Source organism: Prionailurus viverrinus, chromosome A3 (genome assembly GCF_022837055.1).
Source record: "Prionailurus viverrinus isolate Anna chromosome A3, UM_Priviv_1.0, whole genome shotgun sequence".
NCBI lineage: Eukaryota > Metazoa > Chordata > Mammalia > Carnivora > Felidae > Prionailurus > Prionailurus viverrinus.
The window spans coordinates 92,803,349-92,947,527 of record NC_062563.1 but is presented as its reverse complement, the minus strand read 5'-3'; positions in this window follow the sequence as shown (position 1 = coordinate 92,947,527).

The following is a 144,179-nucleotide window of genomic DNA, read 5'->3' as shown; positions in this document are numbered from 1 at the left end:
TCTCCCCTTCACCAAGTGTTGAAGCCTAGTGATATCACTGATCCTTTTTCTTCTTCATGTCCCTTGACAAACACATCATCAATTTTTGTCAGTTTTTCTTTTTCAGTCTCCCACAAACATCCTTGCTCCCCACTCCCAGCTGCCAACATATTTCAAATTAAACTCTCATTTGTGACTAGCTAGACTATTGTAATATTGTCAATGACTTCCCGATCACCAGTCTCTTGCCTACTCTATCTGGCACGTTGAGACCTCAAGTACTGCTTTGATTGTGACCTTCCTCTGCTAAAAATCTTTCAGTGACTCTCAGATGACTGCCTGATCATTTCACATTTAAAATGAATAAAACTATGACCCTAGTTTAGGTTTAAATTTGTGCTTTATATCTCACTATTCCATAAACCTAGGCAAGCTGTTACATTCACTATCATTCATTATCCTCTGAAGGTATCATTATCCTTTGCTCTTGCCATACCTTCTAGACAGAATATTCTAACCATAACCTCTACCTATGAAAACCCTACTTATAAGACCCTTTCTGCAGGCAATCGTTTGATATTTCTCTAATAGCTTTTTTTGCACTCAGCACTTATCTTAACTGTTTTGTATTCTACTCAATTATATAAGTTGTTTTTTGTCACTCCGAGAACAGAATAATGTGTCAATTTTTGCCCTAATAGTATTTTTATAATCATTATGTAGTAGCCTTTTATATAAATGTACAAATGGCCATTGTGTATATGTACATATGTGTATGTATAGTATACATATATGCACACACGTCTCACTACACACACACATACACACACATTTCTCTCATCATTACTTGTACTTCCTTTGCAGACTTCTGGGCTTAAGGCAAAAATCCTGTAATGTTCATCTTGTTAGAATATGAGATCCCTCATTAACTCAGAGTATTAAATGAAACAGTTGAGTTAGTAACCAAATCGACAAAGAACCAGTTGAATATATGTACGATTAGGGACTTTATCATTTTGTTCTTAGATTAATTATATGGTTCATTATACTGGAATGTGTGCTTAATTTAAACTAGTTTTTCCCTTAGATTTTGGTTCTTGCCATCTGGTTTTTTATGCTTTCTCTTTAAAAATAAGAAGTGTATTTTACATGTCTGACTATAACAAAATAAGAATAATTATAATAACCAATGGAAATCAAGAATGAAGAACTTGGTTGGAAAAAAGAGAACAAATTTTTAACACAAATGACATACATGATGCACCAGCAGCTTCTCTGAGTAAGAATGAGCTGAAGGTATTTTTCAGCACCACTGTGTAAAGCTATCAGTTAACATTCTATTCAAAGTACTAAGGTCATCGTAAAAACAGATGAACCCTTTTTCTCTGTCATCTACTTACATCTATTTATTGTCATGAGAAGACAACTAATCCATGAGTAAGAGTTCAAGAAAATTAACAATCAAAGCACACATTTATAAATTAACTTTGTCACTTTAAGTGTCTCCCCAACACTCATTTCCTTATTTAAGTTGGTGATTTAAGTTAATTTGTTTAAATACCCCTCCTGTCCATCTTTCATTAAATTTACTAAGGAAATGGGTGAGAAGAATGTCTATAACAACACTGGAAACCAGGAAAAGCTGGCATCTCCAAGCTGAGGATTTTCTGTAAGAAACATAAGACAGACTGAGGACAATAAAGACCACAAAAGTAAAGAAACCAGAAGATTTTCTGGGAAATTAGTGAGCAGAATCCCCAGTAAGATATCCCTCAGGCTAACGGAAAAGGACAGAATATGAAAGCAGTGAGGTGGATGGGAATGAAAAAGACAGGGATCTCACTTATATACAGAACTTAGCACAATAAAAGCAACAAAAGATACTTCTCCTCCTTCCTGTGTGTGGCTGTTCTGGAATGTGGTTTGATACTAGCAGACACATCTCCTCCCAGATTGAATTCTACTTGACACGGTCTAAACTCAAAGAGCTTCCCTAATATGGGTGGAGTGTTCTCCAGGCTGACTGTCCTTTGTGCTCCAGGATGGGTGCCATGTTTCTTGAATCATATCTATCTTCTTGCTTACTCTTCTCCTTTGTTTCACTAAAGCACAGGCTTAAGAAACTTCCTACGAAGTATTTAGAAGGTATTTTGTCCTCTTCTTGCCTGCTTGAATATCTTTAAAATGGATTGGCCTAGTATGTAGAAATAACTTTTTTTTAATGTTTTATTTATTTTTTGAGGGGGGAGGGGCAGGGAAAGAGGGGGACAGAGGATCCAAAGCGGGCTCTGCGCTGATAGGCTGACAGCAGCAAGCCCGATGCAGGGCTCATACTCATGAAACATGAGATCGCCACCTGAGCCCAAGACGGATGCTCAACCACTCAACTGACTGAGCCACCCAGGTGCCCCAGAAATAACCTTCTCTTAAGATTTGAAGGTCAATTCCAATTTTTCTAGTGTACATTGTATTCTTGATAAGAAAACAATAATCCCTATCTGGTTCTAATCTCTTGTGGCAAACCGCTTTATTTTCCCCTCATTTTTTTCAAGATTATTTTCTCTTTTAGATTTATTTTTTTTTCTCTAATATTCACAGTGATGTGTCCAGCTGTTTGTCTTTTTCATTCATTAGTTTAAACACTCAGTGGCCTCTTTTGAATCTTAAAACTATGTCCTTCAACTCTACGAAATTTCTTGTATTTTAGCTTTTGTAATTTTCCTCTTCAGTGTTACCTCTATCCAATTCTTTCTGCAACTTATTAGTGTAAAGTTAGAGCTTGGGGATTGACTTCAAGTTTATTTCTTTTTCTCTCATATTTCCTGCCCCCCTTTTTTGCTGTATTGTATTAAAATTTTCCTTCAACTTTATCTTCTGAACAAAATATTGAATATTTATTTTACAATCATTTTAATTTCTAAGAGTTCTTCTTTGTTCTTATTGTTTAATAATTCAGTCACCAATTCTGATGTGTGTGGGGAGCATGGAGGGTTTCTCAGCACATTCAAGCAATTCTCTGACCTCAACTGGGTGTCCTACCATTCAACTCAATGCTGACACTAACTGGAAATGAAAGAGGACTTCAGCTGCCTCCATTTTGATCTCAGTCTGTACTTTCTAAACTGATTACGTTCTTCTTGTCAGCTTATCTAAACTCAGACAAAAGATCTCACAGGAAACCATCCTATGGTGGAACTACACCCTCAAGTGATAAGGATTGCCCTCGCACTAGCAAGACTCTGAGTGACTGACCCTGAGACAATGATCAACCTGACCTTTACTGCCCACCTGCATGCACCCATACACCTTTGTCCCACATTTTCCTTAGATAGACCTAGAAGTATTTTCAGCACTTTGGGGATAATCTTTGAGACATTAGTCGGCTGTCTTCCTGGTGTTGGCCTCACTGAAATAAATTCCTTTCCTGTTTCACCACCACTAGTCTCTCTGCCTTTGGATTTCTTCAGCAGCAAGTGACAAAAGCTGGTATGTTTGGGATTGATAGAATAGGCAGCTAGTTAGACATGAGCTGGAGCCAAAGGTGGTGATAAATATGTAACACATTAGAAGCTGAGGGCACAGTGTTTGACTTTGTGGCTCTCAACATTCTGGACTTAAGGCTTCCAGCACTCTGCTACTGACAAACGAAGAGCCATTGGAGCAGAAATGCACTCTACTCTTCAACCTCTGCCCCAGGATAATCTATAGCTTCATTACAATGTATTTACATTGGTTTTCCAAGAGGAAGGATGGTCCTGAGAGTTCCAACAGAAAACACTGTAGGGCCTAAAACCCTCTCCCAACCTTAGATGATTGGAAACAACCTCAGTAGGAGACCACATAGCTGTGACCCATAACCTATGCAAACATAAGAAGAAAAGACACCTCTAATCCTCATGCAGTTGCTACTTCTGGGTCTGCCCACTCTCCCTTGTTGAGAGTGTCCTTAATAAACTGCTTTGTGCTTGCTACTTTCTTTCTGGCTGTCTTTATTTGAGAATGGATCCTCACATAAATCTTTCATGGGGGACCCAAGAACAGAGAGCTCCATTCACATAATGCAGACTCTCTCACTGGTAACAGGACACCCAGACCCAAGGGCTCTTGCCCTCCTGCACCCTGGTTACATAAATAACATCAGATCCCACAGATCAGCTCAGTCCTACAAGACTCCCCTTCCCAACTTCAGATGCCAATTCAGTTGCCACTTGGGCTTCTGATCGACTGCCTATAGATCAGGGAGACATTTTAGTTACTAGATTACTGGTTTTCAATAAAATAATATAATTCAAGAAGAGCCAGATGGAAGAGAGGAATAGGGTAAGGCATATGGGAAGGGACACAGAGTCCTCTCTAGGCCTGCAACTCTTCTAGCATCTCCACATGTTCACCAACCCTGAACCTCTCCAAGTTCCATCTTTTTGGATTTTTATGTAGGCTTCATTACATAAAGATTGACCATCACTAATTAAACCAAGTCTTTAACCTCTCTCCTCCCCAGAGGTCAGGGTAGGATTGAAAGTTCCAACCTTCCAATTGCACAGTTGGTTTCACTGTCAACCATTCCCTCTCCTTAAATGCTTTCCAAAAGTCACTTTATTAACATAACAAAAGATACCTTTATCACTCTCATTACAGAAAATTCCAAGGGTTTTAGGACTTCTGTGCCAGAAGAGAAGAAGACCAAATATATATTTCTTATTGTGGATCACCATGTCACATTGTTCAACATTCTTTTGATCCCCTGAGAATATCAATTAAAGGGTATGAATGTTTACGTTAAAATTACTTTTCAATTTCCCGAATTTTGTTTCTGCTTCCTGTGATGTTTGTTTTTGTCTTATTTCATCTTATTTTTAGTTTGTGAGTTTTTTCAAATATCTCATGATTCTTGGAAATCAATTAACATTTACAATTTAGCAGCTTTTAAAAAATATTTGAAAAATTTTAATATATATACAAAGAGACTGATTTGTTGCAAGTAACTGGCCTACATACTTGCTGGGGCTGACTAGGCAAGTGCAAAATCTGTAGGAATGGCCATCAGAACTTCAGGAAGGACAGACTGGAAACTCTTGAGCAGGAGCTGAAACTATACTCCATAGGTAAAATTTCTTCTTCCTCAGAAACCTCACTTCTCCTCTTAAAACTAGCAGTCTGATTGCACAGACCCACCCAGATTATCAGGGATAATCTCCTTTCCTCCAAATCAATTGATTGTAGATGTTAACCACACCCATAAAATACCTTCATGGCAACACCAAGTTTAGTGGTTGATTGAATAAACTGGGGACTATAGCTTAGTCAAGTTGACACAAAAGACTAACTATCACAAGTGGTCAGATGGGATGCCCCACTTTTTTTGCTGCAAAAAACACAAATAGTATAACAGTGAAGCATATTTTGCATATTTTCCTTAAATATTTGAAAAATTCAACAGTGAAACCACCTAGGTCTGGAGTGTTATTTCTTGGAAAGGATTCAGCCTATATAAAAATCCAATTTGGGAAGATAGGTAGATACATAGATATGTGGGTACATGTAGAATTAGATTACATAGATAGATGTGGAAATATTTCTTCTTTATTTTTCCTTTATTTCTATGATAAGAACATGTTGCTCTTCTTTAAAAAAATCTATTTTAAATTGTAGTGAGATGAAGAAATCTAATTAAATTCAAGTGTTCATCTGGAACAGTAAAGGATTAAAAAGAAGAAAGTCAAAAAATTCAAAAAATAATGATAAAGATCTTTTAAAAATAAAGTTTATTTATTTATTCTGAGGGAGAGAGAGCAAGTGGGGTAGAGGCAGAGAAAGAGGGAGAGAGAAAGAATCCCAAGCAGGCTCCATGCTGTCAGCACAGAGCCCAGACGTGGGGATTGAACTCGACAACCGTGAGATCATGACCTGAGCTGAAATCAAGAGTCAGATGCTTAATGGACTTAGCCACCCAGGCGCCCTGAGAAAGACTTTTAAGAGCTATGTTACAATAATAATTGAAACAAGACATCGGTTCTATAGGAATCAATAGATCAATTAAATAAAAGGAATATAAGGAATACATATGGGAATGATAGAAAATTTAATGATTAGATGGCTTTTATAATAGTGGAAAAATTCTGCGTTGTTCAATTATAGATACTGGGACAAAAAAATTAGCTGGTGAACTAAACACATTACATAAAAAAGTTCTTAGGTAGATTAAATATTGAAATTAAAACATTAAGGACAGAATTGCCATTAGAAAATACAGATATGTGCTATGGATTGAATTGTATACCCCCCAAATCCATACGATGAACCCCTAAGCCCCAAAGTGACTGTGTTTGGAGATAGGGCCTTTAAGGAGGTAACTAAGATTGTAAGAGGACACACAGATGAGACTCCCATCCCATAGGACGGGTGTTCTTATAAAAAGAGAAAGACACATTAGATATTTTTCTCTTCATGAATGCACAGAGGAAAAGTCATGTGAAGGCACAGTGAGCATCAGTCTGTAAGCCTAGGATAGGAGCCTCTCCAGAAACTAACACTGCTGGCACCTTGATCTTAGGCTACCAGCTTCAAGAATTGTGAGAAGATAAGTGTCTGTTGTTTAAGCCATCTCATCTATGGTATTTTGTTATGGATGCCTGAACAGACTAATATAATACACAAAAGATGGATTCTCTAAATAGAAATTAAGTACACAGTTTAGGAAAGACTGATATATGTCTAGCAGCATGGATGAACCTCAAAAATGATCAAATAAATAAAAATCATAATAAAAAATAAATGCCATTAAAAATGTTAAAAATAAGGATAATAAATAGTGTTATCAAAGTGAGGGAAAATGAGCATCGTATATGTACATGCAAAAGAATAAACTAAGACAGTCATTTGAGAAGTCAGGTGGTGAACGTTTATCCAAATGATACTCTTTGAAGCAGTATTACACTCCTAGAAATTACTCTTTAAAACAAATGTTTTCTTTGTTGCTGTTTTGTTTTTTGTTGTTGTTGTTTTTTTTTTAGCAATTAACATTTTAATTGCAGAAATAAGCTAAAAGTGGTGGGGCTTTTGGTTGTTCTTTCAGTTTGTTTTCTTTTTACTAACAGAAACGGACAAACATGGATAAAAAAATGAGGTAGGTTATAGGCTAAAGAGGGGAATTATTGTTACAATTTTTTACCATATAGGGTAGGTATTGGAGCAGTCTAATGGCAGAGAAGAATTTATAAAACTGTTATCAGGTTTTAGTTGACCAAAAACGCATTTTCCCACTAATAATGTTTGAAGTAGATAGTGATAGGACTTTCACACATTTAAATATTAAATAAAACATAGTAGCTAAACTGTACCTTATATGTAAGGCCTACTAGACTCAACTGCTTTAGAAGATAGTATGAACACACACACACACACACACACATGCACGCACATGGTATCTAGACAGGTTTTTGCCTCAGGAAGGTGATTATGCAGGGCATTATGCAAAATTTCAGCTACATGCCATTCACTGGGGCATTGCTCATAATAGTAAAAATGTCTAAATAAGAGAAACTGGCTGAAGAAATTGTGATATGCCCCCAATGGAAAAATATTTAACTATTAAAATTATGCTGTAGGAAAGAAAAAGTTAATGAAATAACATAATATAAGCATTAAAAAACGTTGCTTATAACCATATGGATATTACCATCAAATTAGGAAAGATATAAACAAACATTTCTTTAACAAATATTTATTGAGCCCCTATTATGCCCAACAGTTTAAGGCACAAATACAGAGCTATCAAAAGAAAATTATTTCAATGACTGCAACAGAGGTTAAATAGAATTTAAATGTGCATTCAGCTGATGTCTATGGAGCTTCACCATGAGCACATGACTTCCAGATTAATACCAGGATGGTGTTTTTATGGGCTAGGGGAAGGTCAATTATTTGTCCTTGTGATTTTTGTTCAGGAAAGTATTTTTGTTGTAACCCAAATGTGCTCTGGTTCCTATTTTCATGCTCCTTGCTTGGGATCACCGATGTAATCCGATCAGTTAGGAAAGACAGAGAAGGGATAAGGAGTGGGAAAGGGGAATGGATCATAGATGAAGGAAAAGGGGTAAACTGAGGAACTTCCTTCATGTGGATTTTAGTCATTTCACAAAGCAGTAGACCAATGAAGGTAGCATGGGGATGGAAAGGAAGTGACAGTCAGTAAAACAAATATATAATATCAGGAGTTAAGTGCTGTGAAGAAAATTATAGCAGGTTAAGGAAGACAAGGAGTAGAAAAATCTGGTGAATATGTATTGTTGGGTAGGGCCAATGTGGAGAAGGTGATCAGAAAAGTCTCACTGACTAAGAGATATGAGGAAGGGATGGGGAGTGAGCGACTTGTGTATCTGGGGCAGAGTTCCAAAGTGCAGGGAATAGCAATGCAGAGTATTTTGCTTGGCCTATTCAGGACACAGCGAAAAGGCCACAGTAACTATAGTAACAAGACTGGAGAGAGAGAGGGAAAGACTAGATATGAGTTCAGAAGGATGGAGGGAGGGGGAAGGTAGATTAAATAAATTCTTTTACACTATTGTATGCATTCTTGTTTTTACTTCTGTAAGATGGCTATCTCATCAGATGGATATACTAATGGCCTAAATGGCAGTTATTATAAAAATTAGTTAAAAAAAAAAAACTATGCTTATTGCAAATGCAGAATGTGCTACCAAAAAAAGATGGCATTATAAAATCCAAAATAAAAGTGTGTAATTAGAAATTTTAAGCATTTTTTTGAGAATGGTGTAATGAATTTAGGTTAAAGAGATCCAGGCAAGAATAAAATAAAAATCATTTTGAGCAGTAAAAAACCAATGGCAATGCCATTCCACTTACATTTCTCAGGCAGCACATGATATTTTCCTATGATTTCTATAAGAAAGTGAAGAGATTAGTATTTTACTTCCTTAAATACATAATTCCATAATAATACATATTATGTAGCAGAAAAACAATGTAGGTTGCCTTTAAAATAGATAATTTTGTTAAAACATAGTTTTCCCTACCCAACTCCTACCCAAAAAATTCTCAGTAACTAGAATATTTTTAATATTAAAAAAATACAATGTAGTTTACTTTTTTTCTAGTTCCACATGTAAGAAGCTTGGAAGCCTCCACTCTGTCTGAACAACAAATAAGAAACTGAACAAATTGAAAAATCAACTCCTCTTCTAGGATCCATAAGAAAACAGATGACACAGGGCCAACTGTTGCCCCCAGGACAAGAGACAGACCACCAAGCGGGACAGGCTGGGGTGGCTCCCCAGAGCAGAGACTCACAAATGGAAACCTCCAAGAACCAGAGCCCAGGTAGGAAACCAGATCTATAACCAAAGAATTGCTAGAGGCTCAGTACAGACAACTCTGAGGGACCCAGTTATTGAGGGGTACTCCACAATATTATGAGATTGACCTCCAGAAACTTGACCAGGTTGCCATAAAAATAGAATGAGCAAAATCCTCTCCTGCTTCTGGCAGGGGAAGGGGGAAAGGAACCACTCTGAAATATGCCAGAGCTATTCTTCTCAAGGCCCATCCTCAAGGAAGAGTAGTTAGTTAATCAGAGCCTAAGCTATGATGGTATTATCGGAGTCTAAGTGACCTGGGAAAGAGAAATACACAACCCCAACCACCCCTAGCCATCTTGTCCCACCTAAGAGAAAAAAACAAAAACAAAAACAAAACAAAATCTGAGAACACTTGTGAAGTTTACAGTCCAGAAGCATAAACTTACCTAATCATAGGACTATAGAACACTTCCCCTCCTCCCACATCTCACCACAACATTACTAAAAGCCTATTTACAGCAGTTCTTTTTACCTGGTACATCATGTCTGGCTATCGAAGAAAAAAAATTACAAGGCATATCAGAAGGCAAAAATCACAATTTGAAGAGACAGAGCAAGCATCAGCACTAGACATGGCAGACGGGATGTTGTATTTATGTTGTATTTATCAAAAGGGAAATTTAAAACAACTATGATTAATATGCTAAGGGCTATCATGGGTAAAATAGGAAACAAGAACAGAAGGGCAATGCAAGCAGAGACAGAAATCCTAAGAAAGAACAAAAAGAAATGCTAGAGATCAAAAACACTGAAGCAGAAATGAAGAACACATTTGATGGGCCTATTAATAGACTAGACATAGTTGAGGAAAGAATCTCTGAGTTAGAGGATATATCAATAGAACTCCTGAGAACTGAAAAGCAAACAGAACAAAGACTAAAAAAAATAAATAAAACCAGAACAGAGTATCCAAGGACTGGGAGCAACCTCAATATGTATAACACACATGTAACAGGAATCTCAGGAGAGAAAGAGAAAGGAACAGAAGAAATATCTGAAATAATAATGACTGAGGATTTCTCCTAATTAATGTCAGACACAAACCACAGATCCCGGAAGCTCAGGGAATGCTGTTCCTGAGGACAGTATTCAGAAATAGGTTCAAAAAATCAATGGCAAAAGTAAAACCAATGAATCACTGAAGTGGTAATCAGTCAAAAATTTATTTTGCATACATCAAAATCACTTAAACTAGTTAAACAAGGTATGAGGCTGAGGGGTATGTTGTTATAAAGCAACTTATATAATGAGAAAGCAGCAGCAGCAGCAGCAGTAACTGTTTATTCTTCACAATGATTGGTCATGATATTAGATATGATATTAGAATTCTCTTAAATAGGGAATTGGTCACCACCTCACATTGGTAACCACCTCATATCAACCTTGGAAAATATTTCAAGTTCTGCTTAGAATTTCCAGAGGCATAAATGAGAAATGACCCAGGTCAAGTTAGCCTTGCAAAATAAGCTAAATAAAGTTTAGCTTCTATGACTAAACTGGTTTTATCTGCTCAGGGAATCTTCAAAACTAGTCTCCATTTGTTTTTTATTTTAACAATTCCCCCAGTCTGCTGACTGAGAGAATGACCAACCATTATGGCATGATTCTGTTACCACCCTTGACGTAGTCAAGGCTAAAGAATCACACATTTGCTGTTTTTCATTAGTTGAATCATCAGTCTGGAGAGCCATGTGGTCACCGTCTTCATCTTTTGTATGGTTATTGTTGATTTCACCCATTTGTCTGATCCTGATGGATATCATTTAGCATGTGACTGGGTGCCAACAGGCATTTAAAACCTTTGAGAATACACAAGGCACTAGAGATGTTAATATGATGACTATAAGGAGAACAGTAATAAAGGGTTAGAAAATTCCCTAGAGCAGAGATTCCCAGAGCCATGATTTAATCAGTTAAATAAATCATAGGGTTTCAATGGATTTTCTTAAGTTATTTACATAGGCACAACATAATGTATTAACAATCACATATCCTCATAAGTACTTAGGACAGAATGAATATGAGGATGTTTTATTTCAAAAGACAGTGTTAGAGGTGAGTTTTCATCTAAATTAGGTCTCTGTATGATGTGAACAATCTGGTAATTTAATGAGAGGCATTTCTATGTAAATAAAAGAAAAACAAAGGTTAATCATCTGAGCAAATTATAAATTCATTTCTGGGTTAAACTGATAAAATCTCTGGATGTCAGGTTTGAAGCATCTTCAGATGGAATAAGGTCAAGCAGTGGCAATCAAAGAGATTTTCCTTGTTTGCAGTGTGAATGTCTGTAGTGATCTTTCTGAGTGTCTGCAGGCAACAAGTACAAAGATGTCTTTGTTCACACATTAGCATCATGAGTATTTCACCAACATGGATGCAGAAACTCTCCACAAAATATTGGCACATTTAATCGAAAAAATTATAAAAAGAATTAAAGTAGGACTCATCCCTTGCATGCAAGATTGCTTCAAATTTCAAAACCAACTAAAAATATCCATCACATCACAAACTAAAAAAGAAAAGCCACAAGTTCATGTCAATAGATGCAGAAAAAGTATTTGACAAAATCTCACATCCATTCTTGATTAAAAAAAAAAAAAAAACCCTGAATAAACTAGCAATAGATGTGAACGTTCTCAACTTAATAGAGATTATCTACAACCTACAGCTAACATACTTACTGGTGAGAAACTCAAAACTTTCCCACTAAGATCATGTACAAGGCAAGGAAATCTTATCTCATCACTCCTTTCAACATCATACTGGAAATCCTTGCTAATTCAGTAAGGCAAGAAGAAGAAATAAAAAAATAAACAGATTGTGGGGTTCCTGGGTGGCTCAGTCAGTTAAGCTTACAACTTCAGCTCAGGTCATGATCTCACAGCTCATGGGTTCGAGCCCCATGTCGGGCTCTGTGCTGATAGCTCAGAGCCTGGAGCCTGCTTCGGATTCTATTTCTCCCTCTGTCTCTGCCCCTGCCCTGCTCACGTGGGCCCAAGTGCACTCCCTCACTCCCTCTCTCTCAAAAATAAATAAACATTAAAAAAAATTTTTTTAAGCTACTTGTGTCTTTGATCTCAAAAAGGAAGGGGATTTCCTTTTGAAAAATTTTCTTTTTCTTTGTTCTAAGAAAGTTGTTAAATATGCTTAAACCATGCCTTTAAAACTTGTCAGTCTCGGGGCACCTGGGTGGCTCAGTCGGTTGTGCCTCCGACTTGGCTCAGGTCTTGACCTCATGGTTTGTCAGTTTGAGCCCCACGTCAGGCTCTGTGATGACAGCTCAGAGCCTGGAGCCTGCTTTGGATTCTGTCTCCTTTTGTCTCTGCCCCTCCCCCACTTGTGCTCTGTCTCTCTCTGACTCTCAAAAATAAAACAAATGTAAAAAAAAATTTTTAAGGTAAAAAAAGTAAACACATTGGAAAAAAAACCAAAACTATCTCTGTTTGCAGATGAATTTTTTCTCTATGTAGAAAACCAAAAGGAGTGATAAAGAAAAAAAAAACAAAAACAGAACTAGAACTAATAAGCAATTATAGCAAGGTTGCAGGATGAAAACTAAATTTTAACAATCAATTGCTTCCTTATACACTAAAACTGAACAAGTGGAATTATAAATTTAAAAACACAATATAATTTACCACCAAAAAAAGGGAAATACTTAGGTCTAAATCTAACAAAATATATACAAGATCTATAGGAGGAAAACTATAAAAAATTACTGTAATGAATGAAATCAAAGAATAATTAGGGCGCCTGGGTGGCGCAGTCGGTTAAGCGTCCGACTTCAGCCAGGTCACGATCTCGCGGTCCGTGAGTTCGAGGCCCGCGTCAGGCTCTGGGCTGATGGCTCAGAGCCTGGAGCCTGTTTCCGATTCTGTGTCTCCCTCTCTCTCTGCCCCTCCCCCGTTCATGCTCTGTCTCTCTGTGTCCCCCCAAAAAATAAATAAACGTTGAAAAAAAAAATAAAAAAAAAAGAATAATTAAAGAAATGGAGAAATATTGCATGTTCATAGATAGGAAGACTCTATATTGACAAGATATCAGGTCTCCCAAATTTGATATATAGATTCAATGCAATTCCAAGCAAAATTCCAGCAAGTTATTTTGTGAATATTGAGAAACTGATTCTAAAGTTTATGTGGAGAGGCAAAAGACCCAGAATAGCCAAGACAATATTGAGGGAGAAGAACAAAGTTGAAAGATTGACACTATTTCAAGACTTACCATAAAGCTACAGAAATCAAGACAGTGAGGTATTGGTAAAATAATAGACAAATAGATCAATGAGCATTATAGAGAGCCCAGAAATAGACACCTGTAAATACAACCAACTAATCTTTGATAAAAGAACAAAGGCAATACAATGGAGCAAAGATAATCTTCAAGATAAGGTGCCAGAACAACTGGATATCTGCATGCAAAACAAAACAAAACAAAACAAAACAAAACAAAAACAAACAAAACAAAACCAAAAACCATGACTCTAAAGATGAACCTTACATCCTTCACAAAAATGAACTCAAAATGGATCATAGACATAAATGTAAAACACAAAACTATAAAACTTCTAGAAGATGACATAGGAGAAAACCCAAATGACTTTGGGTATATGATGCCTTTTTAGAAATATTACCAAAGACATGATGCATGAAAGTAATAATTGATAAGTTGGACTTCATTAAAATTAAAATTTTCTTCTCTGTGAAAGACAGTATCAGGAGAATTGGAAAACAAGCTACAGAAGGGGCCAAAATATTTACAAAAGACACCTCTGATAAAAGGACTGTTATCCAAAATACACAAAGAAATCTTAAAACTCAACAAGAACATAAACTCAATTAAAAAATGGGCCCAAAACATTAACAGATATGTCATCAAAGAAGGAATACAGATGGCAAATAAGCATATGAAAAGAAGTCCCACATCAGCTGCCATCAAGGAAATGTAAACTGAAACACCAGTAAGATATTATTGCACACCTAACAGAATCGTCAAAATCCAGAACACGGACAACACCAAATACAGGCAAGGATGTGGTCAATATCAACTCCCATTCACTAGGGGAAATGCAAAATAGTACACCCATTTGGAAGAGGGTTTGGCAATTTCTTATAAAACTAAACATGTTCTTACCCTACAATCTAGTAATTAAACTCTTTGGTATTTACCCAGAAGAGATGAAAACTTCTTTTCCCACAAAAACTTACATGTGGATGTTTACAGACGCTTTATTCATAATTACCCAAACTTGGAAGCAACTAAGATGTCTTTCAAATGTAGGTGAATGGATGAATAAACTGCGGTATGCTCAGACTGTGGAATATTATCCAATGTTAAAAAGAAATGAGCTACTAAGCCATAAGAAGACGTGGAGGAAGCTTAAATGTATATTACTAAGTGAAAGAAGCCAATCTGAAAAGCCTTCATACTGCTTATGATTCCAACTATATGACATTCTGGAATAGGCAAATTATGAACACAATAAAAAGATCAGTGGTTGCCAATGGTGGGTTGGGGGGAGGGAGATATGAATATGCAGAACACAGAGGTATGGTTTTGGGCAGTGAAAATACTCTGTATGGTATTATAAAGGTAGATATATAACATTATACATTTGTCCAAACCTATTATATGTACAATATCAAGAGTGAGTCCTTAGGTAAGCTATGGACTTTGGGTCAATTATGATGTGTTTATGTAGGTTCATTGTTGGTAAAAACATGTACCATTCTGGTGAGTGATATTGGTAACAAGGGAGGATATGCATGTGTGAGGGTAAGAGTATGTGAAAAATCTCTGTACCTTCCTCTCAATTTTTTTTTTCTCTTTTTTGGTGAACCTAAAACTTCTGTAAAAACATGAAGTCATTAAAAAATCATAGCATATTGCATAATGAGGATGCTTCTCTGAATACTTAAACTATATTACTTTGGATAAATGGAACATTTCAGAGAACAGAGGAATTTGATAAAAAGAGAATTAACTTTTGTAAGTCTAAACAAAAAATGTTTTTCTCCTTTAAATATTAATCCAAATTCTACTTTTTGCTCCATGTGAAGATTTAACTTTTTCTTTTTTTTCTTTTTTGGTTATTTTGTTTTCTGTGCCAAGGGAAGAAAACGAAGAGAAAAGAACTAATACAGAGCCTCTCTCTTCTGACTTCTCTACCTTTCTAGAACACAAAATTGTAAGTTAATTGGGAGGCAGAATTAATGAGAACAGAATAAATGTATTTCAAATAGTTCTCTCAGTGAAAATATCACCTTGAGCATAAGTGTTGTTTTCTATTGTCAAAAGCAATTATTGCAAGAGATAATAATCTTTTGAAACTATTTTTTTCATGCATACTTCTGCCTTTTTTTTTCTTATTCATGACCATTTTTAAATTTTACTTTTAAAACACCAGAATGAACTGTATTCAAGTGCTAATATAATTTTGTATAATATAGGTACATCAAGTTATGAAATTATACTACATGTCCCAAATTCACTCTGTTCATATGCTTTAGAAAAACCACTTTAAAGTGTTTTGTTGTTGTTGTTGTTTTGAGGCTTACTTTTACTTTTTTATAATATGTTTATTCCCATACAGCTTAGTTTTTTACAAATAAGTGATATCCATTGACACCATGTTATGCATGATGGGAAATCTATCATTTACACCAGCTCCTTTCCTTTTCATATATATATATATATATATATATACACACACACACACTCTGTATATATAATTGATTTTACGTATATGTAAATCTCTGTTTCTTGATCCAACAACTTTAGATACTATTGTATTTTCCACTATGTATGATGAAGAAAGGCAGTATTAGATTTCCCTCCATAACTTTTCCTGTTCTTTCTCACTCTTAAAATCTCTCTCAAATAGATTTGATTTTTTTCTTTTGCCAAGTTTATATTTGTGTGTGTGTGTGTGTGTGTGTGTTTATAACCATGATTTTTGTCTGCTCTTCTTGATTTTAAAATTGAAAACAACTAAGCTACCTTTTCAATCTTACGATAATGAAAATATTTTCACAAGACCAGGAAGTGTGAATGAATTCATAGATAAGATATTATCATCTTAAGTCACCAGCTTTCTGGAACTAAAAGGAGAACATTCCAAGCATCAAGACCAAATATAATCCTTTAAATGCTCAGAACTGGGGTGCCTGGGTGGCTCAATTGATTTAGCGTCTGACTTTGGCTCAGGTCATGATCTCATGGTTCACAATTTGAGCCCTGCATTGGGCTCTGTGATGACAGCTCAGAGCCTGGAGCCTGCTTCAGATTCTGTGTATCCCTCTCTCTCTGCCCCTCCCCAACTCATGCTCTATCTCTCTCTCAAAAATAAATAAACATTAAAAAAATATTTTAAATAAATAAATAAATTCTCAGAACCAAATCACATTTTCCTTGTCTCCTATTTAGACTGTGAGCTTTCTGTCATGTGTTTCTTCACCAAAAACATATACTTGAATACACTTGTCCTTTCTTATCTATAGGTTTTATTATGCTATTATTTGTTAAACAATTTATACATGGACATTTCTTCATAAGCCATCTACACAACTGTGATTTGGATTTCTTTCCTATAGATTTTTTGCTGTTTTTGTTCTTTTCCTTGTTCCCTGGATTAACCCTACTTGTTCTTGAATTTTCTGACCTCTTCCTTAGTGGATTCCTTTTTAGTTTGGTTTTGCTGTGAGCTAACAATTACATAGTTCCTTTTATTTTTGTTTTTCCAGTAAGAATAAAGGGAGATAACATTTCTGTTAATTCTGAGTGTCTGACAATGTGTTTATTTTGCTCTTGCAATTTGAGGCTCTTGCAATTTTAAGGCTTTCACCCTTTGACTTCTTTTTAATTTTTGTTGTTGGTGGTGTTGTTTATTCTTTTTTTTTTTTTTTTTGAGAGACAGAGAGAGAGAAACCTGAAGTAGATTTCTGAAGCAGGCTCCAGGATCTGAGCTGTCAGCATAGAGCCTGATGCCAGGGTCAAACCCATGAACTATGAGATTGTGACCTGAGCCAAAGTCAGACATTTAACCAACTGAGCCATCCAGATGCCCCTCGCCCCTTGACTTCTAATTCCTGTCCAATGTCATTCTGATCCTGTTTCTTTCTAGATAATTGGCTTTCTAACTTTGGAATATATATATTTCTTATTTTTATACTACATATTATCTTCTGAAAAATTTTCATGACATGTCTGGATATGTATATACAAATTCATCATTGTTGGCCCTCAGAGTCTTTTCTCAATTTCGGGAAATTTTATTTTCTCATTTCCTCAATTATTTTTCCCAGTTCACATAATCTTTTTCTAGAATTTATTTTGAAAAATGTTGATGTTATTTGGGTAATTCTCTCAACTTTTTTGTTTCTTTCTTAAAATGTTTTAAAAAATTCTTTCAATTGCAGTTAACATAAAATCTACCATTTTAACCATTTTTATGTGTACAGTTCTGTGGCATTAAGAACATTCACACTGTGCAGCCATCACCACCATCCACATCCAGAACTTCTTCATCTTCCCAAACTGAAACTCCACATCCATTAAATAATAACCCTCCATTGCCCACCTGCTGCCAGGCCCTGGCAACCACCATTCTAATTTCCATCTCCATGAATTTCACTATTCTAAGTATTAGTGAATTTGAATGTATCTAATAACATGGCCACAACATATTGAAACAATCCTCATTTTGCATGGCTTTCATATGCACAAATTTCAGTTACCATAGTTTAATTAAATAACACCATATTCCCAACATTGCAGTTCAAATTTCGGTTACCATGGCATATTAACTGTGAATAATTACATAAAGTACAAACTTTGCTTCTATAGCTCTTTAGTCCACAAATCACTACTTAAATAACAAATGCACATGATGATCAGTGACAAATCATATCACTTCTTGGAAAGTCTGTCTGCGATTGGTCATTGTGCATCTGTTTTTAAGTTTGTGTACAGAAAGCGAAGTGTGCAGTGTATTGCCTCCTTGTCCCCAAGTGATAAACCCAAGTGACATTTTACAAAAATACATAATTAAAGGAAGAAATTGACCCACAAGGAAAAGGAGAGCAAAGAAATATAAAGTAATAAAGACTGGAAGTGATATAAGAATGGAATGTAAACGGAGTTATAGAAAAAAATAGCTGACCATGGGAATGTTGACAGTGCTCTGTTTGATTGCAGATATTCTGCTAGAGGAACTAGGTGAATGCAAATTTATTGATATAAATGGGAAACATGGTCATGATGGAAAAGAATGAAAACATCCCAGAGGAAGTGACGTTGGCAACAAAAATTCCCATTAAGAGAACCCTCAAAAATATTTAGAGATATTGAAAGTGTAAAGGATAAAATGTTAGAAACTCATCTAAGCTTAGAAAGGAGTATGATAATTCACCAATACATAGATAAGATGTTTATTCTATATCACAAAACATACAGTGAAAAGAAGAAAAACAGTGTTCACATCTCAATGTACTCCTAAATCATTTTCTTACAAAGATATAAAACTTTAATTAATCAATCAATGTTTTTAATGTTTTAAATTAAACTGCACTACAGAGACATGAATGTTGCTTTTATGTCCATCCCCTTATACAGTTATAATTTACAATAAGAGTTTTAATTAATGTTTTGACTAAATTTTCTAAAAGTCATAGAACAATCATCATTTATGATTGATTATTAAAATCATTTTGTGTTACTCAGCTTTCATGAATGCTTTTGTGAACCTGCATTATCATACAAAGGGAGGGGTGCCACAAATACAAAATCAACATAATTAAAAGGGAAATCAGAAAAAAGTCACAATATCAGTGGGAGATTTTAGAATTTTACTCAGTAACAAGTAGAACAAGACAACAAAATTAGGAAATATATAGATTTGAACTACTTATAGATATTAACAAACTGAACCTCATTGATTGGCAGATGTCTATCTATCTATCTATCTATCTATCTATCTATCCATCCTCTTTCCAACCTGAAGAATAGCACTCTATTCAAGCACTCTATTCGAGTTTGCATAGAACATCTACCAAAAGTGACTAAATGATGGCCCATATAGCAATTCTCAATATATTTCAGATAATTTAAATGGTTTGGAGTATGATCTCTAGATAGAATCGAATTCAACTAGCAATGAATAAGAAAAAGATGAACAGGAAATCTTCAATTTTGGACACTTGAGCAATATACTTTTAGGGTTAAATCAGCAAACTGAGTATCCCAAGAAGAATTAGAAAAAACTTTGGACTCTTTATCAAGGGAAATCCTACATATTGAAATGAGTGACATGCAGCTAAAGTCACGCTCAGAAGAAAATGTAAATCCGTATAAAGATTTATTTCAAAAGCTACATTTCAATAGAAGGTAGACTGAAAAATAAGTGCCCATTTCAAAACTTTAGAAGAAGGTTATCAAATTAAATACAAACACAGCAGAAGAAAACAACTAATAAAAATCAGGGCAGAATTTCATGGAAATGAAAATGAATATACTGTGTATGAGAAGAAGTCAGCAAAGAAAAAATAGTAGTCCTTTAAAAACTCTAATGTAAAACTCATGTCAAGTGCAATCAAGAAAAAAAGAGAGAGAGGGGTGCCTGAGTGGCTCGGTTTGTTGAGCTACCAGCTCTTAATTTCAGCTCAGGTCATGATCTCACTGTTTGTGGGATCAAGCTCCATGTTGGGCTCTCCACTGGCAGTACAGAGCCTTCTCTCCTCTCTCTCTGCCTCTCCCCATGCTGGCACACACGCGTGTGCACACACACACACTCTCTCTCTCTTTCTCTCTCTTTCTTTCTTTGTCTCTCAAAATAAATAAATAAACATTTAAAAAAAAAGAGAGAGAAAGCACAAATAACCAATATCAGAAACAAATGGAGATATCACTATAGATTCTACAAATATTAAAAAATCAAACAAAATGATATTACAAATTAGGCCAGTAAATCTAAAATTTTACAGGGGCGCCTGGGTGGCGCAGTCGGTTAAGCGTCCGACTTCAGCCAGGTCACGATCTCGCAGTCCGTGAGTTCGAGCCCCGCGTCAGGCTCTGGGCTGATGGCTCAGAGCCTGGAGCCTGTTTCTGATTCTGTGTCTCCCTCTCTCTCTGCCCCTCCCCCGTTCATGCTCTGTCTCTCTCTGTCCCAAAAATAAATAAACGTTGAAAAAAAAAAAATTAAAATAAATAAAATAAAATAAAATAAAATTTTACATTAAACGGACACAACTTAATCAATTTTGATATAATCAATAAAACACTAAAAATCTGTATAAGACTATATCTGTGGGGAATAAGGTTAGGAATTCCCTGAGCCTGCACTGATGCCTTAACAGGGCATAAAGAATTAGAAAGTCATAGGATGCTCACACCCAAGTTGGGGTAAACAAGATAAGGTAAATAGATATAGGGAGGGTGGGGCAAAGGCCCCAATATAGACAATATAGAACAAAGGTATATGAGGTAAACAAGATTAGGTATTCAGTGCGGATACACCCCTCAATTTAGTACAATAGCAGAAAGCTGCTTTCACTGGAAAGAAGGAGCAAATTAGGTAAACAGGAAAATAGGGCTATAGACTGCTGAGGGAAGAGGTTGCCCAGAGTGGAGCTAATTAGCAAAAGAAAGGTGCCTTGTTGACCCTGAGGTAGCCTGCTCTGTCTTTCTTTTCCCCTAGGCCAGTTTAGGTAAACAGAGGTGGTGCCTCAGGTCTGCTGTAAACAACCTTCCACCAGGGGCCAGGATTTTTGTTTTGTATTAACCCAAACCCCTAACTCCGCATATTTTCAAAACCCCCTTTCCCTCACATCCATGAGTTAATGTTCACAGTTCCGTTGTCTCTTTGTGCACATCCATCACCATGTTTGTAATCCTTCTGATCCTAATAAAAACAGAGGAAGGAGCCTTAATCAGGGCTCTTGTCTTCTCCCAGACATTAGCCATCTCTCACATTTTAATCCTGCCTGCAGCTTTCTTGCTGGACAAGAAAGAACTCCAGACCCAGAGTCTAGGACATATATGCACTTTAAAAACTTCATCTATACTTAGAAATTTTCTCAAAAGGAAAATTCTAGGCTTATATGGCTTCACTGAATTTCACATCATGATAGATAAAATACTGGGTTGCCTGGGTGGGTCAGTTGGTTAAGCGATTGACTCTTGATTTCAGCTCAGGTCATGATTTCATGGTCCTGAGATCAAGCCCTGCTTTGAGCCCAAGGTTCCCATGTGGGCTCCATGCTGAGCATAGAGCCTGCTTAAGATACCTTCTCTCCCTCTCCTCCTGCCCCTCCCCCACTTGCATGCACGTGCGCACTCTTTCTTTTTAAAAAAAAAAAGGTATTATACGGGGGCCAGGGCCGGGGGGGGGGGGGGGTGCGCCTGGGTGGCTCAGTCGGTTGAGCCTCCAACTTCAGCATAGGTCATGATCTGGTTTGTAAGGGTTAAATAGTAGTGTAGGGCTAACCTGTAGCCTTGAGAAACAACAGCTTTGTTTTAACACTGTAGGTTAAGAGATAACAGCCTTGTCCTATCAATCAAAGGAACAAAAGTTCAAGGAAAATCAACTGGATTAGTGTTTGCTTGGACTGGGGCAAGGGCATGTCTGAACTGTTTCCACCCGCATCTGGGAACTATTTCCTTGTTCTGTTCCCAGGTGATGATAAGACGATGTGGTCAGCTATAAAAACTCTGTACCCTGGCTGTTCGAGGCCGCACTCTGGTCAAGAGTGTCGGTCCCAATCGGTCAGCCTTACCTCCCATTGCAATAAACTTTGTTGTGACTGTCACTGGTGCCTGTAGCATTCTGTTTCAGGAGTCATATGGATGCAACAGGTTTGTAAGTTCAAGCCCTGCCTCAGGATCTGTGCTGACAGCTCAGAGCCTGGAGCCTGCTTCAAATTCTGTCTCTCTCTCTCTGCCTCCCCTCACTCACACTGTCTCTCTCTCCTTCAAAAATAAATAAACATTAAAAAAAAAAAAAGATACAATACCAAATTAATTTCCACTCTGTCAGTGAACAAAAAAATAGTAAATATTTGCTAATTTCTTTTATGAATTCAATATAGTATTGATAATAAAACCTGACAGTTGTATAACAAAAAAGTAAAATTAAATACCAATTTATCTATTAACCATAGAAACAAAAACCCATTACAAGTCAAATCTAGTATATACAAAGAAATAGTTTGATTCCAAGACTAATTTAATATAGTATCAATCAACACACCTCATCACATTCACAGAATAAAGGAGAAAGATCAGTTACTTCAGAAAAATCATCTGATAAAAGTAAACATAAATGTAAAAAAAATTGACAGAAATAATTTACTCAGAATAAAATTTTAACAAACTGAAGATAGAAGAGAAGGTCTTTAAAAAGATGAAAACTATCTACAAATAAAACACAATATTAAATATTCATTAGGAAATGAGAAAAGAGACAATATGCTTGCTGTCACTACTTCTATTTAATATACTGGAAATTTTAATTTTATTAACGTTTACCATTTTATTGTAAAATGGATTTTTAATGCAAAAAGGTAAGAAAAGAAATTCATGGTATAAGGACTGAAAAAGAAATAATAAAAAAACATTATTTGCAGGTAATATAATCATGTAAAGATATAAAATAAAGAAAAATCTAGAAGAAAGTATTAGACAGTATTTTTAACAATATTACTATATTCAAGTAATTAGAATATAAAATTTAAAGCTTAATACAATTTTAAGTAGCGTCAAAGATTTAAAAAATCTTTTTTTTAATGTTTAAATGTTCAAATGTTTACATTCACTACGTGAAGAATTACAAAACATTATTGAGAGAAATTAAAGAACACATAAAGAAATGGAAGGATATAGTAATTTATGAACTGGACAATTTAATGTTATAAAAATGAAACATCTCCAAATTGATTTATACTTAATATAATATTAGCCACAATTCCAGCAAGATCTTGTTGTTGCTATTTGATTAATTTTTCTTCACCATTGTATAAAACAATAAACTAATATAATATTTAAATGCAAAATTTTAAGAATAGTCAGGAAATTTTGGAAGAAAAATTGGATGGAAGAAAATCTCTATAATATGTATAACCAAAAGTGGACTATTATCCAGAATACTAAAAACAAAAAGCTACAGGGGTTCCTGGGGGGCTCAGTTGGTTATGTGTCTGACTTCAGCCCAGGTCACAATCTCAAGGTTTGTGAGTTCAAACCCCGAGGCGGGCTTTGTGATGACAGCTCAGAGTCTGGAGCCTGTTTTAGATTCTGTGTCTCCATCTCTCTCTGTCCCTCCCCTGCTTTCATGCACGTGTGCACTCTCTCTTTTTTAAAAAAATATATAATACGGGGGGGGGGGGGGGCGCCTGGGTGGCTCAGTTGGTTGAGCCTCCGACTTCGGCTCAGGTCACGATCCGGTTTGTGAGTTCGAGCCCCACCTAGGGATCTGTGCTGACAGTTCAGCCTTAGAGCCTGCTTCAGATTCTGTGTGTGTGTGTGTGTGTGTGTGTGTGTGTGTGTCTGCCCCTCCCCCACTCACAGTCTGTGTCTCTCTCCTTCAAAAATAAACATTAAATTTTTTTTAATTAAAAGAAATAAAAAGCTACAACTTTATAGGACAATCCCATAGGAAGGTAAGCAAAATATTTGAACAGGAGTCCCACACAAGAATATATCCAAATGGACAAGAGTCAAATGAAAAGGTGCTCAATCTCTAGTCATCAAGAAAAAACAAATTAAAACCACGTTGAGATATTACTAAACACATCTCACAATGGCTAAAATGGAAAAGATTGACAATTTAACATTGACAAAGACCTGGATTTACCAGAGTCTCGAATCATCCTGGAGAGGTTAAATTGGTAAAACCATTTTAGAAAATAGTTTGGTAGTTTTTACTAAGTTGATGGCATTCAGTCATTATAACCCAGCAATCCTAGCAAAATGACCCAAAAGTATACACACATATAATATTATTAATAGTAGCTTTGTTTATAATAGCCAGTTGCTAAAAACAATTGAAATCTACTAGTGGAAATAATTGAAGTGCTCATCAACTGTAAGGTGCATAAATAAACTGCTATAGTATAAGAATTAGAACATTATATAGCAAGAAAAATGAATTAGCTATTACTATATTAAAAATAATGTAAAAAAAATTGTATGCTTTCCTTCAAGTTCAAAAACAGAGGGTGCATATAAGGGTGTGGGGTTAGTTACTGGAAGTTAGCATAAGGGATGTTGCTGGAATGTTGCAATTATTCTGTTTTTTACCTGCATCATGGTTATATGAATATATTTATTTTGCTGTAATTTTTTTGAGTTGTATACTTAAGATTAGTGCACTTTTTTATGTTTATGTTACATTCAGACTAGTATTGACTGGCAGGTTAAACCTACCTCTCCACATCTCCAGTCTACTAGAATGAAAACTCATGAGGAAATTTATAAAATTCATGAATATATTAAGAATAAGTTAAGCAAAATCTTAATATACATTAGAGTTAGGTGCATAGAATTGTAATACCTATTTTATAATATTCTGTTGTTATGCTATCTCTCCTATTATCACAACTTGTATTAACGCATATTAATTTTTCCTTTTTTTCTCTCATTTTGAGAGATTCTTATTAAGGAAGGAAGGTAAATATAAGTATTTACCTCCATTTAGGACACCAGTTACAACCACAATTCTCCTCTAACTCTGCATGTCATTTATATTGAGACTAAATCTGAATGACTTCCTATTACTTACTGAATGCGATCTTGCCATCTAAACTATATCTGTGTCTAATTTAACAACATTGCTTTTTTTTTTTCTTTAACTTTGAAAATTTGGTAAGCTCCCTCCTGTTCTGGACTTTCATGCTAGAACACGTGCTATTCTCTATCTGGAATGTTCCCCACTCCCTCTCTGCCCACCTGGGTACTTGTCAGCTTGCAGGTTTCAATGTACATTTAACTTTTCTGTAATAAGATCTCTTTGTGTCCACATATCCTTAGAGAAAAGTTTCATATTAACGTGCACTCTCTTAAGCACTCCTTAAACGAAGACTAAGTTCTATTAATGATTTCCACAAACACAGGGAAAAGCAAAATGCCATGCTTTTAGTAGATGCTCAAATATTTATTGAATAAATGAATGTTAAGGAAGGATACCAATTGAGATAGTATTTAGATTAAGTAATAAAAACCAATGAATTGTGACTTAAATAAGAGTTTACCATTGTCACATAAAAGAGTCTGGGGGTAAGCTGTACTGTCAGTGGCTCAGTGTCTCAGCAATGCTCTCAGGGGTTTAGGTTTTTACTCTCTTTCCTCTCTACCATCTTATGCCTTATGGATTTTATTCCGCATGTATGCCCCTTTATATGAGATTTCAATAGGATGATGTCTGGCTACCACAGACCCAGACATCATTCTATTTCCACACCTGGATGGAGGGTGTATATAACTAGGAAGAAAAAGATTTTCTAGAAACTCCTGGTAAATTTCATTGTCTAGAACTGTGTCATATTATGACCAGTGGCTACAAAAGAGGATGAGAAACTCAGTATATCACCGTTCATATTGTTTAGTGAGAGATGGACAAGGGATATAAGAACTGGCAATGACAACAAACCTTGTATTCTACCAAAGTCCAAACATAGATTTCCATATATCCACGTGGGCATATAGTAGAATTTTAAGTACTTGTTGGTGGACTGATGGATTTTCAGCTTGTATATGAATATATACTCAAAATAGCATCAAACCTGCTAAATTTCCCTAAAGACAAGATCATCACCGGACAATATTCCAATCTTTTTCATATTCAGTCATGAATATGTCTGAAATAATAAACCATGCAAAAAGGATAACAAGTTTCTCTGAAAATAAAATAAAGGACAAAAGAGTAAAAGCACAGTATAGCAAATACATTACATGAGTTCTGTCTGGCTTTCATCAAACTTGATAATTCCTTTTTGCTCTGGCACATGTATCATTCATTTTTCATTCTGCACAGACAAATTGAGCTATGGGACATTAGATAACAGCTATAATTTTAAATCATCTCACAGTTCACAACCTCAAGGGGTAATGTTATGACAGAATCAAATTAATCTAACTGATTTTTTTTTAAATAATAAAACAATTCACTCTTACCTTTGTCTATTGTCTTTGTCATATACCCTTTGATAGTGACAATATCCAGACACCAGAAATGTAGTCTTACATGGAGTTATGTCTATCATTGTGGAATTCAAGGTTAGACAAATCATTAAATAATTTGAGAAATTTCTGAATATTATGCCACAGGAATCCAATATGATTTCTTTTGACATTGGAAGACCTAATTCACTTAGAATCATTGTAACTAATGCATTAGTTTAATAATTCAAAATTACACTATTGAATGACTCACTAATTTTAGCCTTCTCATCATCACTTTTCCATAAAAATGGAGTATCAAAAAAATCAAGTTTTTGTATAGAATAAATTCACCACATAGATAGTTCTAGATTGCTAATGAGTAGTGACCTTGCCTACCTGAGCAGATATGACTATCTTTTCAACACACAAACAGTAAATCAAGGGAAAACAATGAAAATAGGTTTTTCAACTTTCCTCATTCTTTACGCAAGGCTTATTGAAGAAAAAATATATATAGGGTATACAGTCAATAAACAAAAAATCCATAATCCCACCAGTGGCAGGTAGGCAATCACAGATTGTGCTTTGTCATGAACATAATGCATTGAGTCCTTCCAAAGCCATTTTCTTGTTCTGGATCTCTAACTATGTGTGATTAGATATAATTATGGAGTAGTTGTGTTTCTGTCTTTCTCCATTTATGGTCACAGAAAAAAAGCTGTTGACGTTGCTGTTCTGTGAAATTGCTTATGATCAGCAGAAGGACACGGCAGCTTAGTGGTGAGTGCCAGGCCAGCTTCCACTGTCATGGGAGCCCCCATTGTGGAGGTTGTCTGCCTCACTCCTTCAATCTCCATATTTCAGCTATACTGAAATTCTTGCTGGTCTTTCTGGCATCAAGAGTTTATTTGATACCATCACCTCTGTCCTTGCTGCCATGCCCACTGTGGATACAGACCCTCAGACCTTCACATGATTGCTGTCTCCCTACTCAATCTCAAGCAAATACCACTTCTTCAGAGATACTTTCAATGACTACCTTAGCTAAAGCAGCCCCCTCCTTAACCATTTCTAACTCAATACCACAGCATATCTTCTCCATTACTCTTAATTCAGAATGTAGCCCTTTCCTTTTTTAAAATAAACATTGTGGGGTGCCTGGGTGGCTCAGTTATTTAAGCATCCAACTCTTCATTTTGGCTCAGATCATGATCTCATGGTTTGTGGGTTTGAGCCCCACATCGGGCTCATGCTGCCAGTGCAGAGCCTGCTTGGAATTCTCTATCTCTCCCTCTCTGTCTGCTCCACCTCCCGTAAGTACCCTTGAGCTCTCTCTCACTTTCTCTAAAAATAAATAAATAAATTAAAAAAAAAAAAAACAACATAGGGGAAGAACCAAGATGGCAAAACAGCATGGAAGTTTTCTGTGTGTCTCTCATCCATGAAATACAGCCAGACCAACAATCAACCAGCCTGCACACCTAGAAAACTGATCTGAGGATTAACACAATAATTTGCACATCCCGAACCACAGAATTCAGCAAGTACACAGTGCAGCGCAGAGAGGGGAACTGGAGGAGAGAGAAGCCGTGGAGGGCAGGGAGCTGCTTTGGTGGGGGGAGAGAGGATGGAGATGGGGCGTGTGCAGGGGGAGAATTTGGGAAAAGCACCCCCCAAAAGCAGCTGGAGAGAAAGTGGAAAAGTGGAAACAGCCACAGGGACTGAACTAAAGAGGGAGAAAGGAGAAAGGACAGGGTTTAAATTCCATTAAGACTATAAACAGAGGGAGCGCAGAGTCTGAAACTCCGCAGCTCAATACCTGGTGGTGCTCTGGTGGGAAAGGCGAGTCCCCAGGAGCAGAGTGGAGTCCAGAGTTCTTCAGGCTACACGGGGAGTCAGTTCTCCTGATGGAAGGACACCTGGTAGATGCTGTGTGTGCCCCCAAAGGCATGGCCCCAGTGGACCCGGAAGAACAACCACATTTGCTGGTGCTAGAATAAGGTTGTTAAGGGTGAAGCCTGGTGCCAGATGTGTGTTGTGATTTTCCATAGTCCCTGAAACGCTGCTGCTACACTATTTTGCAAACCTTTCCAGGGTGGGCTGGCACCTGGCTACAGTCTCTGGGCATCAGCAGCAGCACAGGTCCAGCAAACGTTCCTGGGTGTGGCCGGCACCCGGCCATTGCATGGTGAGACCCTCTGCAGAGGGGCAGAACGGGTCAAAGCCACAGTCCCTCAAAACTAAGGGGTCAGGAAAAACAGCTGCATCTGAAACAAAACTCAGGAGGGAGGTGTGCCTGGGGCTTGGTCACAGGCTGTGTAAAAGCTGGGAGTGGACAGAAGCTGAAGACAAAGGACAGGTGTGCAATTGCTGATGGGGGAGAGCAGAGTTCCGATACTAGAGACTGGGTAGGTGGGTGACGCCATTTTCACCGCTCCCGTGCATGCGCATAGGCACCTACAAGCTCCACAACAATCCACCCCTTCAGCTAAGCAGTGCCATATAGTGGAGAACAGAGCCGTTACACTAAGCCTTGCCCAACTGGGCCAACTTTGCTCTTCAAAAACAGAAGTTTCTCCGCCTGCTTAGTTTATGGACTATAAAATGCTTCATAGTTTGACTTCTAGGGGAAAACGAAGTAATTTCAGTAGTATTTCAGTCTGTTCACCAGGCCATCTATTCAATTTTCTTTCTTATCTTTTTTTCTTCTTTCTTTTTTCTCTTTTTCATTTCTTTTCTTTTTCTTGAATACAGAAAGAGAAAAATTCATTTTTATTTTCAATTCTTATTAAAAATACTTTAATTTTTTTCTACTATACTTTTTATGTTTGTGTAAATTTTCTCAAATTCTATTTTACTTCCCTCATTTCATTTTAGTCAACTTCAGTGTATTCATTTTTTCAAATTTCCAAACGATTTCCCTTGTTTTTTCTTTCCTTTTTTTCCCTATAATCTATCAAGCCCCTTTGAACACCCAGACCAAAACACACCTAGGATCTAGCATCATTTATTTGATTTTTTGTGTATACGTGTGAGTTTTTAATTTTTTAATTTTAATATTTTTGTAATTTTAATTTTTTTACCTCAATTCCTTCTCTCTCTTCAAAATGATGAAATGAAGGAATTCACCCCAAAAGAAAGAGCAGGAAGAAACAACAGCCAGGGACTTAACCAACACACATACTAGCAATGTCTGAACCAGAATTTAGAATCATGATAATAACAATACTAGCTGGAGTCAAAAATAGACTAGAATCCCTTTCTACAGAGATAAAAGAAGTAAAAGCTAGACAGGATGAAATAAAAAATGCTATAACTGAGCTGCAATCTCAAATGGAGGCCGCAGCGGCAAGGGTGGATGAGGCAGAACAAAGAATCAATGATACAGGACAAACGTATGAAGAATAATAAAGCATAAAAAAAAGAGGGAGATTAAGGCAAAAGAGCACGATTCAAGAATTAGAGAAATCAGTGACTCAATAAAAAGGCACAACATCAGAATCATAGGGGTCCCAGAAGAGAAAGAGAGAGAAATAGTGGTAGAAGGGTTATGTGAGCAAATCACAACAGAAAACTTTCCTAACCTGGAGAAAGACTCAGACATCAAAATTCAGGAAGCACAGAGGACTCCCATTAGAATCAACAAAAACCAACCATCAACAAGGCATATCATAGTCAAATTCACAACATACTCAGGCAAGGAGAGAATCATGGAAGCAGCAAGGGAAAAAAAGTCCTTAACTTACAAGGGAAGAAAGATCAGACTTGTAGCAGACCAATCCACAGAAACCTGGCAGGCCAGAAAGGAGTGGCAGGATATATTTGGTGTGCTGAATCAGAAAAATATGCAGCCAAGAATTCTTTATCCAGAAAGGCTGTCATTCAAAATAGAAGGAGAGAAAAAGAGTTACCCAGACAAACAAAAATTAAAGGAATTTGTGACAACTAAACCAGCCCTGAAAGAAATTTTAAGGGGGATTCTCTGAGGGGAGAAAAGATGAAAAAAAAAAAAAAAGAAGAAGACCAAAAGCAACAAAGACTAGAAAGGACCCGAGAACACCACCAGAAACTCCAAGTCTACAAGAAACATAATGACAATAAATCCATATCTTTCAGTACTCACTCTAAACGTCAATGGGCTCAATGCTCCAATCAAAAGACAGGGTAACAGAATGGATAAGAAAACAAGATCCAGCTATGTGCTGTTTACAAGAGACCCACTTGAGACCTAAAGACACCTTCAGATTGAAAATAAGGGGATGGAGAACCATAGATCATGCTAATGGTCACCAAAAGAAAGCCAGAGTAGCCATACTTATATCAGACAATCTAGACTTTAAAATAAAGACTGTATCAAGAGATGCAGAAGGGCATTATATCATAATCAAGGGTCTATCCACCAAGAAGACCTAACAATTGTAAACATTTATGCACCAAATGTCGAGGCAACCAAATATATAAATCAATTAATAACAAACATAAAGAAACTCATCAATAGTAATACCATAACAGTAGGAGACTTCAACACCCCACTCACAGCAATGGACAGATCATTGAAACAGAATATCAACAAGGAAACAATGGCTTTGAATAGACACACTGGAACAGATGGACATAACAGATGTATTCAGAACATTTCATCCTAAAGCAGTGGGATATACATTCTTCACCAGGGCATATGGAACATTCTCCTGAATAGACCACATACTAGGACACAAATCAGCCCTCAAAAAGTACAATAGGATTAGGATCATACTGTACATATTTCTACCACAACACTATGAAACTTGAAATCAACCACAAGAAAAAATTTAGAAAGGTAACAAATACTTGGAGACTAGAGAACATCCTACTAAAGAGAAAATCCTACTAAACAAGAAGTTAAAGAGGAAATTAAAAAGTTCACAGAAGCCAATGAAAATGATAACACCACAACCCAAAACCTCTGACACGCAGGAAAGGCAGTCATAACAGGAAAGTATATAGCAATCCAGGCCTTCCTAATGAAAGAAGAAAGATCTCAGATACACAACCTAACCTTATGCCTTAAAGAGCTGGAAAAAGAACAGCAAATAAAACCCAAAACCAGAAGAAGACAGGAAATAACAAAGATTAGAATAGAAATTAATGCTATTGAAACCAAAAAAAAAAAAAAAAAAAAAAACACCAGTAGAACATATCAATGAAACCAGAAGCTGGTTCTTTGAAAGAATTAACATAATTGATAAACCACTAGACAGTATCATCAAAAAGAAATAGGAAAGGACCCAAATAAATAAAATCAAGAATGAAAGAGGAGAGATCACAACCAACACAGCAAAAATAAAAACAATAATAAGAGAATATTATGAGCAATTATACGCCAATAAAATGGTCCATCTGGAAGAAATGGACAAATTCCTAGAAGAATACACACTACCAAAACTGAAACAGGAAGAAATAGAAAATTTGAACAGACCCATAACCAATAAAGAAATAGAATTAGCAATCAAAAATCTGCCAAAAAACAAGAGTCCAGGCCAGATGGCTTTCCAGGGGAATTTTACCAAACATTTAAGGAAGAGTTAACACCTATTCCCTTGAAGCTGTTCCAAAAAATAGAAATGGAAGGAAAACTTCCAAACTCTTTCTATGAAGCCAGCATTACCTTGATTCCAAAACCAGACACAGACCCCACTAAAAAGAACTATAGATCAATTTCCCTGATGAACATGGATGCAAAAATCCTCAACAAGATATTAACCAACTGTATCCAACAATACATTAAAAAATTATTCACCACAACCAAGCGGGATTTCTACCTGGGATGCAGGGCTGGTTCAATATCTGCAAAACAATTCGCATGATTCATCATATCAATAAAAGAAAGGACAAGAACCATATGATCCTCTCAATAGACGCAGAGAAGGCATTTGACAAAATACAGCATCCTTTCTTGATCAAAACCCACAATAAAATAGGGATAGAAGGATCATACCTCAAGATCACAAAAGCTATATATGAAAGATCCAAAACTAATATCATCCTCAATGGGGAAAAACTGAGAGCTTTCCCCCTAAGGTCAGGAATAAGACAGGGATGTCCACTCTCTCCACTGTTATTCAACATAGTACTGGAAGTCTTAGCCTCTGCCATCAGACAACACAAAGAAATAAAAGGCATCCAAATCGGCCAGGAGAAGGTCACATTTTCACTCTTTGCAGAGACATGATACTCTATATGGAAAACCCAAAAGATTCCACCAATAACTGCTAGAATTGATTCATGAATTCAGCAAAGTGGCAGGATATAAAATCAACACTCAGAAATCAGTTGCATTCCTATACACCAACAATGATGCACAGAAAGAGAAATCAAGGAATTGATCCCATTTACAATTGCACCAAACCCCATAAAATACCTAAGAATAGATCTAACCAAAGAGGTGAAAAATCTATACACTGAAGACTATAGAAAGCTCATGGAAGAAATTGAAGAAGACACAAAAAGATGGAAACAGATTCCATGCTCCTGGATGGGAAGAACAAATATTGTTATAACGTCGAACTACCCAAAGCAATCTACATAGTCAATGCAATACCTATCAAAATAACACCAGCATTCTTCACAAGGCTAGAACAAATAATCCTAAAATTTGTATGGAACCAGAAAAGACCCCAAATAGCCAAGGCAATCTTGAAAAAGAAACCAAAGAAGGAAGCATCACAATCCTGGACTAAAGGCATACTACAAAGCTGTAATTATCAAGACAGTATGGTAGACACTCATATCAATAGAACAGAATAGAGAACCCAGAAATGGACCCACAAAAGTATGGCCAACTAATCTTTGACAAAGCAGGAAAGAATATCCAAAGGAATAAAGACAGTCTCTTCAGCAAGTAGTGCTGGGAAAATGACAGCGGCATGCAAAAGAATGAACCTGAACCACTTTCTTACACCATACACAAAAATAAACTCAAAAGGGATGAAAGACCTGAATGTAAAACAGGAAGCCATCAAAATCCTCAAGGAGAAAGCAGGCAAAACCTCTTTGATCTTGGCCACAGCAACTTCTTACTCAACACGTCTCTGGAGGCAAGGGAAACAAAACCAAACATGAACTATTGGGACCTCATCAAAATAAAAACCTTCTGCACAGTGAAGGAAACAATCAGCAAAACTAAAAGGTAACTGACAGAATTGTCAGAGAAGGTATTTGCAAATGACAAATCAGATAAAGGGTTAGTATCCAAACGCTATAAAGAACTTATCAAACTCAACACCCAAAAAACAAATAATCCAGTGAAGAAATGGGCAAAAGACATGAATAGACACTTCTCCAAAGAAGACATCCAGATGGCCAACCAACACATGAAATACAAATCAAAACCACAATGAGATGCCACCTCAGACCTACAGAATGGCTAACATCAACAGCTCAGGCAACAACAGATATTGGCAAGGATGCGGAGAAAGAGGATCTCTTTTGCATGGCTGGTGGGAATGCAATCTGGTGCAGCCACTCTGGAAAATAGCTTGGAGGTTCCTCAAAAAACTAAAAATAGGGGGCGCCTGGGTGGCTCATTCAGTTAAGCGTCTGACTTTGCCTCAGGTCTTGATCTCACAGCTTGTGAGTTCGAGCCCCACATCAGGCTCTATGCTGACAGCTCAGAACCTGGAGCCTGCTTCGGATTCTGTGTCTCCCTTTCTCTCTCTGCCCCTCCCCTGCTCACACTCTGTCCCTCTTTCTCTCAAAAAATAAATAAACATTAAAAAAGTTTTAAATAAAAAACCTAAAAATAGAACTACCATAGGACTCAGCAACTGCACTACTAGGCATTTATCCAAGGGATACAGGTATGCTGTTCCAAGGGGCACATGCACCCCAATGTTTATAGCAGCACTATCAACAATAATCAAAGTACGGAAAGAGCCCAAATGTCCATCGATGGATGAATGGATAAAGAAGATGTGGGGTATACACACACACACACACACACACACACAGACACACACGCACGCACACACACACACACTGGAGTATTACTTGGCAGTCAAAAAGAATGAAATCTTGCCATTTGCAACTATGTGGGTGGAACTAGAGGGTATTATGCTAAGTGAAATTAGCCAGTCAGAGAAAGACAAACATTATATGACTTCGCTCATTTGAGGACTCACTCATATGAGACACAGAACAGATGAACATAAGGGAAGGGAAACAAAAATAATATAAAAACAGGGAGGAGAACTAAACAGAAGAGACTCTTAAATATGGAGAACAAACAGAGGGTTACTGGAGGGGTTGTGGGGGGGGGGATGGGATAAACGGGTAATGAGCATTAAGGAATCTACTCCTGAAATCACTGTTGCACTGTATGCTATATAATCACTATATGCTAACTAGTTTGGATGTAAATTTAAAAAATAAAATTAAAATTTAAAAAATAAAACATAAAACATAAAACAATAAGACAATAAAACAATAAAACAATAAATAAGTAAATAAATAAATAAAATTGTAGGGGTGTCTGGCTGGCTCAGTTAGTAGAGCATGTGACTCACCACCATTCAAGGTGGTGAGTTCTCAAGCCATGCTGGATATGGAGCCTACTTAAAATAAAAGTTTAAAAATTTTTAAATAAAATAAAAATTATACATATTTAAAGTATACAACATGACAATTTGATGCACATATACATAGTGAAATCATTACTACAGTCAAGCTAATTAGCATATCTATCTCTTCATGTATTTACCATTTTTGGTGTGTGTAGTAGAAGTACCTGAAATCTATTCTTTTAGAAAATTTTCAGTATTTAACACAATATTGTTAGTTATAGTCATCATACTATACATTAGGCCTCTAGACTTATTCATCCTATATAACTCCAACTCTATACCCTCTGGTCAACATCTCCCTATTTCCCACACATGATATTTCCCATAACTATTGATATATAATAGTTCACTATCATTATTTATAAATTATCTGTTAATGTAATAGATTTCACCTTTAATTCTTGAGTTATTTCAGACAGATTTGGCATGAATCACCAGAACCAGTCCCATCGAATCTCTTGCCTCTGACCAGGGTACTTGTCCAAGGTGAAACCAGAGAGAACACAATATTCTAACTAGGTTAAGCCTGGGCCATGTACCTTACAGTGTGTTCTCCCTCCCAGCTTAGGAGACAGTAAAGCTACAGAATTACATGAAGGAAGAATGGGGAAAAGATGGAGATAATTTAGGTAATCACAGATTTTGATTAGAAGTTGATGGGATCTGTTGCATAAAATAAAAAAATATTTTAAAATACCACCCAAACTAGATATAAATAATGTTTTTACATTATTGACAATAGGATAGACATAGTGCCATCACTATGGTTGGTTGGTTACTGGTTGCACAGATGCTTTTCTGCTTTCAGTGAGATTGAGTCTCTGAAAGTTCAAAAACTGCTTTTCCTTCTCTTTTGCAGCCTCTCACACTCTTTCTTATTAACATGCTGGTGTGGATCTTTTCACATCTGATGGGCATTTCCCATTTCTTCTTTTCCTTCATGCTTTGAAGTAGGCCCTGAATATCAATAAAATCATGCATTCCTAATTGTTCTCGTGGCACAAGTAACAAGTACCTCAACACTGTACAAATTATAAGGTCTAGATAAATGGGTATTTTTAGGTCAGGACAAAAGAATTCATGACAAAAAAAAAGAAAATAAAACCAAAAGTAAGGAAAGAAAGTTTCTAGTCAAACAGTTATCTTCTGCCAAACACTCATTTCCCCCCAAATTTGCTGATATTCATCAGATATTATCAAGTAGAAGAATCATTCTTTAAAAAAAAAAAAGTATTCTTTCTGAGGTTGTAGAGAAGAAGAGAAGCCAATCACTACCCACAATCCGCATCTTCACTAATATGTCTAAATATGGATAATGTGGATTTGAAGCACAAAGAGATATCTATATGCAGGTATGATTCCATCTACAAAGATGGTACAGCTTAATGGATAATGACCATGAGCCCATGCTCCGGAGCAAGATGTCAGTGTCTGAACCCAGGCTCCACCGTTCACAAACTCAATTCCCTGATTTGTAAAAGAGCAATGAAAATATTCATATTTAATGTTTCATTAAATATTTAGTCCAACCTTATAGGATTACAGTATGGTTTAAATGGATCTATCCATATAGAAACATTTTGAATATGTAGTTATTACATCTTAGACATATTATCACAAGTTGTGATATCCATCATTGTGACAGGATAATGTACAAAGTATTACATGTTTTCATATATTTAATTTTAAGATCTACCCCATTTAATGTTAGGGCTATGAATTTGACTTTACCTCATGGTGGACAATCACCATGCATATACATAGCTTTAAAGTTCCAAAATCTCAGGTGCAAATGCAAGACAGACTTTGTCTCTTTCTTGTAATTTAATCAAAATGTAGATAAATAGGCCATGTATAGTTTCCAATATAAACTAAAGCATAGTGTGTGAAGGGCAAGTCACTGTAGACATTAATGAAGATATCAGAAAGCGCAAACCCTATATCCTATTCCCACTTAAAAATTTGAGGAAGGAAGAAGCAGTGTAACTCAGGGGACCTTGGGAAATCCCACACCTATGACATGCATCTTAGAGTGTAGTTCTGGAAGCATCCAGCAAGGGACCTCACAGTCCAAGCATCACTGCATCAGGTATCTAGGCAAAGTGACCTGAGTGTATCCCATTTAGCCCAGAGTTCATGAAAGGGCATGCATTTTAAACAAATGAGAGAAAGGGATCAAGAGACCTTAGAAGTTTCAAGACTACAAAAAGAACACCAGACAAAAGAATGTAATGTGGAACTTGAGCTGGAAAAAGGATGAGAAGATGGTTACATCTTAATCAAGGTCATCACAGTGGGGAAAACTATGCCAGAATGAAAGCAATGAATCCTCTCAAGAAATGTGCAGAATGACCATATGTAAGGATGAAATAAGATGAGTCGCATTTCAACAAAAGGCAGATTAAGTAACCAACTATTAAGAAGAAAGACTTATTCATATAATTCCAGACAGGAAATAACTCATGTAACCTTCAGCTGGTGAAAGGATAAACAAATTGTAAGCTAGGTAAAAATACTTAGCCTAAAAAAGAATGAACTACTGATATACACAACACATTAATACATCTCTTTCAGGGCCAGAAAAGCCCTGGGGTCTTCAGATTTTACAACATAGAGACTTTGTCTCTTTGTTTCTCATAGAGACATTTTCCCTCAAAATGCAAACATTTACCTCCAGAGTTAGGTAAATCCCCCTGGTGCTCTCACTCTCTATATAATTAAAAATTAACTTCCTAAGACTTGCTTTTAGCCCAGAATCCAAGTTTTCAGCAAAATTTATACAGAAAGTCCCAATTCTGCATAAACACAAATATGTGTTTTTTTATACCACAAAACTACACACTATTATTTCTCATGGATCTAGGCACAAAAATTTCCAAGAAACTATTTGAAAATCAAATCTAGCAGTGCAGAAAAAGAATAATATACCATAACTAAGAGAATCTTATCTGAGTAATGCAAGGCTGGTTGAATATATGAAAATTAATCAATCCACTATATTGCCAGTTTAAAGAAAAACTACATCATCATATCCAGTGGTACAGAAAAAGAATTTGATGGTATTCAACATCATTCATGATTAAAACTCTGAGCAAATGGAATGGAAGGTAAATTTCTCAACCTGATAAAGAATATCTCTATTGAAATACTACTCAGTGATAAAAAGCTACTAATGCACACAACAACTTGAATCTCAGATGCATTGACCTAAGTATAAGATGGCAGTCCCAAAAAGTTACATACTGTATGATTCCTTTTATACTTCATTCTCAAAAATGCAAAATTATAATTTGAGAATGTATATCAGTGGTTAGAGACAGAGAAGGGTGTAAGTGTGGAGGGATACCTTGAAGGAGTTCTTCTGGGGTTATGTAACTATTCTGATTGTGGTGTTAGCTACACTAATATTTTTATATATTAAAAGCATAGAAACATACACTGAAAACAATAGTAAAAAAAAAGTTCACTTAAATTCCTCTTACTTTTTAAAAAAACAGTTCTCAAGGCATTATTGACTCACGCCTTTAATGTCAATGTTTTGTGACTTCCCACATATTTTCTGCCCCTTTAAAAATATTTTCAATTTGTCAGTCTATTAAAAACATTACTAAATAGTCACTGTGTGGCAAGCACTTTTCTAGATTCTTGATGGTATTTAAAAGAAACAAAAATTGGGGCGCCTGGGTGGCGCAGTTGGTTAAGCGTCCGACTTCAGCCAGGTCACGATCTCGCGGTCCGTGAGTTCGAGCCCCGCATCAGGCTCTAGGCTGATGGCTCGGAGCCTGGAGCCTGTTTCCGATTCTGTGTCTCCCTCTCTCTCTCTGCCCCTCCCTCGTTCATGCTCTGTCTCTCTCTGTCCCAAAAATGAATAAAAACGTTGAAAAAAAAATTAAAAAAAAATAAATAAAAGAAACAAAAATTATGGTCTCTGTGGGTGTTCCTTCCTCTTGCTACTTTGGAATATCATCTTTATTACTTTATCCTCTGACAATTCACAATGCTTAACTGGGTGTTGTTTTGTTTTAAGACGTTTACCCAGTTACTGACATACTGACAACATATGAATTTGTATATATCTTCCTTCCATGGACTCCATATTCCCATGGACTTTTGTGACCGTCTATGGTTTCATCCAATTAAACTCAATAGCTATTGGTAACCACTGTTTTCCAAGAGCTAACAGGGTTTAAAATGTTTCCACACAGTTGGGAAATAAACCTTTCTTTCCTGAAATGAGGAGTCACAACTATATAACAAAAGGTTGAGTTTTTATTATTATAAGTGTGAGTATTTATTATCCCTCTGTTGACACAGAGACATAAAGCTTAGAAGGTCACTGAGGAAGAAAATCTTTGTTTCTAAATTTCTGTGAGCTCTGCATCAGATAGAATCTCCTCCTTACATTTAAAACCATGTTAAAACCATAATTAACACTTCCTGACATAAGAAATTAATGTTAATATATTTAGGTGGATCAATAGTATTGTAATTTTTTTAAAAAATAAGGTTTACCTTTAAGATATACTGCTGAAATGTTTACTGATGAAATACAATGGTATTTAGCATTTGCTTCAAAATTATTTGTAAAGAGGAGGGATGTTGGTCAGGGTACAAATGAAATAAGAGTGAGTATAAGTTGACAATCCTTTATAGGAAATGAATAGAGAAGACTTAATTATATTTCTCCACTTTTATTATCAATAAACATGTTTTTAAACGAGAAAAAAGAAGAGTTAAAATTTTTCAACTGCAAGAAACTTTTCATGTGTTATCAGAGCTAGAGTCTGCTTATCATAAAAATACCCAATTTTAATGCAGTTTGACAAATATTCAATATGTGATTTTTGGCAGCCACCAAAGGGACACCGCAATGTGAGCAAGGACACACAAATAGCCTTGATCTCAGAATTGTGTTTAAACAGAGACAACAGCTTATGCATACAATGTTTGAAACAAGGCATGTGGTTATTGCCACCATTTTTAAATCAAGCCAGTAGTAAGGCCAGTCTACACTTAGGCCCTTCCAATACCCGGCCTGACCCAGAAAGAGAAGAGAGATGTCCTCACCCACACAGTGTCAAAGTGTCAGAGGGGTCTAGCCTGCTGGTGGAGATGGTTCTGTAGGCAGCCTGTCTCCAAGGAGTCTCTGGTCCCTCATAGTGTGGTTTAACCTCCACACAGAATATCCCCTCAGCATCCACAGAAGACAGGCACATGGCTATAAAGATTTCCAAAATATTTGGGCATAGAAGATACTTAATAGGATATAAACACAATAAGTTTTGAATAATAGGTGCTTCATTTGCATCCGAAATGTAAATAAAACTTATAGGTACTTGGACCCCTTTAGGTTAAGTATGGGACCTTCCCCTTTAAAGAATTTTGCAGTTTAACATTTGGCAAGTGACTTCTACAAGATGCATCTTGAACCTCTTCTTTTCAGCCTCAAGACACCCAATAGTACGTCCTTCAATATTCTTCCACTTAGCTGCAGCTCTCAGCATTAGTTAGTAAATGTTTTGCCTGGCATTTTAAGCACAAAGTAATTCATATTGAAGTAAATAAAACAAGTACAAAGCCACTTCTGTTGTTTTCATATTTAGCTTCGCGTTTCTAGCTGTTATTGTATCTGCAGAAGTTTTGTTGGCACGATTCCTTCTAAAATGGAAATTGGTGGCTTCCTAATTCATTCAACAAGTATTTATGGGGCAGCTCTTTTGTCAAGGTCTGTTTTATACCCCTGTATATAGAACGGAGGAGTTTCTTTGCTCATGAAGTTTATATCGGGAGAAACGGATTATATATAAATTAATAATTAAGATAATCGCAGACTTGCATAAATGTCTTGCAGGGGAAAAGCAGAAAAATATGATAGAGAAAAACTGTGTGTATGGCATGAGAGGTGCCAACCTTAACAAAGAAATGCCCTCTCCAAAAGATGATGTTTTTATTATTTTTTTTTTAATTTTTTTTTCAACGTTTATTTTATTTTTGGGACAGAGAGAGACAGAGCATGAATGGGGGAGGAGCAGAGAGAGAGAGGGAGACACAGAATCGGAAACAGGCTCCAGGCTCCGAGCCATCAGCCCAGAGCCTGACGCGGGGCTCGAACTCCTGGACCGCGAGATCGTGACCTGGCTGAAGTCGGACGCTTAACCGACTGCGCCACCCAGGTGCCCCAAAAGATGATGTTTTTAATTGAGACTTGAAGTGTGAGAAGAAGTCAGCCATGAGAAACATCAAAGGATGAGCGCACAGAGTAAACAGCATATCCCAAAGTCTTAAGACAATAAAGAACTTAGTTGTTCAAGAATCAGAAAGGAGGCCTATGTGGATGAAACAGACACAATAAACCAGATCATGTAAGCTTCTTAAGCTAGTGTAGAGAGCCTGGGTTTTACCTTTAGTGGAGTGAGAAGCTGTTGAAAAGTTTTACATAGGGTTATAAAATGATAAATAGTATTGTGTAAGAGCACTTAGCAATATTGTGTAAAGTGCATTACAGGGGTGTCATAGGGGAAGCATAGGTATGAAGCTATTGAATCCCTACAGGACAAATATAAGAGGGACTTACATTAGAGAATGTAGAGAACATGGACAGATTTCTCTATATTTTAGAGAAAGGGTTGCTGATTTATTGGATATGAACAACCAAGAACTGGGAGAAATAAAGATAACTTTTTGTTTTCTGCTTGTTGGATGGCAGTTGTTGTTACTGAAAGAATAAGAGCACCCCAAGGTTGGAGAAGTACCATGAAAGATTAGGACATCTATGGAAATTTGCAACTGGATATGTTTGTGAGACAGCTGTATACATGAATAATCTGTAGTGAGATGAATCCAAGTGTAATTATACAAAATAGTGAATCTTTAGCTTGTATATAATTTTAAAATTTTGTTTCTATCATTTTAAATCTTAGAAATGAGTAGAAGGAGTAGAGCAAGGAAGAAAAAATAATAATAGACAGAGAATTAGAACAGGGGGAATACTCAGGAGACTAAGAATGTGGCACCAGGGAGGTGGGAAGAAACCCAGAAAAGTGATGGGAAAATCAGAAGGAAATGTCAAATGTCACTTCACTTGTACTGGATCAATGATATCTCCACTTAGCCCCCTTTAATTCACAGTCTACACAGAATAAAATGAATTGTTCATCTTTATCACTCTTATGTTAATTCCAATCAGTGGATTTCTATTGGCCTAAAAATACATTTCCAGTCCTTGGGTTGCCTATTTAATATCATATTGGCAGGGTTCCCTTTCAAGTCTGAGCTAGCTTCACTGTCTTTCTTTGCACCAGATGATCTTATCCTCCATGGCTTTATCCTTATGTTTTTCCCTATACTTGAAATCCCACTCCTACAACTTTCTATATTTGATTATATTCCAATAATCTATCAATAAGTATTGGTTGACAAATTGGAGTGATTGACTTGAAAAAATATGGCTGTGCAATACATTTTTTTGAAAGAGTAAACATGTCCAGTGAGCTTGTATTTCATTGCCTTCTGCTTTTGCATCATTCTGAACCTGTTGGGATGGCACCAGCATTCCAGAGAGTTACTGAGGCTGGCAGTGCATACAGGTGAGCACCCAGACCTCAGTGTTCCTCTCCAATACACCAGTGCATCTCCGCTTAACTATCAATCGCATTTTCCCTCCTGTATGAGGTTAACCTTGGCTACTCTTATCAACACTGAATCCCACCTAGGTCCCTGCCTTTTGCCCCCTCATCATTACCATCACAAATAATATCAGTGTCACATCCAAATCGTCTCCCTACACACACTCTAAGATCATGACCTTCCACTTTTTCCAGACTGCATCCTGTGCCCTGTTTCCTTCTCTGTGATTTCTAAGGTCCCTTCCAGCTCTGACATTCTGTGTGTAATTAGAGCGCTGCACGTGATCCATCTATAAATACAGCAGGAGTTCAGAGGTTAGAGTAATTGAAGAAAGTTTCCTAGAGGAAATGTGGAGATTGAATAGGGTCTTGAGTAATGGGAAGAATTTAAACTGGCAAAAAAGATTGTCCCAGCCTGGAGAAACTGCATGACTCAAAGCAGGGAGGTGGGAAGAAAAGATGTGTGCAGAGTGACTGATGAGAGATAAACTTGACTGGTATAGTGTGTGCAGATCCTGGATTCTGAAAAATAAGCCTGAATCAAAAACAAATAATAATAAATAGGAAATAAACAAGCACCTGTGGGTGACTGAAATGAAATCTGAGTTTAGAAATGGCAACAATATTCTGCCCTAGCATTTTAAAAAGTGTTTGGAAGCCAAAGGAAAGTCTGAATTGAGAAATTTAAGATGAATTCATAACTCTACTATAAACTCACTTTCTGGTGGTGAAGAATCACTTTAGTGGGTTTCAATATATCTAACTATGCAGCCTGGATGAAATGATCTATATGAATTGTTTTTAGGGCCTGACCCATACCTCGAGAGAGAGGTCCTTAGCTGAGTAATGTTATGCCACCAAAAACAGAAAGGTGGCTTCATCGGTCAATCTTCTCTGTAGTTAGGTAAGAGCGTGGGAAACAAGAAGGCTTATATCACAGTTCAAATCTCTATCTAGACCAGTTAATAGGAAAGAAGGATCGACAAAGGAAGGAAAGGAGAATAAGAAGGAAGGACGGACTGAGAGAAGGAAAGAGGGAGGAAGGAAAAGGAAAGGACAGGAGAGGAAAGGAAAGGTCTTTTTCAGTCCTGCCCTAGCCTAAACCTTAGCCATTGATATCACAAAAATTAGACATTCTTCTCATTGCAAAACAAGTAAGAGTTACTGCTGACAGCAAAGGACAAATCCTTACTTTTCCACAACTTGAAATTTATGGCTAACTATAAAAAAATAAAATATTTTTTAATGTAGATACTATCTGCAGAAGGTTTAAGAATGCATATGCAGTCTTTAAGAGAAACTGAAGGGGCGCCTGGGTGGCGCAGTCGGTTAAGCGTCCGACTTCAGCCAGGTCACGATCTCGCGGTCCGGGAGTTCGAGCCCCGCGTCAGGCTCTGGGCTGATGGCTCAGAGCCTGGAGCCTGTTTCCGATTCTGTGTCTCCCTCTCTCTCTGCCCCTCCCCCGTTCATGCTCTGTCTCTCTCTGTCCCAAAAATAAATAAACGTTGAAAAAAAAAATTTTTAATAAAAAAAAAAAAAAAAAAAAAAAAGAGAAACTGAAAAAGGAAGGAAGTGACACCTAATGTGCACTCTATGCTTGGCACAGTTCCAGGTGCCTAATAAACATTATATCTTTAATCAATACAGCAAATATCAGGAATAATAATTTTTAATAATAATAATAATAATAATAATATTTTTCCCATGAAAAAGGAAATTGATATTCAAAGTTTAAATGATTTACAAATTTATCCAAACTTAAAAATGGCACAGCTGTGATATGAATTCAGTGAGTGCCATACTCCCTAGCTTTCATGACCACCATTCACACATGCACACTTTCCACCCCAACAGGTCAAATTCAAGTTTGGTCAGAAAGCCAGCTGCATCCAAATCACTGGGAAGACTTGTTAAAAACCAACATCTCAGCACCTACTGCAGACCACCATAACTGTAACATGTTCTCCAAGTGATTCTGGTATGCATCAAAAGTTTGAAGTAATGCAAAAATCAAACTACTTCCCATAAGTCACATGGTATAAGTGCGACATGAACTCTTTAAGTGAATTCTTGCAAATCACATCTTGGGTACATGAGTCTCTATTTTCATCAGAATCTAATATCTCAAAATTTAAACTGAAGCCATTGGCCACCATATTTGACTTTCCAAAGTGAGGCTTTCAAAGACAAGCCAGAACTGAACTGAGTTGAAAAACTGAAGAATGATCAGTGACTGCAGACAGAAATAAATCAAAGTTTCAAAGATGGAAATGTATTGAAGAATCTGAGAGATTATTAGAACTTGTATAAGTCAGAAACAGAAAAGGGGGTGACAGAAGATTAAGACTGGTGAAGACCGGTCAAGACTGGTCAAGATTAAGACTGATCTCAGGGACTCAAGACATGTACATATTTTAAAATCAAATTTATTGAGGTATAATTTGTATAAACATAAAATGAATCTATGTAAATGTAGGGTTTGATAACGTTTCCCCCCCCCCAAAATCAATATAACTTTCATTGCTTTAAATTATTTAAATTATCACAAATTAGTCTGAAAAATTATCTGGCACCTTGCTATCTCTGTAGCTGGACAACTTAGATCTTACTCATCAGCATGCTGAACTGTTGCTTTTTCAAAAACATAGATACCATCCCAAAATTTCCTGATATCCTTATTTTTAACTGTTGTACTTGCTGAATCAAAGTTGCTCAGTTTGATACAAGGTCAGTATCATGTCCTTCAAGAATTAACTCATGTTGGAGTGCCTGGGTGGCTCAGTCAGTTAAGCATCCAACTTCAGCTCAGGTCATGATCTTGCAGTTCGTGAGCTTGAGTCCCGCATCAGGCTCTGTGCTAACTACTCAGAGCCTGGAGCCTGCTTTGGATTCTGTGTCTCCCTCTCTCTCTGCCCCTCCCCTGCTCACACTCTGTCTCTCTCTCTCACTCTCTCTCTCTCTCTCTCTCTCTCTCTCAAAAATAAATAAATAAAGATTAAAAAATAATTAACTCATCTTTCTGGGCTTGAGATAATGAACAAGCAACACCTGACTTCATTCAAACCCTGCAGATATGTTTTTCACCCATGAAATTTTGGATTTCAACAAGAAAACCACTCTCTTGAACAACAATGTTGATGGTGAAGTGAGCATACACAGACCTCATCTTATACTGAAAACTCAGTATAACAACGTTGGTCATATTTTTGTTGTTGTTGTTTAATGTTTGTTTTTTTTGTTGTTGTTGTTGTTGTTGTTGTTTTGTTTTGTTTTGTTTTTTTGAGAAAGAAGAGAGAGACCAGGGAAGGGACAGAGACAGAGAGAGGGAGAGAGAGAATCCTGAGCAGGCTTGGTGCTGTCAGCACAGAGCTCAATGTGGGGCTCGATCCCACAAACTGTGAGATCATGACCTGAGCTGAAAACAACAGTCAGACGCTCAACTAACTGAGCCACCCGGGTGCCCCAATCACATTCTGTACATGACCACAGATAGTGTGAACAGTAGCCAGTTTTTTCAATCTTCCCACCGTTTGTTAATTCAAAGCCTCTTCTTTTTCTTTCCAAAGAGACTGAGTTCTACATTGATGTGATTGAAGTCCCTTTGCAGGGTTCCTCTGGGGAAGTTCATAATAACAGCACATCCCCTCAGTGATGTCGACACTTTCTGGAAAGTCGACAACCTGATTACTAAGAATGGTCTTCATTCTCGCAGTAGATGAAGCTAGGAAAGAGCTGATGAGTTTTGACAAATGCATATAATCATTTAATCCCAAACATAAACACGATATAGAATTCTTCCATCACCCTGCAAAATTCCCTTGTGCTCTTTTACAGGAAACTTTCTTCATCTTTAGTCCCAAGCAACCACCAATTGTCTTAATTGTTCTGCTTCTAAAACATCATATAAATAGAATCATACACTATGTGAAATTTTTTGGGTTCATTATATTGATTAGAACCAGTAGTCTGTTCCCTTTAATTGATGTGGTATTCCATTATATAGATATACCACAATGTATTCATCAGTTCAATTCTTGATGATTATCAAGATGGTAATCATCAAAACTGATGATGGTTTATTTCTAGTTCCTAGTTATTATGAATAAAGCATCTATGAACATTCCATTGAGTCTTTGTTTGAACATATATTTTCCTTTCTGTTGGATAAATTCATGGAATTGCTGCTACATAATAGATGTAGTGTAACTTTACTTAAAAAAAAAACTGTGAAACTGCTTTCCAGAATGGTTGGACAGTTTAACAATCCTACCGGCAATGAATGAAAAGTCTATTTGCTACACAACCTCACCAACAGTTGGCATTGTCAGTGTTTAATTACTTTAGAGAGCGTGTAGAGATATCTCAAAGTATTTTAGTTTACATTTCTTGGATGATCAATGATGTTGAGTATTTTTATGTGCTCAATGGTCATTTATATATCTTTTTTGAAGTGGCCATTCAAAATATTTTGCTGTTTTTAAAAATTCTATCTTTTGAGGTGCCTGGGTGGCTCAGTTTGTTGGGCATCTGACTGGCTCAGGTCACGATCTCACAGTTCATGAGTTCAAGCTCCACGTGGGACTCTGTGCTGACAGCTCAGAGCCTGGAGCCTGCTTCAGATTCTGTGTCTCCCTTTCTCTTTGCCCTTCCTCTGCTTGTGCTCTCTTTCAAAACTAAATATTAAAAATTATTTAAATTCTTTTAATTATTGAAATTTTTAAAAATTAAATCTATATATAATATCTTTGTCAAATAAGTGTGTTGCAAATATTTCTTACTAGTCTGTGGCTTATCATTTCATTTTCTTAATGGTATTTTTAAAAGAACTAAAGTTTAAATTGTGATAAATTACAATTTACTAATTTTTCATGGTTCATACTTTTCGCATATTACCTAAGAAATTTTTGCCTATGCTAAGTGGCAAAGATTTTCTATTAAGTTTTCTTCCAAAAGGTTTGTTTGTTTATTTATTATTTATTTTGGTTTTTATGTTTAGGTCTATGATTCATTTTAAGTTTTATGCATGGTATTAAGAGTTGAAGTTATTTTGTTCTATATTCATAGCCAAGTTTTCAACACCATATTTTGAAATTACTCACCAAGTTGTTTTTACATATATCTATGAACAAATTTATGTGTAGGATTAACTCGGGACATTTTTCTCTTCCATTGGTGTACATATCTACCCTTTGCTAAAATCACATTGCCTTGCTTAGCATAGATTTATAGTATACCTTTAAATCAGTTAATATTAAGTGTCTGATTTTGTTCTTCTTTCTCAAAACTGTTTTAGCTATTCTAAATTGTATCCATCCATAAAATGTTAGTAAGACCTTGGCAATTTAAATGGAAAATCTCCATGAGGATTATGATTGAGCTTGCATCATATATATAGATCAGTTTGGAAAGACATCTTAGCAATAACAAAAAAATAACACCTTAACAAGAGTCTTCCAATAAATAAATATCATATGTCTTTCCATTTATTTGTGTCTTCTTTAATTTAGCTCAGCAAACTTTTGTGATATTCAGTATAAATATATTATACATATTTAAAAGAATTATTCCTAAGTATTTCATATTTTAGATGTTATTACAATTGCATTGTTTCTTTAAGCTTTATTTCTAATTGCTTATTACTAGTATATAGAAATACAATGGATTTCTGTGTGTTGTACACATACTATATTCACTTAATTCTGATAATTTTTTGGACCCTTAGGATTTTCTACGTGGTCATAGAGTCTGCAAATATAGACAGTTTGTTCCTCTTTCTCCAATTTGTATGCCTTTTTGCCTTTGCTTTATCACCCTAGAGACTTCAGCACAATATTAATTCGAAGTGGTAAGAGTGAGTTTGCCACATTCTTGATCCTAAGTGTAAGCTTCCAGTATTTTAGGAAGTAAGAATCATGTTTGCTCTACATTTCATACAGATTCTCTTGACCAGGTTGATGCTATTCATATTATTCTGAGAGTATTTATCATGGATACTGAGTTTTGTCAAATCCTTTATCTGCATCTATGTTGATATCCATATGGTCTTCTTTTACTCCTTTTTTTTCCCTTGTCTTTGATTTTTAAAAGTTAAATTAGCTTCATATTCCTGGGACGAATGCCTCTTGTTCATGGTATATTATCCCTTTTATATATTATTAAATGTGCTACCAATTTGTTAAGGATTACTGTGTCTTTATTCATGAGGAGTATCAGTCTGATTTCTTTACTTACAAAGTATTTGTCAGGTTTTGTTATAAAATGAGTCGGAGAGTGCTTTCTATTTTATTTTTCATCTTATTTGCAAATGATTTGATTTACTATATACTTAAATATTTGAAAAAAAAATATTTGATTGTAGTTTTAATTTGCATTTCTATGACAACTAATAATATCTCTATGCTTTTGAGGTCCATTCAAGTCTTTTGGATTGTTTTCCATAATATGCTGATTTCTAGGAATTCTTTTTCTTAATGTTTGTTTATTTCTCAGAGACAAAGAGACAGACACAGACAGAGTTTGAGCTGGGGAAGGGCAGAGAGAGAAGACACAGAGTCTGTAGCAGGCTCCAGGCTCTGAGCTGTCAGCACAGAGCCTGTCTTGGAGCTGGAACTCAGGAACTGTGAGATCATGACCTGAGCGTAAGTCAGATGCTTAATAGACTGAGCCACCCAGGTGCCCCTAGGAATTCTTTATATGATCTGGATTTGAGTTCTTGGTCAAATAACTACTGAGAAGATTTTTTAAGTCTTGTGGCTTCCTGATTCATTTTTTGAAAAATAAAGCATTTTGGTGAAGTATAATTTATTAATTCCTTTCTTTCATGGTTATTTGAGAAATCTTTGCTTACTTACCCCTGAATGACAAACATGGTGTTCTATGTTTTCATCTAGAAGTTTTGTAACTCTGGCTTACATTTAAGTCTATTACCCATCTCAAATTAACTTTTGTGTCTGTGAGGAAAGAATTGAATTTTATTTTTTAATCTAGTATTTTTTGTGCAGTATTTAGTAAAAACATTTAATCTTCTCTCATTATATTAACTCCATGCCTTAGTTAAAAATCAGTGCCTATTTCTGCACTCTCTTTTCTTTGTCATTAAACCTTGTAATCTTTACTCAAACACCACATTGCTTTTATTTACTATAGCAAATTTTGAGGTCAGGTAGTATAAGTTCTCAAACTTTGTTCTTTCTCAAGATCTTTTTGATTATTCAAGATCTTTTAAATATCCAGTCTAAAATCAGCTCTCACTTACTGGAAAAAAAGAAAAACCACTGGGATTTTGGTTGGGATTGTGTTGAATCTATAGCTTACTTATATAAAGTAGTCTTTGGTTCCCTGAAATAAATTATATTATGTTTAAATTCCACTTCAAACTTTTTTTTCTAGCTAGTTTATAGAAAGACAGTACATTTTTGTATATTGATATTGAATCCTGTGAAACTATAATTTTCTTGTTAGTTCTTGTAATTATGTATAGGTTGTATAGAGTTTTCTACACAAATAATCATGGTGTCCACAAATATTAACAGTTTTACTTCATCCTTTATAATATTCCTGCCCTTTTTTACCTGTCTTATTGCAACAGCTAGGATAAATAGAACAATATTAAATAAGAGCAATGCAGTCCTTCTTGTGTTGTTCTTGATTTTAAGGGGAAAATATTCAATGTATTTCATTAATCATATTAGCTTTAGAGTTTTTGTAGAAATCCTTCGTAGAAAATGTTTCCTTCTATTTGTAGTTTTGAGAATTTTTACCATGGCTGTTGAATTCTTTTAAAGGCATTTTTCTGCACCTATTAAAATTATCATTTGGATTTTCTTTACTCATTAATGTGATGAAATACACTGTCAAGAGTTTTGAATGGTTAAATCAAACTTGCATTACTGGCATAAACCCTGCTTTGCCACAGTATATTATTTTTTTACACATCCTATTTTTAATACTTTCTATGTCTACATTTATAAGAGATACTTGTCTGCATTTTCCTTTTCTTATAAAGTCTTTGCTCAGTTTCAGTTTCAGAGTAAAAATAATCTCATAAAAATGAATAAGGAAGTCCTTCCTTATTCCTTCCTACTTTATTTTCTCAAATAATACATGGCGAATTGCCTTTGTTTGTTTATTTGATTGATTTTGTTTTGTTTTGTTTTTCCTTTGCCATTTGGTAGAATTCACCATTTAAGAAACCAGGGCCTGTAGTTTTCTTTGTGGAAAGATTTTTAACTGTGAATTAAGTTTTTAAACTAATAGAGGTCTACTAGGGTTCCTGGGTGACTCAGTTGGTTAAGCATCTGACTCTTCATTTCAGCTCAGGTCATGATCTCCTGGTTTGTGAGTTTGAGCCCTGACTTAGGTTCTGAACTAACAGTGCAGATCCTGCTTATAATTCCTTCTGTCCCTTCCCTGTGCTCTCTCTCTCTGTCTCTCTCTCTCAAAATAAATAAACTTAAAAAAATTGATAGAGGACTATTGATTTTTTCTATTTCTTCTAGAGTTATTTCTGATAATATATGTCCTTCAGGAAATCTATGCTGTAAATTTATTACCACAATATTTTTCATAATATTTCCTTATTATCTTTTAATATTTATAAACTCTTTTCAGATCCATTCTTAGATTGCTATTATCAGTAATTTGTAATTTTTCTTGATCAGTTAAGCCAGGGGTTTGTTGTCACTATTAAGTGATTTTTTGAAGAACCAGCTTTGGCTTTCATCACGCATCCTGACCCTCCCTCAATCTTTGTAGGCTGTGGCCTTGCAGCCAGTCAAGGACTGAAGTATTTCAGAGGAATTGTTCTTAGACCTGGCTTTATACCCCATGAATTTGGTGCAGGCCAGTGGAAAGACCTGAAAGGAAGGTGCAGACTTTTGTGGCTGGGGGAGGCTTGAATTCTAGATCATCACACAAATCAACAAGAAGCCATCTAAAGTATGTTAAAATCTGGTAGATATCTCTGTGCTTCCATATCTGGAGGTCTTTCTGCTTTCTGCTACTCTTCTAAGGATGACATAAGGTCATCATAGGTCTCTTTCCTTTATGAAATATTTATCGTTTTCTGCATTTTAGGTTTATTTGAATCCTCAGTTCTCTGATAGGTTTTTAAAAGTGTATATAGTATAAGTACATTTCTTTTGTTCCCTTTGTTACCAGAGGCTTTTGTTTGTTTGTGTTAATTTTTTTAATGTGTGTTTGTTTGTTTGTTTTGAAAGAGAGAGAGAGAGAGAGAGAGAGAGAGCGAGCTGGGGAAGGATAGAGAGGGAGGAGGAGAGAGAATCCCAAGCAGGCTTCACACTGTCAGTGCAGAGCTTGATGCAGGGCTCAGTCTCATGAAATGTGAGATCGTGACTTCAGCCAAGATCAAGAGCTGGATGCTTAACCGACTGAGCCACCCAGGTGCCCTTATTTTGTTTTTTAATAATGTCTATGTGATTGGGGTCAGAAAGAAGATCATTGGGAAACCATATACACAGATCATCTAGGAAACTTTCCCAAACTTCTCAGTTCTATGCCTATTGTTCAATAACAATCACCATTAGGAGAACTGTAACACAGTCTCTGCTTCCTTGTTGCCATTAGATTTATAATCCTTACAAATCTAATATTTATTTCACATTAAATGACACCTGAATTTAATGGGTTTTTTGATACAGGTGTAAGCCATTCCATACTTCGACCTAAAGAATTCCTCAAAATTTCTCTGTCTTATGTGGCTGGTTGTATCTAGCAATTTCCTAGATGATACAATTCATCCTGACTGTTACTGTTTGAGAGTATTTCTATAGTTTTGGTTTCATTGCAACATGTATTTCTACTAAGTTGTCATTCTTTTATTAATTTGTTAGGACATGATCTTCTTTACGCAGAAGAGTAAATATGCAATATATTTACATTTCCTATCTACACAGGAATTCTCTGAATTTGCTGCCTTTACTAAATTTACGTGCCTGAAATTGACTGTCTAAATAATTGAACAACAAATCTCTTCTTCTTGTTTCTTTATTACTTCATCTCAACATGCTATTGAGGTAAGACCTATTTAGTCAGTCCTGCCAAGTTTGATAAATGTGGACCCTAATGGGTGCTTTCTAAAATTGCTTCATTATTCTTTGCAAGTACAGGAAGAGAAAGATTTCTTCCTCATCTACCTCTTCACAAGTACTTGTAGTTCCAAATAAGAAACCCTGTAGCATATTCAGTTTTATTAATTACAAGATCTAGTAAAAACACATTGATTTTTAGGAGATCTCTGTGCAATACTCATAGATGTATTATGGCCTTTGTTTGCAATTATTCATAAACCAGTTACTATTCTACCATATTTGACCTGTTTCTAAATATTTTATAGTACCAGATTTACACTCTGCCTTCTCTTCTACTTCAATCCAACTTGATAGCCAATCCTTATTTTCTTTTTCATACAAAAGCTTCCAGTTACTTGAACTATCATTTCCCAATTCTACATTAAAAGTCTATTTTAGTCCACCAGATTATGTATTTCTAGGTCATATATTGATTATATTTTATGTTAATTTTTTTCATTTCAGACCTGTAAATGGTTTCTTTAATTTTACTTTCTTCTCTAGTCCTCAAGATTCACATTAAAAAAAAAAGAAAAACAAAATGAAGCCATATGTATGTCTACATAGATTTTATTTTTAAAGATATGACGATTCTATAAGAGGATTTTTGTGCTCTTCCCAAGTAGAAGCTATCCTTAAAGTCTTCAGGCTAAGTTTCTTATTCCTAAACAGGATTGTCTATTCTCATTGATGGATAGGGAAACATACTTGAATTGTTACTTCCCTATTACATTTCACTGAGGTGACACCGTAAAACCATTACTCAGAAATGGAAGATACATTTCATTCCTCAGGGCTGCTTTGTATGTGTTTTTTTCCTTTACCTTGTAAGAAATGGATTGCTTTAGGAAGAAGTGTCAGGATAGGCTCGGCCATGCTACAGTAACCAACAATCCACATTTCAATAGATTGACCAAGTAAAGTTTCACTTCATGTTCATGATATATATTCAACATAGATAATCAGAACAGCTTTATTTATTATTGCCACTCAGGGAATCAAACTGATGAATCCATCAATATTTTTGCTTCCATGATCTCTTAAGGCAGGGAGATGAGGACCTAGTGAATTATGTCTAACTCTTAAAGAACTATGTCTGGTTGCTGGTCACATTTCATTGGACAAATCAAGTCCTAAGCCCGTAAAAAACAAACAGAAAACTTTCAGAAGGAAAAGAAAAGTAGAACTCTGTTATATACCTAGAAGGAAAAGAACCAGAATACTTTTGAATGGTCCTATTGATTGCCACAAAGTAACAAAATTCATGGGGCATATAATAAAAGTTGCTTATTATATCTGAATCCTAGGCTCAGTTAATATCCTGATCTGGTAATAAAATGCAAAATCCTAATTCGACATTAGTAAATAAAGAAAGTATAAAATCACAAGTTTAAAGTTAACTACTATTTGAATTCTTCTTGGATAGTCATCTTTATCTCATTTATACTTATCCCTTATATATAAACACAGTTGTTACAGCACTGAAAAAACATCTATTATATGTCTTTGCATATTCTTTGCCTAAAATATTTTTTTTATCTCTTTAACCAAGTTGTAAATTCTTTGAGCCTATTTTTGCGTCTACAATTTTCATGAAAGCATACCATGGATAACTTTAGGGAAAGTAATGCACTTAATGAAATTTATTGTATTACTTTTCCTACTAATTCTACCCTCTGTTTACTTAATTTAGCCTTGTCTTCCTGGATACAAATTTTTTAACTTATATCATTGTCGATAACTTTATCAAAGGGGATGGATGGTCCCAATGGGAAAGAAGCTTGTTCTTCTAAGCAGGGTTTAAAAAGTATATCAAAGCTTAGTTAAAAACATTTAGGATAGTATATTCTCTCCAAAGAAACAGGTACAGTGATGAGCAAGATAGACACTCCAAGGGTTACTGGCAATAAGTGAATAATTTCACAGTCAGTGATCTAATTACTGCCAAAGATGAAATTAAGTCCAAGGCAAAAATTAATAAAGTCCATTTATTCATGAACTTGTGGAAGGTACTCCATCTGCTATCACTTTCATTTTAGCATGACTCAAAGGTGTGAGAAAGAGTAAAGCAAAAACAAAAACAAAAACAAAAAAACTGGCATTCTTAGACCGGCTCTGATTGGCAAATATTCTATTAAGGTAGGATTTTTAAAGTGGCAAACCTTTTTTATTTGTCTTCAGGCACATTTGGAGGTCCTTCCTTGGCTGTAGGGATCAATCAACAGTTTGAGATATTTCAAGAGAAGGATCATTCAATGTTAGGAGCAGAGGGTTTTCTGAAAGCAGTCACTTCCTGAAACAAGAAGGGTTAAATGGAGTTTTTTATCATCAGATTGTCATAATGGTCCTTATGAGGGAGAGTGGCTGCCATGACATGCTATTTCTCATTACCTTTCTAGTGAACACTATCACAAGCAAGTATATGGTACTCAGGAATCATCTAATAGGTTCTGTGTCCTAGGCCAGGGTCAACAAAGGAAAGTTTCCTTGGGTAAGTCAGATACCATATAAATTTGGGTCCATGTATGTCTTTTCATTTTGGCCTTGAATATATGAATTGTATAAAAGTTATTAGTATAGTTTTATTTACATTTATACTTTGGAAACATAAATATTTTTATGGAGAAAAGGCAAGTGAACGGGTTATCTTTTTCTAGACCTTATACCACAATTTTTCAACATCAGCACTATTTATACTTTGGACTGGATAGTTCTTTATTGTGAGGGGTTGTTTTGTAATTGTATGATGTTTAGTTGCATCATTTCCCTCTACCATCAGATACTCACCAGATACCCATAACCCCTATAGTCATAAAAATTTTTAAATGTCACCGGACATTGTCGAAATGTCCCAGGGTACAGGGGAGGCAAAATAATTTCCAGTTTAGAACTACTGACTTAGCTTCAGTTGACTATGGCTTGGCAATGAGCTTCATTACAAGAATTAGACCACTCAAAGCAACTGCATCTTTCAACCCTATCATGTAGAAGAGATACTGACCTCATTAGTTACTTTACTCAACTTAGTGAAATGTGTATTATTTTTCAATAAATATTGCTTTAAATTTTTTAAATGAATTCATTTAGGGAAGTTGATAGGGATTAATTCGACCCATCATCATTTTTCCTTATAAAAAAGGAGTTTTGATAAAAATTAATACTGTTAAGTAAAGAATTCTGTAACCTTCCCCTTTAAGACACATGATAGTACTGTACTTTCTGGTCCTCACTGTGTTTGTTCAGGGAAAAATGACTTGTCCTAGCTATAGAAAAGTGGGCAGAAGTGACATGTGCCAATTCTTTTTTGGAGCAGTGAAATGCCAGCCTGAGACCCATCTGAGCATTCTTTTCTTTGTATTGGGATTTAATAGTCACCTTAATAATTTTTATCATAAACATGCACAAGAGATATTCTAGATTAAAGGCAGATGATCTGTTTTAACTTAAAAAGCAAAAAATTAACTGGATTCTTACATCTCAGTTTTTACCCCTGGAGCAACACGATGACAGCAAGACCAAATGTACTATGCATACAAAGTCAGTATCTCAGATGAGAAACAGGAAAAAAAAAAAGATTTTCTTTGCTTAAATACAGGAGAAAGAGGTATCTATCTTACAAATAGAAGGGAAAACAAACCTTATTCTCTGAAGGTGGAATGAAATGGATCCTGGGTTCTCACTCTAACCTTTTAGAATGTGAATACAACTGTCCAAAGGCCAGATATGCCTCTCTGCCCACTCTCTCCATCCCTACCATATCTTTGGTTTCTATGATCTAGAAGGTATCTTCAAGGTCCTGAGTTTCATAAATCTCTCCAGTCACCTCCCTATCTATACAGTTGTGAATTAATTACCCAAGAGTTGCTTATAGCCCAGCATCCTAACCCACAGGAAAAAAAAAATGTTCAGAAAGCTCTAACTCTATAGAAACACAAAAGTTCTTAACCCTCCACAAGTTTTACTAATTTTTGTCTGGTTTTGGTATCAGGTAATGCTAACCTTATAAACTAAGTTGGGAAGTATTCCCTCCACTTCTGTTGACTAGAAGTGATATCAAGAATTGGTGTTATTACTTCTTGAAATGTTGGTAGAATTTTTGAGTGTAATCCTCTGGGCTTGGAGATGTCTTTTTTTGAAAAGTTTTAACTACTATTTAATATCTTTACATGTTTTAGGACTATTCAAAATATTTCCTTCATCTAGAGTGAGTTTTGTTTGTTTATGGTTTTTGAGGAATTGGACCATTTCAAATAAATTTTCAAATTTATGTGTGAAGAGATTTTGTTGTATATGCTTATTTTTTTAACATCCTCCAAGTCCCTAGTGTACATTCTATATATATGTATCTATCTATATAGAGTGATATATACATTCTATAGATAGAGATATATAGGTAGATAGATAGATAGATAGATAGATAGATAGATAGATAGATAGATAATATATAGATAGAGGAATATCACTCAGGCATAAAAAAGAACGAAGAAAACCCTGCTATTTGCTACAATATGGATAGGCTTTGAGATCATTATGTTATATGAAATAAGCTAGAGAGAGTACGAAAATACTCTTTGTTATTATTAATATATGATGATGTAAAATTTCCTTTAACACTGTTTCAGCTGCATCCCCCAAATTATGAAAGGTATGTTTTTATTCAATTCAAAAATTTTTCTAATTTCCCTTGAAACTATCTCCTTGACCTGTGTGTTTTGTGGAAATGTGTGATAGGAATTCCAAATGTTTGGAGAATGTGCTTTTCTCTCTCTTATTGATTCCGAGCTTAATTCCATTATGGTCAGGCATGATTTGAAATATTTTATTTTTATGTTTTTAATTTTTTTTAATTTTTTTAATTTTTTTTATATATGAAATTTATTGTCAAATTGGTTTCCATACAACACCCAGTGCTCATCCCAAAAGGTGCCCTCCTCAATGCCCATCACCCACCTTCTCCTCCCTCCCACCCCCCATCAACCCTCAGTTTGTTCTCAGTTTTTTTTTTTTAATTTTTTTTTCAATGTTTATTTATTTTTGGGACAGAGAGAGACAGAGCATGAACGGGGGAGGGGCAGAGAGAGAGAGAGACACAGATTCGGAAACAGGCTCCAGGCTCTGAGCCATCAGCCCAGAGCCTGACGCGGGGCTCGAACTCACGGACCGCGAGATTGTGACCTGGCTGAAGTCGGACGCTTAACCGACTGCGCCAGCCAGGCGCCCCTGTTCTCAGTTTTTAACAGTCTCTTATGCTTTGGCTGTCTCCCCTCTAACCTCTTTTTTTTTTTTTCCTTCCCCTCCCCCATGGGTTCCTGTTAAGTTCCTCAGGATCCACATAAGAGTGAAACCATATGGTATCTGTCTTTTTCTGTATGGCTTATTTCACTTAGCATCACACTCTCCAGTTCCATCCACGTTGCTACAAAAGGCCATATTTCATTTTTTCTCATTGCCACGTAGTACTCCATTGTGTATATAAACCACAATTTCTTTATCCATTCATCAGTTGATGGACATTTAGGCTCTTTCCATAATTTGGCTATTGTTGAGAGTGCTGCTATGAACATTGGGGTACAAGTGCCCCTATGCATCAGTACTCCTGTATCCCTTGGGTAAATTCCTAGCAGTGCTATTGCTGGGTCATAGGGTAGGTCTATTTTTAATTTTCTGAGGAACCTCCACACTGCTTTCCAGAGTGGCTGCACCAGTTTGCATTCCCACCAACAGTGCAAGAGGGTTCCCGTTTCTCCACATCCTCTCCAGCATCTAGAGTCTCCTGATTTGTTCATTTTGGCCACTCTGACTGGCGTGAGGTGATACCTGAGTGTGGTTTTGATTTGTATTTCCCTGATAAGGAGCGACGCTGAACATCTTTTCATGTGCCTGTTGGCCATCCGGATGTCTTCTTTAGAGAAGTGTCTATTCATGTTTTCTGCCCATTTCTTCACTGGGTTATTTGTTTTTCGGGTGTGGAGTTTGGTGAGCTCTTTATAGATTTTGGATACTAGCCCTTTGTCCGATATGTCATTTGCGAATATCTTTTCCCATTCCGTTGGTTGCCTTTTAGTTTTGTTGGTTGTTTCCTTTGCTGTGCAGAAGCTTTTTATCTTCATAAGGTCCCAGTAATTCACTTTTGCTTTTAATTCCCTTGCCTTTGGGGATGTGTCGAGTAAGAGATTGCTACGGCTGAGGTCAGAGAGGTCTTTTCCTGCTTTCTCCTCTAGGGTTTTGATGGTTTCCTGTCTCACATTCAGGTCCTTTATCCATTTTGAGTTTATTTTTGTGAATGGTGTGAGAAAGTGGTCTAGTTTTAACATTCTGCATGTTGCTGTCCAGTTCTCCCAGCACCATTTGTTAAAGAGACTGTCTTTTTTCCATTGGATGTTCTTTCCTGCTTTGTCAAAGATGAGTTGGCCATACATTTGTGGGTCTAGTTCTGGGGTTTCTATTCTATTCCATTGGTCTATGTGTCTGTTTTTGTGCCAATACCATGCTGTCTTGATGATGACAGCTTTGTAGTAGAGGCTAAAGTCTGGGATTGTGATGCCTCCTGCTTTGGTCTTCTTCTTCAAAATTCCTTTGGCTATTCGGGGCCTTTTGTGGTTCCATATGAATTTTAGGATTGCTTGTTCTAGTTTCAAGAATAATGCTGGTGCAATTTTGATTGGGATTGCATTGAATGTGTAGATAGCTTTGGGTAGTATTGACATTTTGACAATATTTATTCTTCCAATCCATGAGCAGGGAATGTCTTTCCATTTCTTTAAATCTTCTTCAATTACCTTCATAAGCTTTCTATAGTTTTCAGCATACAGATCCTTTACATCTTTGGTTAGATTTATTCCTAGGTATTTTATGCTTCTTGGTGCAATTGTGAATGGGATCAGTTTCTTTATTTGTCTTTCTGTTGCTTCATTGTTAGTGTATAAGAATGCAACTGATTTCTGTACATTGATTTTGTATCCTGCAACTTTGCTGAATTCATGTATCAGTTCTAGCAGACTTTTGGTGGAGTCTATCGGATTTTCCATGTATAATATCATGTCATCTGCAAAAAGCGAAAGCTTGACTTCATCTTTGCCAATTTGGATGCCTTTGATTTCCTTTTGTTGTCTGATTGCTGATGCTAGAACTTCCAGCACTATGTTAAACAGCAGCGGTGAGAGTGGGCATCCTTGTCGTGTTCCTGATCTCAGGGAAAAAGCTCTCAGTTTTTCCCCATTGAGGATGATGTTAGCTGTGGGCTTTCATAAATGGCTTTTATAATCTTTAAGTATGTTCCTTCTATCCCGACTTTCTCAAGGGTGTTTATTAAGAAAGGGTGCTGGATTTTGTCAAAGGCCTTTTCTGCATCAATTGACAGGATCATATGGTTCTCTTTTTTTTTGTTAATGTGATGTATCACGTTGATTGATTTGCGAATGTTGAACCAGCCCTGCATCCCAGGAATGAATCCCACTTGATCATGGTGAATAATTCTTTTTATATGCCGTTGAATTCGATTTGCTAGTATCTTATTGAGAATTTTTGCATCCATATTCATCAGGGATATTGGCCTGTAGTTCTCTTTTTTTACTGGGTCTCTGTCTGGTTTAGGAATCAAAGTAATACTGGCTTCATAGAATGAGTCTGGAAGTTTTCCTTCCCTTTCTATTTCTTGAGAAGGATATTTCTATTATCTATTCTATATCTATATCTATTCTCTATCTATAGATAGAGATATATCTATTCTCTAATATTCTTGAGAAATATTTCTATTTCTTCCCTTTCTATAGCTTGAGAAGGATAGGTATTATCTCTGCTTTAAACGTCTGGTAGAACTCCCCTGGGAAGCCATCTGGTCCTGGACTCTTATTCGTTGGGAGATTTTTGATAACCGATTCAATTTCTTCGCTGGTTATGGGTCTGTTCAAGCTTTCTATTTCCTCCTGATTGAGTTTTGGAAGAGTGTGGGTGTTCAGGAATTTGTCCATTTCTTCCAGGTTTTCCAGTTTGTTGGCATATAATTTTTCATAGTATTCCCTGATAATTGTTTGTATCTCTGAGGGATTGGTTGTAATAATTCCATTTTCATTCATGATTTTATCTATTTGGGTCATCTCCCTTTTCTTTTTGAGAAGCCTGGCTAGAGGTTTGTCAATTTTGTTTATTTTTTCAAAAAACCAACTCTTGGTTTCGTTGATCTGCTCTACAGTTTTTTTAGATTCTATATTGTTTATTTCTGCTCTGATCTTTATTATTTCTCTTCTTCTGCTGGGTTTAGGCTGTCTTTGCTGTTCTGCTTCTATTTCCTTTAGGTGTGCTGTTAGGTTTTGTATTTGGGATTTTTCTTGTTTCTTGAGATAGGCCTGGATTGCAATGTATTTTCCTCTCAGGACGGCCTTCGCTGCGTCCCAAAGCGTTTGGATTGTTGTATTTTCATTTTCGTTTGTTTCCATATATTTTTTAATTTCTTCTCTAATTACCTGGTTGACCCACTCATTCGTTAATAGGGTGTTCTTTAACCTCCATGCTTTTGGAGGTTTTCCAGACTTTTTCCTGTGGTTGATTTCAAGCTTCATAGCATTGTGGTCTGAAAGTATGCATGGTATAATTTCAATTCTGGTAAACTTATGAAGGGCTGTTTTGTGACCCAGTATATGATCTATCTTGGAGAATGTTCCATGTGCACTCAAGAAGAAAGTATATTCTGTTGCTTTGAGATGCAGAGTTCTAAATATATCTGTCAAGTCCATCTGATCCAATGTGTCATTCAGGGCCCTTGTTTCTTTATTGACCGTGTGTCTAGATGATCTATCCATTTCTGTAAGTGGGGTGTTAAAGTCCCCTGCAGTTACCACATTCTTCTCAATAAGGTTGCTTATGTTTATGAGTAATTGTTTTATATATTTGGGGGCTCCGGTATTCGGCGCATAGACATTTATAATTGTTAGCTCTTCCTGGTGGATAGACCATGTAACTATTATATAATGTCCTTCTTCATCTCTTGTGACAGCCTTTAATTTAAAGTCTAGTTTGTCTGATATAAGTATGGCTACTCCAGCTTTCTTTTGGCTTCCAGTAGCATGATAAATAGTTCTCCATCCCCTCACTCTCAATCTAAAGGTGTCCTCAGGTCTAAAATGAGTCTCTTGTAGACAGCAAATAGATGGGTCTTGTTTTTTTATCCATTCTGATACCCTATGTCTTTTGGTTGGCACATTTAATCCATTTACATTCAGTGTTATTATAGAAAGATACGGGTTTAGAGTCATTGTGATGTCTGTATGTTTTATGCTTGTAGTGATGTCTCTGGTACTTTGTCTCACAGGGTTCCCCTTAGGATCTCTTGTAGGGCTGGTTTAGTGGCGATAAATTCCTTCAGTTTTTGTTTGTTTGGGAAGACCTTTATCTCTCCTTCTATTCTAAATGACAGACTTGCTGGATAAAGGATTCTCGGCTGCATATTTTTTCTGTCTAGCACACTGAAAATCTCGTGCCAATTCTTTCTGGCCTGCCAAGTTTCAAAAGAGAGATCAGTCACGAGTCTTATAGGTCTCCCTTTATATGTGAGGGCACGTTTACCCCTTGCTGCTTTCAGAATTTTCTCTTTATCCTTGTATTTTGCCAGTTTCACTATGATATGTCGTGCAGAAGATCGATTCAAGTTACGTCTGAAGGGAGTTCTCTGTGCCTCTTGGATTTCAATGCCTTTTTCCTTCCCCAGTTCAGGGAAGTTCTCAGCTACGATTTCTTCAAGTACCCCTTCAGCACCTTTCCCTCTCTCTTCCTCCTCTGGGATACCAATTATGCGTATACTATTTCTTTTTAGTGTATCACTTAGTTCTCTAATTTTCCCCTCATACTCCTGGATTTTTTTATCTCTCTTTTCTCAGCTTCCTCTTTTTCCATAACTTATCTTCCAGTTCACCTATTCTCTCCTCTGCCTCTTCAATCCGAGCCGTGGTGGTTTCCATTTTTTTATGCATTTCGTTTAAAGCGTTTTTCAGCTCCTCGTGACTGTTCCTTAGTCCCTTGATCTCTGTAGCAAGAGATTCTCTGCTGTCCTGTATACTGTTTTCAAGCCCAGCGATTAATTTTATGACTATTATTCTAAATTCACTTTCTGTTATATTATTTAAATCCTTTTTGATCAGCTCATTAGCTGTTGTTATTTCCTGGAGATTCTTCTGAGGGGAATTCTTCCGCTTGGTCATTTTGGATAGTCCCTGGCATGGTGAGGACCTGCAGGGCACTTCTCCTGTGCTGTGGTGTATAACTGGAGTTGGTGGGCGGAGCCACAGTCCGACCTGATGTCTGCCCCCAGCCCACCGCTGGGGCCACAGTCAGACTGGTGTGTGCCTTCTCTTCCCCTCTCCTAGGGGCGGGATTCACTGTGGGGTGGCGTGGCCTGTCTGGGCTACTTGCACACTGCCAGGCTTGTGATGCTGGGGATCTGGCGTATTAGCTGGGGTGGGTAGGCAAGTTGCACAGGGGAAGGAGGGGCAGGGTTAGCTCGCTTCTCCTTAGGTGATCCACTTCAGGAGGGGCCCTGTGGCAGCGGGAGGGAGTCAGATCCGCTGCCGGAGGTTTGGCTCCGCCGAAGCGCAGAGTTGGGTGTTTGCGCGGAGCGAGCAAGTTCCCTGGCAGGAACCGGTTCCTTGGGGGGATTTTGGCTGGGGGATGGGCGGGGGAGATGGCGCTGGCGAGCGCCTTTGTTCCCCACCAAACTGAGCTCTGTTGTCAGGGGGCTCAGCAGCTCTCCCTCCCTTTGTCCTCCAGCCTTCCCGCTTTCCGAACAGAGCTGTTAACTTATGACCTCCCAGACGCTAAGTCGCGCTTGCTGTCGGAACACAGTCCGTCAGGCCCCTCCGCTTTTGCAAGCCAGACTCGGGGGCTCTGCTTGGCCGGCGAGCCGCCCCTCCGCCCCGGTTCCCTCCCGCCAGTCCGTGGAGCGCGCACCGCCTCGCCGCCCTTCCTACCCTCTTCCGTGGGCCTCTCGTCTGCGTTTGGCTCCGGCGACTCCGTTCTGCTAATCCTCTGGCGGTTTTCTGGGTTATTTAGGCAGGTGTAGGTGGAATCTAAGTGATCAGCAGGACGCGCGGTGAGCCCAGCGTCCTCCTACGCCGCCATCTTCCTCTTCCTCCTTAATTTTTTTTTTAAATTAAAGCATGAGTAGGAGAAAGGTAGAGAGGGAGAGAAAGGATCCCAAGCATGCTCTGCACTGTCAGCACTGAGCCAGACATGGGGCTCGAACTCATGAAACCGTGAGACCATGACCTGAGTCAAAACCAAGAGTTGGGCACTCAACCAACTGAGCCACCCAGGTGCCCCAATTTCAAATCTTTTAAATATGTTTGTAGTATTACCCAAAATATGGTCTTAGTGTTTGTTCCACTGCATACTTGAACAGAATATGCATTTTGCTGTTCTTGAATGGAGTACTCTATAAATGCCAATCAGACCTAGTTGGTTCATGTTGTATTTCAGTTGTAATATATTCTTCTTGATTTTATATCTGTCTATTACTGAAAGCAGAGTCTTGAATCTCCAATTGTAATTATGGATTTGTCTATTGATCGTTTAAATTCTGACAGTTTTTGCTTTATATATTTTGAAACTTTCATGTCAGGTACATACACTTTTAGGATTGCTATGTCTCCTTGGTGAATTTGCCCTTTCCTCATTATGCAACATCCCTCTTTATTTCTGGTAAATGTTTGTTCTCAAGTCAAATTTTGTTGATATGAATCTAAGCCTTCCAATTTTCTTTTGATATGTGTTTATTCAGTATGTCTTTTCCTATTCTTTTACTTTTAATCTAGTTATCATTATATTTGAAGTGAGCTTCGTTTCAGAAGTATATAGTTGATTCACAGCAGTTTAACCATTCTTAAAATCCCTGGGTTTTTGTTGGTGGTGTTTTTGTTTAATTGATGTAGCTTGACTTATATTACTTAACGTACTTGCAGTTAAGTTTCAGCTTCAGTTTGTTGTTTTAGTATATCTTTTCTATTTATTGACACGGTTTTTCATTTGTATCCCTTTCCTTTCCTGTCTTCTTTTAGATATTATAAACATTTTAAAAATTATTTTATCAGTTGTGTTATTGACTTCAACCCCTTTTATAGTATTTTGAGTGGTTTTCTTCAGCATTAAATCCACTCCTTGACTTTTAACAGTCTACTTATTTTACCACTTCAAGTATAATGTAGAAATCTTACCACAATATAAGTCCCTTTCCTTCTCTGCTTATGTTATTGTTTTAGGTATTATAGCCACATGCAGTGAAAATTCATCAGGTGATTTCAAAATTGTTTCAACTGCAAGAGATATTTAAAAAATTCAAAAATATATTAATAGTCTGTTTTATTTACATCAATATTTATATCTTTTCTTGCTCTTCGATCATCCTGATATCCCAAGTTTCTCTCTGGTATCATTTTCCTTGTGTCAAAAGAACTTTTTCATAGTGAAATTTCACAGCAGTTATGCTGACCCCATATACTCTAGTTTTGAGAGGTCTTTATATCATTTTTGTTGTTGAAGGATATTTTCACTGGGTGTAATTATTTTGGACTGATAGTAGTTTTCTTCCAGCACCTTACAAATATGGAGACTTCCTCGTGGACTCCATGAGAAATCTGTTGCCACCAAATCATTATTCCCCTATAGGTAATACATTATTTCTCTCGTTCTTTTTTTTTTTTTTTTTTTTTTTTTTTTTTTTAAGTAGGCTCCATGCCCAGCATACAGCTCAACACAGGGCTTGAACTCAAGCCCTGAGAGCAACACCTGAACTGAGATTGAGTAAATGATTAATGGACTGAGCCACCCAGGCTCCCCTCTCTTGCTGTCTTGTTTCTTTTAAGACAGTAGTTTGATTATCATGCAAATCAGTATGGATTTCTTTGTGTTTATTCTATTAGTGGTTCAATGAGAATACTCAACCTAAGAGTTTATGGATTTATCCCCATTTGGAAAGTTTTCTGCCATTATTTCTTCATTTTTCTCCCTCCAATTCACTCTTTTTCCTTTCCTTCTGGACCTCCAATGACACATACATTAGTTCTTTTGGTATGTTCCTATGGGTCCATGGGTTAATAGGGTTTTTTTTCTTCATTGTTCATATTAGATAATTTCTACTGATCCATCTTTAAGTTTATTAACTCTTCCCTATGTTGTCTCCATTATGCTATTAAGCTTATCCTAATACTGGGCTCATCCCATGAGTTGTTGTTGTTGTTTTTTTTAAATGAACACATGTCCAAGATTTTATTGAGGTCATTAATTACTGAGGGAACCAGTAAGATTTCAAGACCGATTCAAAGAGATTTGATGAGCTATGTATTTATTTGGAATTTACAAAGGGAACGTTTAGGATAAGATTTTTGGGTTAGATACAAACTAATTATTGTCCTCCAGGACAATGGCTTGTAAACTTTGAGGTTATCTTTTTCCTGCCAGGCAGATTTTTACTTTATTCATATCTACCAAACAAAAAGCCACAATTTAAATGTAACTTCAGAGTTCAGGCATTTTGAGGAACAAGCAATGCATTGAAGAAAGTTCATTCACCTAGACAATCCTTAAGAAGGCTTTTGCCCCTAAATAACATTGAAAAGACACGCTGCCCACATATTATTACCAGCATTATTTCCAGTTTTTTGAGAAGGTTTCTTAACAGTAGGAGAGAGGTAATGAGATTACTGGCTCGAGAAGAAACACTTTAGAACCATTGTATGGTTCTAAAGAAAGACCAGAGTCTACACAATTATAAACCTATGAAAGTATTGGTCCTGTCCAGGTATACTGAGCAACTACACTGAGGTGTCATCCACTTATCAGCTGTGGCCACAAGAGCCTTATGATTCCTGGAAGATGGATGCGACTCTTTACAAATATTGGAAAGCCCACAGCCTTCCACTAGACTTTGAGAACCCCAAGAAGGTTTACATTCCCATGTGCTTCTCTGGCTCTGCGCTCTTTATGCTGGATTAGTTCAATTTAAGAATCCTCTCATTTCCTTGCTATCATTGTCATTGATAGAAGATGTGTCTCTTTCCTTAACTTGCACAACCTCAAAATAAAATAAAACCCACTTACATAGGCATTTACAGGGACATCACTATAAGGTTTAGGAAGATGGCAAGATTTACATTTCAAGTGCAAACAGCTTAAATTTTAGCAATTCTTATTCCCCAAATGATGCCCCCTGGCTTCTGCTCTCTTCTCAGAGAGTTTCCCCTCTATTCTCCGTTCTCTCTGACCAAACAACCTGTTTAATTCTCACTTTTTTAAAAAATCATCACAGTTGCTAATTAACTCGGATGCTCAGTTTTAATGTCTCTTTAAGCAGTTTATTTAAAAATGATCTTAAGGGATGTTTGATTCCTCCTCAGAAAATTTCTGGTGCCAGCTGATAAATCACAATCTCCATCCATTTTTTTTTTAATAATAAAGCATTACATTTGCCCCTTCTGGAGAGCAGTAGTGGTTTACTTCATCCTCCTCTGGGGACGACAGCTCCACAAACTGGAAAGGAAGTTTGCAAGTTTGCCTCATTTTGAGTTATAGGTGCCTGCAAGCCACCTTGTTTCTACTGTTGTGTCACCATCATCCCTGCAAGTGGATTTGCCTGGGGGCTGGGATGAAAAAGAGGAGAAAAAGGAAAAAAAGAAAAAGAAAAAAGAAAATATGGGGATTTCTCCTACTGTCTCTGAATATTGGGAGACCCCTTGCCTGTTCCTCAAGTCAGAACCAGAGGTAAGGTCCTGGAGTGCTCTCAACAGCACACGCTTCCAGATTTGGGGACCTGCAAGTCTGGGCAAGTGAATACTAAAGTGGGGAACAACATAAAGCCACTTCTCTGTGCTACTTCAGATTCTGTTCTTCCCCAGTCTGCTTGCTACAAATTACTTCTGAGAGTCCTCAAATAGCTTCACCATGCATTCTGTTCAGGCTTATAGCTCTACCAATGGGAGAGACGGAAGAAATGCTCTATCTAACCCACAACTAGAACCCGTTTATTAAGTTTAAGTGCTTTTGACTAAGAACTGATTAGAGTGGCTCTACTCAAATGTTTACATCTTTTTCAAATGGTTATTTTTGTCAAAATAAATTTTAATAGAAAGATGACATAACCACTACTCTATCAGGTGTTTGACCGATTTAGTCATCACGATGGCTATATATGTCATATGCCATATCTACTGCTATTTATTTAACTATAAAAAGAAATATAAAACATACTGAATATATACTCTAAGTTACGTACTTTCTAAGCACTTTACATGTATTAGCCTTTAATCTAAAAACAAGCTTATGAATTAAATACTACCCTAAATTTATAGATATAGACCCTTAAGCATAGGAAAACTTGCTCTGAGTAACGCAGCTAAGAGGTAGTCAGATCCAAGATCCAAATATTGGCAGAAGTGTTCCACAGTCTTTGTTCTTAAACAATATACTAAGCTGTCTTTCCTAGATAAAATAATTAATATGTAGTGTGTGATGAGCTTAATTGTGTCTGTTTCAAATTTCATATGATGAAGTCCTAATCCCTAGTACCTCAGAATTTGACTGTATTTGAAGATAGCGTCTTTATAGAGGTGATTAAATCTCAGTTTTATTTATTTATTTATTTATTTATTTATTTGCTCAATAAATGTTTATTAAACAAGATAAAGAGGGCAACACTTGGGTATAATGGTACCTAAATGAACTTTTGCTTTGCTTCAAAGATACTTGTTTGAATGTCTCTTTGTTCCCTAGTCCTTCTGGAAAAAAAAAAAACTACAGCCTGCTGGGTCATTAAGAAAAGGTGCTGGTATGGCAGATAATTAGTACTCATATTGTCGTTTGTTCCAAGACCAAGGCAGATACAGGTAATCAACGACAGGCACTTTTTTGCACAACCTGGATGCTACCTCTTTATGTGGTAGCTATTATTAATGGATCACAGTTAACACTTGGGACAAAAACTATTTGTTCTTCTTATATATCTCATAGAGATTCCTTGTTTTTCTTTTTTTCTTTTTTTTTTTTATGAAATTTATTGACAAATTGGTTTCCATACAACACCCAGTGCTCATCCCAAAAGGTGCCCTCCTCAATACCCATCACCCACCCTCTCCTCCCTCCCACCCCCCATCAACCCTCAGTTTGTTCTCAGTTTTTAACAGCCTCTTATGCTTTGGCTCTCTCCCATTCTAACCTCTTTTTTTTTTTCTTTTTCCTCCCCCATGGGTTCCTGTTAAGTTTCTCATGATCCACATAAGAATGAAACCATATGGTATCTGTCTTTCTCTGTATGGCTTATTTCACTTAGCATCACACTCTCCAGTTCCATCCACGTTGCTACAAAAGGCCATATTTCATTTTTTCTCATTGCCACGTAATATTCCATTGTGTATATAAACCACAATTTCTTTATCCATTCATCAGTTGATGGACATTTAGGCTCTTTCCATAATTTGGCTATTGTTGAGAGTGCTGCTATGAACATTGGGGTACAAGTGCCCCTATGCATCAGTACTCCTGTATCCCTTGGATAAATTGCTAGCAGTGCTATTGCTGGGTCATAGGGTAGGTCTATTTTTAATTTTCTGAGGAACCTCCACACTGCTTTCCAGAGCGGCTGCACCAATTTGCATTCCCACCAACAGTGCAAGAGGGTTCCCGTTTCTCCACATCCTCTCCAGCATCTAGAGTCTCCTGATTTGTTCATTTTGGCCACTCTGACTGGCGTGAGGTGATACCTGAGTGTGGTTTTGATTTGTATTTCCCTGATAAGGAGCGACGCTGAACATCTTTTCATGTGCCTGTTGGCCATCCAGATATCTTCTTTAGAGAAGTGTCTATTCATGTTTTCTGCCCATTTCTTCACTGGGTTATTTGTTTTTCGGGTGTGGAGTTTGGTGAGCTCTTTATAGATTTTGGATACTAGCCCTTTGTCCGATATGTCATTTGCGAATATCTTTTCCCATTCCGTTGGTTGCCTTTTAGTTTTGTTAGTTGTTTCCTTTGCTATGCAGAAGCTTTTTATCTTCATAAGGTCCCAGTAATTCACTTTTGCTTTTAATTCCCTTGCCTTTGGGGATGTGTCGAGTAAGAGATTGCTACGGCTGAGGTCAGAGAGGTCTTTTTCTGCTTTCTCCTCTAAGGTTTTGATGGTTTCCTGTCTCACATTTAGGTCATTTATCCATTTTGAGTTTATTTTTGTGAATGGTGTGAGAAAGTGGTCTAGTTTCAACCTTCTGCATGTTGCTGTCCAGTTCTCCCAGCACCATTTTTTAAAGAGACTGTCTTTTTTCCATTGGATGTTCTTTCCTGCTTTGTCAAAGATGAGTTGGCCATACATTTGTGGGTCTAGTTCTGGGGTTTCTATTCTATTCCATTGGTCTATGTGTCTTTTTTGTGCCAATACCATGCTGTCTTGATGATGACAGCTTTGTAGTAGAGGCTAAAGTCTGGGATTGTGATGCCTCCTGCTTTGGTCTTCTTCAAAATTCCTTTGGCTATTCGGGGCCTTTTGTGGTTCCATATGAATTTTAGGATTGCTTGTAAATCTCAGTTTTAAAGTAAAAATGAGGCCATATGGCTGGGTCCGAATCCAGTATGACTAGTGTCCATATAAGAAGAAGAAATTTGGACATGGACATATATGGACAGAGGGAGACAGTGTGAAGACACAGGGAAAAGATGGCCATCTAAAAGCCAAAGAGAGAGCTGGAGCAGGATCTTCCCTCCTGGACTCTCAGAGAGAACTAACTGTAACAACACCTTGGTCTCAAACTTCTAGCCTCCAGAGCAACGAGAAAAATAAATTTCTGTGATTTATGCCTCCCAGTCTATACTGCTTTGGTACAGCAGCACTAGTAAACTAATATGGTAGGATAAACTTGATTCTCAAAATAACTAAGAAAATGATTCAAATATTAAAAACACTTAGGGGGGTGTATGGGTAGCTCAGTTAGTTAAGCGTTGGACTTTTGATTTTGGCTCAAGTCATGATCTCATGGATCATGAGTCTGAGCCCTGCATCAGGCTCTGTGCTGACAGCATGGAGCCTGCTTGAGGTTCTGTCTCTCCCTCTCTTTTCCCCTCCCTCACTCATGAACTCTCTTTCTCTCTCTCAAAATAAATAAACTTTTTAAAAAACATTTTAAAAAGTACTCAGTAAATATATGTTGATCTATTAAGATTTGAATCATTTAAATAAGTTGAGGTAGGTAAATAGTTAATTAGATTTTTACCTTAAAACAGATATTTGTCAGTGTAATTTTCATATCTCAGAGTAGGAGCTGGTTCTGTAGAGTCAGAGCCAGGCAACAGGAGAACATGGGAGTGGAGAGAATAGGCCCCCTCAGGATAGGCAATAGGGTACAGGCTAAAGAACGATAGGGACGGTAGACAAGATTCTTCACAAGGGGATGGGCCATGGGAGTGGGATAAGGCAATCATTTTTTCTTCTCTCTTTCTTCTTTTTCCTCTTAAACCTCATGTACTGAAAATCCAAGTGCATGTTACAATACACAGATTTTCTTTTTTGCACAGTTTAAATATACTGGCATTTCTTCAGCACTTTTTAAATAGTTTAAGATCTACTTCATTTGTCATTTAAAATTTAACTCTCTTCTATAAAACTAAATGCTTCTTCTAGTAACACTTTGGTGTGGTTGCTTACTCCTAAAAGATATGGTTAGGGGAAATGGGACATAAGATTGTGGGTGTTAGAATAAATCTCGGAACATGTGGGTTTGTTCCAGAGACTGACTAAGGCTCAAGGGGAATGTTGGCTACAAATTATGAAGATTAGATCTGGTTGCTTGCTCTAACATGATGGCCAGAAGCAAACCTCACCAACTCTATGCACTTTTTTCTTTTTTTCCTCCGTGAGAATTAACAATTATGCAGGGAGACAATAAAAAATAAAAGACAAGAGACCTCTGTAAACAATGGAAACTTGAGCACATTCACCCCCATCACTATTATAGATACAGACTAAGATCAAAAAAGACAGATAAGCAGAGAGAAAAAGCATAATAAACAGAAACAGGAAATGGTGCCATCAATGTGTACTAAATGTCAAAGAATTGTTATTGAATATGACATATATGAGGCCATATTAGAAGAGAAGCCAGATAATAAATCTCGAAATAGAGGAAATTTTGCTGTCCCGAGAGAAAGAAAAGAGTACTGTGATGTTGCAAGAAGTGATCTAGAAAGGAACCCAGAAAGATTCCAAAATCCAGAGGTCAAAGGGATGTAAGGAAGAAGGAGGATCATGAAAGAAATAAAGAGCATATAACATTGAAGGGTTTTGTTTTGTTTTGTTTTGTTTTGTTTTTGTTTTTGTCTGCCTCGGATCAAGTGAAAACTAAGCCAACGGCTCCAAACTGGCAATGGGCAGGTGAGGTCACAGCAATGGGATAGCAGGTGCACAGCAGTGCCTCTCCCTGATATAGCAGGGTTCTTCTCAGCTGTAGTGGACAGGGATACAAGCAAAAATGACATAGCTGTAGCTGATGCCAAGAGTTTGAAGCCCAGGCAAACAAATTGAGCGTGTGCATTGAGTAGAAGAATAACACGGAAGAGAGAAGAAAATGTGTCAAAAATGAATTCTTCTTACAGTAGGACTCAATACTTGGGCTTCCCTCCAACCCATCCCACTTGACTCCAAATACACTGACATATCAACATATTGGTGATGCAAAATTTTGTCTACAAATCCTTTCATTTAATAACAGAGAGGAAGATTCCAAGAGCATCTGGGAGGAAAAATGGTAGATAAATTAAAAATCATTTCACTCTATTTGGGAAGAACATGCCAGTCATGAAAAGGGTCTTTATTCAAGGAAAAGTTTTTAGAAAAAAAAAAGATCCCAATGAGTGGTCTGTTAATATATTTTACAATACACACACACACACACACACACACACACACACAAATCAGTCACATAGACGAAAAGCAAGGATATATTTAAATTTTTTTTAATGTTTATTCATTTTTTGAGAGAGAGAGAGAAACAGCGTGAGTGGAGGAAAGGAAGAGAGAGACACACACACACAGAATCTGAAGCAGGCTTCAGGCTCTGAGCTATCAGTACAGAGCCATATGTGGGGCTCGAACTCATGAACCACGAGATCATGACCTGGCCGAAGTCAGATACTTAACCTCCTGAGCCACCCAGGTGCCCCATGGATACATTTTTAAAACAAAAATACGGTTAAGGAAATAAAAATGAAGTTTATATACTATCTACTTTATAATCTTATTCAAATATATTGACTTTAAGAAAATTGGGGAAAAATAGGTGATAAGATTATAGAATATAATAGATAGGTGGTTACTATGTAAATCAGGGAAGGTAAAGAAACTTATAATTCAATAAAGTTTTAAAATATTACATTAGAGTCAGTAAAATTCCCTTCAAAAATTCGTGAAACTATGATCAGGACACAGTGAGCAGTGAACAAAGGTATAGAATATGAATAATTGATTTTGCTAATGAAATGTTCAGAACAGAAACAAATGGTTAAAAAAATCATGAAACGAATCATTGTGAGCTGAAGAATGACCTAACAATGATCAAGAGAATAATACAATCCAGAAAATAAAGGAAAAGGAAAACCATTTAACTTTATTTAGCAACTTTGATTAAAAAACAAAACAAAACAAACAAGATAGGGTGTGACGGCGATCTGGCTGGTCAGGCGGGGGTCCCCTTCCTCCCTCAAGACTCCATGTGCCTCCCTCCCGAAGGTGTGTGCATGCTCATTCAGAGAGGACGACCTTCCCTGGTAGAGGTGGACCATTTTTCCATCAAAGGTATATGAGTAGCCGTGCTCCCCTGCTAAAACTTCCAAAAGAGCTCTCAAGGTCAATGTGTAGGAGAACATAGGGTAATCGAACTGCCAAGACTCCAGACACATCCAAATGAGGCACTGCATGTGGCAGTCTGCCTTTCTTAAACGAAGAAAGGAAAAACAAATCAAAAGATAAAGAAATAATTCACTATAGAAATAAGAGTCTAGGGGCACCTGGGCGGCTCAGTCGGTGAAGCCTCTGACTTTTGATTTCTGTTTCCGTCATGATCTCCTGGTTCCTGAGTCTGAGCCCTGAGTCAGGCTCTTCAGCTGCCAGTGCAGAGCCTGCTTGGGATTCTTTCTCTCCTGTTTTCTCTGCCCACCACCCACCCCCCTGCTCCTACTCTCTCTCTTTCAAAATAAATAAATAAACTTTTAAAGTAAGTAAGAAGTTAAAATGAAAAGAAAGCAGAGTCTGAACTAATTAAATTGGCCTATCAATAAAAAGGTCAGTATTTTGTCTTCCAGGTGTCCTTAAATTGGCTGACCCATTAAACATAAAGGATACTGTCCTGAGGCAGAAACCTAATGTAGGTAACAAAACCTGGTATTGAAGGAGCCCTTAATTTTAGGGTGCTACAACAAACACAGAGAATAAAATAAACAAAAAGCCCCATTATGTCCCAGCAATTAATTTTTCTGAATTTCCTATCCCCATTAATTCATTTGTTTTTCACTGAGAATGTAACACTTACATGTATATAGGTAGCACTATAAGCAATGTAGCAGAGGCTGGAAAAGCATGCATACTAGGGAACAGCCGATGATAAGTAAATCAAAGAACATAAAGAACCACACCAGACCCCATCAATTAGAGAAGGAGCCTCTGGATTCAGCCCAAGTCCGAATTTGGCAGAAATATGATAGCAGCGGTACTAAACTTAGGACTGGCAGTATTCCACTTTCCTGGAGGAGGACCTTTGCCTGACATTTGCTCCTGCTCTTTAAACACCAAAGAGAAGTTTGACTACTAACCCAAGCAAAACTTTCTATTCCTGTTCTTTATGTGCCCCTGTAGTAATTTCTCACCCTTAGAATAAGGGAGGAAAAGAGAATTTCCCCTGAAAATAAAATGATGCCCTGGGTAATTTTTATATAGTACACACAGCTAGTAATTTTTAAGAATTTTGACCACTGGATGTATCTGCAACTGAGTCAGTTGAGTGGCAGCACCCTCAGAAGAAGAAATGCAGACACTTCCACTGCTGATGAACCCAGAGATGCCCAGGATCCTGGTGCATTATACCTTTGATTTCATGAACTCCTGCAATGACATTGCACAAATTCCCTCTTGTCTAAATCAGTCAGCACCAGTTTCTGTGGGTTCCTGAGAAACTAATTTTCAATACCTTGAATAAAAGATGTTGATATAGGGCACACTAGTATAGGTGATTCAGTTAGGTGCTAGCCAATAATGATATCTTCTCTGTTCACTGTTTCCTCTCTTCCACAAAGAGGGAAGCTTTGCAGAAACATGTAGGTGTTTAGAACCATTGGAAATACCTTCCTTAGATTTTTACGGTATGGATTAGCAATTCTCTGGAATTTCCTATGAATAGGTAGAATCTGCTCTTTCCAACTTTGATTTGCGCTTCAGCCTCTAGATTATTTTAAATTTGAACCCTGCACCCTGACTAAGGGGTGATGAGAAGTGGAAAATAGAACTGTTCAGGCTTATGAACAATGATAAAATAAGAAATCAATGAAGTCACAACTAAAATCTCTTAGCTCAAGATGAAGAAAACTCAAGGAATTTATGTGGCTCAGCTGAATAAACAGCTTTACTCAGTACAACTGTTGGGTTAATACTATAGAAATTAAATTCTCTGGGATTCTTATATGAACATTTTTGAGGAAAGATTTGGATTCTTAAAAATAAATAAAATCAAAATAAGAGAAGGGCCAGAAAATTTGAAGAATCATATCTTTCCAGTAGCAGCTTAAAAATATGGCCCTCAGGGCGCCTGGGTGGCTCAGTCTGTTGAGCATCCGACCTCGGCTCAGGTCATGATCTCACAGTCCGTGAGTTTGAGCTCCACGTTGGGCTCTGTGCTGAGAGCTCGGAGCCTGGAGCCTGCTTCAGATTCTGTGTCTCCCTCTCTCTGACCCTCCCCCATTCATGCTCTGTCTCAAAAATAAACATTAAAAAAATTTTTAAAAAATACGGCCCTCAAACTCCTTGACATTCCTACCATTGAGACATGGGGTCCATATCCTCTCCCACCAAATCTGGACTATGCTGGTCTCAAACCCTCAGCCTTAGGAAAGCTGCAGCTTCCACTTCCTCTCTCTTGAGATACTTGCTTTCAGAACTTGCTACTATGTCACAAGGAAGCCCAAACTAGAGAAAGTTGCAAGATCATATGGAACAGCCTCGTGTAGAAGTTCTGGTCCACAACTATCATCAACCTCTCAACAGGTGAGTGGAGATGCATCCTGATGATTTCAGCTTCCATATTTAAATCACATTCAGCCTTTGAAATCTGCCCTTCTGAGGCTTCAGAGCTCAGAGATTTGAGATATTCTGTCTTCAGCATGACTTTTTACAAATTTCTAACCCATAGAATCCGTATCATTAAGTGATTGTTTTACGCCACAATACCTTGTAGTGTTTCTTCATGTAGCAATATTAACTGAAACACACCTACAAAAATCTTTACGTGACATCTTCTTGCAATCTTATATTGAACTCTCTTGCCGCAATTGAATAGCAATCCATAAGAAAATGTATTTTTTTCTCATATGTTGTTCAACATCTACAGACAATTTGGAAGGTGTTGAAGAAGAAGAAAAAGTCTGAAATTTGTATCAGACAGAATATATTACAATAGACACAATAACCCACCTGAGATACTATATTCTGTGCTCAACAAACAGCTACAGTTCCATGCTAGACTGAGTTCCATGCTACTCATGGGTAAGGCTAACTGACCCTGAAAGGCCAAAAGTAAAGGAAGGAATTTAAAAACAGTAAGAGGCATAAATTTTATGAATTCTGTACTATAAATATGATATTTTGCCCATCTCATTCTTGTACACTATTAAACTCCAGTAGATCCCCCCCCCTTCTTAAGGCAATCTTTCAAAAGTGCTTTACCTTTCCTCATTTCTTCAACAGCAATGATGCATTTTCTGATTTGACCTGAAGGGAAGTCTGATGGGTCTAAGTTAATAAATCTTCTTATCATTAATTTAAGCAGGGAATGACTTTAATTGTGACTCTTGCTCCACATATGCCCTTTGGTACTTAGCATACAGTTATTGACTTAGCAAACACATTTTTCTTTTTTTCCAATACATAGAGACTACACAAAGCCAAGCTCTCTCACCTGCTGTGGGAACACTATGCCAATAAGGTTTTGCCACTTTATTACTGTCACAATCTAAGCTATAGAAAGGTTAATCTCTTGGAGTCTTCCAAGACATTAGACTAGTTTATTATGTTAATGATGAAATCCTAACAGAACTAAGTAAACATGAGTAGTAAATTCCCAACAGACTTTTCAAAAATTTATGGATAATAGTAGACAGGAGAAAAATCTCACAACAAATATAGGACACAGTAACCTCAGCGAAGTTCCTGGAGGTATATTGATCTGGGCTGGTCTGAGATATGCACTACAAAGGAAAGACACAGCCTATGTCTTCTTTGATGAAAAAGAACACTTAATATCTTTTGTGCTTAGTTGGATGATAACCATATCTGGATGCGTTTCTTCCACTTGTCAGATGAACAAAAATGTCTTATGATTTAATGGAGGTCATTCATCTATGGTAGACACCTTCTAGAATGGTTCCCAATGATCCCTGCCTCCTGGTTTTTTAAGTCCTTTTTAATCCCATCCCCTTGAGTCTGTACTGGATCTAGTGATGTGCTTCTAACAAATAGAATATTGCAAAATTGAAGGCATATCACTCCCATGATTAAGTTACAGGAAATGTTTCTGATTTTCTTCTTCCTCTCTCATCTTTTCACTTTCATAAAGCCAGATACACTGTTGCAAACTGCTGTTGGAAGAGATCCACGTGTCAAGGAACTAAAGAAGGCTTCTGGCCAACATCCAGAAAATAACTAATACCCATAGTCCAACAGCTTTCAATTAACTGACTCTTAGAAACAACTAGGGGGTGACCATGGAAGCAGATCCTCCCTCCATTCAAACCTTCAGATGAGACCATAACCCTGAACAACAGCTTGATTCAGTCTTACAAAAGGCATTGAACTAACAGACACAATTAAGCTGTTTCCAGGTTCCTGACCTACAGAAACTGTGAGATAAGTGGTAGTTGCTTTAATCCACTACATTTTCGGGTGATTTTTTTAAAATGTAGAAACAGTTAACTAATATTCCACCTAAGATAGGCTACTGATCTGGTTTTTCTGCCCCAAGTACTGTATTAGTAAGTTCATATTTGATATATCTGCAACAGACTAGAATACTACGTGGCACATGATCTGAACTTAGAGAAGGGTAGTAAAACTGAGAACGCTGAGGTCAGGAATTATTTAACAAGGACCTGTGTTTGCTTGTTTGTTTGTTTTTGTTTTGTTTGTTTTCCTTAGGAAAGAGCTCCTGGTCCTAAGGGAGCATGTGACCATTGGACTTAAGGGCAACACAGACCAGATGTTTTCTGAACCTTCTGACTAAGCACACTCAAAAGCACTCCATTCAGAAATAGCTCCAAAAAGAACATAAAGCCTCAAACAGTTACTCAAACACAACCCCAGTGCACCTCTTATTCATTATGACTTTATGGTATAATGACCAGTTGAAGAAGATGAAAAATTTGAGCCTGCTTTAGGGATGGCATCACACAGTATGGTAGCCCTAGCCATATGTGTTTTGCAGCAGTGTTAAGTCCCTTCTCAGGGGTTATCAAATGAGGGAGAAAAAAAAAACCCTTCCATTGGCAGATCTTCAAAAACTGCACCTTGTTTTTCACTTTGCCTGAGATGGCCTCAGGTCAAGATATATACTGATTCTTAGACAGTGACTGATAGTTCAGTCAAATATCTAATAAAGGACTTTGAATAGCAATATTAGAGGATTTTGTGAGATGGAGTTTTGGTGAAAGAGCATGTGTCTGAAGATCTAAGAATGGACTTATAGCAGTGCTACAAAATTATTGGCTTGCAATGATAAGACTTAAAAACAGAACCAAAGTTTTTCAGTGAAGATGTCTTGAAAGGTACTGAAAAGAGTTTTAAAATATTTGTATCTTTAGCCAAAAGACTACTATTGCAAAATAACCTCTCCAAATTCAGAAGGACAGAATGAGCCTCTGTGGATGTCCATAAGCCTTCTTTCCCAACCAGGCCAGTGTTGGTACATTAAGCCCAAGAAACAAAGTGGGTAAAGGAGGAGAGATGGGATCGATCTGTAGGTTTAACCATATGGAATTGCATCTCACCAGGCTTGGCTTGGCCATCCCTCTTGCTGAGACCAAGTCTGAATCCATCATATGACATCATGCATTAGGAGCCCAGGCAGCTCTCTGGTAGTAGGTTGATTACATGTGACCTTTTCTGTCATGAAAGGAGCAAAGATTTGTCCTCACCAAATAGACACCTAATCTAGATTTGAAGTTACTTTCCCTGCCGCTGTCAATATCATTCATCCATGAAATTACTCAATGCTTTATACTCTGCATCCAACCAAGAAACCAATTCAAAATAAAGGAAGTAAACAAGGGGCTGTTGCTTCTGAGATTCACTGGTCTTATTTTCTATCCATCAGCTGTAAGCAACTGGTACTCAAAATAATAGAAAAGCCTATTGGAAGCTGGGGGACAATACATTTGGATGATAGGGTGCTGTTTTTCTCATAGAGATAATCTACTTCTATACCCTAGAGATAAACCCAGTGTTATGAACAAAGGAGCAGTGGTAGAGGGAATCAAAGTATCTATCAGTATTATAGCTAATAGTCCACCTTGAAAATTTTAAATTCCTTGGGTTGTACCAGACTAAAGGTTTTATTATGCAAGAGAATTATGGTTTCTCTGAATTGGAGTAACTGAAAGTGTGACTTGGCTTTACGTAACTCCTTTTTTTATTATTATTTATTTACTTTGAGAGAAAGAGAAAGAGCACACAAATGGGAGAGGGACAGAGAGGGAAAGAGAGAGACAATCCCAAGCAGTCTCCACACTGTTCAGCACAAAGACCGACCTGAGGCTCAAACCCTTGAACTGTGAGATCATGACCTAAGCTGAAATCAAGAGCTGGATGCTTAACTGACTGAGCCACTCAGGCGCCCCTATGCAACTCCTAATGTAAATGGAGAAATAATGAAAAAGGAATATTTGTGGAGGTTACTGAATCTGACCACCCAGAGTAAATATGATGGGTATTGTACAATAATATCCAGAAGAAGAGTGGTTCCTATTGGCTGTCTCCTGTTCTACCATCTCAATAGTCAAGACTTCATATTCTTCATATTAAGGTCTTCCCTGGCTTCTCCATGCAAGTAAAGTTGCGACATGAATCCATGTGTAATATAGAAAGGGTAGTGGAGGTATTAAATCACATCCGTACCTCAGGTTGCAAATTCAAGGACACTGTAATTTCAGGATTGCCATAACAAAACAGATTACATATGTTAATATTCATGTTTCTTGTATTCCTCTATCATCTGTAGGGTATATTTATAAAAGGAAAATATTATTTTCTTCATAGATCCAGAAAACGTAAATTTGATCAAAACAGATAGAGGAAGAAAAAGCATTACTAAAATATTTTGGAGTCAGAAACTAGAGTACAAATTAGAATCTGTTCAGCTGCAAGTCACATAAAATGATTTGAAGTAAATCACATAATGGAAAGTTTGAAGTAGAGCAGGCTTTGCTTCATTTCCCTTGGGTCATCTTGCTTCTCTCACCTCTCTACATCAGCTTTCTACTCAGGTGGAAGCCAATGGCTTTCAGCACATTGAACCTCACATCTAGGCACTGGAACACTCAGAGTAAAAGATAAAATAACTTACTCACTGTATCTAAAGGCAGGATACTTTTCCAAGGAACCTCTGGGACTTGTCTTCTCACCACTCACTAGCCACAATTAAGACAGATCTAATCCTAATTCACCTCTGACAAAGAAGATGCTTTACACATAGGTCAGTAAAGCTGGGGGTATGGTCATCCTGGGAGCATATGTGTTTGTGTATGAAGAAAAATAAAATACATGAATTAAAACTGCAGCGGTGCTGAAAAGGATGAAAAGGAGACAGATCTGAAATAGTTTATCAGCAATGTAGACGACAACAGAGACTGCAGAATATCAAATGTGAATTCAGGAACTGGGAGTAAAAAATGGCTTGTCTCCAGTAGAAGGGATGTGAGTGCATGTATGGTTGTACATGATGATGGATCATACTAGAATTATATTAATTTAGGAATCTTTAAGTGTAGGGAAGAATAGTTTATTTAGGTTCTCACAGGGCTGGACCACAATCCTGTACCTTTGGTCATAGCTGACTCAATTAATGGTAGACTATTGGCCTACTGAGGCCATTTAGATTCTCATTCTCTAGAATTTGAAGTCTGAATGGAATAAACCAAAAACTGAAGATGCCTGAGGCTGTCATCCTATTTGCAGCGAGCTGGGGAAAAAATATCCATAAACTCCAGCTAGTGAGAATCTCAGAGCTGCTCTTATTCATGCGCCTCCCGTGGTTTGTTTGTGTATCTTTTGCAGCAATGTTGATCAACTCTAATATTCACCCAGTAAATCTTATTTTTTGCTGAAGTTTTGATTTCTGCTGTTGACAACATGATATAATGCTAACTAATACTAGTATGCTGTCAAATTAGAAATCACTGATATAGTTTAAACTTTTAAATGTCTTAATAAAGTAAGATAACTCTAGAATGTGTAAATTGGTTTAAACAAGGATGCTCAGCTTCTTGGAAATTAATGTGTAATTAGAATCCACATCCCCTGAACTCTGGCCAGTGAGTTTTTCAGAAATAGATATAAGAATGCTGAGAGCCTGGCAAAGCAGCTAGAATTCTAGTTTAGAACTTTTCTTTAGAAAGTTTCTACCAGTGTTTTGCAGACACCCTGGGAGATTGCTGACCCCACTGAAAGTGCTATGACCCACTTCTTGATATTTTCCGGGATTTAGTAACCTTTCCTTCTTCTACTAGATGCATTTTATTTTGAACCCTCCACCCTTCCAACACTGTAAGTTTTTCCCATTTTAACCTTAAGACATTTGAGGAATAAAAAGAGTTCCTGATCGTAAACCATGTGAGTGCCCCTCCTTTCTAGTACAGTCTTGTAATACTAAATAACAACAACTGTCTGTTTTCTCAGATAGAGTGATGAGGGGAGAAGTCTACAAGTGCCCTTAAAGGAGAGTATAATACAACAAAAAGGGCAAATGAAAAGCAAACCATGGGGATAAAAATTTTAAAAACTTGTTTGGTAAAATAATCAGACCAATACATCCTAAACTGTGGGTTCAGCCTGAATTTATCTGGGTTCTGACAACATGTTGACCTTCAATCAATTTGTTTTATTTCCTTGAAATAACATTCTCTGATCTTTGTCAGTTCTCATTCAATTCTATGCACCTTGGCCCTGAAGTATGTCAAACTTCTAGGAAATGTAGCAAGAATGTTTACGTCTATTATTTTTTCAAGATTGTGGAATCCAAAGAATAGTTGATGCTTTTAATCTATAAATCCTTCATTTTCAGACAAAATGAGCAAAGACCAACTCAATCTTTGAGGGAGCATTGACCCATTCTTAGATCCTTAAATTGTAGAAGCAAACAAGACAAACACTTGTCTGTCTTGTGTCCTTCAGGAAAGAATGAGTTGTGATTTCTGAGAAATAAACCAAAAAGATTTTGTAGAAAATAATGGCGTTTTATCAATGTGGTTGACTATAGACTGGAAGTGGGACTGAGCCTGGTCAGCAAAATAGAGCAATCTGTTTTCTGGCTGCTGGTCAGAGAGAATGGTCTAGACTTTGCACCTGTTAGTACTCTTAGTACAGCCTCTGGAGCAGATCATGTCTTCATGGGAATTTAAAGAGTTCGATTCAACAACTCTTACAACCCACAATAAAGGTAGTTTCTTAAATCACTCTGATTTGTACCACTGCTCAGGTAATTAGGATCATGTGTTCATTTAATCAAGCCCTGTTTTAAATTCCAGTTCCAGTGACAAAGTTCTTGTCCTGTTTTCTCTGTTATTATTCCAATTAATTACTACCCTTAATTACCTTTGTCTTTACAGACCAGGGGCTAATAAACCACAACCTGGTAATGAAATCCAGCCCACTTACTATTTTTGTAAGTAAAGTTTTATTAAACAATTATGTCCATTTTTTAAGTTTATTCATTTATTTTGAGAGAGAGAGAGAGAGAGAGAGAGAGAGAGAGAGAGCACAAGCCTGAATGGGGGAGGGCAGAGAGAGAGGGAGAGAGAGAATCCCCAGTAGGCTCCATGCAGTCAGCACAGAGCCCAATGCGGGGCTTGAACTCACAAACCGTGAGAGTGAGAACATGACCTGAGCCAAAATCAAGAGTTGAACGCTTACCCAACAGAACCATCCAGGCATCCCATGCCCGTTTGTTTATGAATTGTATGAGGCTACTATTATGTTACTAACGGCAGAGTTCTGTAGATGTGAAGGACACTATGTGCTCTGCAAAGCTGAAAGTATTGTCTGGCCCATTGCTGAAAAAAGGTTCCTGTCCTCTAACCAAAACCCTTGCTCAACCTTATGCCAACTGCCCCAACATTCAGCCCAATGTTCTTATCTTTGTTCTGTGGTCTGTGCATCTGGTATCTATTTGAATATTTTTCTCAATTTCCTCTGCATTTTTCAACTCGACATAATTTTTAATTTTTTAAAAAATTTGGGGATAATTAAAGGTTTATGGAAAAGTTGCACCAATATTACAGAGAGTTTCTGCATTTTTGCATTCACTTTTCCCCTGATACATTTATCATGACTAATGAAGAAATATTGACACATTATTATTAACTAAAACCTATAATTAATTCAGATTGATTTCCTTAGCCTTTGTCTAATGTTCTTTCTCTGTTCCAGGATTCCATCCAAAATACCACATTATATTTGGTCTTCATCTCTCCTTTGGATCCTTTACCCTATGATAGTTTCTTATTCTTTTTGTTTTTTGGGTTTTTTTGATAACTTTGTAAGTTTTGAGGAATACTGGTCACATATTTTATAGAATGTTCAATTTGGGTTTGTGTGATGTTTTTCTCATGGTTAGACAGGGGTTACAAATTTTGAGGAGAGGGGTGCCTGGTTGGCTCATTCAGTGAAGCATCCAACTCTTGATTTCAGCTCAGGTCATGATCTCACAGTTTGTGGGTTCAAGCCCCATGTTGGGCTCTACACTGACAGTGAGGAGAACTGCTTGGAATTCTCTCTCCCTCTCTCCCTCTCTCTCTGCCCCTCCCCCACTCATTTGTGTGAGCATTCTTTCTCTGTCTTTCAAAATAAATAAACGTTAAAAAAAAGAGTCTCAAGGAGAAAAAGCACAAACATCAAGGGTACATAAATCAAAACAACTTATTACTGTTGACCTTCATCAAATGGCTAATGCAGTGTTTGTCAGTTATCTCCACTAGAAAATCATTCTCCCTCCCACTTCTCACACTATATTCTTTAGAAGGAAGTCTATATGCACTGTTTTTGGCATTTTTCTTATCAGCCTCTCTATAGCCAATTACTATCTTTATCCTTTGGCATCTCCATATGATTCCCTAGCAAGTTTTGCTGATGCCTGCATGGATTCATGCTTATTTTCTGCCACCAGACACTCTGGAATACCACATACTACCATCTCTTAGACCTCCTTCTCACCCCTAGTTGTTTGTGTTCAAGTGTCTGTCCCATCCTGGCAGACCTATCTACTTTCCATATTGTCTTTCTCTGCTTTGAATTGTGACCTTGCTAATCAAGGTCACTTATAGCAAAACAGACATGATTTGTCGTAGATTGAGATATGAACATTGAAAGAAATGAAACAATCTATAATTATTAGGAACATTTAATGACATGATGGAATCCAAAAATGATTCCAAATATGATGAGTTGGCAGTGATGGGGGGACATTAAAATGACTCTATTTAGTAAGCACTTGGGTGTATGTGAGCAAAAGCTGTTGTGTTGAGAGTAGATTTGCAGACTTCTTGAGGATAGATAAGCTCTGGGGTGCAATAATGGATATTAACAGCATCCAATTATATATGAAAATAGCACATTGATGTAATTATCTATTTTTAGAGAAGGCAAAAATTTTACCAAGCTTATAATGCATTGATCCAGGAGAAGTCATGAGGATTCATAAAGCAATGAATCAGGAGATGTCTCAGAAAAACGTTTTAACCAATTCAAAATTGCAGAAGGTTTACAGAAAAAAATTAAAAATGAGGAAGCAGTGGAGAATCTACTCAAACAGGAAACCTATTGCTCCTGGCCAAATTAGAATAGAAGATAAGCTTTGTGAAAATCATGCTGGCGGTGGAGAGAATACTTTTAAGAATTGGAGATCATTATAATGCAGGAAAGCATTTAAGGTGCTACTTAGCTGAAGGTTGGAATTAAAAGTACAGCCTGCCCTTGGATCTATTCATAGAAGCTGTAATGTTTATTAGCATGTGAGAGACAGTCATTAAGGTGTTACTGCCTTAATTTGTATCAGGACATATAAGAAATAATTTAATTAAGTATTAAACAGTTTTTCCATTTTTAAAACAATTTTTTTTTTCATATTTAATCTCTGACCAATTTGGGATTCACTAACAATTTCTTCCTAGGCATCTTAGGTCCAGAACTCAAACATCCAGCATACAAATCATCTAAATTTTAGTGACTACATGGTTTTCCTTTTTTCTGAGTTCAACCATTAGTTTTGAGTGAATTTCGATTAAGAAAAGCAACAAATTACATTGATAAACACTGCCCTTAAGTGCCAGTTTCTGAGGTACAGACTCCAGCTGTGTGTTTTCTCATCAATGGAGGGAGAGTTTTAGGAGGGGAAGTTAACCTTGTTCTTCCTGCCCTTTGTAAAGTGAAGCTCTCCCCTTTGAGATAAGTGATAATTAGAACAAGGAGTGTGTCATGTAACCAAAACATTTGGCTCCATAATTAGATAGCCTTAGTTTAATTCAGATCGCACAAAGAAGCTGCAGGCTTCCTAAAAGCCATGGGCAGGCTCCCCAAACCTCCCTTGGAGATGCTCCTCTGTAGGAACCTTGCCTGAAAAAGGGCTCTGGAGTGGGCTCCATAGATGCTGGCGGCAATGGTGGCTTTACAATGCCTGTGAAGGCAGGGTTTGGCTCACTGTACTGTCAGACCTTGTTTTCGTCCTCTTGCTTTGTCTCTAAATACATCCAGATTTTTTTTTCCTATGAAGCACACTGTTCCCAATGGGAGTTCTGAGTGAAAAGCTAAAGCTATAATTTGTTTTAGTGAAATATAGAAAATAAATGCATAAAGTATTTCTCCAGAGGCAGATCTGAATTCTACTGCCTTAAATATTAGGAAAAATGATTTATACGTGTTACTTACTCATTTGATCCAATTTTACTCAAAAAGGCACATTGATACATGTGTTTAAATATTTTATATTAGCCATATATTCACAACCTTTGCTTACTGTTAGTATTTATTATTACCTTTTGCTGCCTTTTAAATCTGGACCTCCACTGCCTTTAACTTTTGAATTATTGACACACTTTATAGCTTTGGCTTTAGGGTCATGATGTTCTCATAATTACCTGTGTCATCAATTCTTTATTGACTCAGTGATAAGGGTATTGAACTACTGGTCAGGCTTGTAAACAGCATGTTTCTTAGATCAATTTGAACTGGTCTTTCTTCAGACTTCTATGGAAACTGTACAAGACTGAAATAAAGGTAACAACTCTCAGGCCCAATAACACACTCATTCAGCATCATTTACGTAAGAATTTGGGATACAAATCATGAGCTACAATGACACAGATTCAGTCTTAGATGATCAGCTGCGTTTTCATTTGCATATGTTTCTTTCCTCCCCACCAGTAGGTTAATAGTGCCATAACATGTGTCTTTACCCAGAATGGTATTACAAAGGATGGACACGTAGATGCAGTACATAGATTCCAAGTTGAAGGAACTACTTATTGTCTCAACTACTGAGAGCTGTATCAGACCCTTCAGAGATTGCCCTGGCTATAGCAAGCCACCTCACGTAAGGGTGGTCTATATGCGATGCCTGACAGAGGCTAGGTTATAAAGGCCTGGTCATGTTGGCCCAACATGAGATAACACCAGTGAGACATTCCTTCTCAAGCACTCCCTATGGAGCAGGCCAAAGTGTTGTCTGGCCTGTATCATAGCTCAACTTGTCCCTTTGCCCAATCTTTCCTTTCTCCTTTCTCTCTTTTCCATATCCCACCACTACACTCTGTCACAGGGTCTGCTTTCAGAAGAAGCTACCACAAGTGCCTTGCCGGTATCCAGCCTGATGTGAATTGTAGTTTGGGGTGATAGGCCTTTCCAAACAAGCCACTCAGTGCTAGCTGCTAGCTGCACCCTAAGAAATGGCAACAATTCTAACATCCCCTTAAGATATATGGCATTTAAAGGATGACAGCAAAGCCAGACATTGTGGCTATATTATAAGATGGCAGAAACAATAAGTAATGATACAATATAAAAAGAAAATCTTGGGGCACCTAGGTGGCCCAGTCGGTTAAGCATCTGACTTTGGCTCAGGTCGTGATCTCACTGTTCATGGGTTTGAGCCCCATGTCAGGCTCTGATCAGCGCCTGGAGCCTGCTTTGGATTCTATGTCTCCCTCTCTGTCCTTTCCCCACTTGCACTCCGTCTCTCTCTCTCTCTCAAAAGTGAATAAAACAGGACCACCTGGATGGCTCAGTCAGTTAAGCGTTTGACTTCAGCTCAGGTCATGATCTCACGGTTTGTGGGTTTGAGCCCCACATCAGGCTCTGTGCTGACAGCTCAGAGCCTGGAACCTGCTCAGATTCTGTGTCTCCCTCTCTCTCTGCTCCTTCTGGGCTCGTACTCTGTGTCTGTCTCAAAAATGAATAAACACTAAAAAAAGTTTTTTAAATAAGTTATTTAAAAGTGAATAAAACATCAAAATTTGTTTTAAATAAAATAAAAGAAAAAGAAAAGAATCAAAACTGGAATAATTCTTTCTTTTGGGGTGATAAACATAATGTAGCAAATCTGACACAAGCAAAAAGGATCCTAAGTACAACAGAGTTCCTAGAGGGCAGATGGGGTCAGTGAGGCCCTCTTTAGAGATGGAGATTTAACAGGATGAAATAGAAATATTATGCCAACCAATAGAAAACACCAACCAACTAATTTCCTCAGTATTAGAGAATCAACACTTAGCAGATGATCATATAACGATCTGGAGAAGGGGCTTCCTGTCTAACCCTAGAATGGCCTGAAGTCTGAAACCAACACTCAAAGATTTTGCTATATTGAACAAGGCCTCAGAAATTCCTCTGGAATAAAAGGTGAAGGAAATAATTTTTTGAGGAGGTTACACCTGTTTTGGGTTTCTTTCTAATGAGAAGATTAAAGTGAGGTTTACTACCAGGAATGCAGAATGAAGTGATGTATGACTTGATACAGTCCAGCCATTCCAGAACAGTCTTCTCTGAGGTATGGTTGGCTCACAAGCATAGGGAAATTATCTCAGTGCATGGAGTGAGCTAGAGAGATGCAGAAATATAAACAAAATTCTATAACTTCACCAGAAAGCAGCTTCATAAAGGAAATTAGAATTCTTTCATAATTTTTTAAATTCATATTAATGGGGAATCTTTTGCAGATGTATATGCTTATCATAACAATAATGAATCATCTCATCTGAGGCTGATAACGATAGTGTATGTGAAAGTATTTTGTAAATTTAAAAGGACATATAAAATGTTACTTGTCACTGACACAGTGCCTGGAAAAGTGGGCAAATCAATAATTGCATGGTGAGTGAAACTACTGGAACATGATTCTCTTTATTAGTAGCAGTATGAAAGAATCTATTTGCTTTTGTTATACATCAGTTTTTACACGTAGTAATTAATATGCAATTAAATATAGAAAAATACACTTTTGTATGATTTCAGAGTCAACATTCCATGGACAATGTAGGCACAATCTTATCTTTATCTTTTTTTTTTAATTTAAATTCCAGTTAGTTAACATACAAGGTACAATCTTACTATTAAATAATCCACCCAAAAGGAATAGTTCTTTTTCATCTCCATTGTAAGAAGTCCAAAAAGCCCTCTTGGTTTGTTTTGTTGTCTAATATTTTATGGAAGGCTATTGACTAACCTGATCCTATAGTTGCTGAAACATAAGAGATCACTGATCACTTATGAATTCAGAATTCCTCACTTTATGTTCTCTTCGGAGAAGATGATCTCAGATGATATGCTATCACACTTTTATCCAAAGACCAGACAAGAGAAAGAATATTTATGGAAATTTGACAGATTTATAGTCCATTTATTTTGTCCTTAAATGAAAATGAGATCCCTGAAGGAAATATGCAAAGATCATACTATTTGATTTTCTTGTCTAATTACAAGGCTCTTTCAAAGAAAGAATAATATTTAAAAATTAGTAATGAAAGATATCCTATTAGGTCTTTTTTTTTCTTTCATCTTTAAACACTTTTGGCTTTGGATCTATTAGAGAATCTGGTAAGAGATATGAACCTGCACCCCAGAAAAATGCAAATCTACAAAAACTGTATATGTATATGCACTTACTTTATATTTACTTTCACCAATACACAGACTCTTTGATGCTCATTCATGGACTTTAGGGACCTATAGACAAGAAGTTGAAATTTCCCTCTAGTAGACATCCACCCTAATTCTAGCATTTACCTTTAAGCATCCCGCTGGTTATTGGCTTCAGCTAATGTTTTACTGTTAGCTTATTAAGAATTTTGTACACTATACTGAATTTCCTCAAAGGACTTTTTATGATTTACTGAGATAATTTTCTCATTTGACCTATTAATATGATGATTTAAATTAATAGGTTTTTCTGCTTTGAGAACATTTTGGCATCCCTGAACTAAATTAACTTGGTCTTGTTGTATTTCCTGGTGGATTTGGGAACTGTTTACTATAGTCACTTTCAATAAAAAGATGCTTTTCATCACAGTATTCAACATTATTCTGGAGGTATGATAATTAAAACTTTAAAAACACTACCAAGAGGATAATTTTGTTATATATCTAGCTATATCCATATCTACATCTATAACTATATACCTATATAGCTATCCAAATACCTTTAATGAGCTAATGTTATACTGTTCTGTTTTTCACATCTTGGTCATATATACCTAAATTCAAAATCTTGAGGTTAATTGCATTTTTAAATATTTTCTGTAATAAATATTTTAGTAATTGTATAGCAAAAGGAAAAAAAAGAAATAAAAGGTGCTTGCCAACCTCCCAAGTAGGAACTTGAAATCAAGGCTTAACATACCCTTGAATTTTGAGTCTATAGATTGCTCTCCAAACCTGATCGGAATCCTCAGAATTTGTTCCTGAGTTTTGAAATCATAACACTGTCGGTAAGCTTCCTTCAAACCACCATGATGGCTGGTCAAATTATTGTTCAGAGCTGTGCCATGATCCCCAGTGAAGGGAGCAATGAACGATGATAAGAAATTTTGTTTTCAAGAAAAACACCTAAACCAAAAACACAGTTCTACTTCTAAGAATCTTTGGAATTAAACTAAGCATGCTGCTGCACATTGAGAATAATAGATGCTTTAGATGCTTCAGCAGTGAAAGGCAAAGGAACCACAGTCTGACAGAAGAGTTAACTAGTCGGATATGGCCAAATGGTTTGGAGATCTACAAGGGAAGATAGTATAGTTAATGAACCAGCAGGAGAAAATACATATTTTTATGGAATTTTCAAAAGCAGATGGGGCCTCTTGTGGTTGGAATTGTTCATTCATACATCCACTAAAAACAAAGAAATAGAGTAGATCTGAATGGTAGATCATGAAAAAGTATTGATATTATTTTGTATTCATTTACTCATTTATTTACATGTTTGTTCATTGAATATGTGTAAAGACACTGCTCCAGCCACTGTAAAAATTAAACAAAATTCCTAAAAATTGCTTCTGAAAAACCAAAGCATTACTCAATATTACTGTATCAAATTTCATTCATGATCATTAATACTAATGATTCCCTTCTCTGAAAGGCTCGATTGCCATATAGGGTTCATTTTATGGCTCTCTGAAACAAGGCAGTACAAATGTATATGCAGGTGAACCCATTAAATTCATCCTCTGGCAAGAAAGACCCCTTCAATTCAAAAAGCCTTATGACTGTAGCTACAGTTTGTCTCCATTACCTTATGATATGAGATTCCTGACACTTTTTTTCCGGCTCTGGGTCATGGCTGTGTGTCTCCCCTCCTTGATTTCTCAAGCAAACAAATTTCTTTCCCCTGAAACACTAGTTCTGATCCTGCCTCAAAGGAGTTGATGCTGTCTGGTTCAACAAATGCTTCTATTAAAAGAAACTGCAGTTGGAAAACATAACAAGCCTGGTTTTTCCAGTCATCAAGTTAGCACATTCCAAAAATTGAGTAGATCCAATCAATTATGTCACTTAGGCTGACAAAAATTGCAGAATCAACTGAGTCATATATTAGTGACATCAGAATGAACTGCCATTCCTTGTTTGTGACTTTCCTATTGACACGTCATTTAATTGTTATGTATTGCAACTAAAAAATATGTCACATTATGAAAAAAGTATTTTTCTGGACTGAAACAACACCGATACGGACAATAAAATTTGACCCAGACTCTTCTCGAGAATGTGATACACCACACAGAGCAGTTATTCTTTCTCCTTCTTGTTTTGAATTTTCATTTCCCATATTCCTTTTCTTTTGATTTTTTCCAATTAAGACATAATTGTCTTATAATTTTCTTTTGAAGATATTTTAATAACAAAGTGCGTGTATGTGTGCGTATTTGTATAGCCTGCTTTGTATAATTTCAGAACCACATAAACCATCCAGACAGGATGCAAAGAATATCCACAAATAGACTGTTACTTTATCGCTTTTGGAATCCAGAGGGACCAACTTAGTTATGTAGGCTTTTTTCCCTAGCTTTCTTTCTCTTAATTATTATTAACTATTTTTGATTAGCGCCTTCTCTACCATTATGAATTTTCAACATATTGCAAAATTTCTTATTTTTCTGCAAAGGTATCCAGAAACAGCAAAGGGAGTCTTAGTTTTGGACTTATATTTTGTTTGCATTTTAAACTTTTTGATAGGATAATGTTAACATATAACTGCTAATAAGCCTAGGTTTATCTCATAGTCTGTGTTTTTTTTTTTGTCTTCATTTAAAACACAGTCACCAGGTTTGTCTATGATGTAAATATACAATATAAGGCATATGGAAACACTCAGCATTCTTATTCAACACCAGTTTCACTGAGTGACCCTATACATGAGACATTGGCTCTAAGGCTGCTCAGCACAGAAAATAGAAAGCATTTCATAATGGCTTAACTAAGTTTTTTATTCTACAATGATTGTTTTGCTATTTAGAGCAGGTGCATCCTAAGATGAGCATTTTTTCTGTCACTGGATCTGTTTGCCACTTTTTATTTTAAGTTAGAGCCAAATCTTTTATGAATATGAAACTGGTTCAAGAATAGGACAATTGAGCTCAAAAAGTTCTGTCAATTGCTTTCCTCAAACTGATTTTCCTGACAAAAAATTTATATCTAAAAAGAATATCCATTACCTCTCACAAACAAAGCATACAAGGTTAACCCTGATGAATAAAGATAGAAAAATATAGTATGAAATCAGCTAGTTGGACTTAAAGTGTTAGCTGCATTGTAGTATGTTAGCAAATAGGAAAGAGTTATAAAAGGCTTTTTTTTCCCAGGGAGAATGGGTAATAGAATATACCTTTTGTTTTATAAAATTGCTTATTTTAAGAAATTCTAGCACAATCCATAAGCCACATCATTAAAGTGAGTAAACAATATTCCTAATTTTCTCTGTGATAGAGATGTAAAAACTCAGTCATCACGTGAAGGATAAACAGACATTCAGAGGTAGATAAATAGGTAGAAACTTTTATAAGTATCAATCTCCACATGCTATTTTGTTAAATAGTATTTATTATAATTTTAGTGGAATTTAACATAAAAAACTGAATCTGAGGTAAAACTGAGTGATTCAATGATGTAGTTTTAAAAATATGTCTTTATCTCCCCTCTCAAAAATAAATAAACATTAACAAAAATTAAAAAGGGGTGCCTGGATGGCTCGGTTGGTTAAGCATCCAACTTTGGCTCAGGTCCTGATCTCTCGGTTTGTGGGTTTGAGACCCGCTTTGGGCTCTGTGCTGACAGCTCAGAGCCTGGAGCCTGCTTCAGATTCTGTGTCTCCCTCTCTCTCTGCCCCTCCCCTGCTCATGATCTCTCTCAAAAATAAATAAACATTAAAAAAATTAAAATATGTCTTTATCTCAAGGGAAAGCATTTTAAAAACATGAGAGAAGCTATAGTTCAAAACATGAAGAGGACAGTCATTATTATTTTTAACAGTAGGTTAGGCTTGTGGACAGTAAATTTCTTTTCCATAGACGTCTTCTTTGATGCTCTAACTAACTTATCTCTCCCTTCCCATATTTGTTGCTCTCTATCTCATTATCCTTATTTGATTCCTTTGAGGCATTTGTCCACTAAATAAAATTATTTACATTTTAAATGTGCTCTCTGTCTCTGTTCCTTCACTAGACTGTAATACTCCTGACAGAAACTTTATAGCACTCTTTCCAGGTGCTAAGTATTTACTGAGGACAGAAATGATGAGGAAATTAGTCCTTTTACACTTCTTCCCACCTTCTCATCTCTCCCGCCAAATATTATTATTTATATTACTATTTTTACATTGTCAAGGTGTAATACAACTATATTCTGTTCTATAATCTCAATTCCCACATGTGTTTAGTCTTAGTTCTGTGTGAAAATTAATTCAATGCTCATCCATAGTTTCTCCTTTTCAGGCGTTCTGCATCTAATTCAACACTGAATTAGATGCATTTGGCCAGTGGGGAAAATATCCAAGAGTCACTAAATGTTATTTGGGTGATGTTTCAGGAGATATGTTCATTGCCTTCATACTTGAAACTCATATCCATTGGATATATTATTATTGGATCACATTCACATTGTTTTCCCCACAGTTTTATAAACATTTTTTCTTTGTCTTCTGGTGTTTATGTTGCAGTGAAAAAAATCTGAAGTTAGACAAAACTTTTCATCCTTATGGACAGACAATATGTCTTCGTTCCTGAATATGTGAGCATTTCTCTTTTCTTAGAAATTTAATAATTTGCCAGTCTATGTATAAATGTTGATTATTCGCAACTGATATATATATCCATGTATTTTCTTTCTTTTTTTCCTGTCCCATTGGTTAACTTCCCTACTTTAGGAAAATAAATTATGCTTATGCCTGTTCACCTTATCTCTCCTCACATTACATTTCCTTCACTGTATTTATGTGTTCCATTGATGTCATCTATTATTTCTCAAGTCTTTCCTATACATGAAGGGGAGATAGTCATTCAACAACACAAAAGTAAATATTATAAAGTTACAAATTAGGATAAATGACATAAGGGAAAAAAAGTTGATGTCCTCATGGAGTTTTAGGAGGCCCTAATTTAGATCCTGAAGTTAAGAAAAAGTTCTCTGAAATGATATTTAAGCTGGGATATAAAGGCTGAGTTAGAGTTCATCAGGTGAAGATTTGGGGAGAATCACCTCATTGGGAGGAAATAGTATGTGTGAAGTCTCTGCAATGGGAAAGTACTTAACATGTTTGAAGAACTGAGAAACAGTCAAAATTGCTGATGTCTAATGGATTCCAGGAAAAAGCAAAATGACTTGAAATTATCTTTTAGAAAGAAGGAAAATCAGGTGGGGAATGGTAGCAGGTTCTATTTGAATCTTAATTCAATTATAATACAATCAAGGGATTTTTTTAAAGGAAAGAGATGAAGTGTGTGTAATAATAAAATATCACTCTGACAGTTGTATGAAATATACAAGGTAGGACAAAAGGTAGAATGAATAGACCAATAGGTGGTTGTATTCTGGATAAGAGCGGGTGATGGTCTGCATGACAGTGATAGCAATGGACATGGAAAGAAATGGATAAATTTAAAACATTTGTGGGAGTTCCAACTGACAGGATTTTTCAATGGGTTGAGAGTTGCATATGTAAGAAAAAAGATTCCTGATTTGCACAGTATGAGTAAAGACACCATTTACCAAGTCAGGAAAATTAAGAAGTATCACATCATTTGCTTGGTGGTAGGACTTTGGAACATAAGAGTTCCTCTGTATATATGTTAAATTTGTGATGTCCATTGGATAGCAAAAGGAGATGTGAAGCAAGCGGCTTTATATATGGATTTAGTGCTCAACAGAATGATTATGATTGATGGACATAAGATTGAGAATCATTGCAACTATAATACATCTTAGTTGGTTCGCACTGCTATCACAGAATACCATATACTGGGTGCCTTATAACAATAAATTTTTTTCTCATAGTTCTGGATGATGAAAAGTCCAAGGTCAAGACACTGGAAGACAGTGTCTGGTTAGAGCCCACTCCCTGTTGCTTAGACATCTGTTTTTTCACTTTGTCCTCACATGGTGGAGAAAGTGAGATCTCCCTGGGGTTTCTTTCATCAGGGCATTAATCCCACTCATTAGCGCTTCACCCTCAAGACCCAATTGCTTCTCAAAAGACCCACCTCCTAATTCTATCACATTAGGAGTTAGATTTTCAGCATATGAATTTGGGGGGACACAAGCATTTAGTGCATAACATGATCAGAATATAGTATTTAATTACATAGAACTCTATGATACCCACAGGGTGTGCATAGAAAAGTAAGTAATAAAATATTTATGGAATATTTATTATAAGGTAGGTACTGTTTAAAATAATTTACTTGCATTAACTCATTAAATCCTCATTGTAACATCATACAGCAGGTTACTCATATTCCGGTTTTAATAATGAACACTCTGAGGCAAAGAGAAGTAACATTCCCAAGGGCATAGAGCTAATTAATCATATTTCTGGAATAAAAAAGGGTAGGAAAGAAAAGAGGTGAGGAGAGGAGAAGGAAGGAGAGGAAAGAATTCAGGGGAGGTGGGGAGGGTGGTAAGACCAAGGGTGACATTAGAAACAGGGACACTCCATTTGTCACGCACTGTTATCACAAGTCACCAGAGGCATGTAGTAGGATTTCCAAAAAACACTAACTTTGCAGTTAGCATTCATGATTTTAGAGTGAAACCAGTTTATCTTATTTTCTCCTTCAGACTCCAGCTTCTCTTTTATGGGTTCAAAAAAGACAATTGGAGTGAAACATGATGGGAATTGACCAAGAAAATAGGACAGAAGTATAGAACACCAATTTTGCTTTATAGCACCAATATTGCTTTTAATAATAATTGAATCTAATTCAGTAAGGAAGATAGAAAAGAGAAATGTTGAGAATGTTGTAGGTTTAAATTGTACTGGTATTAAAGACACATACCCAGTCAGGTCTTGAGGGGAACATGAAATATTTTTGTCTATGTACTCTCCCACATTTCATAGTTTTCTGATTCATCTGTGTCATTGGACCATTACAATTACTCACACATTTCTATTGTGTGCTTAGGGGGACACAGGGAGGCTTGTGAAAAAAAAAAAAAAAGACAAGAGGCACCTGGTTGGCTCAGTCGGTTGTGTCCAACTCTTGATTTGGCTCAGGTCATGATCTCATAGTGTGAGTTTGAGCCCTGATGTCAGGGTCTGCAATGACAGCAGGGAGCCGGCTTGGGATTCTCTCTTTCCCTCTCTCTCTCTCTCTGTCCCTCCCCCTCTCTTTTTCTCTTTCTCTCTCAATCTGTCTCAAAATAAATAAATAAACATTTTTTAAAAAAGACAAAAGGAGGAATCTGGGTCAGTTAAAACTAAATAATAATTCTTATTAAGGATTTAATAAAACAATTTGGGGAAAAGGGAAAAAATGATTTTTTTAGCCTTTTTATCCTTTCTGTTTCAACCACTTAAAGCAGTTTTTGTTTGCCCTTCTAGTTTTTACAATACGAAATTTGAATTTATCAAAGTATAACTTCTTTATAGTGTACAAATTAAGCACCAAAAAAAAAAGTGTTGCCGGAAAGATGCATTTTTCATCCAAATACAGTTACTATGGAGGGTCAATGGAATAAAAAACAGGCAAAAGGATTTTACAGAGGGTCAAACACGGTAGACTATGTACTTTAACATAAAGAAAGAAATTCCTCTGTAATATTGGATGATCATATTTTATTTTTAAAATACATCCACATTCCAATAGAATAACTGGCTCCAAAAATTTAGATGCTTTCTACTTGGTTTCTGTACCCAGAATTCCTATTAACATTCTCTCCTATTATTTTCTCTCCTTAAGGAGTATACTTTTCTGAAGCTATTTAATAGCCATCTACTTTGAACCAAGTTACTTCTAGATACACAATATTCCCCCCAAGTCTTGTTTTTTCAGCTTTTATTCCAATGGTTTCAATGAAAATCAAAAAAAAAATGCATAACATGTATGTCAGTCAAAAGACTTTTATTCAGAGTCCGTAAAGAAACATTACAACTCAATATTAAGACAATAAAAAATCCACCAAAAGCAGGCAAAGGATTTGAAAGTATATTTAATGAAAGAAGATATGCCAATGACCAATAAGCACTTAAAAAAGATGCAGAACATTATTAATTGTCAGGGAAATGCAAATTAAAACCACATAATGTATAACTATGCACCTATTCTAATGGAAAAAAACTCCAGTGTTAACAAGGATGTGGAGGAACTAGAATACTCATGCATTGTTGATGAGAATATAAAATGGTATAGCCACCTTGAATAATGACTTCTTGGTTTCAAAATAAGTTAATATATACCACCCAGCCATTATACTTCTAGGTATGTACCAAACAGAAAAGAAAAAAAAAATACATCCACAAAAAGATTTGTACACCAATGTTCCTAGAAGTTTAGCACAAAACTGGAAACAGCCTAAATGTCTTTTAATAGGTGAATAGAAAATAAATTATGGTATATCTATAATGAACTGGCCACTTACTTCCTACTTAGCTGTGGAAGGCAATACACTATTAATACACACAATCACATGGATAACTTTCAAAATCATGCTGAGGAAAGGAAGCAAGGCAAAATTGAGTGCATAATGGATGATGCCATTTATATAAAATCCTAGAAAAATGCAAACTAATCCATAGTGACAGTAAACAAATCAGTGGTTGCCTGGAGATGGAGGTTAGAAGGAAAGATAGATTACCAAGAGGCACAAGGAAACTTTGGGGGATAATGAAAATGTTCATTATCTTGACTGTGATGATGTAAATATATCAAAAACTGATTGAAGACTTGAAATATGTGCAACTGGTTTTATGTCTATATACCTCTTTATAGAAAAAAAGGCAGAGAATGCCCCCCTTTGCCTCATTTGTATTGTAAATTCTACCACTTTATGAAGTCGCATCTCTAAATGTCCCAAATACTTTTTGTCACTCTCTCCTCTGCGACTGCGTGCCTACATTCAACTATGTCATAGAAATAATCACATAATAATATAATTAGCTTCAGGGGAAAAAAGCTTTAGAGGGACACCTAAAATTTGTGCATAGATATATTCAAATTAAATTTACTACCAATTCCCATGTTGATATTTGTAATTATATCAACATAGCTGTCTCCCCTGTCTGCACTAGGTGGTAGGATCCTTGAGAAAAACCATTTCTTTTTAATTTTTTTTAACGTTTATTCATTTTTGAGTGACAGAGAGAGACAGACTGCAAGCAAGGGTGGGGCAGAGAAAGAGGGAGACACAGAATCCGAAGCAGGCTCCAGGGTCTGAGCTGTCAGCACAGAGCCCAATGCAGGGCTCGAACTCACAAACCATGAGATCATGACCTGAGCCGAAGTCAGATGCTTAACTGACTGAGCCACCCAGGCACCCTGAGAAAAACCATTTCTGATTAGTCCTCTTTTAGCACCTGGCACGTTGACAGTCACACAGTAGGTCTGCTATCCACAGGTAATGCCTATGACATATGCTCTGCTGTATGGAGTTTTTCTGATATGTTTCTGGGCTCTTGACTCTGTCCTCTACCGCTGATATTGCTTTATAATTGAGGTGTTGGTTTTGACAATTTTCATGACCCATAAAATTTACAATTCCCTGGGAAACATTTAGAAGAAATGATATGGGGGAATTATTTCATCCAGCACCTTCAGTGTTTACATGATAGGTTTTTATCTGCTGTGATACTCATCTTCTGTGAAAAAAAATCTTAAGTTTTTTGTTTGTTTACAAAAATCATCTTCTGTTGTCCTCAATTGCGGTTATTTCTGATTCTGCCTTCTGAACTGCAGTATTTACACACGTAATCTCTATTCAAAAGAATATAGCACACTTTGAAAGCCATTATCTACTACTGGAGGTGTGTTTATTATTGCTTTCTGTGCCTCTATTGTCTTCTCAACTAGGAATCCATAACACAAAATCCTGCAAAGCTTTTGTCAGAAATGTCATAAAAGAATATGTTACTATAGGAGATGTGAAAATTCCATTTGGGCTTATTTACCAATTGAGAGAGACAGTCAAGGTTGGGACAATATTATCAGCAAAGACTGCACTGCAAATAGTAATAGGGATTTTTTATTAGCTCTTTTTTCAAGAAGAGAGAAATCTAATAGAAAATATTTTTGCAAGATAAGTGCATAAATAACTAGTTTTGTGCTAGGTTTTCTACTGCTATTGCAATGTTGCCCATTAAGTGTATTTATGGAGTACTAAGTGACAAGAAAATTGTTTGATGGACATGTCCCCCATAATGAGATTTTTCTGAAATTGTAGTTTTATTTTAAGTAAAAGTCTGGAAATGTCCACAATAATATTTCCTGACAAAAGGAGTGGTCCTGGGAGAATTAATATAGACTCGTGTCACCTTTAGCATCCTGGGAAGTAACAGAATTTTTGAGGGAACAGTAAAATACTCATTCCCACACTAATAACCATTTTTATTTAGAAAAAATACACACATAGAAATTTGACAGATAGTTTCCAAAGGGTCCTATGCTACTCTGTTAAGGCATTTAAAATTTCTTGTTTTATGGTAAACCTAAGTGGAGGCTTGAACACAGACATCTACTCATATCCTGAATCCTAACTGAAATGACAAAAAGATATATAAAAATGGGGGAAATCTGCATCACACATTCAGTAAATGCCAGTCTAAATCGGCTTCTACCTCTCAAATGAAATTGATCTTGTCAAGGTCACAAAGGACGAGCCTTCCAGGATTCTAGGCTGAAGAACCACTTTCCTTCTAACACTTCTGCAGCTCTAGACACAGCTGGCTCCTCCTCCGCTTCTCTCACTTTTTCATTATGTTCTCCTTTTCAGTCTTCTTTGCAGCTACTTTTCTTTAAAACACCACTTTGGGGATGTCCCCAGGCTCAGTTCCTATACAAACTGAATGTCTGTGTTCCCCCAAAACTCATATGTTGAAAGCTAATCCCCGATGCAATGGTATTGGAGGTGGAGCCTATGGGAGGTAATGAGGTCATGAGAGTGGAGCTCTCATGACTGGGATTATTGACCTTATAAAAGAGATCCCAAGGGATTTCTCATCCCTTCTACCATGTGAGGACACTGAAAGAAAAGCCATCTCTGAACCAGGAAGTAGGGTGTCACCAGATACCAAATCTGCCAGTGACTTGGCCTTGGATTTTCCAGCCTCTGGAATTGTGAGAAAATAATTTCTGTTCATAAACAACCCAATCGGTGGTATTCTGTCACTCAACTCAAACTGATTAAAAGAGTTCCTTACCCATTCATTTTTCCTGGTACACACATTTATGAGATGATTTCACCCAATGCCTTGGCTTTCTACATTTATTTGCTGATGAATTTCAAATTCATTTTTATTTGTTATTCTTATTTTTTTAAGTTATTTTTAACATTTATTTATTTTTGAGAGACAGAAAGAGAGAGCGTGAGCAGGGGAGGGGCAGAGAGAGAGGGAGACACAGAATCTGAAGCAGGCCCCAGGCTCTCTCTGAGCTGTCAGCACATAGCCCAATGTGGGGCTTGAACTCAACCAGCTGTGAGATCATGACCTGAGCCGAAGTCGGATGCTTAACCGACTGGGCCACCCAGGTGCTCCAGAAATTCCTATTTTTAAATCTTACCTCTTCATTAAGACCCAAACTTGTATCTCCAACCATCTACACAACATATCCACTAGGATACTGAATTAGTTGGCTTATGCTAAGTTATAATATAGTAACGAACAATCCCCAAATCTCAATACATTACACCAAAAGTTTATTTACACCCTCATTAAATGTTGCCTCCTTTTCAGCTAAAGAGCTCTGATCCATGCATGTTTTCCATACTTGAATCAAGTCTGAAGAGACAACCTCTATCTGGGATATGCTGCTTTTATGACAGATGGAAAAGAATGATATGAAAACCATACAATAATTCTTAAAGCCTTTTGTTAGAAGTGGCATATGTCCTTCTACCCACATTTCATCAGCCAAAGCGGATCATACAGTCAAGCCTGATATCCATGGGGCAGGAGAACATAAACTTCCCACATGGAGACTCAGCAAATAGTTGAGAATAATTAATATAATTTGGCAAAAATGTCATAAGAATCTTGGAGTTTACATGTCCAAAATTTAAATATTTATTTCTCTTTCTTCAGAAGACATGGTCCTCTTTGATTCTTTCCACCTCACCAAATGCCATCCCCATCTATCTACTTGGCCCAACAAGAGGTTTAAAAGGAAGTAGTGATTCCTTCATTTCCCTCTGCCCATCATCCAACCTGTCACCAAATCTTACTGATCCTATAGACATGTCAAAAATCCAATTCTGTCCCGCTGTTATCGTGCTAGCCTAAAACACTACCCTGAACAAAGACTGTAGATCTCCAAACATGTTCTCCCATAATCCATTTACCATATGAGAGCCAGCATTTTCTCTTTGAAATATAAATTGAGTATCACACCAATATTGAAAATCCTTCAGTAACTTCCTATCACAGTTATCAAAACATCCAATTCCTTACAGTTGAGTATAAGGCCCTGTGTGACTTGTCTCATCAACCTTGCTAACCTCATGTTCCTGTTCCATTCTCCTGTTTGCTGCTGTGCTCCCTTTATACTGACTGGCCTTGGATACTATAGCAAGCACACCGTACTCTTTCCCACCCCTAGCAAAAACGTAAGTGCTGATAATCTCCTCTTATCTCTGGACTACCCTCCCGCCCTATAGTTCTCAGATGTAATTTCGCCTCCTTAAAGAGGCTTTCTCTAACCATCTTACCCCAATAAGAAACTCAAATCCATATCCTTGTATCAATCTATTCTCTATCATAGCAAAGTATTTATGTTACTTATACAATGATTTCCTCTGTTTCATATTTATATATTTATTAAATAGTTTGCTGTTTGTTTCTAATACTGTAAACTTCATGAAGGTACTTGCTCTCCACTACCAGTCATAAAGGAGTTAATCTATAAACACTTGTTAAATAAATGACATGATTTTCCAAATCGCTTTGAAGAATTCCTGTAGATGCAACCAAAGTGAAGAAAGAAACCAAATACTAACCAGAAACTCTCAGTGGGGGTGGGGGGGCAGTGTTTTCTTAGGAATTGGAGAAGTCTGGCACATATCCAGTAACACCACTGAGAGACGCAGGTTCAAGGTAGGAGAGAAGCATAGCAGAAAAAGAAAAAACTAGATATGAATTGCTTCTTTCATCTCTTTATCATAGTCATTCAGAAAGAAATGTAATTCAGGAATCTGAAGGGAAAGTAAAACCACTGTGTGTATTATACACTTTGTGTATTATCATTTTAATGAAAAAAGCATAACAATGCCCTAGTTAACATTCTGTTTGAGTGCTTAACTCACTTAATCTAAAAATTATGTTACTCTATGATACTCTTATTTACTCCCTATGTTAGCTCCCATTTTAGATTAAAAACCAGTGATTATTTTTTTAAATATGAAATTTATTGTCAAATTGGTTTCCATACAACACCCAGTGCTCATCCCAAAAGGTGCCCTCCTCAATACCCATCACCCCCCTCCCTTCCCTCCCACCCCCATCAACCCTCAGTTTGTTCTCAGTTCTTAAGAGTCTCTTATGCTTTGGCTCCCTCCCTCTCTAACCTTTCCTTTTTTTTTTCTTCCACTCCCCCATGGTCCTCCACCAAATTTCTCAGGATCCACATAAGAGTGAAAACATATGGTATCTGTCTTTCTATCTATGACTTAAAAACCAGTGATTAAAAGAATAAAATAAAATAAATTTTAAAAAAGAAAAAAAAGAGACATCCTCCAAAAATAAGATGGCTTGATAAATTAAAAGATGAATTAGTAGATGATAGGCAAATAGGGCAAAAAGTTCATTGTAAATACAGGTGATGGGTATATCAGTGTTAAATTGATAATTCTTTCAGCTTATCCTTGTATTTGATTTTCTATAACAAAATCTTAGAGGAAAAATAACAAAAAAATCAGTTACGGAGAAAGGTACAGTCATGCTTTTACATTGCATGTGTCTAGTAAGTGGTGGTTCTGAGATCTGAAATAAAATCTCCTTGGACCTGAGGCTTATGCTATTCTCTATCCTGTATGCTTCAACATTGCCCTGTCTTGTGATCTCCAGCTGGGTCCATTAAGTAACCTGAAGACACAGATGTAGGATGAGAGTAGGCAGAGCTTTCCTTTCTATACCTCCAATAGCCCTCTATGTTGGCCTGGAAGACTTTTCGGCATCTAAGCCACTGGGATGGTGGCTGTTCACATGACATAGATGCATGTCAATCTTGTTGGACAGTGGATGGCATGCTAGCTGCTGTTGATGTGAGGTTCTCCTTTGATATCAGTGGCAGATGACTGACACTGCTTCCCATCCTTAGTGATACAGGCTGCTCCTTCAGATACAGAGTGCAGGTGCAAACTCAAGTCTTGGTGCAGAATACCACCTCTCATCACATGCATGCATACACACACACACACACACACACACACACATACACACACACAAACATATGCACACAGAAAGAAGGAGAAAGAGACGGAGATATAGCAAAAGATAGGGGAAACAGAAAATTTAAAAAGGAAGGAAAGAGAGACACACACAGACATAGAGAGAAAAAGTCAGAGATCACTTTTTCCTGTCCAGTCAATTTTACAAAGAGGATCACTACAGTTTTAAGGTTGGGAGCCTATTTGCTGAAGAGAGGTACTGGGGAAAGAATAGTCCTTTAATTTTTTTTTTTTTTAGAGAGAGTGCATAAGCAGGGGAGAGGGGCAGTGGGGGAGAGAGAGAGAGAGAGAGAGAGAGAGAGAGAGAGAGAGAGAGAAACTTAAGCAAGATCCATGTTGGGCCTGGAGCTCAATCCCACACTGTGGGATCATGACCTGAGCCAAAATCAAGAGTTGGAAGCACAATCAACTGAGCCACCCAGGTGCCCAAGAAGAGCCCATTTTTGAAGTGTCCCTTTCATTTCCCTCTCTCTTTCAAAATTAAAAACTTAAGATTTTATTTAGAAAAACTTCCTTTACATACTATAGTAAGATTGATTTACGTATTCATGCAACATTTTCCAGGATTTCATATCCATATTATGCTACTTTCATGAGAGGGATTAGAAAACCTTTTTTTTTAATACTCTGTAACCAAATATAAATCTTGGAGATTATGTGTTTCTTAAAAGTCTGAAAGAAGAGAGCCTCAAAGATCTTCTCAGACCTATTTCTGTTCTTGAGAAAATGAGTTTAAATGAATTTTTTCCATTATTGTTTTTGTGTTTCAGCTCCTTTTGGTAATTTATATTTTTTTAGAATATTACCTTTATAGTTAGAAGTCCATAGTTATTAGTAAAGTGATTTTAGTTTTCCCTTATATGTTTAAAATCTGATTCATGATTACCCAACCAAGATGGAGTGAGGGCTGTTATGTGACATGACTGATTGGAGGTCTGGATATAGGACAGCAAACAAAACAGACAAAAATCCTCACACTCATGGACCACAAATCCAATGTCTATTTCTAATATTAACAATTTAACTATTTCATTTTTAATTAGTTTTAATGAAGTTTTGCCCATTTTATTAATACATGTATGTTATGAACCCTGGCATGCATATTATTATAGAGTCTTTCTGTCTTCTAATTCATTAAGGTGAATTGATGTTAACACTCTTGTCTACATCCTTAGGGTTGTTTCATTGTTCTTTGTTTCCTGAACTAAGATTAAAAGTGAATACAGTACCATGCTGTCTGGATTATTACAGTTTTGTAATACAGCTTGAAGTCAGGAATTGTGATGCTCTCCTTCCTCCTACCCATTTTATTTCTTTTCTTCCTCTCTCACTTCTTCCCTTCTTTCCCCCTGTTGTTTTTATTTGAAAAGAAAACAAGGGGCGCCTGGGTGGCTCAGTCCGCTGAGATTCCAACTCTTTATTTCAGCTCAGGTCATGATCCCAGGGTCATGGGATCAAGCCCCGTGTCGAGCTCTGTGCTGGCCATAGACCCTGCTTAAGATTTTTTCTCCCTCTGCCCCTCTCCTCCCACTTGTCTAAAATTAAAAACAAAAACAATCCAAAAAACCCAACGACTTCAAACTCTCTGGTCTCTGTGTTCTTAATAAAATAGGATGCTTGCCTCCATCTCTCTTCTTTAAAAACAAAACACAACAGGGTTGATGAGGGCGGGGGAAAGGGGAAAGTGGGTGATGGGCATTGAGGAGGACGCCTGTTGGGATGAGCACTGGGTGTTGTATGGAAACCAATTTGACAATAAATTTCATATTAAAAAACAAACAAACAGGGGCGCCTGGGTGGCTCAGTCGGTTAAGCGTCTGACTTCAACTCAGGTCATGATCTCCCGGTTTGTGGGTTCGTGCCCAGAGTCGGGCCCTGTGTTGACAGCTCAGAGTCTGAAGCCTGTTTCGGATTCTGTGTCTCCCTCTCTCTCTGCCCCTCCCCAGCTCATGCTCTGTCTCTCTCACTCTCAAAAATGAATAAGTGTTAAAAAAAATTTAAAAAGAAAACAAAACAAACAAGGTTATTAAGTGCAAATGTGGCTGCATTACAAACATTTTGACATGGAGTCATCTCATCCTCATGATTTTTTAGCTAGTTTAAAATTGACAATGTGTCTTCCTCTTTAACCCAAGAATTTTATTTTGTTTTGTCTTACTTTTGTGGGGGAAGTTTTTACAAATTCCTGAGTGAACTCTTGTTTATAGCTGTGCACCATTCTGTATTTTATTTGCATTTTTCCAGGAAGATATGGGCTGTACTATTTCGACTTTTAGAATTTACGAAGGGTATGATATTTACTAAAAATAAACAGAGGACATGTACAGCATTATATTATTTTTCATAACTACTTACTTAATTTTTGTCCCTTGGATATTTTTAAGATTGAACGTTCAGTACAGTATAGAATTCATATTTTTGTCCACATGTCTATCAACTTTTCTTTCCATTTTATATGCATTTTATTTCGAAAAATAGCAAAAATAGATTATAAACATAAAACAGATTATAGCCCAATATTTCTATCTCTAACATCATTCTGAATTATTAGTTGTTCATCTTTGTCATCTTTGCTGCAAATCTTTTTTAAAGAAATAAAACAATTCAGAAAACTCTAAATCCCTCTTTAGCTACCCACCTTTGCTTCCACCTCTTACGACCTGCTCAGTTCCTTCCCCATCTGCCCTCTTCCGTCCCTTCAACCACTGCCATGATTTTAGTATATATTCTGCAAGAGGTTTTTAAAAACATCTTTGTATACACATAAAGCTTCCTATGAACATGGATGCACGCTTTAGATTCACATAAATAATATACTCTATGTATCATTCTACACCTTGAATTCACCTGGTTTTATATTTCTGAGTTCTATTTATGTTTTAATATACATAGGTCTTATTCATGACTTTAACATGGTGTGACATTTTCCAACTTCTTTCACTTGTCCACAGTGGAAGTGGAAAACTCAATTGGCTCATACCACTTCTTTCTCAAATACCTAACACTTTTTATCTCATTCTCATTTATTGAAAATTGAAACAGTAAGAACAGCCCCTCCTTAAGCTTCCATCACAGTGACCTACTTATCAGCACCTGTAGCTCCGTGCTCAGACTTCCTCTTGTGTAATGAACGAACTGCCCACAAACCCACCCAAGACCAGCTTCTCCACACACATGTTGGCTTCTATCTACTTTTGCCCTGTCAGAAACATTCATTCCATTATTGCCTTCCTTCTCTTGCATAATCATTTTCCTCCCCTCCACTGGATCATCTGCATAAACCCTCTTTTGACTCCGCCTTTCCTTTCCCTCCTGCTACCTCATTCTTCTAATCCCATCTCTGGCAGAATTCTTAAAAATAGTTACGGAAATTTTTGTATCCATTCCAAGACATTCCTTATGTAGCATATCACTAGCTACAAGCCCCTTAGTTCACTCTTGCCTTCCCTGAGATACAGTTTGCATACATTTCCCTAACAATTTTTGGCACACTGACAGCATACCTCTTTACCTGCACCCCGGGATGAAAGTTTCTTATTATTTTTATATTCCTTTGGGTCATTTTCAATGCTCAGTCTATCATTAACAAGAAGTTAAACGTTATTTTGCAAAAAGCAACGGGCATAAATTGAAGCTTAAACAAGCTAATAACCTTGAAGAATTGAAATGGAAATGTTTTGCACTGTGTGATTTTAATGCTCAGAATTTGCTGGCAAAATTCAAAGCATCAGTGGCAATTAATATAATGCATCAGATGAAAGAGATATTTGGTTAAGGGAAATAGATACTATTTACCATGACTGCCCAGCCATTATAAGTCAGAAGGAAACATAAGTTCTATTCAGTGTCCTTTCATCTCAGCTCTTTGCTGCAATGTCCAAATCCCCAGAATAATTTGCCCAAGGCATAGTTTGCATTAAACATTGCTCTAACTAGAAAGACTACTTCTAGTAGAGAAAATACACTTAGGAAGGTAAATTAAATTCACAGAATTTAAAATAGTGTGACAACTATTTTCTTCTTCTTTTCTATCTGACCTCCTAAGTAACCAGTTTCACAAGGGTCCTACAACTTGGGGTAACCGTTTCAGGGATTTCAGAGTGTTTAAATCACAAGAAACCATTGCAGGAAATAAAGGGAGATGGAACAAGCCCAGCAGTTAAAGGGGAAACAGGCTTTCAAGCAATCAAAAATAAAAGGATTTCACCTGGAGAAGAAAATTATATTACTATCTCTCAAACTTCTAACAAGTCCCTTTATCCTACTCCTGCTAACAGTAGTCTATTTGCTTGCCTACTTTTGCAAACATCACCCTCTCATCTCTTTGATTTTTCAAAAATTATCTTCTTTGGAATAATACTTTTTAAAATCTTTTTAAACATTTATTTATTGAGAGACAGAGAGAGACAGAGCATGAGTATGGGAGGGGCAGAGAAAGGGGGGAGACACAGAATCCAAAGCAGGCTCCAGGCTCCAAGCTGTCAGCACAGAGCCTGATGCGGGGCTCAAACTCACAAACCATGAGACCATGACCTGAGCCGAAGTCGGATACCCAACCGACTGAGCCACCCAGTCGCCCCTGGAATAAAACCTTTTAAAAAATGTCACCAAATCTACGAAATAGAGACTACCTTTGCAACCATGAAACTTGGTCTTAATCCTATTCCTCTCTCTTGTAATTCATTTCAAACTGATTAATCCATTTCCATTTAACAGTGTTTGCTGGTTGGTTTCTATATACCAGGCAATGGGATGTAGAGTACATATGGGTTTTTTCCTTATGGAGTTATTTTCTACGGAGTTTTATTATTCAGGAAATTACTAAAAAATGGAATAAGGGTAATGAAGGTCATGCAATATGGAAGCATATGGTAAGGAGGTGATGGAATAACTTCCAGAGGAGCTAACATTTGAGCTGAAATTGGAAAAAATATATATATAAGAATATATATAAGAAGGGAGGAGTTGCAGGCATCTGCAACTGAATCTGACGAAGACCAATACATTTAAGGAACTAAACTAAATCAGCACGTCTGGATGGAACAGGACAGAAACAGCAATGAAGCATTTTATATGAACCTAGGGAGAAAGGTAAGAATATATTACACATTGACTTTTCCACCATGTGTGAAGAGGTGAATAATATCTTATTTAACTGGTACCAGAATGTCTTCTGGGAAAGAAACTGCCTTTGTCTTGAGAAGACCCTGGCTTAGCCAGTTGGGGTGGATGTGGTGCCACTAACGGCAGAGGTATTCCCAGTTCTGCTCCATCTGAGAGAAAATAATGGTTGAGCTATTTTTATTTATTTCTTGTCCTCTGGAAGAATGGGAAAGAGATGAGAAGAAAGGCATAGAGAAAGAAGAGAGGACACAGAAACTGTCTTTTTTTACATTTCAAAAGCAGAGCTCTGGATGTAGTCTTAGACATGGAAGTTTATTTGGGAGGTGACCTCAGGAAGCAGAGTGAAGGAGTAGAGAAGCTGAACTTAAGGAAGGAAGGAAAGCCAAAAAAAGAGAGTGCTATCGACTTGGTAGATATAGTGGGTGGCCATGACTTATACTGCCAGGATTCTCTGAGAAATTTAGAAGAATCTACCTCAGATGATCTATGTTCAAAGTTTCCCCCAAGAGTGTCAACACTTCACACTTTTTGACTGCTCCTGCACAGAGGCTGAGCAGTATTTTCACAGAACTCGAACAAATAATCCTAAAATTTGTATGGAACCAGAAGAATTTCAATAGAAAAGAACAAAATTGGTGATATCATAATCCCAGATTTCAGGTTAAAGTACAAAGCTGTAGTAATCAAAAAAGTGTGGTACTGGCACAAAAATAGATCAATGGAACAGAATAGAGAGTCCAGAAATATAGTCATGATTATATGGTCAATTAATCTTTGACAAAGGAGTCAAGAATATGCAATGTGAAAAAGACAGTCTTTTCAACAAATGTGCTAGGAAATCTGGTTAGCTACATGCACCAGAATGAAACTGGACCGCTTTCTTATACCATACACAAAAAATAAACTCAAAATGGGTATAAGACCTAAATATGAGACTGAAAACCATAAAAATCCTAGAAAAGAGCACAGGAAATATTTTCTCTGATATTGGCTACAGCAACATTTTTAGATACGTCTCTTGAGGCAAAAGAAACAAGAGCAGAAATAAACTACTGGGACCACATCAAAATAAAAATCTTCTGCACAACAAAGGAAACAATCAATGAAACTAAAAACCAACATACTGAATGGGAGATACTTGCAATGCACATATCTGATGAGGCATTAGTACCCAAAATATATAAAGAACTTATATAATCAACACCAAAAACAAATAATCTAATTTAAAAAATGGACAGAAGACATGAACAGACATTTCTCCAAAGAAGACATACAGATGGCCAACAGACATATGAAAATATGCTCAACTTTACTAATAATTAGGGAAATGCAAAGCAAAACTACAATGAGATATCACCTTGCTCCTGTCAGAATGGCTAAAATCAAAAACCCAAGAAACAACAAGTGTAGGTGAGGATGTGAAAAAAAGAAACCCTCTTGCACTGTTGGTGAGAATGCAAACTGGTGCAACCACTGTGGAAAACAGTATGTAGTTCCCCCCCTCCCAATTAAAAATAGAATCACCATGTGATCTAGTAATTCTACTATTGGATATTTACACAGAGAGTACAAAAACACTAATTCAAAAAGATATATACACCCCTATGTTTATTGCAGCATTATTTACAACAGGAAAGTATGGAAGCAACTCAAGTATCTATCAATTGAAGAATAGATGAAGAATATATGGTATATATATTTATATACAGTGGAATATTACACAACCATAAAAAATAAAATTTTGCCATTTGCATCAACATGGGTTGATGGCATAATGCTTAGTGAAATAAGTCAGCCATAGAAAGACATACACCATATGAGTTTTCTCATGTGGAATTTAAGAAACAAAACTAACGAACAAAGAAGAGACAAACAAGAAAACAGACAGATATAGAAAACAAACTGATGGTTACCAGAGGGGAGATGAGTGCGGGGATGGGTGAAATAGGTGAAGGTAATTGAGAATGTACTAATCATGACAAGCAATGAATAACATATACAATTGTTGAATCACTGTGTTGTAGACCTGAAACTAATACAACGCTGTATGTTAATTATACTTGAAATTAAAAAAGAAAGAATTTTGAACTAACAAGTATGACAAAGTCATTTAAGGATTTTTAAACACAAATGTTATATGATACAATTTGCATTCAAAATAAATCATTCTTATTACAGGGTATAAATTGGATTAGAATGGTGGTACGAGTAGATGCAAGGAGAACACGTAGCAAACGTGTTGCCACAGTCCCACCAAGAGTCTGCAAAGTAAAGGAGACAGATGAATGAAAATGGTCATCATTTGGGGTTTAAACAAGTAGATTAATGAAATATGGAATAATAGGGGAATGGAAAGGGTTAGGAAGAAGATGATATATTTAACTTGAAGTTATGTCGAACTTGAATACCTTTATTGGAGATATCCAATAAAAGGGACAAATCTGGCATTTAGAAAGAGTATACATTTAGAGATAGTAATACAGAGTATCCTTCATAAATTATCTAAAACCAGGGAATGAGATAAGGTCTTCTTGGATTAGACTGAATTAAGGAGAGGGACTGAGAGAAATAAGGGGGGAGGGGGAACAAGAAACAGAAGGAGAGGAGGAAAAGACAAGCTAAAACAGCAACAGCATCTAAAGGGATAAAACCCTAATCATAAACACTTAAGGGCAGGGAAAAGAAGAGGAATTGTAAAAGAACTAAGAAGGCACGCTTAGACATATAGGAAAAACAACAGAATATGCTTATAAAGAACAAAAGAAGAGCGTCTTGAAGATGCCTAATGGTGCAACATGTTCAAACACAAACAAGGTTGAAATATGTCTATCCCAACAACCTGCAGGCCAGGGTGACTTTGGTGAGGGGTGTTTTAAAAAGTTCAAATATGATAAAGATGGAGGCATGTCCCTTGACCTTCAGCCTGGAGAGCAGGGTGACACTGGTGGGGAGAGTTTCAGCATGGTGCGGGGGATGAGACTCACTGTGGTGAGTGGGAAATGAGGAAAAGTGAAAATCAAGGGACGACCAAAGGGGTTTAGTTCTCACACACACACACACACACATGCACACACACACACACACACACACACACACACACACACACAGTGAGTTAGGTGGGGTGACTGGTGGTCTCAGTCAGTTAAATGCCCAACTCTGGATTTTGGCTCAGTTCATGATCTCACGGTTCATGAGATCAAGCCCCAATCAGGCTCTGCACTGGGATTCTCTCTCTCCATCTCTCTCTGCCCTCCTCGGCTCACATGCACACTCTCTCTCCCTCTCTCTCTCTCAAAATAAATACACTTAAAAAAATAGTAAGTTAGGTATTATTGTCACCATTGTAAGATGTGAAAATTGAACTTTACAGAAGTTAAGTAACTTGTCCAAGACTACATACTAAATATCAGAGCTGGGATTCAAAATCCTTGTTAAATTCACTTAACCCCCTTATACCACATCAGCCTACATCATCTTAAAAGTGTCAGCCTAGAAATGTCTACAGAAGATGGAGGCATCTTATTACAGGTAGTAACAACTAAATAAAAAAAATTAATATTAACTATAAGATATAGACACAACCATGCAAACATAGTTACCATCACTAAAGTGTTAAAGAAAAGCTAATGAGAAAATTAAGAATTTTTTTTTACATATTACTTTGTCAAAGATTTTAAAGAGAATGGGCTAGAAAGGATATTGAGAAGCATGGAACGCATAATGTGCTTCTGGAAATGCAACTGCCATTATCTCATGAGACTGCAAGCCCCTTTAGGGCAGTTTTCATGTCTTAATCATCTTTGTTTTTCCCACTACTTTTTACAGTTTCTGAAACATAAACGGCTCTTATGAAATATTTATTGCAGTTTATTAAATTGCACTGAATCAAATGAATTAAATAAGACTGTGAATTCCAATTCTAAGACACGATTAATTGTACAATCATTTAAATATAGGTGAGTATCATTCTGATTGAATGTGATTTACTTCTAGATTACTTTACTTCTGAGAAGTATATATGTCTATTGCTGAAAAATATATTGTAATGTGTGTCTGGGATTGACTTTATGATTGTGGATATGCGTATTTTTTATTAGTAGGTCCAGCAAACTGAAAGCCAATTTTCCTTCCTCTTCTATAAATAGTGTTTGATTTTTAATATCCATTCATGTAAAATTTCACTTATTACTTCCTGTTAAAGTTGGCTAGTAAATAACTGAGAAGCCAAAAAGTACTCTATAGCTTTAAATGGAGTAGTGCTAACCTGTTATTACAAAGTCTCATGAGGAAGCACCTGGGTGGCCCAGTCAGTTGAGCATCTGACTTCTGCTCGGGTCATGATCTCAAAGTTGTGAGTTCGAGCCCCATGTCAGGCTCGCTGCTGTCAGCACAGAGCTTGCTTCAGATCCTGTCCCACTCTTTCTGCCCCTCCCCCACTTGTGCTCTCCCAAAAAACAAATTAAAAAGAAATTAAAAAAAAACCAAAGGCTCATGAAAATCTAGTGGTTTAAGCAAAACAGAAATTCATTTCTCTCATGCAAGAGTAGGCAATCTACGGAGGACAGATGGTTCTGTTCCATGAGATCATCCGTAGCCCCAGAGGCCTTGACTTTGTTACCCTCCTATCCCTTACAGAAGTGGTTTTCAAGCGTTATGTGTGTGAGAATCTCCTGGAAGACTTGTCAAAACAGACTGCTGAACCCACTCCCAGAGTTTTTGATTCATTAGGTCTGGGGTAGGACCTGGGAATTTTGCATTCCTAATAAGGTCCCATATGTTAGAGGGGATAGTCCTCATTCTGAGGACCACATTTTATATACCACATTTTATTGTGTGTGTGTCCTAGAGTGTTGGCCTATTCTGTCTGGTCCAGTTCCAGTGTGGTCCATCATGTACAACTTGTGGAAAGGAAGCAAAATGCATCTGTTCAATTATTTTAACGAAAAGGCCTGGTATAGGGGCATCTGGGTGGCTCAGTCAGTTAAGAGTCCGATTTGGCTCAGGTCATGACCTTGTGGCTCATGAGTTTGAGCCCTGTGTAAGGCTCTGTGTTGAGGGCTCTCAAAAATAAATTGACAGCTCTCTCAAAAATAAATAAACATTTAAAAAAATTTAAAAAAGGAAAGGCCTCTTGTGTTTGTGATTTATTTATTTATTTATTCATTTATTTATGTGTTTGTTTATATTTATATGCTTTTGCTCACATGTCTTACTCAAGAACTTGGCCACAGAGCCATATTTAGTTGCAAAGAAAATGGTACTTGTAGTCTCTACCTGGGAAGATGTATGCTTAACTGAAACTCAGGAGGTTATATTACCAAAAGGAAAGAAAGGGGAAATGTCAGTATACTCTGCCACAACACCATAGGAAGGGTATTATAAAATTGTTAAGATAAAAGAAAATCATCTAGGGGCACCTGGGTGGCTTAATGGTTAAGCTTTCGACTTCGGCCCAAGTCAAGATCTTACGGTTTATGAGTCCGAGCCCCACATTCGGCTCTGCGCTGATAGCTCAGAGCCTGAAGCCTGCTTCAGATTCTGTTTCTCCCTCTCTGCCCCTTCCCCACTTGTGCTCTCTCTCTCCCTCTAACATAAATAAGTAAACTTAAAATTTTTTTAAAATATCTATAGAAAGACATAATAATAATAATAGCCAAAATTTTAATGTTTATTAAATTCAAAGCTCTGTGCTAAATACTCTACATGTAGTATATCCCTTAATTTTCCCAAGTATTCTATGAGGGAGTTCATATAATATCCTTCATTAGTCCAATACACACTATTAGGGATCAACACTAATTTATTATTGCAATTTTGTTATGTACTTGATTTTGAAATTAGTCTGACAATCTCCAAATGTACATAAAAAAGAATTCAACTTCTAAAGTACCATAGTTAAAATCAATTTAATTCTATTTCAAATCTTTAGAGTCTAGTCTACTTTTATTTGTTTGCCAATTTATTATGTATAGGTATCATCACATTAAAAATACTGATTAATATTAATATTAACAATAATTAACATATATAGAGTATTTCTTACATGCCAGGCACTTTTCTAGGGTTTTTTTGTAATGTATTACCCTATTAACTCATTTGACCCCTGAGACCACACTAGGAGGTAGGCGCTATAATTATTCTCAGATACCAATGAAAAAACTGAGACATAAACTTGTTTAAGGCCACAGAACCCAAAGAAACTGAGCTGAGTTTTGAACCCCATAGTCTATGCTCTTAATCACTATGAAACTATACTAACTCCCAAGATAAACCACTATTATATTAAAGAGTAAGGAGGTAATTATAAAATAAATTACTGTATAGTGAAGAAAGGTTATAGGACTTTTGACTCCTAAAAAAACATACATATAACATATTTTTCACTTTGATAAGAATGTCATGAAATGTATATTTTGAAAGACATTACCAAGGAGTTATAAATGAGCCCAATGGAACTAAAATGGGTCTCCAAATGAGTAGACAGTACCCATCTGGTCTGTTTCCATTAAAGTGTCTGTACTTTTATTGCACATAAGCATAAACCCACTAAAATCATTCTGATCATACTCATTGAAGTTTTAATGGAAGAACACATGGAACACGAAAGTGTTGTCTATATTCTCCTCTATAATTTCTTGCCTCCTATTCTCCTGAACTCACTCCAGCCAGGCTTTCACGTCACTGCACTGAAACTGCTCTTATCAAGTTGCTCATGAATCCATTGGTCAAGCCCCCATGTTATTGAAGCAACCATCAGCAGTTGGTTTGGGGAATTACTCTCTCCTTTCAAAGTAGTTTGTTTGGCTTCTGGTTTGCCACTCTCAGTTTTCCTCTTGCCTCACTGACTGCTCCTTCTGCATGTCTTTTCCTGCTTCCTCTTTTCTTCCTCTCAGCCCTGATTTGTATGGAATCTTTAGACTTCTTACTGTTTATTCCCATATCTTCTCTGCTCTATATACACTTACATCCATGATTTTGAGTACCATAAGCTTCCAAATTTTTATCACTAACCCAGAGTCCTCCCAGGAACTCCAAATTCATTTATCCAATTGTTCACTGGACAACCCACTTGAACCTAACTTTCCATCACAAACCTGGCATTTCCAAAAAACAAACTTCTAATTAAAACTCTTCCAATATGCTTTTTTATACTGTCTCACCACTCTTAGTAAATGACAAGCCTATACTTCCAATTACCTAGACTGTGATACTCCAAAACAAATTACCTTAACCATATCCTCCTGCAATTAATATAGAAGATCTCCTGCACAAAAATAAATAAGTCTATAACTAACAAATAGATGAAAGGTAGATAGATGGGCAGATAGATATTGATCAATTGATTGATCTATATACATAGAATCATACTGAAATAGTCCATTGATCCCTCTCTACTCCAACAACTGGCAGCTAAAAAAACATGTTTTCAAGTTTAATTAAAATCTCCTGTCCATCTAACCTATTTCAGAGTGAATTCAATGTGCCAGTTAAACTCATGATCTCAAAACTGATGATACCTTCTTGGCAAAATGCAAGCCTAACATATACGCAGTTGCCATTTTACCTTTAAATTTACTCCCGTCAGGAAATTACTTGAAAGCAGAGGCTGTGTTTTCTTAAACAGAGATTCCTAGCACCTAGTTTAGTGCCTCACACATGGCAGTCACACTGTAAATATTTGTGGAATGCATTTAGAATGATTTCAACAAAAAGGAAATAGATTTGAGGTGAAGGATAAGCAATGGTGAAGGTGATATGCTGCATAAATGCATTAGGAAATTCCATCTTACAAAATTGATACTCAGATCATAAACCTTCTGATAATGCAAGAGAAATAATGGTATCTTTATTAATGTCCAATATCTATGATACCACTGCACAAACAATGGGGTAATAATACTGCCACAAATCCAACTCTCCTAATGGAATGTATTCTAGTGGTAATTCAGGTTGTGAGCTGTTGGGCATAACCAGGCATCTGCCACAACTCAACACCCTCACACATGAACTGATACCTATTAATATACACAAGACTGCCTTCTGAGAGCTGATGGGAATTTCTTTGACCCTATTTAAAACTCCAGGGAGGAATACTTTGGATTTAGTTTTTTGTGATTAAGATAATATCTTTCCAAATGCCAGACTCATTTTCTATAAAATAAGAGGGTAAAAATACCCACTGTCATGTTATGTGTGTGAACATTCAGTGAGACAATACTTGTAAAAACATCAAACCCACTGCCAGGTGCACTATAAATGCCAATTTTTAAAATAATAATTGCTGAGAATTTGCTATTTTATGAAAATTATGAATGGGATAGATTAAAGTTTTCATGCTTTTCAATCCCTACCTTCCTGTCTGAAGTCTACCTGAGCAGTTTATTTCAGGCAGCACTGGCTTGGAGGGTGAATGAGGAACAAATCCGAACAAGTCACAGATGGGGCTTCTTCATGATGTTTTTTTTTTTAATACAATTTTTTTTCAAATGTACATCTTCCAGCCATTTCCCTTCCATCACTCTTGATGCTGGTTCATCTTGGGGTACTTGGTTAGAGGATCTGGGTGGGGTGTGGAAGGGTGTTGCTAGACGAGTGTACTTGGAAAATCTCTTTGGGTGTTCCTGGCTGCGCATTTCCACACCCACCTCTTACCCTCATGCCTGGCTTTTACTCCCCATCCTCTTAGAAACACTGTTCTAACAATCATTCCATTTACTTCTATGGATTTCAACAGGTATTTTCATTTTAATAACATCTTGCTAGAATACAATATACTTAGAAAAGAACAAAGTTTAATTCCCATTCAGGAGCTTAATGAGAATTAGTTAATACCTAGCCAAGAATAAAGCCAGGTGGTGATTTCATAAATAATTTCATCCAAATAACAAACTATATAAAAACAATTTCAATGTTTTTTATTGCATTTTCCTGAACTGATAAAATGAAGTCCTAATTTTGTACTTTAGTTTGCTTTTATTTGTTTTTTGCTGTTGGTTAGCCATTGTTTACCTCCACCAAAAAAAAAAAAAAAAGAAAAGAAAAAGAAGTAAAAGGACTAAGAAAGAATTAAGCTTGAATAAAGGGATAGTTTGTCTAAAGAGATGAGAAATCCATTTTCTATTTTCATGGCCAAGAAGAATTTTTAGAAACTGTGGACAGTACTTCTAAAACTATTACCATGCATAGTAATTCCTCAGGCCACGTGGTATTCAGCTTGATTCAAATTTAGCCCTTTAAATGTCAGAGCATTTATTTAAGTCATTTGAGATAGGAATTTTCAAAGAGCACAATCTTATTAAACTGAATATATACAAACACACTGCACCTCATAACTGATGACTTAGGGATTGGCGACTCGAACAATTAATGCTGGACTTACGTTCAGGGAAACCAACCTCACTAAAGGTTCAGGGACAAAGCGCCAGTTATTTATTATTTTTATAATTCTCTTGTTTCTCTCCTGTCAATGCCACACCTTAGGACAGTCAATGTCAGGCTCAGGAACACTTCTCTGGCTTTTCCCACTGCCAGACTTGGAGTAAACAAATTGCTCAGATTATAGAAGGTTTTTCCTACTCAAGCCATGTTTGTTTCTAGAGCTGTCATGTTCAGTGACTAAGGCTGCATGCCGCCTGAGCTGCAGAGAAGGGAAGGGAGCAGCCTGCCTCCACTCATCCATCACTGGCATATGTTGAATGCACAGGAGCATCTTCATTAAGATAATGATGCTACTTGCTAGATGTTTTGGCCAATGTACATGCACAGTACAGTGTGGTTTCTTTGATGTCCAGCAGCATAAAAACAATATTTGTAAATCTGGTATATTTAGGTAGCTACCAATTTATGTGTATGAAATCTTTGCATTTTATTTCGGGTCATCAAATGAAGAAATGAAGACGGAATCACTTTGTTTTCTCGTGTAGATTGACAACACTACCAATTAAGTGACTCTTCTATGTTTCCCAAGAGGAGGGCAGAAAAATAGTTTTGCTGTGTATTGTGAAAGGACAGCAGAAGTCCCATTTTTAAAATGTTTAAAAAATTAAACTTTAACTAAACTTTTAAAGATCTTTTGTATTAACAAGAATTCTATCTACAGGGAAAGAGTTAAGGGGAAAAGTGCAAGTGAGCTACTAATCAACTGGAAACAATAAGGAGGCAACTTAATCCCCATTAAATGAAGAGTATTTGCCCAATACTTAACTTGGCATTTGCCCAAATCCCTCAATGTATAAGTTGTTCTTGTTACAAGTACTTCAAACCAGAGTCTCAATAACAAACCACAGACCAGTAAAATAAATTCAGTATGAAACCAATTAAACCATTGCTTTAATTTGATTTTTTTTTCTAACATTAAGATGTATTTTTTACATATTTTCACTTTGTTAACTTCAGAAAATTCTCAGAGTCCCCTGACAGTCTTTTGATAACAAAAAAGACAGGGTGTAATTTCAAAAACAGAAACCAAACCCTACACTTCCATACCTAAGTTCCCAGAGAGCACTACAATTTGCTAGAGGCACAGTTACACTTCTTAGGGTTGGTACTATGCTTTTAAAGTTTACTTAAAGCCACAAACTTTATATGAAAGACTGCATCAGATGTTTCGGGTGAACTGCTTAGATGTCTTGCTTCATCTTTCACCTCTTTCAACTGCCAGCCCCCTCTGTGTGGGCTCTTGTGGTTATTTAGAAATGAATTACTTTTACAACGTCACTTAAAATTTTTGGTGCCAGACTAAATAGTGATACCACATTTGTGTGTTTATTTTGTTTTGTTCCACATGTTCTTACTACCTTTCCATATCTGCGTGCAGATGTGTTACGGTAAGTTGGTATCAGAACTCCAATTTAAACTTGCAGTTGGTACCAAGACAACCGAATATCTCAGGTTGTATCCTTTGCCGCCTTAGATCCCACAGATGACCTTCAATGACCTATCAGTGAGATAACTTCCACTTGGCTCTCCTAGCACATGGAAATTGTGGAAAAGAGGAATTATCAGGCAGGACAACTCCTACAAAAGCAGTGACACGAAAGCATTCTTCCTGTAGCCCCATCTATCTCTCATGTGGCTCCTCACAGCCAGCGGCCAGGGCTCCCTGCTGGCCCCAGGGTCCCAGTGGTCTGGTACTCTGTCCATGCCTTCCAAGAAGCGTCCAAATATATTCTTGTCTCTGACTCTTCAACAAATACTACTTGCCATTTGTCTTAATTTTTGAGGCAACTTCATTAATCTAATTACTTGATTTCAAAGTACCTTTAACTTAATATGAATTTAGCTGCACCCACACAAAAGATAAGAACCTCCAGTCTTGCAAGAATAACTTTTAAAACACTGTTGGATATATGGAGCAGTAAAATACATAAAGATATATATATATATATATATACACACACACACACACACACACACACACATATGCATATATATGTATGTCATATATATGATATAATATATAAATGTACTGGCTTAGTTGTCTATTTACTTATTTATTTATTAAAGGTGAACATCACAGATAAAGCTAAAGTTTACCTGAAACCACTATAAAAAATTCATAGCAGTCCTTTTGTCTTATATGTACCAATCACAGATTATAGTCATGGTCATTAAAAATGAAAAGATCTCATTAGAAAGAAGGAAAAAATATTAAATAAGTGACACTCTTTATGACTACACATCAATAAACACTCTTCTTATTAAGCGTCCACTAGTGTCAGATATTTTATATCTATTTGTGTGTGTGTGCATACACACGCATATATTGTTTCCCCTCATTCCCACATTGATGGTGGCCAAAGGCCGTTTAGCTTCCATTCTTTAGATAAGGAAACAGAAGCGCATGCAGTTAGTGACTCCACCAAGGGCTCAGCTAGTAGAGACACGACTGGAACTTTAATCTGCCTGATGTATACACCTGTACTCCTGTACTCCTGACTAAGGCACGCAGTTCATTCTGTCACCCAATGTGAGTTAAAATTTGACACTTTCCCTGTCATGCCACCAGGCAAGTATTTTTCACAAATTCTGTACCGCATAGTAATCATTATAAAAATAACATTTTTGAAGTGTTTATTTTTAGAGGAAGCTAATATTTGATTTATTTCACTTCATGACCTAAAAAATCAATTTGAGACAGTTGGTATTTGGATCATAGCTTAATATTTGACTAATACACAAGTTGAGATGGGATTTGGCTGATATGGTGAAGTATCAATGTGAAAAGGGAATTTTTTGCAAATCAAAATGATTGCTTTAGCCAGATTCATTTTCATAAATATTAAAACCAATATTTACTGGCTCAGATTACTTCTCCCATAGGACATATCTAAGTTAAAATATTACTTTTGGCAAAGAATTAGTTTACAATGTGGCCTCGTTGCCATTTGGAATTTTAAAGCAATTTGAAATATTGAAGGTTTTTGTTGTTGTGTTTTGTTTTATTTCTGTCTTGTTTTTTTTTCTGGAAAACAATAAATGCTTTTAGCATATGCATAGTAAGTATTGTTTAAAAAGCATTTCGAATGCAAAGGTTGCTTATGATATAGCCTATTTAAGCTAGTAAAATTTCTCGCTGACTTGGATCTCCCAAACTTAATCAGTCAGTGTTATTTTTCTATGAAACTGGTTTATATCCAATGGGACTTTCCCCTCAAATAATATATGTAAAACCATGTAAACAGCTAGCTGCAAAGAATTATTTTTCTGCTTTATTTTCCAAAAGAATTGAATAGTATAAATGATATTGTAGGAAGAATTGATAACCAACGTGATAGAAGTTACTCACCTCAAATACTTTTCATAGGTCCATTTAGATGCATCCAACAATTAACCTGATCTAATAAATCTTATGTATGTCTTACTCATTTACTTATGACGTTATTACCTTAAGCTACTGTATGTAAAGAAATTAATATCTACTTTTTTCTTTTTAATTAATCCCTCATACTGTCTCTCTAAATCTCAGTGAAACCAAAAGTTTAGTTTTAAAAATTTTATTGCTTCTTTTTGGGGGTATTACTATATTTTTGTTGTTGTTGTTGTTGTTGTTGTTATATTAAATTATATAAACAAAAATGCCTAAGTACCCCGACGCTTCTGGCTTATCTAGACCTTTGAAACCCAACTAAATAGCTCAAGACCATTCCATTTATGGTTGAAAGCTCAACACCCTTCCTAGGATATCCAGTGCGATGCCTAGGGTGGGGGATACAAGGGCTTACATTCTCCTGGTCACTTGAGCCTTTAGATTTGGTTCCCTCTTGTCACCTTGCCTCCTGAGTCTATTTCATTTCACCCTCTGCAGGAGTACTGTCACTGCCCTTTAATCTTTCAAGCAAAGCATCAATAATGCAATGTTGTGGCATTTAGTAGATATCTGGTTAAGGTCTGGAAATAAACCAGAGGCCTACTTTGCTGTTCAAAGCAAGGAATGACTCCTAAAATAGAATATTAGACTCCCAATACTTTAAGTTACTTGGACATCCCTTCACAGGGAATTTCTCACTGCTCATCCTTCTCTTTTTGATTGAGCCTGATCCAGGGGCACCTGGGTGGCTCAGTCGGTTCAGCATCCAACTTTGGCTCAAGTCATGATTTCACAGTGAGTTTGAGCCCCACGTGGGGCTCTGTGCGGACAGCTCAGAGCCTGGAGCCTCCTTCAGATTCTGTGTCTCCCTCTTTCTCTCTCCGCCGCTCCCCCACTCATGTTCTGTCTGACTCTCTCTCTCTCTCAAAAATAGATAATAAGCATTAAAAAAAAGTTTTGATTAAGCCTGAGCCATTTTTCTCCTGACCATGCACCCACCCCTCCATTCCTCCCTTTTCAGGTCCCCTCACACCTCACACTGTCTCTCCTGCTGATGACTCTTTATTTCTCATATAGGCCATGATAGTGTTCTCTTTCTCTTTTTTTTTTCTTCAGTTTTCTTGGATGGAGATGAGTTTCTTAAATACACTTTTATAACCAAAAGGTTAACTCACAGGTATCTCTAAATTAAAAACAAACAGACAAACAAAGTCATCTACCTTAGGTCTTTAACCTAGCAATGCAAAACAAAATGCATTACTTTAGTTTTCTCTTTACCTTGATTTAGTCACTTATTTTTAGTCACTTATTTTTTATTTAGTTCTACTGACGATTATGTTGGTAGTCTACTTGAGTCTACTTGAAATCCTTTTTGAAGAGTGCATTATGTAAACCTTACCAAATAAATTATGAATGGATGGATGATAGATAGAGATATGCACAGAGATACATTTAATATTTTATCTTTACCTATTTTCTTATTGTTGAATGCATCACACATCAAAGGTCTGACAAACATCTCAATTTCAGAGAAAGCAAGAAATTTGCTTTCAGAGCAGTAAATCACGCTTTTCAGTAGAATATCCTAAAAATTTAAACATTATCTTTTCAATGTTTTGAAATTACAATACTTATTAAGCTATATAAGTACAATGCCCCTTCCCTAGTGAATTTTCTTTGGAAATGTTAACAAAGTTTAGTTGCCCTCCCCCCTTTTTTGGTACCAACCTTGTACCCGGTGCTGAAGCCAGCACATCTAAAGCATAGTTTTCGCCCTAGAACTTTCACTATATAAATAGCTAAAAGACAAATGCCGTGCAATTACTCTACTCTGCATTTGTTTCTAATTGTTCTAATTACCTCACTACTCTAGAAATATTCATTCCTCAACTTTGCTTTTTGTTGCCTTATTGTGTAGAGAGAGAAAGAGCATTTTTTTTTCTTCACCATAAATGTTTGCTTGTTTGAGGGAGGAGGGGGAATTTCTTCAGTACTGTATATTAAGCAATGCACTTCCCATAAAGATTACTTTTAAAGTCATCAAATATCTGACATTTATGGTATCAAAATATGAAAGAAGGATTGTGCATGTAGGGTAATGGCAGCACTCACTGCTTTCCATAAAGCACTTTCCATGATGAATTGATTAAACAGGCCAGGAGCAGAGTTAAACAGATTTCCATGGATCTCATCCAGATAGCATTTTTACCAGCCTGTCTTATGCAGTGCCAGGAAAACTGTAAATAAGTTACTGACCCTTCCTTAGAGCAGATACTCCCAGAAAGTTCACTGTGTTTTTAGCTCAAAAGATAAAGGACTCACGGTTTCATCACCATGATTACCATTAGCATCACCTAATGGTCTCGTGCTAAATTCCAGACAAAGCATGATGCCAAGGGTAACAAACATTATCTGGAATATTTGCACCAATCTTGAAAGGCAAATCATGGTGTCTTCACTTGAAAGGTAAGACAATTGAAGTCCAACATTTTTAAAATGTGTGTGCAACTCCTTGGAATCATGTTTATTTGCTTCCAAGACCAGTATTGATTTTTCCTACCATAAGGTGTATCCATCATAAAATGCAACTATCATAAACCACATTTGATGAAATCCTGCTATTTTAAAATCACTAGACGACACTGAGATGATCAAGTTCAACTTTATGAATTTCAACATTCCCATAACTATCTGTTTCATACTATAAAAAGTCAACTAAACATCACATTTTTCCATATGCTCACATTTAAAAAAAATTTTTAATGTTTATTTATTTTTGAGAGAGACCGAGACAGGACGCAAGTGGGTTAGGAGCAGAGAGAGAGGGAGACACAGAATCTGTGTCTCCACAAGCTCCAGGCTCCGAGCGGTCAGCACAGAGCCGGACGCAGGGCTCGAATTCACGAGCTATGAGATCATGACCTGAGCCGAAGTTGGACGCTCAACCCACTGAGCCACCCAGGCGCCCCTACTCACATTTTTTTTTAATGTGTGGGACCCTTTTACCTTATATACTCCTTTCCCCTTCACACTTTTTTCAACTAATGGTTATATTCTTGAAAGGCATCGAACAACATGCAGAACAGGATTGTGATCTTGGAAAGAAGGAAACACACACAGTGAACCCCAATAATGCACCGTCTTTCTCCCTTGCGGTATTTTGCTGCCACTGATCCAAGCAGATCCAGAATCTCTGAAAGCTGAGGAGGTAGACAAAGGAATTCCAAGACACTGACGCTGCTGTATCTGCAAGGCAGGAAAGAGCTGTGCAGGATAAGATCAGGGGCAGAAGTATGTGTGGATATTCACTGCAGATATTAAGCTGGGCTGAGTTGGATATTTGGAGGGTTGGATGAACAGCCTGTACCAGAGATGGCTGCTCAGAAATCGAGAGCTGAAAAGTTATGCCAAAGGTACTGTAGTATGAGGTAATGTTCAAATAAAAATAAATAAATAAACAGAAAAACCATATAATCACATCGATAAATGATAAAAGCTCTCAGTAAATTAGGAATAAATGAACATTTTCTCCATATTGCAGGAGGCATCAATGAAAAACCTACTGCTAATATTATATTTAACACTAGCTAAATACAAGTTATGTTCACTCTCATCAGTTCTGTTGAACAATGTATGGAGTCCTATCCTGTATAGGTGAGCAAAAAAATAGTAAAAGGCATAAAGTTTGAAAAAGAAGTAAAGCTGTCTTTTTTTTACACATAACATGATCATTTGCATAGAAAATTTTAAGGATTCTATAAAAATTACTATGTGGATTTTAGCATAGAATACAAATTCAATATATGAAAGCAATTGTGTTTCCATATACTAACAACAAACATTTGGAAAATAAATTTTGGAAAATAATCTCTTTATAATATCAAAACATTACAATGTAAAAAATATCTAAGAACATACGTGCAAAATATCTATACTGAAAATTACAAAGATGGATCAAGAAATTAAAGAACTAAAATTATATTCACGGATTGAAGGATTCATGGTTGTTAATATGTCCATCCTCCCCAAAATGGTATATAAATTCAATACAACCACTCTCAATATTTCACTAAGCCATGTAGAAGAAAAAGACATACTGATTCTAAAATTTATGTAGAAATTCAAGAATACAGAATAGTCAAATGATCTTTAAAAGAAAAACAAAGTTGGAGTATCACACTATATGAATTAAAGATTTACTATAAAGAAACAGTAATTAAAAAAGTGTAGTATTGACATTAAGATAGAAAACTGTGTCATATGAACAGAATATGTATTCTAGAAACAGCATCAAAGTTCAACCGATTTTTAATAAAGACACTAAATAAATTCGATACGGAAATTTTTATCAAATGATGGTTTAACAACTGGATAAGTCTACAGGAAATAAAAACAAGGCCACACCACTACTTCACACCATATGCAGAAAATAATTTGAGACGTATTATACACATAAACAGAAAACCCCTATGCTTTTAGAAGAAAACAAGGTAGAACATCTTCCTGACCTTGGGGTAGTCTTCATAAGGTGGACATGAAACATACTAATGACACACATAAGAATAATCAATTAGAATTGATATTATAAATTAGATATTATAAATTATCAATTAGATTTTGATATTATAAAGAGATTATTTTCCAAAATTTATTTTCCAAATGTTTGTTGTTAGTATATGGAAACACAATTGCTTTCATATATTGAATTTGTATTCTATGCTAAAATCCACATAGTAATTTTTATAGAATCCTTAAAATACAAAAAAATACAAAAATACAAGAAAAATACAAAATTAAAGCACTCTACTCATCAAATAGTATTGTTAAGAATGTTAATACACAAACTATAGACAGAGGAAAATATTTCCACTACTATGGATCTGATATTTTATTTATCCAGAATACATATGAAACTCTTAAGAAAAAATAATAAATAAACCACTTAGAAGACTAAGCAAAAAAACTGAGTGGATATTTCAAAAGAGATGTGTGAGTGGCCAATAACCACATGAAAACGTACTTAACATCATTAGTCATTGGGGAAATGCAAATTTAAACTGTAATGAGAAACCACTTCACAATCACTATTGTGGTTAAGATTTTTTTGAGACTGTTATCACCAAACTACACTATAGAGCAATTAGAACCTCTATACATTGCTGCAAAGACTGTGTAATGGTACAACCACATGAGAAAATTCTTTGGCAAGATCTTAAAAAGTTAAACATAAGTCTATCTGAGGACCTGGCAGTTTCAATCCTAGGTATATATGCAAGAGATATGTAAACATACACCCACAAATAGATTTATAGGAGAATATTTATAGTAAACTTACTCATACTAGTCAACACTGTGGATGGATGCAGCCCAAATGACTAGTAAGAGAGAACAGATTGAATCTGTTGCATTTCTAGAAACTATTAATTAACTATCTAAAAGAGAAATTAAGAAAACAGTATCATTTAAAATTGCACTAACAGAATAAAACACCTAGGATTAAATTTAACCAAACAGAATAAAGACTTGTATATTGAAAACCATAGACATTAATGAAATAAATTGAAGATGATACAAATAAATGGACGAATATTCCATGCTAATGTATTGGAATAATTAATACTGTTAAAATGTCCATACTATCCAAAGCAATATACAGATTCAATGTAATCTCTCTCAAAATTCCGATGTCATTTTTCACTGAAATAGAACAATCCTACAATTTGCATGTAACCATAAAGACCCCAAATAACTAAAGCGATCTTGAGAAAAAGCAAAGCTGGAAGCATCACACTTCCTGATTCAAACAATGTTACAAAGTTATGGTAATCAAAATGGTATGGTATTAGCATAAAAACAGACATACAGATCAATGGAACAGAATAAAGACCCCAGAAAAAACCCATACATATATGGCCAATTAGTTTATTATAACAAAAGAAGCAAGAATATACAGAGAGGTGGGGCACCTGAGCAAAGCTCAGTCGGTTAAGCGTCTGACTCTTGGTTTCGGCTCAGGTCATGATCTTACAGTTCACGGGTTTGAGCCCCACAGCAGGCTCTGCACTGACAGCACAGATTGGGATTGGGATTCTCTCTCTCCCTCTCTCTCTACCCCTCTCCTGCTCATTCTCTCTCTCTCTCTCTCTCTCTCTCTCTCTCTCTCTCTCTCTCAAAAATAAATAAATAAACATTTTTTGAAAAAGAATATACAGTGAAGAAAGAGCAGTTTCTTCAATAAGTGATGGTGGGAAAAATGGACAGCCACATGCAAAAGAATGTAACTATATCCCTATCTTACACCATACACAAAAATAAACTCAAAACTGGATGAAAGACTTGAACATAAGATTTGAAACCAGAAAGTTCCTAGAAACATGCTCTGATATTAGTCTTGACAATGATTTTTATGGATTTAACACCAAAAAGCAAAGGTAACAGAAGAAAAACATAAGCACTAATTCTTCATCAAACTAAAAGCTTCTGCATTACAAAGGAAACCATCAGCAAAACAAAAGGACAGCCTACAGAATGGGAGAAAATATTTACAAATCATATATCTGATAAGGCGCTACTATCCAAAATACGTAAAGAATGACTGCAATTCAGCAGCAAAAAAGAAGTAAAATCTGACTTTAAAGAAGGGCAGAAGGGGTGCCTGTTTAGCTCAGTTGGTTAAGCGTCTGAGTCTTGATTTTGGTTCAGGTCATGATCTCCCCTCCCTGTTCATGCGTTTGAGCCCTGTGTTGGGCTCAGTGCTGACAGTGCAGAGCCTGCTCAGGATTCTTTCTCTCTCCCTCTCTCTCTGTCCTTCCCCTGCTTGCATGCATGCTCCCTCTCTTTCTCAAAATAAATAATAAAAATATACTTAAAAAATAAAAAATAAAATAAATAAAAATAAAAAGTAGGCAGAAGATCTGAATAGGCATTTTTCCAAAGAAGACAAAAGATGGACAGCACATACAGGAAAAGATGCTCTACATCATTTATCATTAGAGAAATGAAAATAAAAATCACAGTGATATATCACCTCACACCTGTCAGAATGGCTATTATCTAAGACTAGAAATAGCAAGTGTAAAAAAAAAAAAAGAAAGAAAGAACAAATGTTGGTGAGGGTTTGGAGCAAGGGGAACTGTGCACTCTTGGTGAGAATGTAAACTGGTACAGCCACTGTAGAAAACAGTTTGGAAGTAGCTCAAAAATTTAAAAGTATAACTACTATACGATCTAGAAATTTCACTTCTGGATATTTATCCAAAGAAAACACAACACTAATTCAAAAATATATATGCCTCCCCCCTGCTCATTACATCATGACTTACAATAGTCAAAATATAGAAACCACCTAAGTGTCCAATGATAGATGAATGGACAAAAAAAAAGTGGTAAATACACAATAGAATATTCAACCATCAAAAAGGAATGAAATCTTGCCATTTGCCCACAACATCAACATGGGTGGACCTTAAGGGCATAATACTAAGTAAAATAGACAGAGAAAGACAAATACCACATAATTTTTCTTATACAAGGAATACACATATATTATATATACATATATATCATATATATACACATATATGTATATGTATATATAATATATATGTATATATATGTATATATGTGTACATACATATGTGTGTGTATATATATACATATGTGTATATATATGTGTGTGTATATATACATATATGTGTATATATATGTGTATGTGTGTGTATATATACACACATGTGTATATATATATATATATATATATATATATATACATATCTCAAGCTCATAGATATAGAAAACAGTTTAGTGGTTGCCAGAGGTGATGGGTGGGAGGTGGGAGAAATGAGTGAACTGTCTGTATTTTGTTTTTGTTTAAATAAATTGAGTCGTAATGAAAGAATGGATAACAAATTTGGTATATACTCAAAAAGAAGACAATAAACAAAACTAGAATTACAGATCCATTTAAAAAGTGAACTAATGATTGTAGCATACATTTCTGTGTATTATGGACTTTTTAAAATTATATGTCAACATTCTACATCTTCTTCCTGTGAATAAATTTCTTTAATTCTTTTGTTTAAAAATGTTTAATTAAAAATGGACTGATTCCTACAGTATAGATAAGTCTCCAGAACATGTTGAACAAATAAGACAGACAAAAAAGTGCATATTACAGACTTTCATTTATGTGAATTCCACAGACAAAATCTATCTATTTTAGAAATCCACCATTTGTTGCCTTTGGGTGATGGAGACTGACTGGAAAGAGGCAAGAGGGAACTTTTTGGAGTGATTGAAATGTTCTGTATCTTAACTGGAATATTGGCTATATAGGTGTGTGTGCTTGTCAAAATTTATCAGACTCTATAAATAATATCTGTACCTTTCAACTGTGTATAAGTTTTAGCTCACCAAAACTAAGAGGAAAATTTGTAGGATAAAATGACATAGCTAAATTCTTAACACTAAAGGAAGAAGGGCATTGACAACTGGAAAATGTGACAGTAAAAAATGCAAATACATTTAATCTCTCCTGGCGAATCAAAGATAACACTGAAAATGTTGGTGAATGTTGCACTTCATATAGCAAGGTAACACAATACATTTCATTCCTTTTCTTATATATATCTCATATTATTAAATCTTTTCATTTTGTTGTTGCTCTAAAATGAAAAAGCCATTATATTTTTAACTTTTAAATTAGTTTCAAAACCCTTGAAATATAAATCTTGGCAAAAAATGCACAATTTCTCAAATATCTAGCTGGAGAAAATATTTATTCCAAAAAAGTGAAAGGCTGGGAGGGCAAAGAAAATGGAGAATTTGAATAGAAGTAATGATGTGGTCCTAATTGTAGTGATGAGATTAAACTGCCATGTGGAATGTTTTCTATAAACATAATTCATTTGATTACCATTTCAATTAGCCAAAAATCTGCTTTCACATTGAGCATCAATCTATAATTGAAAAAAAAAGAAATTTGGTATTTTACCCTCAGAAAGGTGTGAAGGGTGTGGATTAATGTTTCCCAGGAGATAACATAATGACACTACTCTCTTTTATAACCAAAAACGTCAAATAGGAATAAACATTAATTACTATTCTACAGTTATTAAGGACCCACCATGTTCCAAAAACCACAATGTTGGAAATACAAAAGTGATGATAATAAAGTCACAACCCAGGACACGGCCTGGCATAGAGACACCTTATACTCTCTATATAATGTAAATATTTCAATAAGTCTATTGGAGAACGGTTTTGAATTTGTGTTTTAATTTCAGAATTTTTTTGTAGGAAAATTTCAAAGGAAACAATTTCTTTAAAGGCCCAAAATATACATCCATAAAGATTTATGTTTTATTATCTACTAAGAAATTGAAAACTATCCAGGTGTCCAAAGAGAGTGACTGTTTATGAGTCTTGAAACATTTATGCCATGATAATATGTAACAATTAAGCAATAAATATGTAATAGTCTATCAGCATCTCTGACTTTGAACAAGACATTTTATCTTTTCCTATGTTTCAGTTTTTCCATCTAAAAATAGCCCCAAAATATTGTCTTCACTGTTCTTGCAGATTTGGGGATGAATAAAAACTAGCTTGAAAATATAAGCACAAAAGGATCAAATTATTAAAATTTTAAAACCCACTTTCTAAATTATTTTTTTCATTTTGAGATAGAGGGTGTGTGTGTGTGTGTGTGTGTGTGTGTGTGTGTGTGTGTGCGTGCCCATGTGACGCACACAGGCAGGCAGGAGAGGGCAGAGGGAGAGAAAGAATCTGAAGCAGGTTCCATGCTCAGCATGGAGCCCAACGTGGGTGGGGCTCAATCTCACAACCCTGGGATCATGACCTGAACAAATATCAAGAGTTGGACACTCAACTGACTGAGCCACCCAGGTGCCCCGAAAACCCACCATTTTAATAAAATGGGAAATCAGTAAGTGAAATCATTTCCTCTTTATCACAAAATTCCACATTCCTAGACTTAATACATATTATTTTTATGATTAGAAAACTGGTAAAAACGATAGAGTAAAAAAAGTCTGCTCTAGTCCTGTGGGGTTTTCCTACGTTGGCTTTTCAAACTGAAGAGGTTTTTATATGCATTTTCAGCTCACCATCACACAAATGCCTAAATAGGGAGATCTGTTATCCATTGCCCTGGTTTGCACATAATGATCCTACATTTTTCTCATGAGAACACTTCAGACTCCATTTTCATTATCACACCCACTTCATAATTCTTGTTTTAGCTCATATTATGGAAAAAGCAGAATATACAAACCTATTTCAATCTTACTTTAGTTTATAGAACAAAGCACCCAAAGAAGCATAAATACATAACGCACAGTGCTGGCACAGTTTCACCCGCCACAGTTCTGCTTACCTCTTAATAAAATGGCAGAAGTGGGATTTATTCAGACTTTAGATAAGAGAACATAAAAAGGATATCCTTAGGTTGGAGTGGAGTCTCCACCACATTCAGAATGGCCATTTAATTAGTCCTTCCTTTCAACTTTAGCCCATTATCCTTAGCATTGTTCATGTTGCTGCATTGAACAGAAGTCTGCCTTTTTGAAATGAACTAGTAGGTTATTTTTATTAGGTAATGAGTGAAAAGTTTGCAGGAGTAAAAAAGCAAAGCTAAATAAATAAACAAATAAATAAATAAATAAATAAATGTGTTCCAGAAAGTTCTATTCAATATTCCTTAAAATGATATTATGTAATAATCAAATGTTATCACACCCAGTTGGTAAAGTCCAGGCAGTCATCTGAGAAAACTACACCCCTAACCCCACCTTAGTTTAGACTGACAAAAAAAAAAAAAAAAGGTTATCTTCAATCATGCCCTGTAAACCTGATCTGGTTCACTACTGTTCTCCCTCTTTTATACCCCGATGATTGATAGGAATGACATCCAATCACTTGCCCTTTCCTTTCTGGGACTCTGAGAAATGGGCTTTCACTGTTTTCTAACAGAAATATTATCAAGTGGCAAACAAAAAGCAAATAAAAAATTTCACCAAATACAGCATTGAGACTAAAGACTATCTTTTTCTTGGTCCCTTCTTTTGTTGTAGCTCAAGAACTAATCTCTTGGGAAGAGAGTGGTCTAAGCACTGCTCCTTCAGTTAAACAAATCTGTACAATCACCAAATAGAGTAAGCATCACAACAGAGCAAATCAGAGAAAAAGTATGCTAGGTCTGCTTCTGCAGGATTCCCTGAGAGTGTCCCAGCCTTTCAGAGTCACATGACCTATTCTGGGGACAACATGGTCTGCCACCTGAGAGAGATGAAAGATGCTTCAGGCACAGTGCTCTAATCTATAAGATTGAATATGAATACTTCCAAAACTCTGCCATATTGAATTAAATAGTATTTCCTATCTACGGTTTTTTTTTTTGGAAAGGCCATAGTTTGGGAAATAATCAATTTCTCTCTCTCCCTCAACCCACAAATCAAACAAATCACCAGATCCTTTAGCTTTTGCATTATAAACATATTTTAAATCAATCCACTCTTCTCAGGTTCCTTCATCATTGTCCCTGCTCAGGCTCAGATCAATACACTAGCTGTTGAGATCATGGATCTTATGTCTAACCCCCAACATCTTCCACACCACTGTCCATACAATCATCAGACAGTGAATGTCAGTCTTTCCATGCCATAGACACTCTTGAAACCTGCCAGAGTTTCCATATTTCTTTTAGAACAAGGTCCATGTGCCCCATCATAGTGTAACCACAAACTCAGAGACCAGTCACCCCTGGGGCTAAGGCAGGGCTCTGCAGTCAAAGGGACTTCCATTCTAGTCCCTGCTCTGCTGCTCACTTGGCCTAGGTAGTATAAGCAGTCTCTCTCTACCCACAGCACTGATACGAAGGTTTACTCAAACACTTAGTTATAGAATTTCCTTACAGTTGCCAGGAACAAAGTAAGCTTTCAAGAAATATTAGCTCCTTATTATTATCATTAACACTACTTTGATAAAACAATCTATGTGGTGTGTGTGTGTGTGTGTGTGTGTGTGTGTGTGTGTTTGGTCCACTAGTACTTTCTTCTTTACTTTCTCTCTATATTCAAGGAACTTGCAAGTTATTTCTTCCTCCCTGCCTGTGTCATTGCCCCATCATGGTCATAGCTCTGTGCCTATTTCCCCAAGGCAGGTGGGTGTGTGGTGGTCAGGAAAATAGAATTTTCTGGCCAGTCTCTCAATATACGTGTAAGCCTCAGAAAAATTTATGTGTTGTTGAACAAAGCTTTAAGAAACCTGTAAGAAGTGTTCCCTACAGTCCCTACAGTCTAAATAGAAATTCTATCTGGGATAGTAGATGAGAGACCAGAAGAGAAAGTTTTGTGAAGAGAAAGTTTTGTGAAACTCTGGAGCAGCAAGGGCCTGGCTCTGCTTTCTGTCTGCCTCCTAGAAAGCTGGCAAGACCCACATGGGAAACAGCTACCTACTGCATTGAGGGAGACAGGTTCTCCAGAGCCTGCACGGAATTTAGCTCACAGTTCATGATCAATTGTTATTGATAGTAATATACCTGAAGTGAGCTATTTACAGCTGGTGATGGACAAACCAGACACAGAGCTGGACCATGGTCCCACTCTCATGGACCCAGTCCATTTCCTAAGAATCCTTTTTCTTCATTCTTGAATTAGACACTTTACTCCTAATATTCATATCTTTCTCTCCAGCTCACAGCCTCCATGGATATTAGAGCGATGAGGTAAAAATTGCCACCCTGGAACAGGTGTTCCCATATTCTTAAATCACACTTGGGACAAGATGAGTTACCAAAAAAAGATTGCTATTTTAATGACGCTCATCACAGTCATGACTGGCTCAGGGCTTTCAAATCTCCTCCCTCAACTGCAGCAAATTTAGAAAGCCTGCATTTTTTTCAAAGCATTCTAAAAGATTCAACAGTTTTCTCCATGTAATCAGAGACACTAATTATCAAGCCTATTTCAGATAAAGTAGTAGTTAATGCCAATTTATCAAGATGGGAAATGAATCTGATTTTATTTCTATTGCAACTGCCCAAAGGCAGGTGGCTTAAGGCAAGTATATTTAGTTTAATGAGACTCCAGGGGATAAACAGTCTAAGTTTGAGCACCCTCATTATGCATCAGCAAATACAGTGACCTGCCTGCTGCAAGAATTCAATTTATATTTACACAAAACATAGCCATAGCCAGTCCACTGATATAAGTGTAAGATATTGGAGCTTCCTCCTCCAGATGGAATTTGTGCAATGCTACTCCAGTATTTGTATTTTGAGTTTAATTTGGAAGTAATTTCTGGTCTAAATGCTTCTTTCCTCACCTCTTTTAAGCCATTTCACAAAGCTATTATTTTCTAATTTTCAGGGATAGAAAGGAGGCTAGAGTGACTCAATTTCCAAGTATTTTATACTTTATTCTTTAACATGTTCTCATCATAAAACTGTCAAGGGTTTACTGTCATGCAGATTCAAGGCTACTCAATACAGAGCCCCTAGAAAATACAGATGAATGTAAGAAAATATTCACCCATTATTCCAGTAACCATAAGTAATCTTTGGCCATGTTTTGGTGGGTCGGTCATCTGTAGTTCATTGGACTTCTACCAGCAAACTAAGTTAATTGGAAAGAAAAGACCAGAATGAATAAACACCCATGAAATGTTGGGAATTCATTATTGGAGGATTGTGCCTAAAAAGAAAGATACCACAGGTAGTATACCCGAGCTGAATTTGGGGGCCATAGCCCTGTGTGGATGGTACCTCCCTTAACTACACCCTACCCCAATTTCTGAGGTCTCACTATGATTTGGAAGAACACAGATGGGAAACCACTGTAAAAAATATTCAGTAAAGTTATAATATATAAGTAAATGGCATACAGATCAAAGGCAGGGTTGGGGAGAGGGAGAAAGGAAAAGAGGGGAAGAGAGGGAGAGAAGGGGTGAGAGAAAGAAGACAAATTTGAGAATTCTAGTTCTATTCTCAGGTACATGGATTTATTTCATTTCTTGATCCCCTGAAGTTAGAGTAGCCATGTAATTTACCTTGACTGGTGGAATCATGGGTGGTTATTTTCCTTTGTGTTTGTAAGAGCTAGTGTGAATATGCCATGCTCTTTTTCCCTCTTTCATGGTGACTAGAAACACTCCTGATTACAGTTGCCCGGCAGTGTGGAGTACAAGTGAGGATAATGCAAAGAACCTTCCACTGACCTATGGGGCACATGGGGGGAGAGCAAGACACAAACCTTTTCTAGTAAAGCCACAGAGGCTATTTATTACCACAGCATAACCTAGGCTACCTTTACTGATACAAAGAATACCAGTAGTCAGATACAGCTACAACCATTAGTTCTCACATCTGTGTCATTGCATTAGGGTTCAAGAGTGGGATTTGAGGACACTAATATTGGAGACTGAAAACATGGTGGTCCACCTTATGCAGAGATTGAATTGTCACCTGTAGTTCTTAGAAGGCAGAACATGATCCTAAAAAACTAAGGCTCTAGGAGGAAAGGAGAGAAAACAAAATGTTGGTAGCATATGTGCTGGTTGCTGCCGGCTCTGTTTGGAAAAGTAACATAAGCAAAAGATAATTTCAGGAAATAATTAGTTTGTAAGCAGAGAATTAATGGGAACACAGAGTTCACAAATTCAGAGATTCACAGAGTTCAGAGGCAAGTGCTTCTCAACCCAAAACTAGTGGTGGCATGGGGTATGCTGAAAGTGTTCTATTAAAACCCAGGATCGAGGCACCCGGGCAGCTCAGTCCATTGAGCATCTGATTCTTGGTTTCGGATCAGGTCATGATCTCACAGTTTGTGAGAGTCAGGCTCTGTGCTAGCAGTGTGGAGCCTGCTTGGGATTCTCTCTCTCCCTCTTTCTCTGCTCTTCCTTTGTGCACTCTCTCTCTCTCTCTCTCTCTCTCTCTCTCTCTCTCTATCCAAATAAATAAACATTTTTTAAAAAATAAAAATAAAAACCTATGATCAAGTCAAGGGTATAGTTACTATCCCCTTATTCAAATTTCTCAATTCATTAATTTCTATTAAAATAAAAAGCAGGGCACCTGGCTGGCTCAGTCAGTAGAGCATGTGACTCTTAATCTCGGTGTTGTAAATTTAAGCCCCACAGTGGGTGTAGCGATTACTTAAATAAACAAAATCTTTAAATATATATATATATATATATATATATATATATATATACACATATATATGTATATATATTATTTATACGTATATATGTGTATATATATATATATTTGATATATATATATGAAGATCAAACAAAGGATTGGCAGTAGTAAGTCCTTTAATTTGACAAAGTGGTTAAGAGCCATGTGACTAAGTGTAGCTTTCTCTCTGAAGCTCAGTAAACTCAAGCTACCCACAATGAAATCACAGAAGATGCAGAGATCAAGAGTGGTAGTGTAAAGATGCATCACAAATTCATAAGATTATATATCCAGAAAGAACTGTGAGTATCTGTGGGTCTTTGCATCAAAAGGAATGACCGCTAGACCAGAAGAACTGCTATGGTCTAAATGTTTGTGTCCTCCCCAAATTCACATGTTGAAGCCCTAATCTTCAATGTAATGGTGTTTAGAGATAGAGCCAATGGGAGGTAATTCGAGTATGGAGCTCCCATGATGGGATGAGTGTCCTTCTAAGAAGAGATGAGAGCATATTCTGTCTCTCTGCCACGTGATTGTAAAGCAAGAAGGTGGCTGTCTACAAACCAGGAAGATGCCCCTCACCAATCACCAAATCTTCCAGGACCTTGATCTTGGCCTTCCCAGACTCCAGAACTATGAGAAATAAATGTTTGTTGTTTAAGCCCCCCAGTCTATGGTTTTCTTGGTAGAACATCCTGAACTGACTAAGACACATACACACTAGTCCACATTAATCAGACATACTAAACTTTTAGCTAAATAATGCAAAGGGATACAACTTTTGGGTTCTGACTCTTGAGACGGATACAGCAGACCAGAGGCCGCAGCTGACTGAGATGGATATATAGTGACAGAATGAAATAAACCGTTGTTTAAAATGGTTTAAACCACTTAAAACTCTGGGTTGTCAGGGTTTCTTTAACCACAGAATAACCTAACTCATCCTGATAGACAAATAAACATAAATGTTTCTGAATGTTGGAATATGAGAGATATGCTTTTACTTCATATGTGTTTGTGCTTCTTTTAAAATGAACATACATTAACGGTGCCTGGGTAGATCAGTCCATTGACCCTCCAACTCTTGATTTCAGCTCAGGTCAGGATCTCACAGCTCATGAATTTGAACCCCACATCAGGCTCTGCACTGGCAGTGTGGAGCCTCCTTGGGATTCTCTGTCTCCCTCTCTCTCTCTGTCCCTGCCCCGTTTACACTGCCTCTCCCTCTCTCAAAATAAATAAATAAATTTTAAAATGAACATACATTATTTATGTAGCAAAATGATACAAAGTTTAAAAACCACTGCTTTTTTAACGCCACTGGATATAAAACAACTTAGAATTAACATGAACATAAAAAGTTAACAAAAATAAAATTTTAATAAAAGTACCAGGATAATAGTTAAGTATTTGGAAGCAAAAAGAGAAAGAAAAAAAAAGTGTAAACTTTACTTTCATCAATATAAAATAAATTCTTGAAATCCTTACATCAACCAAAATAACTTTATTTTTATTTCTGTTAATTATTGGAATTGGGGTAATGCCAATAATAAAAAAAATAGCATATCTCTTATAATGAGCAGAGTACTGTTCTTAGAGCCTGACATATATTAACTCATTAATCCCAACAACAACTCTATCCACCTAGTTATTACTATCTATTACCATTCCTGCTTCATATATAAAGAAACTAAGAAACTGGGAGGCTAAATAAAATACCCAAGATTACACAGTTAAAAAGTGAAAGCTGCAAATTGACTTCAGGATCTGTGATCTTAACCACTATTTGTGTATATTGCCTCTAAGATCATCTGAGTTAATGATTCATTAGGATAATACTCATTTGAAAAGTTTTCTGTGTCTAAAATTATTGGAGAATTCTCTTTTATAACATTTTGCTCTTATTTCCTATTTTTGTAAGCAAAATAGAAAAATGAATATGCTGATAGTAGTGAAAAGAAACATATGAAGTTAATACAATTGAGAAAAATATGGAAATCATTAAGCACAACAAATTGTTGAATCTGAATCCTCAATTGGAGGCAAATTGGACCTTTGAATCTAAGCCAACTATCTGTGTGTTCAACTATGAACAAAAACGACAGAATGAAAAAAAATCTTGGAAATGCAGGAAATATCTTATTGTTAGTTGGACCTCAAAAGAGAGACACTAAAACTTCTGGAAAAATGGGAAAGGACATATGAATTTGCATAATCCCATTCCTGAGACAGGCTGAAATTAACAGGATTCAAACAAAAGGAAGAAAGAAACTAAAAAATGGCTGCAACCTATGTTACAGCTTGGAAGAATCTGTACAGAAGAGGTCTTTATCTCTGTTGGATGAAACTTTTTTTTCATGTTTATTTATTTTTGAGAGAGAGAGAGAGAGAGAGAGAGAGAGAGAGAGAGAGCATGCCCATGAGTGGGGGAGGGGCATAAAGAGAGGGAGAGAGAGAATCCCAAGCAGGCTCTGGCTGTCAGTGCAGATCCCGATGCTGGGCTCAAATTCACAAACCGTGAGATCATGACCTGAGCTTAAATGAAGAGTCACACACTTAACCAACTGCACCACCCAGGCACCCCTGTTGGATAAAAGTTCTGAGTGAAATGTCAGATCGGCCAGATCTCCATCCTGCGGTCAGTTTTGCAACTGACCCTTTCCTTGCTGCTGTCTCATATGTCCACGAATGCCAGCTCCCCTATCCCTCACCCACTCAGAGTGTACAGGGAATATTTGCTGCTGTTGGGAAACCTCTCTTCAACTCAGCCACCACTGTCCCCCCACCCCGATTTATGTGGCTATCTTGCCCTGAGCCTTCCACCATAGGCTCCGTTCAGTGTCTCCTTAATCCTTCCAGGTGCAGCTTTCTGCTATACTATGACAGATACTTGTTAGAGTACAGACACCTTTCCAGAAGTATCTGCTACCATCAGAGACATCATTCCCCATATCAAACTACTGTTTGTTCATATAATGTGGACTTTCTTTTACATGATTCCCAGAAGCCAAACTCTTTTAAAGGGAGGTGAATTAATATACTATTACTACTACTACTAAATAGTAACAACAGTGCTAATAAAGATAATATTTGCCCTAGATTCCATTAATTAATGATAGATGCAGGTTGGGACTTGGATCACCTGGATTATGAGTCCATTATGCTATTGTCCTTAACAGGACCTTCTGCACCATGTCAGAAATTCCTGAATGCTTTTTTTTTTTTTTTACAGATTCCAGAAATGATACAACTCTTCCCTATTTGCAATGTTTCTCACGTCAGGATTTGGGGTAAGGAGAGGGGCAGAGGTAGGGAGGACACTGGTGCTCAGCTGCTTTCTTATTTACTGGAAGATTTCATTGTGCACCGTTGATTTTGATGGCAAATATACACTTTTCTTAGCTCTGTCTAGATACAAATAAATAAAGAGCAACATTTACTCTAAATCTACAATCACTCAAATAGTATCTTCTATTCTCAGCTATCAGTCTTCTCCTTGTAATGTTTCTAAAATTTGTCACTTCTGTAAGGGTGAGTTGCTCCGCAGAGGCTAAATAAAGGGAAAAAAGAAAGACTCCCCAGAGCTGTTTGCCTTTCAAGATTAAATACATCAAGTTTGCGGTCAGAGTTGGAGGTGTTTCTTTACTTTTAAAATAATTTTATTGAGTTAAAAATATCTCCTGAGTGGGTTCATGTTCATTACAGGAAACACAGAGGTGGAAAAAATGCCATGCCAAGGATCTGAACAATGTTCATTGCAGCGTTATAACAAAAGGATACGAATGAGTATTCTACAGTTTCCTGAGGTTTTCAGACGCCTCGGTAGCTGGGACCATGTGAGATCGCTTAGTTTTCCACTGTGATCAAATTATTTTTTTCATTTTGGTCATGCCTTGGAAACTAATGAAAGATTTTTGATATGTCATGTTAAGATAATCACATTAAAATATTAGAATTTTTCTTTTATAATGTGCATGCTCTCCATTTCTTCTTTTCTAAGCTTGTCTTTCTTCTAACACTTGCACCCAGTTGACTTACTCCCTCTCCCATTGACTATTCATTAGTTACCATTTGACACAGAGCTGTTGAAACACAAATGTCCTGGGTAGCCTGGGTGGCTCAGTCAGTTGAGCATCTGACTCTTGATTTCAGCTCAGGTCATGATTTCAGGGTTTGTGGTATCGAGCCCTGCATCTGACTCTGTGTTGACTGCGTGCAGCCTTCTTAGGATTCTCAGTCTCTCTCTCTCTCTCTCTCTTTCTCTCTCTCAAAATAAATAAACATTTAAAAAAAGCCTATATAAATGTGGTTCCTTAGTAAACACATTATCAAACATTTCTTCTGGATGCTTGCCCCAAATAAACTGATAACCTGATATCTGGAAGCAAACAGCAGGGTCAGCTGTGGTGACCCCTATGTAGGAAGGGGACTTGTCATTTCAAGGAGTGTAATGGAGAAATAAACAAATTATCCCTTTTGTGCCATTTACTATCGAGAATATGCTCCAAAAATGTGTTGTTGGTGTATTAAAAATGCAAAAATTTAGTAAAATGTGGGTGTTCTCTGTTTTGCTCACAGACATTGCTCATTAATATCTTGTGGGGATATTAGCATAGACCTTCATGTTTTCAGCCTTTTTTCAAATAATAATGTATCAGGAGTTTCTTTTCCAAATCCTCAGGAGGTAAAGCAACATATAAATTGAAGTTCTCATTATCAAAGGCAGTCTCATTTCAGACCAGTCTGTCGAGGGACCACAGTTCTAATTTACATGCCGCCAAAAGCTGCACATCCCTCTGGTGCTGTCTGAGGTGTGCAGTGTTATGGTGAGAGAATCTCTATGGCTGGATTTGCCACTGAAGTTGAAAGGTTAATGGTATCGACCGAATGAGATGAGAGGAATTTCATCTGACTGCATGGTAATAATAATGAGTTACTATTTCATCTAAGCCTTTGCTTGTTAGAAATAAGGAACTTTCTTCTACAGAAAGTATTTAGAAAGAAAGAATGGAAGGAAAGAAGAGAGGGAGGGTGGGAGGGAAGGATGAAGAAAGAAAGAAATTCTGGACTGCAAGTTCCAGCTATTTCATTCTTTGAAGGATTACAATTTGAATGTTTTAACTTTACTTAAACATAAAATGTCGACATATCAAAGTTTATTATAAATAAATTCTACCATGATAACGAAGTCATGCTTAATAGTTCTGCTCAAAAATTTTAAAATAATTTGCAACTACTTCCAAAGAGATCATCTTACCAATTTATCGAGGAGACTGGTATCACCCTGACAGGTTTAAAAACTTTTAAAACATTTTTAGAGAAAGCAAAGGTAAGAATAAAAAATAGAATTTAATGTTCACGTTTTTACCCACTCTTTAGAGTTCTCTGAACCTCTTCACTCCAAGTCTATTTGCATGCAGTAAACATTCATAGGAAGCCTCTCCTCTGGGTCGGCTTCTTCACTCCTATAGGTGGTACAGAAATCACTCCAGAAGGAATTGGAATAGGATGTGAAAATATAAGACAGATGCCTAACCAAGCAGAACAGGGCAACAAGAGACAGAATGGCCAACCGCCCCACAGGGTGCTTCTGTAACCACATCCAAGGAGAAGGGACACTCAGAATGTGGCCTGGTAATCATGGAAACAAGGAACACTTTTGGTCCTCTGCTGTTATCCTCTGCTTTTTTTGGTTTTAGGTTTTCTTGTTCTTTCTCTTTTTTTCACTTTGTCTTTATTTTGTGCTCTAAATTCCCTTGTGCTTAAAAAAAAAAAAGCCCACGCGCACAAAAAAATAAGAAGTAAAATACCTGCCACATAATGGCAAACATGCATGGATTTATTCTATGAGGGGCTACGTCTAATTTTCAAATGTTAAAAATCTCCATGCCCTATGTTTTTCTACTTATAAATGTTGAAATGGTAAAAGAACTTCTTTAGAGAGAAGAAAAATAATACAGGTCAGAAATTTGGATCCAGATAAAGAAAGAGCATTAGGAAAGGAACACATTCGGTAAAAAACGTCTTTTACTTTTCTTCTTCTTAATCTAACAAGTAACAGTTTATTCAAAACAGCAATAGCAACAATGTATTCAGTGATTAGAGCTGATGGAAAGTGAAATCAATGACAGCAATATTGTAGGGAGAGAGGAATCGGGAATGTACTGTTATAAAGTACTTAACATCTGTGTCTCCCTTTCTCTCTGCCCTTACCCCACTCATGGTCTCTCTCTCTCTCTCTCTCTCTCTCTCTCTCTCTCTCTCTCTCAAAAATGAATAAATATTTAAAAATTTTTAATAAAAATAAAGTACTTCAAAGTACAGTGTTATTTAAAAAGTGGACTTATTGGGGCGCCTGGGTGGTGCAGTCGGTTAAGCGTCCGACTTCAGCCAGGTCACGATCTCGCGGTCCGTGAGTTCGAGCCCCGCGTCGGGCTCTGGGCTGATGGCTCAGAGCCTGGAGCCTGTTTCCGATTCTGTGTCTCCCTCTCTCTCTGCCCCTCCCCCGTTCATGCTCTGTCTCTCTCTGTCCCAAAAATAAAAATAAACGTTGAAAAAAAAAATAAATAAAAAGTGGACTTACATTAGTTATGTATATATTTCAAATTCTGGGTCACCATTAAGACTATTTTTAAGTTTAGTTATTTTATTTTTGAGAGAGAGAGAGTGGGGGAGCGGCAGAGACAGAGAATCCCAAGTAGGCTCCTGGCTACTGGCACAGAGCCTGATGACGAGGCTCAAGCCCATGAACCATGAGATCATTACCTGAGCTGAAATCAAGAGTCGGAAGCTTAACCAGCTGAGCCACCAGGTGCCCCTAAAAATATTGTTAAAGAGTATAATTGATATGGTAAAAGGAGAGGAAATGGAATTGTATAAAATCATCAATTGAAACCAGAGAAGGGGAATAAAAGAGTGGAAGAGAAAATAAGAAACAAACAATGAGGACAACAAATGGAAAAAATTTATAAATATGTATTCTGAGTCCAGGATACTGGGAAAATCACAGGTGATGATCTGAGAGGTTGTCATACAGCAAGAAACTTACCATTCTGTAGAGCCCCTGCCCAACTCTTCATATGCTTGAGCAATTCCCCAGAGCGTTTTCCCCTCATA